The 144,179-nt window shown below is 44.7% G+C and overlaps 1 protein-coding gene across 1 annotated transcript; it reads left to right on the forward strand.

The window, feature by feature from the left end:
• Window positions 1–6,918: 6,918 nt before the first annotated feature.
• LOC140065862 (phospholipase A2 inhibitor and Ly6/PLAUR domain-containing protein-like) lies at window positions 6,919–74,211 on the forward strand. The gene is made up of 5 exons (XM_072113421.1): window positions 6,919–6,994; window positions 8,798–8,914; window positions 12,177–12,323; window positions 21,117–21,250; window positions 74,008–74,211. The coding sequence occupies exons 1-5, from the start codon at window positions 6,943–6,945 to the stop codon at window positions 74,209–74,211; spliced, it is 654 nt and encodes a 217-aa protein (XP_071969522.1). The 5' UTR covers window positions 6,919–6,942.
• Window positions 74,212–144,179: the final 69,968 nt, after the last annotated feature.

The raw sequence follows: 144,179 nt of genomic DNA on the forward strand, positions 1-144,179 counted from the left end.
AACATGTTTTTCCTCCCCCACCAAGACATGTATGGTACTTTCAAGTGATCTGGCTGAGATTTAATTTGAGATAGTAGCGGAGTGTAGTTTAATTCAAACAGCCTATTCACATCGGGAGACAGGTTTATGCCCAGGTATTTAATACTCTGTCTCTGTCATTTGTATGGTGAGTTTTGACCCTGTTTCTGCACACTGTGCTCTGGAAGGTTAATGTTTAATATCTCTGATTTAGAGAAGTTTACCTTAAAGTTAGATAAGACTCCGAACTCTGTGAACAAATCTGTTATTATTGGGAGGGATTGGGACGGATTAGTTGTTATTATCAGGAGATTGTCAGCAAATGCTGCCGTTTTGTGTTTGTACTCCGCTATCCGGAAGCCCTCTATCGATTAAAGAGATCTAATCTTTCTGATAAGTGTTTCCATGATAAGAATGAATAGTGTAGGGGAAAGGGGGCATCCTTGTCTGGTCCCATTTTTAATATTGAAGTAGGGAGAGAATGTGCCGTTTACTCTTATGCGAGTAGTAGGTGCGTTATACAGTGACAGGACAGCATAGACAAATTGGTTCAGGATGCCAAATCCAGACAGAGTAGCTGTCATAAAAGGCAAGCTTACCTGATCAAATGCCTTCTCGGCATCAGTGCCGAGAAGGATTAACCGGGTTTTTTGTCTAGATGCAGTCTCAATTATTCGGATCACCTTGCATGTGTTGTCCTTCCCCTGTCTGCCAGTTACGAAGCCCGTTTGCTCTGGGCCTATTAGCTCAGGTAAAATAGTTTTTAGACGTTCTGCTAAGGCCTTGGCCCACCATTTCAGGTCATTATTGAGGAGAGAGATTGGGCGGTAACTGCCACAAAGCTTGGGGTCCTTGCCTTCTTTATGGATTATTGTGATGTGGGCTTCTTGAGAATGTCTTGGTAGTTGGGAGCCTTCCATGAGGTCATTGCACAAGCGGGTAAAATGAGGTAAGAGAATAGATTGAAATTTCTTATAATAGAAGATTGGCAGTCCGTCTGGACCTGGGCTTTTCCCAGAGGGTATGGACTTCAGAACATTGTTTAGTTCTTCGTTCGTGAATGGCTGGACTAACTTACGGGCTTGATCCTTGTCAAGTTTGGGGAGGCCACATGAGGTTAGGAAGTTCTCTATCTTGGACTGCCTTTTGTCCTCTGGGAGTTTAGTATTCGGGTCAGGGATGTTGTATAATTTTTCATAAAAGTCGTGAAAGGCCTCTGAAATTTTCTCTGTGCTGGTAACCGTTTAGCAGCTTTTGCGGGGTTAAAATCCCCTCCGTTGTTGGATGTCTCACCCAGACTCTCTCCTTCCGATTCCTCCTCTGTGCCCGTTCTCGATGCAGGCGCCATCTTGGACATCCGCGCGGGAGACTCACTTATCTTTCTCCGGAGGAATTTCTCCAGGTCTGATTGGTTTTTAACCCCTTTAACCGTGCCTGGTGTCTCTTTGAGCTTTTCCTTGCTCGTTTTGCCCATGTACGCAGCTTAATTTGTAGGCTAAGAGAGGTCCCCTACACACAATGGTTACACGGCGAATTGAGGCGTAACATTCCAAAATAGGTGCAAAACAGCCATTACAAAGCAAAAAGGCGCCAAAATACCAACAGAAGGAAAAGATAAATGACCCCCATAGTCTCTTAATCCATTAAGAAAGTAAAATTTGCTGAATTATAATTATTATTGTCCTAAAAGTGTAAAAAAGCCAATAGAGAAAGCTCTTCTGCAATTTACCTGCGTTCCCGTGTCTCCTGCGTTCCTGTGTCTCCTGCGTTCCTGTGTCTCCGGCGTTCCTGTGTCTCCTGCGTTCCTGAGTCCCTCCTGTGTTACCTGACCTCCTCCGTGTTCCCCTGTACCTGTGTTCCTCCTTGTTGCTGTCCTGTGTGCTGTGTTCCCGCACCCTTCTGCTTGGACCTCCTGTTGCTGACCCCGGATTGGACTCTGACGTTGCATCTCTGCCGCTTGCCCTGACCCTGTGCCTGGACTTTGACCTCGAGATTGTCTGTCTGCCATCTCTGTACCTTAACCTTGGCCGCCACTGCAGACAAGTCACGCCTGAGGAACGACCTGGTGGTACCCTGCCGCAGCTTGTCTAAACCGCTTTGCGGCGGGCTCTGGTGAAAACCGGGTACCACTTAGACTCCAGTCCCAGGTAGTGGCTTGTGTCATCGTCTGCAGTGGTCCAAAGGATCCACACCCGTAAGCCTGACAGTAACTTTTCAACGCTTTAAGTTATCCCTGTGATTTTGAGTGTTTTCTCGTGAGACATTGTAGTTTATGTTAGTAGTATCATTTCGGTGATCCGTTCCTTTTTTGGGGGGTAAAATTTCACAAATTTAGGAAAAATTTTTTAAAAATTACAATTTTCAAAATTTCAAATGTTATACTTTTTAGACAAAAAGTCACACCACAATTTTTTTTGGTAGAAACCTTTTGCCATTGGTCTTCTTTTTATTTTCACTATTTGTTTTACGTTTCCATTTTTTTTACGGATGTGAAGAGGTTTGAAGTTTTAGAAGCAACTTTTTCTTTTTCAAGATTTTCTTGAAATTTGAAAAATGCTAAATTTTTGGTGATCAATTCATTTGGAAGTGTCCTATAAAGGCTTTTGTACTATATACCCACCCAAATAACACCATTTTATGAACTTAACATCTCAACCTATTCAAATAAGCATTTAGGAAGTCTGTTAACCCTTTTATTATTTTTCCGGAAACAAACAAAAATTAATTTGAAATTCTGAAATTTCAATTTTTGATTACGATTTTTCTCATTTAGCCCTAAAATGGACACATTCAGAAAAAAATTGAGGTAAATATACATTCCAAAATTTTTGCCCTGCTTCTTCCGAGTACTGTAATACCAGACATGTAGATGTCAACTGCTGCTTTGTCGCACAGCGATGTCCAGAACAGAGTTTGTACTATTGCGGTTTTGGAAGGCTAATTTGGCTGCAAATGTTTTGTGGTGGCACAGTGTAATTGAAGAGCCCCTGAAGTAACAGTACAATAGAAAACCTCTGAGGTTGTGGTGAGCATTTTAAATCCAAACATGCTGGCCAAAATCTAATGTAAAGTAAATGGTACAGAGTAAAAAATGCGTTTTTATCTCAAAAATTTCATTTTAGTGCCTCATGTACTGTGCCCAACCCATGGCAATTTAGAAAAACACCCCAAAAATCATTCTGCGGGTTGTCTCAAGTATGGCCCCTGTAATACCAGTGCAATAGAAACCCCTGAGTATTGACCCCGTTTTTGGAAAGGGCACACCTCAAAGAATTGATCTAGGGTTGCATGAGCATTTTAACCCCTGAGATGCAGGCCCAAATTCAATACAAAGTGAATGGTTCAGTGTAGAAATAGCATTGTGTTCTCAAGTGTGCCATTGTAGTGACAAATGAAAACAGCCCAGCTCATGCCACTGTGGATAAACATCCCAAAAATCATTCTGCGGGTTATTAGGGGTATGGAAATACCCCATGTGTGGCAACAGGCTACAAGGTGGAGACATGGCAGAGCTCAGAATAGAATGGTATTTGGAGCACAGATATTTAAAAAATGTTTTGACATCATAAAACAATTGTAGATGCCCTTAGGCATCAGTACAGTAGAAACCCCTAAAAGCTGACCCTATTTAGCAACTACTCTCCTCCTTGAATAAATCTAGGGGAGCAGTCAGCATTTTAACCCCACAGGTGGACCCAAAGGATGATGCATAATGGGTAGTGCATAGTACAAAATATCCATTATGTCATCTTGTGCCCAGCTCCTGCCACGGGAGACAAACACCCCAACAATCATGACTTGGGTTCTCCCGGGTACGGCAATACCCCATATGTGGCAATAATCTACAGGCTGGGCACACAGCAGAGCTTAGCAGGGAAGGTGCGGCATGCGGCATGATGTATAAGCTGTGTGAGCTGTGTGCATGAGGGTACAATTATACATCCAGGGACGTGTGATAGATCCTAAAACACTCCTTCATGCATAACCCTGGTTTGTCGGGGCAAGTGTCACACTGGTATATGGATTCCCTCCTTATGCCGCTTTTGGAGCAAACTCTGCACCTTTTTCGATTCCTTCCTTTGCTGGCTGTTTGGGGAATTTCTCCTGGAAAGTGCTGCCCTGGTACAATCCGTGATGTGGCCTCGCTTCCAGAAGTACTCCCCCTTTCTTGGTCTCTAAAAATCAACTTCTTGACTACCACCTCTTGAAATTCCAGGAAAGTTCCCCTCTGGCCAGCACATCGATGCAGCACGTGAGCATTATACAATGCCAATTGCATGATGTGAACAGCTGCTTCTTGTACCTGAAGCACCTGGTCCAACAAATCCACCCCTCCCATGTACTTATTGTAATCCAAAATACAGTCCGGCTTAGGGGCTTCTGCACTGGTACCTTGCACAGGGGCAGGGGTGGTGGCGTGCCCATGTATTGTTGTTAGTACAAGGACCTCCCTCTTGTCCATGTACCTAACACACAATACTGAATCGCTGCTTAGTGCTTTGCTCTTGTGCCTTCTGAGCTTTTCCCCTAGCAGTGACTTCAGGAGACCTCTCTGATTTTTCTTAACAGTGCCGCTGTTCCTCAGAGTCGCTTTGTGAGGACTAGGTAGACAAATACCTCCAGCAGAAGTCCCTGGCACTCCAGCAGAAGTCCTGGGCACTCCAGCAGAAGTCCCGGGCACTCCAGCAGAAGTCCCGGGCACTTCAGCACTACTGCCTTCTCCGGGGTTCCTCAGAGTCGCTTTGTGAGGACGAGGTAGACAAATAAAACGAACACTCGTCCCCACTAGCAGACTCTGTATTGGAGCCCATATAATTATAGACCTGCAAATCAGTATATGTCTTCTGGGACATGATGGGGGGCGTAGTATGCAACCTACACTACACCTACTCCACTCCACTACACTACACCTACTCTACTACACCACACAATGCTTTCTCCTCCACACAACGCCTTCTCCTCCTCACAACGCCTTCTCCTCCTCACAACGCCTTCTCCTCCACAAAATGCCTTCTCCTCCTCACAACGCCTTCTCCTCCACTAAACGCCTTCTTCTCCACTAAGCGCCTTCTTCTCCTCACAACGCCTTCTCCTCCACTAAGCGCCTTCTCCTCCTCACAACGCCTTCTCCTCCACTAAACGCCTTCTCCTCCACTAAACGCCTTCTCCTCCTCACAACGCCTTCTCCTCCACTAAGCGCCTTCTTCTCCTCACAACGCCTTCTCCTCCACTAAACGCCTTCTCCTCTACTAAACGCCTTCTTCTCCACTAAGCGCCTTCTTCTCCTCACAACGCCTTCTCCTCCACTAAGCGCCTTCTCCTCCTCACAACGCCTTCTCCTCCACTAAACGCCTTCTCCTCCACTAAACGCCTTCTTCTCCACTAAGCGCCTTCTTCTCCACTAAACGCCTTCTCCTCCAATAAACGCCTTCTCCTCCACTAAACGCCTTCTCCTCCAATAAACGCCTTCTCCTCCTCACAACGCCTTCTCCTCCACTAAACGCCTTCTCCTCCACTAACCGCCTTCTCCACCACTAACCGCCTTCTTCTCCAATAAACGCATTTTCCTACACTAAACGCCTTCTCCTCCAATAAACGCCTTCTCCTCCAATAAACGCATTTTCCTACACTAAACGCCTTCTCCTCCAATAAACGTCTTCTCCACAGACGCCTACTCCTCCACAAAACGCCTACTCCACACGATTCACACTTAAAAGTACGGATTAGGGGGAAAGGGAAACCAGACAATGGGGGGGGATAGTACAGGGAAGTGGGATTACAGTGGGAGGGGGATGGAGGATGGGTGCAGTGGTTTTTGCACACTCTACAGGACAGATCCCGAGACACTCTGCCCTCTGCGTTGAAGAGCGTGGAGGGTCTTGGATCTGCCCTCCACAGTCACTGATCGCTGCGATTGGCAAGTCTGTACAGATGGCCCAATCTCAGCGATCGACATCACAGGACCAATCACATCTGTCCTGTGATGTCAGAGGGGGACGTCCCCTCGCGATCCGAGCATGCTCCAAGGGGATGACCTAATTTAACCGTGGAGCCGCCGGCCTGCAGTCTCTGATCACTGCAATTGGCCGTCTGTACAGATGGGCCAATCACAGCGATCAACATCACAGGACCGACATGACAGGTCCTGTGATGTCAGAGGGGGGAAGCCTCCTCTCTATTCCGCCCAGTATCGGATATGACGTGCCGCTGGTGGATATATATCGGATATGACGCGCCGCTGGTGGATATATCCGCCACTGAGCGCTAACTCACTGCGCTCGGTGGTGGATATATAAGCCACGGAGCGTGAAGGGGTTAAACATGCCTCCCCTGTCAACAGCTTTAGGTGGCCATTTATCTTATTTCCCCCTTCTCTGAGCTCTTTTTGGGGCTATTGTGAGTCTATTTGTTGCACCTCATTTGTCTTTGTCGTTTTGGCTCTTTGTCAAATGCAAGTTTTTTTTAAAAGGCGCAATTTGTTGCGCAAATCATACCATTGCCTTTCCTAAGTATGGTCACGATAAAACATCTTAAAAAGAGGCGCAATGTAATAGGGCGCAACAACACACCCCAAATTGAGGCGTAACAAAAAAAAAGCACAAAATAGCCACAAAACAGCCATTATGCAGCGAAAAGGTGCAAAAACACCAAGGAAGGAAAAGATAAATGACTCCCATAGTCTTTATCTTCTTCGGCTCTATATGTATCCAAAATTCATGAGGTTGTGCAAGAGGTTATTACTTTCACTTTTACCTGCAATATATCATTTTAATCACTTTCATATTCATCATCTTTACTCTCTTGTCCTTGAACCTTTGACCTACCTTTTGTCCCCCCGCCAATTGCAAAGCCCTATAAATAGACAAACCCTTCACCCAAGCCTGCACACCTCCAGATACATCTACACAAGAGCGAGATACCATCATGGCGTCCCTTCTTAGAATCATCACCTTCATCTCAGCTCTTGTAGCAACAGGTAAATCTTGAAAAAAACTGACTATTATTTGTTGTTGTTTTTTGATAAATTAGGGGCAGCTTGATAAAATTGATAAATAAAGGGAAAAAGGTTGTACTCTCTACTTACTTTCCATTTAATTTTTTGGGGACAAGAGGTCATCCTGTGGCAATTTCTTACATGTTGCAATACTAATTATTTTTATATTAGTTCTCTACGTATCACTTTCTAAATATATAGAAGTATCTCCTCATTCCATTATCTTTAACCTCTTGGCGCTCCGATTCCGATATATATCGGACGCAGAGCTGGTGCTGGTTAAGCTCAAGATCGGAGCCGAACCAGCATCGGGATACACGGGGTGCTGGCTGTAACTAATAGCCGACAGCCCAGTGTAACACCCGTGGTCAGATTGGGCTCCGATTGCGGGTGTTTAACCCGTTAAATGCCGCGGTCGGCGCGACCGCAGCATTTAACTTGTCTTTGGGGGGTCTTTTCCCCACAATCAAACCCCGGCATTTTAGGGGAATGCCGATCATTGCTCTGGCAGCCCTGAGGTCCGATCAGGACCCCAGAGCTGCCTGTAGGCAGTGCCTGAAAGATGGCGTCTAGGCATGTGCATAGGCTGACAATGCTAATACCATGCAATACATCAGTATCACAGGGTATTATCATGAACAAGCAATCAGATGAAAAGTTAAAAAAAAGTAAAAAAGTTTAAAAAAAAATGTTATTAAGTAAAAACTAAAGCATAACATATATAGAGACACATAACACACTAAAAAAGTCTAAATCATAACACAAACCCCACATATATAGTATCCATAACAACCGTAGAATAAAAGTAAATCATTATTGAACCCGCCATTAAAAAAAAAAACTTTTAAAAACCCTCCAAAATTTATGATTTTTACCTATTGAATCCCACAAAAAATGCAATAAAAAGTGATCAAAAAAACATATCTACTCCAGAATGATACTGGTGCAAAGGACAACATGTCCTGCAAAATATCAAGCCATCAATTTTTCCCCACATTAGGGTTTTATTTGGCAAATTTAGTAAAATGGAAGAAAAAATATTCAGGTATGGTATCCCCCTAATCGAATCGCCCTAAAGAATAAAGATAATATGATTATAAGGCTAAAAAGTGAACACCAAAGAAAAAGGAAAAAATCCAGTACAGAATTGATGCTTTTCTACTCCTACCCTTAAAATAAAAGGGGACATCAACCCCAAAATGGTAACACTGAAAAAAGCATTTCATCCCGCTAAAAAAATGCCATCACATGACCCCAATAATGAAAACGTGAAAATTTTATAGCCTGCAAAAGGAGAAAACTAAAATCCTCGCTTCTCCAGGATGCTCCTTCCCTTCTGTGCCTCGCTGTGCGCCCATAAAATAAGAAACGGCCACATCTGGGGGGGTCTCTGTACTCGGGAGACATTGCAAAACAAATTGTATGGTGGGTTTTCTCTTTTTATCTTTTGGAAATGTGTAAATTTTAGGGCTAAATGAATAAAATTTTGTCCAGCAAAAAAGATAAATGAATGAAAAGCAAATCATATGGAGTCCAAAGTAACAACTGATTCATGGTGCAAATACAGGAGCTTCTATTGTCCCTTATTCTCCAGAGTTTCTGTAATTCCCATAGAAATGATTCCCATACATGTCACATATTGCATGTTGTAGTTGGAGCCTGGGGGGGTGATGGAAGACCTCCAATCGTAAGACAAGCACCAACTCCAGTGTTGTTTCCTTGGGGTTTGTTGCATCTTCTTATTGACCAATTCCAGAGCTCATGATTGTTTTTGTGTATTTTCAGGTTTTGCACTTTCATGCATCGAGTGTACTGCTCCATCTGTAACTGCATGTTCAGGTGAAAGCGTAATGTGTCCCTACGGCTTTTTGTGTGGGTCTATGTATGTTGGAACCATCGTTGGTGAGTTATGGCATAATTAAATGAAATTGTTATGCTGCTGTTTGTAGGGTGGCATGGTGGCTCAGTGGTTAGCACTGGGGTCCTGGGTTCAATCCCCACACTCCAAAACATACTGGTAGGTTGATTGTGAGCCCCATGGGGACAGTTTTGGCAAGCTTTGTGCAGCACTGCGTAATATATAATATACCGTATATACACACGAGTCAATAGCGAGTTCAGCACTTAAAAAAAAAAACGTATATACTCACCCTCCCTGGCCCCGATATTCGCGCTGCTCCCCCGATGTCCGCACGGGTCCTCTTCTTTCTTCTATCTTCTTCTGTCTTCCGCAGGGTGCTGCCATGTTTTTCCCGGCCAGCAGGTGCATAGTATGACGCGGCCGCTGCTGACGTCATACTATGCAACGGCCGGGAGAAGGACGTGGCGGCGCCCGGCGGAAGACAGAAGAAGATAGAAGACAAAGGAGGAGCCGCACGGACATCGGGGGAGCAGCGCGGACATCGGGGCCATCGGAGGGTGAGTATATATGTTTTTTTTTATTTTAGTGCTGGGCTGGCTGTATACTTAAGGGGGCAGGCTGTCTGGCTGTATACTTAAGGGGGCAGGCTGGGCTGGCTGTATACTTAAGGGGGCAGGCTGGGCTGGCTGTATACTTAAGGGGGCAGGCTGGTCTGGCTGTATACTTAAGGGGGCAGGCTGGTCTGGCTGTATACTTAAGGAGGCAGGCTGGTCTGGCTGTATACTTAAGGGGGCAGGCTGGGCTGGCTGTATACTTAAGGGAGCAGGCTGAGCTGGCTGTAAACTTAAGGGGGCAGAATGGGCTGGCTGTATACTTAAGGGGGCAGAATGGGCTGGCTGTATATTTAAGGGGGCAGGCTGGGCTGGCTGTATTCTTAAGGGGGCAGGCTGGGCTGGCTGTATACTTAAGGAAGCAGGCTGGGCTGGCTGTATACTACTGGGGGCAGGCTGGGCTGTGCTGTATACTACTGGGGGCAGGCTGGCCTGGCTGTGTACTACAGGAGGCAGGCTGGGGTGGCTGTATATTACTGGGGGCAGGCTGGGCTGGCTGTATACTACTGGGGGCAGGCTGGGCTGGCTGTATACTACTGGGGGCAGGCTGGGCTGGCTGTATACTACTGGGGGCAGGCTGGGCTGGCTATATACTATAGGGGACTTGCTTGCAATATACTGGGTGGGGGGGGGATCTGTGATCAATGAATTTTCCACCCTCAGCTTATACTCAGGTCAATAGGTTTTCCCAGATTTTGGTGGTAAAATTGGGGTCTTGGCTTATACTCGGGTCGGCTTATACTATGTATGTAGGAATTATTATTATTATTATTATTATTGTTGCTCCTCTGTAATACAATTAAAGGAAACCTACCAACACGGATCTACGGGTCCTCTTCTTTCTTCTATCTTCTTCTGTCTTCCGCAGGGTGCTGCCATGTTTTTCCCGGCCAGCAGGTGCATAGTATGACGCGGCCGCTGCTGACGTCATACTATGCAACGGCCGGGAGAAGGACGTGGCGGCGCCCGGCGGAAGACAGAAGAAGATAGAAGACAAAGGAGGAGCCGCACGGACATCAGGGGGAGCAGCGCGGACATTGGGGCCATCGGAGGGTGAGTATATATGTTTTTTTTTTATTTTAGTGCTGGGCTGGCTGTATACTTAAGGGGGCAGGCTGTCTGGCTGTATACTTAAGGGGGCAGGCTGGGCTGGCTGTATACTTAAGGGGGCAGGCTGGGCTGGCTGTATACTTAAGGGGGCAGGCTGGTCTGGCTGTATACTTAAGGGGGCAGGCTGGTCTGGCTGTATACTTAAGGAGGCAGGCTGGTCTGGCTGTATACTTAAGGGGGCAGGCTGGGCTGGCTGTATACTTAAGGGAGCAGGCTGAGCTGGCTGTAAACTTAAGGGGGCAGAATGGGCTGGCTGTATACTTAAGGGGGCAGAATGGGCTGGCTGTATATTTAAGGGGGCAGGCTGGGCTGGCTGTATTCTTAAGGGGGCAGGCTGGGCTGGCTGTATACTTAAGGAAGCAGGCTGGGCTGGCTGTATACTACTGGGGGCAGGCTGGGCTGTGCTGTATACTACTGGGGGCAGGCTGGCCTGGCTGTGTACTACAGGAGGCAGGCTGGGGTGGCTGTATATTACTGGGGGCAGGCTGGGCTGGCTGTATACTACTGGGGGCAGGCTGGGCTGGCTGTATACTACTGGGGGCAGGCTGGGCTGGCTGTATACTACTGGGGGCAGGCTGGGCTGGCTATATACTATAGGGGACTTGCTTGCAATATACTGGGTGGGGGGGGATCTGTGATCAATGAATTTTCCACCCTCAGCTTATACTCAGGTCAATAGGTTTTCCCAGATTTTGGTGGTAAAATTGGGGTCTTGGCTTATACTCGGGTCGGCTTATACTATGTATGTAGGAATTATTATTATTATTATTATTATTGTTGCTCCTCTGTAATACAATTAAAGGAAACCTACCAACACGGATCTACCTATTAAGGTAGATCCGTTGGTAGGTATATCTAATGTAGGTAAGGATAGCCTTTCTTAGGGCTAATCCTTTACTCCACTTTATCTTTTATAATCTTTAATCCAGGTAATATGCAAATTTTCTAAAGAGGCTACTGGGACGTGGAGTAGCTGGAGCTGAGGCTACGGGGAGTGGATACTCCGCCCCCAGTAGCCTCTTTGATCCTTCTACCAAGATATCTTCAGCACTCATCTGCGAAGCCAGAGCTACTGTGCATGCCTAAAACTCAGGCTTTGCGGACCAGTGCGCGCAGCTCCTCGTTGTTGCACACACAAGATATCTCGGTAGGAGGATCAAGAGGTTACTGGGGTGTGGAGTAGCGGCACAGTGTAGCCTCATCTCCAGCTACTCCACGCCCCAGTAGCCTCTTTAAAAAATTTGCATATTACCTAGATTAAAGATTATAAAAGGTAGAGTGAAGTAAAGGATTAGCCCTAAAAAGGGTTATCCTTACATACATTAGATGCACCTACCACCAGATCTACCTTAATAGGTAGAACCATGATGGTAGGTTTATGGCCCCATATAGGGACCCGTGATATGGTCTCACAATTTGTGGTTGTATCACAGGTGTATGGCACCTGGGCATGACTTTCTCCTGCCGGCAATGTGCTACGCCCAGTATTTGGTGTTGGAGAGCATACGGGCACGTGCAAGGAACATTATATATAATCCTTATGTACATGTTGCAGATGGAATATTCTCCTTTTTGTTTGCAGATGGTAAATATCAGTCAACGTTTCTCAGGAGTTGTTTGCCACGAGAAGAATGTGACTTCAAGGGAAATTTGAGCATGGGTCTAGAACAAATTGGGTCGGCCTCTACATGTTGCAATACGAATGACTGTACTGCTGCTATACCTACAGGTAGGTTGTTCATTATTGACTTGGAAATGCTACACTCATCATACTTCCACATACTTGGCAGCCACCAGTGATTCATTTTTTACAGTTTTGTTGTATTCTTTTGCTAATCAAAATTTGCAAAAGAATCTAAGCATGTGACTCAACCCAAAGGGATGGGAGAAGGTTTAATGTGGTAAAACTAAATACTGCACGTTTCATAATTTTGCTGTGATGATTGGAGATAGTCCTGGTCTTCTGGACAGGTGATGGGCTTGTGAAATCCCATCACCCATAATTTTTCATAAATGTAGTCATGTTGACCCTTAGAAACGAGCTAGCTTCCTTGGATACGACCACCTCACATTTTGGCAGCAGTGGCCAGACATGTACTATTGAGTCTTATCTGACCACATTGATTCAGGGATCATTACCACAGGATGGCTGAGGGACATGCAGTAACTCCCGGACATTTCATATACAAAAACCTTTTGTTTCCTTTTGCAATCCCTCCAGCAGAGGTGGCCGTATCCAAGGACACAGTCTTGTTTCTAAGGGACCATATGATTACATTTATGAGAAATTATCTTCACACAGGTAGAACATCTAATTGAAGAAATGTTTATATATGGCCGATTAATGAAACTGAACGTGAATGCCCAGGCGAGAATATCCCTTTAAGCTTCTCCGTAGCCCTCCGCTCCCCCATGCTCTAAATAATAGGTATAAGTTGTGGGATACTACAGCAGTCACTCAGAGCAAAGATCTTCTACCCCGATCTGGCCACAATTTTGTAAGTAGGTGACAGAACTGCTGACAAACAGTTTATATTGGATTCAGAATACTAGTAAATTTAAATACCCTGTTCGGGTCCAGGTTGGGGTATCAAACCCTGACCCCAGACAGTAACACACCTGTATTTTGGGGAGCGTCGTCTCTCCCTATGATGTCATCGAGGAGCAACTATCCTCCCAGAAATGGTGGTACCCTCCTGTATAGTGTGCAGTAGAAGAATCACTACACTACTATCTCAGCCAGTATAGTTTGAGTTTGTGGAAACTGACTATACATTACAGCCTGTATAGTGTGTATCTATGACGGCTGTCTACAAATTCCAGCCAATATAGTGTTAGTTTATGGAGAATGACTACATATCCCAGGCTGGATAGTGTGTGTCTATAAAGGATAACTACATATTCCCTATTGTATAGTGTGTATCTATGGAGGATGACTACATATTCCAGCCTGTATAGTGTGTGTCTATGGAGGATGACTACATATTCCAGCCTGTATAGTGTGTGTCTATGAAGAAGGACTACATATTCCAGTCTGTATAGTGTATGTCTTTGGAGGAGGACTATGTAATCCAGTCTGTATAGTGCATGCCTATTAAAGATAACTACATATTCCATCCTGTATAGTGTGTGTCTATGCAGGCTCACTACATATTCCATCCTGTATAGTGTGTGTCTATGCAGGCTCACTACATATTCCAGCCTGTATTGTGTGTGTCTATGCAGGCTGACTACATATTCCAGTCTGTATACTGTGTGTCTATGAAGGAGGATTACATATTCCAGCCTGTATAGTGTGTGTCTATGCAGGCTGACTACATATTCCAGCCTGTATTGTGTGTGTCTATGCAGGCTGACTACATATTCCAGTCTGTATACTGTGTGTCTATGAAGGAGGATTACATATTCCAGCCTGTATAGTGTGTGTCTATGCAAGCTGACTACATATTCCAGTCTGTATTGTGTGTGTCTATGCAGGCTGACTACATATTCCAGTCTGTATACTGTGTGTCTATGAAGGAGGATTACATATTCCAGCCTGTATAGTGTGTATCTATGCAGGCTGACTACATATTCCAGTCTGTATAGTGTGTGTCTATGCAGGCTCACTACATATTCCAGTCTGTATACTGTGTGTCTATGAAGGAGGATTACATATTCCATCCTGTATTGTGTGTGTCTATGCAGGCTGACTACATATTCCAGTCTGTATACTGTGTGTCTATGAAGGAGGATTACATATTCCAGCCTGTATACTGTGTGTCTATGCAAGCTGACTACATATTCCAGTCTGTATAGTGTGTGTCTATGCAGGCTGACTACATATTCCAGCTTGTATAGTGTGTGTCTATGCAAGCTGACTACATATTCCAGCCTGTATTGTGTGTGTCTATGCAGGCTGACTACATATTCCAGTCTGTATACTGTGTGTCTATGAAGGAAGATTACATATTTCAGCCTGTATAGTGTGTGTCTATGCAAGCTGACTACATATTCCAGTCTGTATAGTGTGTGTCTATGCAGGCTGAGTACATATTCCAGTCTGTATAGTGTGTGTCTATGCAAGCTGACTACATATTCCAGTCTGTATAGTGTGTGTCTATGCAGGCTGACTACATATTCCAGCTTGTATAGTGTGTGTCTATGCAAGCTGACTACATATTCCAGCTTGTATAGTGTGTGTCTATGCAGGCTGACTACATATTCCAGTCTGTATACTGTGTGTCTATGCAGGCTGAGTACATATTCCAGCCTGTATAGTGTGTGTCTATGCAAGCTGACTACATATTCCAGTCTGTATAGTGTGTGTCTATGCAGGCTGAGTACATATTCCAGCCTGTATAGTGTGTGTCTATGCAAGCTGACTACATATTCCAGTCTGTATAGTGTGTGTCTATGCAGGCTGAGTACATATTCCAGTCTGTATAGTGTGTGTCTATGGATGATGACTACATATTCCAGCCTGTATAGTGTGTGTCTATGCAGGCTGACTACATATTCCAGTCTGTATAGTGTGTGTCTATGCAGGCTGAGTACATATTCCAGCCTGTATAGTGTGTGTCTATGCAGGCTGACTACATATCCCAGCCTGTATACTGTGTGTCTATGCAGGCTGACTACATATTTCAGTCTGTATAGTGTGTGTCTATGCAGGCTGACTACATATTCCAGTCTGTATAGTGTGTGTCCATGGATGATGACTACATCTTCCAGCCTGTATAGTGTGTGTCTATGCAGGCTGACTACATATTCCAGTCTGCATAGTGTGTGTCTATTAAAGATGACTAGATATTCCATTCTGTATAGTGTGTGTCTATGAAGGATGATTACATATCCCAGCCTGTATAGTGTGTGTCTATGCAGGCTGACTACATATCCCAGCCTGTATAGTGTGTGTCTATGCAGGCTGACTACATATTCCAGTCTGTATAGTGTGTGTCTATGCAGGCTAACTACATATTCCAGTCTGTATAGTGTGTGTCTATGCAGGCTCACTACATATTCCAGTCTGTATAGTGTGTGTCTATGAAGGATGACTACATATTCCAGTCTGTATAGTGTGGGTCTATGCAGGCTCACTACATATTCAATTCTGTATACTGTGGGGGTCATTTACTAAGGGCCCGATTCGCGTTTTACCGACGTGTTACCCGAATATTTCCGATTTGCGCCGATTTTCCCTGAATTGCCCCGGGATTTTGGCGCACGCGATCGGATTGTGGCGCATCGGCGCTGGCATGCACGCAACGGAAATCGGGGGCGTGGCCGAATGGTAACCCGACGGATTCGGAAAAACCGCCGCATTTAAAAAAAAAAAATTGGTCGCACGGCCCATACTCACATGCACCACAATGAAGACCATGAACTCCCGGGAATCTCGGCGGACAGCGGTGCAGCAGCGCCACCTGGTGGACATCGGGCGCAGGACCTTGATGAATCGCCGGAAGACCCGAACGCTCTTCAGAGAAGCCGCCGCTGGAACGCGAATGGACCGGGTAAGTAAATTTGCCCCTGTGTGTCTATGAAGGATGATTACATATCCCAGCCTCTATAGTGTGTGTCTATGCAGGCTGACTACATATTCCAGTCTGTATAGTGTGTGTCTATGCAGGCTAACTACATATTCCAGTCTGTATAGTGTGTGTCTATGCAGGCTGACTACATATTCCAGTCTGTATAGTGTGTGTCTATGCAGGCTGAGTAGATATTCCAGTCTGTATAGTGTGTGTCTATGGATGAGGACTACATATTCCAGTCTGTATAGTGTGTGTCTATGCAGGCTGACTACATATTCCAGTCTGTATAGTGTGTGTCTATGCAGGCTGACTACATATTCCAGTCTGTATAGTGTGTGTCTATGGATGATGACTACATATTCCATCCTGTATAGTGTGTGTCTATGCAGGCTGACTACATATTCCAGTCTGTATAGTGTGTGTCTATGCAGGCTGACTACATATTCCAGACTGTATAGTGTGTGTCTATGCAGGCTGACTACATATTCCAGTCTGTATAGTGTGTGTCTATGGATGAGGACTACATATTCCAGTCTGTATAGTTTGTGTCTATTAAAGATGACTAGATATTCCATCCTGTATACTGTGTCTATGAAGGAGGATTACATATTCCATCCTGTATAGTGTGTGTCTATGCAGGCTGACTACATATTCCAGTCTATATAGTGGCTAACTACATATTACAGCCTGTATAGAGTGTGTATATGAGGCTATGAGGTTAGTTTATAGTCCAAACAAACACTTAGGGTGGTGGCACACATGGCGTTTTTAACCCCTTTTTTGAGCAGTCTGCGCTTTTGAAAATGCATCTGTTTTATTTTAAATTATCTTAATTAAGATAATTGGGGAAATGGTCAAAAACGAATGCATTTTACATAATATTACATTACAAAGTACAAACAGTCATATGGAACAATAGGAGTGAGTTTTTCATAGTAGTTTTAAAGCAGTACAGACGTCATGGTCACACCGGACTAGACCAAGATGTTTCGAAGCGGCTAACACTTATTTATGGTATTAAAAAACATCAAACAGCTACAGCATTAAAAAGATGCAGGAGACCAATCAGAGGGAGAGTTACATCATACAACAATAACAGATACAAAAACAGAACATATGTGAAAAATCAATGGAACAGAGTAAAAAAGAAAAGGTCACCACAATACCGGACACATAATGGGGGAGGTGAATCAGAAGTGCCTTAGAGCAGATCTGTTCTAGTTACCCAAGGCAACCAATCAGAGCTCAGCTTTCATTTTCCCACAGCTATTTATAAACTTACACTTGATCTCTGATTGGTTTCCATGGGTAACTAGAACAGTTTTACCCCAAACACATCTGATAAATCTCCCCCTAGAATAGGTGTGCTGGTAAATCCCAAACTCAACACATTATTAAGTGCATAATTTGAATACTTTCTAACAGAGTTTATTAATGAATCATAGGCTAAATACATTGCTAAAAGCATAGTGTGAATACTGCCCCAACACCATGGGGGTCATTTACTAAGGGCCCGATTCACGTTTTGTGGCGCATCGGCGCCGGCATGCGCGACGGAAATCGGGGGCGGGGCCAAACAAAAAACGACGTATTCGGAAAAACCGCCGCATTTAAAAACGGGAAATGTGTCGCTTGGGACGCACTTACCTTCACTTGGTCCGGCTCGGTGAATTTCAAGGCATTCGGATGCTTTTCAGCGCAGCAGCACCACCTGGTGGACGGCGGAGGAACTACCTTAATAAATCCCGGCCGGACCCGAATCCAGCACAGAGAATGCGCCGCTGGATCGCGAATGGGCCGGGTAAGTAAATCTGCCCCAATGTGTATCACTAAGGAAAAAACACTAAGATACATCCAACCAGCAGAGAAGCCAAGTCCCAAAAATAGACGGACAAAGCCGGACTTATGATACATGTGCCCCTATGAGCAGTGGCGTAACTTGACGCTGATGGGCCCCAGTGCAAAGACTGTACCATTCCCCGATTATAATGTATGGTTCATAGTAATAGTCTTCTCATATGGGAAAGTGACACCATAAGGGCCCCCTAAACCTCTTGGCCCCGGTTGCAACCGCACCCTCTGCACCCCCTCAAGTTACGCCCCTGCCCATGAGTACTATTTTCAAACAGAATTGTTTTTCTCTTTCTCTTTTACTTTCAATTTCAGCTAGGAAAGTAATGATGCTGACGGGGTAAAGAACTTTTGTTACAAATAGTGCTTAAAGGAAATATCCCATGGTGAATCTACTTTCTCAGCGATTACCCATAGTCCGGGAAGCAGCTGCATCCCGTTTTGGACTAATCCAGCGATGCAGCTGCTGCAGAAATAAAGTTTTAATTTGGCAATATGCAAATTCTTTTCCATGGCTACTGGGGGCGTAGAGTAGCCTGAGACAGCTCCGGGGGTGAAGGCTACTCCACGTCACACCTGCCTCCCCTATCCTGCCCCACCAGATCTTTGTTTCGCACTAATTGCGCCTCTCCTGAGCTGTGCGCAAGTGCAGTAGCTCCTTTTCCTATGCTGGAGATGCTTCTCTCTACCCTGAGCTCTACTCTTGCGCAGTAGCTTAGGAACTTTGCCCGGCAGCGAGCCAGAATCATAGGTCACCGGCATTAGGGTGATGGCACACGCGGCGTTTTGAACCCGTTTTTGGTCCGTTTTTGAGCAGTCCTTTAACAAATGCATGCGTTTTTTGAAAACTCATCCGTTTTTGACAGGTTTTACCAATTATCTTAATTAAAACGGGTCAAAAACGGATGCGTTTGTTAACGGACTGTTCAAAAACAGCCCAAAAACAGGTTCAAAACGCCACATGTGCCATTACCCTCATGGAACTCTGCACAAGCGCAGACCTCAGGGTAGAGAGTCACGTATCAAGCACAGGAAAAGGAGCTACTGCGTTTATCTGGAACCTTAAAGGAATACTCCATAGTCTATCTTTTCATTGAGGCCCACAAGTCCTGGGTTTGAAGGATCCATCTACCTTCTGTTTGGAGTAGCAGTCTTTGTCTATCTCCTCCTCTTTTTGGGACCGGGACAACCTCTATCCCGCAAATCTCAATTTGTGGTAACACATCACATGACCGCTTAGGGAGGAGCATACGGAGACCCGCTTCCGGATAATCTCCTCTTGTTCGCGGTGTAGTGCCGCTGTGCCGCGTTACTGTGGTAACACGTCACATGACCGCTTAGGGAGGAACTTACGGAGACCCGCTCACATGACCTACCCCACGTGGGTACTAAGGAAGGGGGCAGAACTGCAGCCTGACTCATTGGTCGTGCTGCGTCATTTCCGTGTGGCCCCATTAGTGAGAGGAAGCGGTCAGCGTGCGAGCAGGTGGAGCGCCGGGACGCCGGGTAAGTAGGCCTATAGGATTGCGTCTATGTCAGTACATAGCTTTATTAGGCGATTGTGCTCTGACTGCTAGAAGTGTGGACCTATCGCATAAATTGTGATGGGTAGAGTCAAGGTATCTGAGGCATATCAGGGATCCGTGTATTTTAATTACCACATATAGAGGCCGGAAGAAGCACTGATCGGCGCGAAACGGTTGTTGCCTCCTAGGCTACATTCACACTTCCGTATGGGTAGCGTATATACGGCCGACGTATATACGGCCGATATACGTCCTCCATAGACGGCAATGGGCGCATGGCACCCAACGGGAGCACCGTAACCCGTTGAAAGATAGAACATGTCCTATCTTTCTCCGTAGTACGGCGTCGTTCACCATACATCCCTATAGAGAGGGGCGGGGTTGAGCTGTGCTCACCTCCTCCTCCTCTTCCCGTGCGGTGCCGTTGCCCGCTGTGCTACGGTACGGCAGGCAACAGCTGTCTGAATGTAGCCTTACAGGCATTCTGCTTGCACCTCCCTCCCCCGCGTGCATGCTCTGTGAGTATGTTTATGTCTTTTTTTGAATAAAGAAGGAACATTGAAAGAAACCGAAGATTGGTGAGTGTCGTCCATCTCTTTTCTCTATAACATCTAATCACCATTTCGACTATATGCTTGAGGACTGGAGCACCACAGAAATCAGAGTTTTTGTCTGGTGCCCACTCTGCTTTATTCACCTTTTTTTCTAAATCTGGAATAGTTTAAAGGACACCTGTCATCAGGTCTCTGCCACTAGTACTGTCACCTCTACCTGTTGGAGCAGCTCACAAGGATCCATCACAGCCTTTATCTAGTTATTTCATACATTAATCATTGTAAAATCATCTTTTCTTTATCATGTAAATGAGGCTTGTCACATGGTCAGAGGCAGTGATGTCACCCCTGTTACCCCTCCCCTCTCCTCCCCCTGCTCATGTCTGTGTGTAATGTATAGTAAAGCATTGCTAGTGTGTGTGCTGCATCTGCTGACATGCTGCATCCTCCTAATATACAGAGACACAGACATCAGCTACACATGAATCTGACATGTTCTGCTATAACATGGCTGCCTGGAGCTGTTGTATCTCTCCTATACACACACACACACACATGCACACACAGGCTGCAGGGGGCGCCAGCACCAGGAAGCACATCATTATACAGCCTCACATCATTATACAGGCTGTCAGTCATGCACTGGGGGTGTGGCTGTGCCTCCCACTCATGAATAGAGTGGACAGCTTGAATATGCTAATGCTTCATTGGACATTTCACAGGTCATTTGCATACAGCTTTAGGACCTCATTGCTTAGGTTTACAGGCATGTAGAGGGACAATGATGGGATAGAGGAAATGCTCTCTAATGGCAGTTTATGAAAATATATTTAGTTTAGGGGGGTTATTTTGCATGACGGGTTCTCTTTAAGTCTGTCTAACCTAACTTTATACCTCCTATTTATTGGAATAAATGTACCAAATGTTATGCTATAAGTCACACCTTTTTATTTTTTTGTTGTAAACAAGTCTAAAAAACGACATAAAACCCTGCGGCACAAGACATTTTTGAGAGCACCTTTATAATCTATAGGCATTTTAACCTCTTATGTTTATCACTGTCTTGTCATTATAGTGATATCCAGCAACAATCAGCCCAATGGTCTGGAATGTCCATCATGTTCATCTGTGAACTCCATCTATTGTGATTCTACGGAAACTATAAAGTGCACAGGAAATCTAAATAAGTGCATTTTCAAGACGGAAGATTCAGGTAACTCTTAGCATTTATGCTACTTCCTATTATACAAACCTAGTACCAGCGCAATGAAGTGCTAAACTGCTTGTCAGTAGTTCTGATTAGAGCCATTAAATTTAGGTTCGGGCGAATTATGTAATCCATATTACTGTGGCTTTTGCTTACGCTGCCATTTTAGGGAAGTGCCTGTGGCCAATGAGATTGCAAGAGTTAATGGCATGATGGGGCCGGGGGGTGCTCAATATTAGATGTGAGCTTCCAGTTACCTTACTGTTTTAAATGGGTTATCCGGGTTTTAAAAATTTCTTATGGCCGGGCTGGGGAGGGCTAGTTAAACATAATAAACATGTACTTACCTCGTGCGGCGCCGCTGATGTCCCTTCGATCTGTGCCCCTGTTTGTTTACAGGGGAACGGTAGCCGCGCACAGGGAGCTTCCGGTCCGCGATGTGGCCGGCTCCTCCCATCCGTCCCTATCTCTCAGCGTTGTAAGCGGTAGATGATGCCGGATGGTGCGCACTTGTAATGAAACCGGCACACAGAGAAGACCGGCCGCGGCGCGGGACATCGGCAGCCCCGGATGAGGTAAGTACATGTTTATTGTGTTTAAATAGCCCTCCCCAACCCGGCCATAAGAATTTTTTTAAACCCGGATAACCCCTTTAACTATTGCCCACTCCTAAGGGCTTTATCGCAGGATCCTCCCTAGTTTACCCCATTTTGCTCATTCACAGACATCTAAACTTCAAAGCAAAGGGGATAAACAGACTCTCAATACCCTTGCAAGAAACAGATACAGTAGAAAGGGACCTCTATTACTCAGCCACCATCCTGAGAGGGAAATGTATATTGGCTTTCAACACAAAAGAGGTTGTACACTGGCTCTTTGAGACACTGGGGCTAATTTACTAAGGGCCCCGTGGACCGCACTTTCGTCGGACATCCCAACGATTTCCCTTTTGCGCCGCTGGGACAGGGATTTAAAAGGCGTTTTTGGCGCACACGATCAGATTTTGGTGCAATCGTGCCAACTTTCATGCGACACAAATCGAGGGGCGGGCTGCATCATCCATACAGTTACACACACAGCTCTGCATCATCCATGCATTTACACACACAGCTCTGCATCATCCATGCATTTACACACACAGCTCTGCTCCATCCATACATTTACACACACAGCACTGCTCCATCCATACATTTACACACTCTGCTCTGCATCATCCATGCATTTACATACACAGCTCTGCATCATCCATACAGTTACAAACACAGCTCTGCATCATCCATACATTTATACACACAGCCTGCATCATCCATGCATTTACATACACAGCTCTGCATCATCCATACAGTTACATACACAGCTCTGCATCATCCATACAGTTACACACACAGCCTGCATCATCCATACAGTTACACACACAGTCCTGCATCATCCATACAGTTACACACACAGTCCTGCATCATCCATACAGTTACACACACAGTCCTGCATCATCCATACAGTTACACACACAGTCCTGCATCATCCATACAGTTACACACACAGTTCTGCATCATCCATACAGTTATACACACAGTTCTGCATCATCCATACAGTTATACACACAGTTCTGCATCATCCATACAGTTATACACACAGTTCTGCATCATCCATACAGTTATACACACAGTTCTGCATCATCCATACAGTTATACACACAGTTCTGCATCATCCATACAGTTATACACACAGTTCTGCATCATCCATACAGTTATACACACAGTTCTGCATCATCCATACAGTTACACACACAGTTCTGCATCATCCATACAGTTACACACACAGTCGTGCATCATCCATACAGTTATACACACAGTTCTGCATCATCCATACAGTTATACACACAGCTCTGCATCATCCATACAGTTATACACACAGTTCTGCATCATCCATACAGTTACACACACAGTTCTGCATCATCCATACAGTTATACACACAGTCCTGCATCATCCATACAGTTATACACACAGTTCTGCATCATCCATACAGTTATACACACAGCTCTGCATCATCCATACAGTTACACACACAGCCTGCATCATCCATACAGTTACACACACAGTCCTGCATCATCCATACAGTTATACACACAGTTCTGCATAATCCATACAGTTACACACACAGTTCTGCATCATCCATACAGTTACACACACAGTTCTGCTTCATCCCTTCACATATTTCCCTCTTCCCCTTCTTCTTACCCATGTCCCCATTCTCAGCAGTATGTGGTGATGTAAGGAGCATGTGATCAGCAGGGCCGGCTCCAGGATTCAGTGGGCCCCTGGGCGACAGAGCCTCAGTGGGCCCCTTAGCAGTAAACTCATGTGGCGGCATTGAAAAAATATAGAATTAAATTAATTAACCTCTTAGCGCTTTACACGTACATGTACACATTGTAACGAATCCTATGTGAAAATGCCATAGACTGCAATATAGTAGTATTGCAGTATATGGCAGGAGCGATCAGGCCATCCAGGGTTAAATTACCCTAGAGGGTCTAAAAAAACTAAATTCAATAAGATTCATCCCTCTTTCCCTACAACTGATATACAATTAAATAAACAGTAAAAAGTACATTAACAGGCATCACAGCTTCTCACCATTTTACACCATTTTACATCACATAAATTTATTTTATAAAAAGTAATCAAAAAGTTGCGGTCCTCAAAATGGTAGCAATGAAAACGTCAGCTCATCTCACAAAAAATTATACCACACACAGCTCCTACACCATAGTATGAAAAAGTTTTCATTTTTCGAAAATGTATTAAAATGCAACAAAACCTATATGGAAAAAACAGCCCACAATAACGTCAAACAAATGTGTTTTTTCGCCAATCTCCCCACATTTGGAATGTTTTCCAGCTTCCCAGTACACGGCAGGAATAATAAACAGCGTCACTGAGAAGTAAAGTTTGTTATGCAGAATAAAGCTCTCACACGGCTCTGTACACGGGGAAATGAAAACCTTAAAGATTTTAGAAGGTGTGAAGCGAAAAATGAATGTAAAAACACCTCATCCTTAATGGGTTAATATACAGCCCCTCAATGTAATATACAGCCCCTCAGATTAATATACAGCCCCTCAATTTAATATACAGCCCCTCAATGTAATATACAGCCCCTCAATGTAATATACAGCTCCTTTTACCTGTTACAGCCAGGCTCTATTAGTTAGGCACCATATAGTGGGCAGTAGAAAAATAATAAACTTTATCTCACCTCGTGCATGTCCAGGGCTCTATCCCGTGCTCCTCTTCTCTTCTCCTCTTCACCTCTTCAGGGGACGCGATCCTCAGGGCAGCGTCTTCTGTGCGGCAGCAGGGACGCTGGCGGCGTGAGGTCATGACGTCGCCGGCCAGCGTCCATGCACAGAGACGCTCTGTCTGTCACTTGATGTGTCCTCCGAGGGTCCCGCTTGCGGCGCCACCTCCGCCACCCGCGCCAGCACTCCGGCTCTCAATTACATTGGCGGCACAAGGAAGCCGATGTAATTGAGTTATGTGATCGGGCCAGCGTGTGCCGTGGGCCCCTCTGGAAGCTCTGGGGCCCCGACACTTGCCCGGGTAAGCCGGGTGCTGGCGCCAGCCATGGTGATCAGTCACATGATTCTGACATCACCACAGGTCCAGTAGACCCGAGAGAGGGGACAGCAGTGCAGGGCTCTTCTCTCTGGGAGATCGGGTGCAGCTCTACATCAGGGCATCACCCGATCTCCATTACAACGGTCAGGAGTGTCTGGCAGTCCTGGATCCTCCTGATCTTCGGTCTATAAGACGCAGGCACTTTTTAGAAAGATGTTTTCTTGCTAAAAAGTGTGTTTTATAGTCCGAAAAATGACGGTATGTAATCTGTTACAGTACAGATCAATATTCAGATAAAAGGAAATAAGAAGAGAACTAGTGGTCAGAGAAGGTATTACACTCAGAAGATTTATTTAATATATTTATTTTATAATATATAAATGTTATTACATTTAAAAGAGTCATCCGAGTCTGGAAACATTGACATGTGAACATTTATGGCACAATTGCTTGGAGTTGAAGACATCCCGCAATGGTAAAAGCCAGAAATTGTACGATGGAGGGTTTCTAGCTCCAGTGTTTTCTCACCTTTTACACACTGAATATAGAAACCTTCTGTATTGTACCCATAGTTCTGTTTAACTGTAAAAATAATTTTTTTTACTAATGTGATGGAAAGACAACAACCAAATACACCGTTATGTGCTCCAATGGCTCCATCTCTGTCCACCAGGTCATCCTGACTCCGGCTCTCATGTGTCTTCTACTGCTGAGATGGCTCTGCTGAAGCCTATGAAGATTCAGATTCCTCTGGAGTACTTTTCATTAGCTATTAAATATGTATCCAAATCTTAAATTAGCGAAGATCCTAAAATTCCATCTTTTAAAATTAAACTATTAATTTTAAATGTGTTTCATTGTTTGGTTTTATTTTTTTCCTGGGATCAGCTACATATCATTACGATACTACAATCATCGATATTAAATGAGTCCCCCCCCCCCCCAGTTACTTAGAATATCACTCACATATTCTATATCATACTTATCAACAGGGCCGGATCATAAGGGGGCTCCCGGGGTGCAAGCCCCAGGGCCCCCACCACTTTACCCCCCCTCCCCCCCCCAAGGGGCCCCCAACCAAATGCAGGTGATTCGGGTGGTCGCATGACCGCCCGATTCGCCAACAGTTTATTTGGCTCCGGGCTCCCCAGGCGGCAGGCCGAATCCCCCCGGTGTCCTTAGTTTAGTCTATGGCAGAGTGAGAGAACAATAAGTTCCCTGTTTTTCCATAGACGATCGGGTTTAAACAAAGATGCTGGCGTCCTGCTGCAGGTGGCGCATAGTGTGATTGCTGGGGGAGCTGTATATGAGCCAGTGGCTCATTGTAATAAATGAGCTGCAAAAATGAAATATATTGCAACACAGTAGTATTGCAGTATATGGTAGGAGCGATCTGACCATCTAGGGTTAATGTACCCTAGATGGTCTAAAAAATAATGGAGAAAAAAAAGAAAAAGTTTAAAATATAAAAAAAATTAATAAAATATTAAAAATTCAAATCACCCCCCTTTCCCTAGAACTGATATAAAACATAATAAACAGTAAAAATCACAAACATATTAGGTATCGTCGCGTCCCAAAATGCCCGATCTATCAAAATATAAAAACGGTTACGGCCGTCGGTGACCTCCGAGGCGGGAAATGGCGCCCAAATGTCCGAAATGCGACTTTTACACCTTTTTACATCACATAAAAAATGAAATAAAAAATGATCAAAATGTTGCACAGACTTCAAAATGGTAGCAATGAAAACGTCGGCTCATTTCACAAAAAAAATGACACCTCACACATCTCCGTGCGCCAAAGTATGAAAAAGCTATTAGCGTCAGAAGATGGCAAATTTTTTTTTTCTTTTTTGTAAACATTCGTTTAATTTTTGAAAATGTATTAAAACACAATAAAACCTGTATAAATTTGGTATCACCGCGATCGCACCGAACCAAAGAATAAAGCTGAGGTATTATTTTGAGTGCACAGTCAAAGTCGAAAAAACTGAGCCCACAAGAATGTGACGCTTTTTAAAATTTTTTTCCACATTTGGAATTTTTTTTTCAGCTTCGCAGTACACGGCATGTTAAAATAAATAACATTACGGGACAGTAAAATTTGTTACGCACAAAATAAGCCCTCACACAGGTCTGTACATGTAAAAATGAAAAAGTTATGGATTTTTGAAGGTGGAGAGAGAGAAATGAGCGTCCTTAAGGGGTTAATAAGAGCTACTTTGTTGCAGCATTGTTAGTAAACACTTGTGTCTATTAATGATGGTCTATTTAATTCAATCACCTTATACCACCACTGTCTCTCTTTTTGCACCAATACACACTCATCCACCACAGCCACTCAAAATTCTATACACCACTCTTGTCCACACATTCACACATTAATTCTGCCACTAGAAAATTGTGTTACAGTGACATTGAGACATGTAGCTCAGAGTAAAGGAACGCTAGAAGGTGTTAAAACTATTTTTGTTTTAACATATTTGAAAAGAAAGCCCTCTCCAGTGTCTTTTATCATACAGTGATAGATCATGTTATTTGGCTGAGGCTCCTTGGCCCACCTAGGAGATTCCCTGACTTCATTTTGCCACCTCCCCCACCTCCACCACCTTGGCTACCAGTGCCACTACAACCAACACCACTGCACACATTGCAGGTCATTAACTAAGGGCCCGATTCGCGTTTTCCCGACGTGTTACCCGAATATTTCCGATTTGCGCCGATTTTCCCTGTATTGCCCCGGGATTTTGGCGCTCGCGATCGGATTGTGCGCATTGGCGCCGGCATGCAGGCGACAGAAATCGGGGGCGTGGTCGAACGAAAACCCAACGGATTCGGAAAAACCGCCGCATTAAAAAAAAAAAAAGTGTTGCGGGACTCGCGCTTACCTTCACTAGGAATAGGATGGTGTACTTCAGTGCATTCCAGGGAACTTCAGCGCAGCAGCGCCACCTGGTGGACATCGGAGGAACTACCTTAGTGAATCCCGGCCGGACCCGAATCCTCCGCAGAGAACGCGCCGCTGGATCGCGAATGGACCGGGTAAGTAAATCTGCCCCATTGTCCCTCACCTCCAAGTCCCCAAGAACGATCACTTCTGGGCAATCCACATTCTGAATGATTTCCAAAAACGTCAATGGGGAGGTCTTGTTCAATATCAGTGGGTGTGTACTTTGGGGATTGGTGACCTAGGAGCAAAAAAGAAGACTCACCAATAGTAGAGGGTTTTTATGACACGTAGGATTTGTTTGGTCTGGGGCTGATAAGAGTAGGAGCAGGACTCTTGTCTCCATGGTAAGATTTCAAAACTAAAAGAATACCCATCATCCTGCTGTGTTCTCCTCTACTGTAAAAATTGTTGTGCCTTTTAGTATTACTATTATTACCGGCGCCTACCTGTAACCGGCCATGTTCTTATTTTTGAATAACAAGGCCGGGGGGGAATTTCTTTTGTAAGTATGACCCTTCTACTTTCAAGCCGCCGTATGAATAAAACAAGCTGAACCTTCGCAATAAGTGTTTTTGGGCCTGTAAATGGCAGCCATTTCCTTTTAACTATGTGTCACCGGTAAAAGGAAAACTAGAAGAACTACTTACTGGCAGCTGCAGCATTGCAAAGAACTGTAAGTCATTGTTTGGCTTGGCAGTCATTTCCTTCTGGTCACTGTAGAGAATTAACAGAACATTGGAAATCTTCACTATCCAACGAGGCGGCTCCAACTGTCCCTAATAAAATGCCCTACCTGGCACCCACACCACCCAACCCCTCTCCTTGCTTTCCCCGTCGCTTATCTGGAGCAATACTGAAGCGCAGGCTGCAGATGAATGAGAAATGGATAAGTCTCAAAAAATGGTTGACCAAGTGACTAGCAGCTCACAGAAAGGCGATCACTAACTATAATCCAAACTGATTGGTTCTTAGAGGCTCCATGTCAGCCTATGAGCCAATCCCAGCTCCTGCCTTGTCATGTGATAGGGGGTGTGCCTCACTCATGCTGATTTTATCTTTTTGTTATTTTTAATTTTCATTGTTTTTCAATAAAAAAAAAGAAAATAAACATGTAACAAACAAAGGTTACGAGAAAAAATGCAACACATGCAGAGTCATTAAACAATAAAGGACATGGAACCATGCAGGTCAGTGATACCACCAAGGCAATAGAAGAACATTATAACTAGAGATGAGCGAGCACTAAAATGCTCGGGTACTCGTTATTCGAGACAAACTTTTCCCGATGCTCGAGTGCTCGTCTCGAATAACGAACCCCATTGAAGTCAATGGGAGACTCGAGCATTTTTCAAGGGGACCAAGGGTCTGCACAGGGAAGCTTGGCCAAACACCTGGGAACCTCAGAAAAGGATGGAAACACCACGGAAATGGACAGGAAACAGCAGGGGCAGCATGCATGGATGCCTCTGAGGCTGCTCAATCGCACCATTATGCCAAAATTATGGGCAACAGCATGGCCATGACAGAGTGACCGAATGAGGCTAGATAGCATCTAAAACATCCAATAATTGACCCTGACACTATAGGGGACGGCATGCAGAGGCAGCGGCAGCAGGCTAGAGAGTCTCATGGCGACATACCCTAAATGGACTCAGGTTTCACCAAAGGAGGTGAGCAAGAAGCGCTGAAATGATTTCCTATGTGAACAAAAGGTTGACGGTATATTTAGTCGATAACACAGCATGGTGGCGACATAGTGACCAAGTTCCATAACGTATCTGGTGAAACACCCGAAAAATGAGCCTGACACAGCTCTTTTGATAAAGGGACGACATGGGGAGGCAGCCATGGAGACGACTTCCATGATTAAGAGTGACTACTGGGGCATCCATATTGCTTCTATGATTGAAACTTCAGGTCTCCAGCATGGCGGCGACAGATGGGCCGATTTCCACTATGAATCTGGTGAAACACCTGAAAATTCTGCCTGACACAGCTCGTTTGATAAAGGGATGATGTGCTGCATATCCTCTCGCGCTACAGCGTCTGGGGTATAGACAGTTGAAAGTTGCACATGGAGACATTGGTGGACGCTGTGGAGGATCGTGGAGGCTAAATGGACAGGAAACAGCAGGGGCAGCATGCATGGATGCCTCTGAGGCTGCCTAATCTTGGGATGGAGCTGGCGGTCCGCTGCCAGGCGAGCTTTTGCCTGTCCAAGCCCCTGTCTCTCGGCTCCTCCCCACCCAAAATGGGCCTGGGGGCCAGAAGCGTTTACTCTGAAAAAATTATAATTTTCAAAGCAGGCCGGGTCGTTTGAATATTTCACCTAGGAATAATGGAATAGCATAATGGTTCTATTTTTAATTGTTTTTACGGAAATGGTTCCATGATTAAGAGCGACAGTATGGGGCATCCATATTGCGCTGCTATGATTGCAACTTCAGGTCTCCAGCATGGCGGCGACAGATGGGCCGCGTTCCACTATGTATCTGGTGAAACACCTGAAAATTCTGCCTGACACAGCTCGTTTGATAAGGGGACCATGTATGGAGGCAGTGAACTAGTAGTAGATTAAAGGTGCTGCAGTTAAAACTATGTTAGTTGGATCTTGGGATGGAGCTGGCGCTCCGCTGCCAGGCGAGCTTTCGCCAATCCAAGCCCCTGTCTCTAGGCTACTCCCCAAACAGCACTTCTAAGAACCTTTTGTATAAGATCAAGTGTAGTAGCGTTCTTATAAGTTTGGGATATGTCTTGAGCAACCGCTGAACTATGAGATTTAACACATGGGCCAGGCATGGCACATGTGTCAGTCTGCCGAGTTGCAGAGCCGCCACCAGGTTACGGCCGTTGTCACACACAACCATGCCTGGCTTCAGGTTCAGCGGTGCCAGCCACAGATCGGTCTGCGCCGTGATGCCCTGTAATAGCTCTTGGGCGGTGTGCCTTTTATCGCCTAGGCTCAGCAGTTTGAGCACCACCTGCTGTCGCTTAGCGATGGCACTGCTGCTGTGCCTAGAGCTACCGACTGATGGCGCCATGCCCACGGATGGTAATTCGGAGGATCTTGGGATGGAGCTGGCGCTCCGCTGCCAGGCGAGCTTTCGCCAATCCAAGCCCCTGTCTCTAGGCTACTCCCCAAACAGCACTTCTAAGAACCTTTTGTATAAGATCAAGTGTAGTAGCGTTCTTATAAGTTTGGGTTATGGCGGGTGAGGGGAATGTAAAGAGATGCGCAAGAAGCGCTGAAATAATATCGGTAAATGATAAAAGTTTGCCAGTATATTTTTTGGATTACACAGCAGGGTGGCGACAAAGTTAACAAGTTTGATGTGGAATCCATGAAAACAACCCAAAATTCTGCCTGACACAGTTCGTTTGATAAGGAGACAATGTATGGAGGCAGCTATATGGACGACTTTTGGAGGAAGCTATGGCGATGACGTGGGGAGGTAGCAATGGAGACAACGTGTGGAGCCAGCTAAAAAGACGACATGTGGAGGCTGCTATGGAGACAATTTAATTTGGATAGTGCCTGTATGTGGCACTCCCAAAAATTGCTTAAAACAGAGGACCGGGTAGGTGGCCCTCCAGAAAAATGAAATACATATAGTACTATAGCTAGAGCCAGTTGGCCCTGGCAAAAAATAGCCAGTTTCCTATGCTTTAGTGTACAAAGAGGAGGAGAAGGAGGACAATGAGGAGGAGGAGTGCATACATTATTCAGGTTGAGCTTCTTTCACCTGGTGGAGAATGAAAATCCAGAGAAATCCAGGCTTTATTCATCTTGATAAGCGTCAGCCTGTCAGCGCTGTCAGTCGTCAGGCGTGTACGCTTATCGGTGATGATGCCACCAGCTGCACTGAAAACCCGCTCGGACAACACGCTAGCGGCAGGGCAGGCAAGAACCTCCAAGGTGTACAGCGCCAGTTCGTGCCACATGTCCAGCTTTGAAACCCAGTAGTTGTAGGGAGCTGTGTGATCATTTAGGACGATGGTATGGTCAGCTACGTACTCCCTCACCATCTTTCTGTAAAGATCAGCCCTACTCTGCCGAGACTGGGGACAGGTGACAGTGTCTTGCTGGGGTGACATAAAACTGGCAAAGGCCTTGTAAAGCGTACCCCTGCCAGTGCTGGAAAAGCTGCCTGCTCGCCTACTTTCCCTCGCTACTTGTCCCGCAGAAGTACGCCCTCTGCCGCTAGCGCTGTCAGAAGGGAAATACTGTTTCAGCTTGTGCACTAGGGCCTGCTGGTATTCATGCATTCTCACACTCCTTTCCTCTCCAGGGATGAGAGTGGAAAGATTTTGCTTGTACCGTGGGTCCAGGAGAGTGAATACCCAGTAATCGGTGCTGGAATAAATTCTTTGAACGCGAGGGTCACGGGATAGGCAGCCTAGCATGAAATCTGCCATATGCGCCAGAGTCCCAACGCGCAAGAATTCACTCCCCTCACTGGCCTGACGGCCTCCTCCTCCAACTCCTCCAACTCCTCTTCTTCTGCCCATACACGCTGAACAGTGAAGGACTGAACAATGGTCCCCTCTTCTGTCTCGCCAACATTCTCCTCCTCTTCCTCCTCATCCTCCTCCACCTCCTCCGATATGCGCTGAGAAACAGACCTAAGGGTGCTTTGGCTATCAACAAGGGAATCTTCTTCCCCCCTCTCTTGTGACGAGCGCAAAGCTTCCGACTTCATGCTGACCAGAGAGTTTTTCAACAGGCCAAGCAGCGGGATGGTGAGGCTGATGATGGCGGCATTGCCACTGACCATCTGTGTTGACTCCTCAAAGTTACTCAGCACCTGACAGATATCAGACATCCATGTCCATTCCTCATTGTAGACTTGAGGAAGCTGACTGACCTGACTACCAGTTCTGGTGGAAGTTGACATCTGGCAGTCTACAATCGCTCTGCGCTGCTGGTAAACTCTGGATAACATGGTTAATGTTGAATTCCACCTCGTGGGCACGTAGGTGAGCGGGCAGTTGGAGGCGGCGCTGCACTGCCCTGAGAGTGGCAGCATCTGTGCTGGACTTCCTGAAATGCGCACAGATGCGGCGCACCTTTGTGAGCAAATCAGACAGATTGGGGTATGTCTTGAGGAAACGCTGAACTATGAGATTTAACACATGGGCCAGGCATGGCACATGTGTCAGTCTGCCGAGTTGCAGAGCCGCCACCAGGTTACGGCCGTTGTCACACACAACCATGCCTGGCTTCAGGTTCAGCGGTGCCAGCCACAGATCAGTCTGCGCCGTGATGCCCTGTAATAGCTCTTGGGCGGTGTGCCTTTTATCGCCTAGGCTCAGCAGTTTGAGCACCGCCTGCTGTCGCTTAGCGACGGCACTGCTGCTGTGCCTAGAGCTACCGACTGATGGCGCCATGCCCACGGATGGTAATTCGGAGGAGGAGGAGGTGGAGGAGGGGTGGGAGGAGGAGGAGGCATAGTAGGCCTTTGAGACCTAGACCAAGGTAGGCCCCGCAATCCTCGGCGTCGGCAGTATATGACCAGCCCCAGGGTCAGACTCGGTCCCAGCCTCCACCAAGTTAACCCAATGTGCCGTCAGCGATATATAGTGGCCCTGCCCGGCAGCACTCGTCCACGTGTCCGTGGTCAGGTGGACCTTGTCAGAAACAGCGTTGGTCAGGGCACGGAGGATGTTCTCTGACACGTGCTGGTGCAGGGCTGGGACGGCACATCGGGAAAAGTAGTGGCGGCTGGGGACCGAATACCGAGGGGCGGCCGCTGCCATGAGGTTTTGAAAGGCCTCGGTCTCTACCAGCCTATAGGGCAGCATCTCCAGGCTAAGCAACTTGGAGATGTGGACGTTAAGGGCTTGGGCGTGTGGGTGGGTTGCGCTATACTTCCTTTTGCGCTCCAGCGTCTGGGGTATGGAGAGCTGAACGCTGGTGGATGCTGTGGAGGATCGTGGAGGCGAAGATGGGGTTTTCGCACGGGAGGTGTTTGGGCCGGGGTCCTGGGCAGGGGGGCTGACTAGCAGATGACACAGGGGAAGGAGCAGTGGTGTGCCCGGCCGGAGGTGAACGGGCTTGGTGCCATTGAGTGGGGTGTTTAGCATTCAGATGCCTGCGCATACTGGTGGTAGTTAAGCTAGTAGGACTTGCCTCCGTCTCAGAAGCACTGTGTTCACCCGGCCTATCAACCCAGCTTGGGTCTGTCACCTCATCATCCTCCTTTCCCACTATGTCCCCCCCCCCCTCGGACTTCCTGCCCTGACAACAACTTCACTGTCTGACAACCGTGTCTCCTCATCGTCCGACACCTCTTTACACACTTCTTCCACTACGTCAATAATGTCATCATCACCCACAGACTGCGACTGGTGGAAAACCTGGGCATCAGAAAATAGCTCAGCAGCAGCCGGACAAGTGGTTTGTGACTGTGGGAAGGGTCCAGAAAACAGTTCCTCAGAGTATGCCGGTTCAAATGCCAAATTTTGGTGGGAGGGGGCAGACTGGGGGGAAGGAGGCTGAGTTGGAGGAGCTGGAGGAGTGCCGATTTCGGTGACATGGGTGGACTGCGTGGAAGACTGACTGGTGGACAAATGGCTAGAAGCATTGTCCGCAATCCACGACATCACCTCTTCGCACTGTTCTGGCCTCAACAGTGCTCTACCACGAGTCCCAGTAACTTGAGACATGATGAACCTAGGGAGTGTAGCTCTGCGGCGTTCCCCTGCTCCCTCATCAGCAGGTGGTGTCTCACCCTGCCCAGGACCATGGCCTCTGACCCCTGCAGTAGTTGGACGCCCACGTCCACGCCCTCGTCCTCTACCCCTAGCCCTCGGGTTAAACATTTTCCAAATTAAAGTGTAAACTTGAAAAAAAAAAAAAATGTGTTTATTTTTTTTTAGTTTTTTATTTTTTTTAACAAAACGATGCTATCCTATTGCTATGGCTAGTTTCTAACCTACACTGACAGCACACAACTGGATATTGTGCTTTGCAAGATGAGTTTGAGCTATAAAATGAAATAAAGGTAAAAAAAAAAAAAAATCAGCAGACTCTGCCTAATTCTACTCAAACCCCTAATAAATTGTCCCACTTCGGTGTTTGAGGTGGATATGTGTGTCACTAAGAGCTAAACACAACGGTCGCAGGTCTCCCAGCAAATTCCTCACAATATGGTACTAGCTGCACTACTAATGCCAGCAAGCCCAGCCACAAGCAAACAAAAAAAAGGAAAATATAACGCTATTGTAGGCCTAAGTAAGCCGTTGGGGTTCTCCTATGGCTATTTTGTAGCCTACACTGAAAGCACACTGCTTTGCAAGATGAGTTTGAGCTATAAAATGAAATACAGCTAAAAAAAAAAAATCAGCAGACTCTGCCTAATTCTAATCAAACCCCTAATAAATTGTCCCACTTCGGTGTTTGAGGTGGATATGTGTGTCACTAAGACAAATTTAAAAATTTCTGGTAGTGCTGTCCATATCAATTTTTTCTTTCTTCTTTTTAATGCATATCAATTAAAGTTAGTTGTATTAACCTTATCCTTGACAAATGGGTTCTACTGAGGCCGCATAGGCCTTTTTTGTTAAGAAATTCACTAAGAGCTAAACACAACGGTAGCAAGTCCCCCTGCAAATTCCTCACAATATGATACTAGCTGCACTACTAGTGCCAGCAAGCCCAGCCACAAGAAAACAAAAAAAAAATGTAACGTTATTGTAGGCCTAAGAAGGGCTGTTGGGTTCTTGTAGAATCACTCCTGCCTAACACTATTCTAATAGAACACCCTAACGCTTTCCCTGAGCAGCAGCAGCTCTCTCCCTAGCGGCATCCAGACACAGAATGATCCGAGCAGTGCGGGCAGCGGCTAGTCTATCCCAGGGTCACCTGATCTGGCCAGCCAACCACTGCTATCGACGTGTAAGGGTACCACGTCATGCTGGGTGGAGTGCAGAGTCTCCTGGCTTGTGATTGGCTCTGTTTCTGGCCGCCAAAAAGCAAAACGGCGGGAGATGCCATTTTCTCGAGCGGGCGAAGTATTCGTCCGAGCAACGAGCAGTTTCGAGTACGCTAATGCTCAAATGAGCATCAAGCTCGGACGAGTATGTTCGCTCAACTCTACTGATTATCCAAAGAAAGAATTGGAGTTTTACTAGATGACTTTTTGTTACTGATTTGGTTTTGAGGTTTTGAAATATATTAGTTTACCTTCGAGTCTTTGAGAAACAATAGAATTTACTTGTTTGAGCTTCATCTTAGGGTCACATAACCCTTACACATTGAGGTCCGAATGACAATTGAATCTGGAAATGGCTTACCACTCCCAAATAATGCTTCGCTCATTACCAGTCTTGTATCTTCTAATCAGCTGGATAATATGGACTCTTTAGTCTGAAACTGTAAAACTTTTCCTTCCGGGTCTCCCCCTCTTTGGGTTTTGGTTGCAGCCTTTCTATAGGCAAGTGGTATTGAGATGAAATTCTAAAGTCTAATACGGTGAACGCCTTACTTAATGTCAGAGAGTTTTATCATAACAGGGTTTAGTGCCTGGAGGAGGGTTTGCTTGAAAAAGGATCCAGAGAGAGGCAGGTTGTCAATAGATGGAGGAGCTTCCAACCCTGATTCATGGTCTTCACCTAGAAGAGGAAGCTCTACAAGGTCATCCATGTTGTGATGTCAGGCCGCTTGTGATTTAGAGAGAGCAGCAGATTTGGGGCCTTTGTTCTTTTTAACAAAGTTGTCTTGATCTCTTCGAGTGTCAGCAATCTTGTGAGGGAAGAGCCTGTAGCAAACTTTTTCACCTCATATTCTAAATATGTTGACTGTGAAGGCTACTACATAGGGTAGTAAGAGGAACGTAAATCAGTATGGTGTGGGGGCTGATACCCCTGAGAATTAACCCGCTAGAATAGAAGGCGCGGGTAAAGCGAGTAAAGTAATACACTGGAAATGGTAGTTTTACATCTGTAGATTGCCCGCACTGTTGGCAGAGTATTGGTGGCCAGGGGAAGACGTACCAAGCAGGTGGAGTACTTGTTGCCCCGATACTAGTAACTTGGTGATGTAGTAATGTGGTAATATGGTAAGTAGTGTTGAGTGGGTTGCCACTGGTTGTCTAATAGAAGAAGTTCAGCATCTCCACTCACCCTTTGGTCTATCTACTGATAGGTGATTCTCCATTCAGAAGAAGAAGTCTTGCAGGGCTTTGTATGGATAGATGAGGCTCCCTGGAGGAACCAGAGCCTCTTAAAGTCCTGATCCACCGGAAGTTCACTAGCGATGTGTGTGGATAGAAATCAAGGCCCTGGCTTCAGTCCGGAGGGTAGGCCCACAGTTGTAAACAGCTGGATCCTCACCAGGGAAGGATGGCATGGGTCACAGCAGGCATCATAGGGCTCCGAGAGGCCGTGGGGCTTCAGATATGCTTGAATCTGATAGGAAGCACATGGATTCAGGCCTTTTTTGAAAGCCAAAGGTAAATTTATAAAATAATAGTAAAATAAGAAACCTTTAAATTTTGATTTGCGGTAAGAAAATAAGAACAATCCAGCTACACGACAAGAAACTGCACAACGAAGTCTATGCTAAATAGTTGCAAGTCACATTTATGTATGAGACCAAATGAAGTTCTATCTCATACACACATGTTCAATAAAGTTGTATCGAATGAGATAACCAAAATTATTGTCTATAAAATGATGTTAGTCTCACATTCAAAGTTAGTGAGATTTGAAATCTGAAAGACAAAAGTCAAAACGTTACTACTCTCATCATGTCAATGCATAATCTATAACGTAATAAGAAAGGCGAAGAATTAATACTTGACATGTTGAAGAATTTCTTTGATGGTGCTAGAAAAATAAGTTACGTGTTAACTAGAAATAGAAGAAAATTAATGGACTTTGAAGAGATGATTTACATGGTTTATAAGGAAGATACTTTGTGTGATACTAATGTCAGGGGCATAACTTGGGTAGGGGTGCAAAGTGGGAGCGGCCACACCCAGGCCAAAGAGCCTTATGGTCCTCATAAAATGTCTATTCCCCATATAAGGAAACCAAGAGATAGTCCTGTTGCCTTTCACGATTTCCAACTAAATGCTCCTAATTAACTCTTATGAATGGTCTCTGTCCATGCTGCAAGTAATGTGGGGACGAAAGAAGCTGCAGATGTAGCTCTCGCTAAAGGGAATAATAGCCGTGTCATACAAAAATAGGCCCTTGCATAAAAACTGATAGATGGTTAAAAAAATAGATGGTGTCCATGCAAACAAAGTAAAGTTCATTGTAGCAAAATAAACAATTTTTTGCCCCAAAGGCTACACCTGCACTTCTGGTTTGTGCTCGATATGAAATAAAGCCAGATAATTCCTAACCCAAGTTCCAAGATGCTTAGAGAGGCCCCATAACTCATGGATTTTAGGCCTAGTCCTCACTGATACCAATTAGGAAGGAGCAAATTATTTAAGATTCACTTCACTGAATCTTTGTCAAATTTTTCTTAAGACTTGTTGGGTTGTTCCCATTTCAGCAATAAGTTTGTATGTATAAAGTTATACAATTTTTATACCTTCTCTATCATTTCCTAACTGTTTTCTTTACTTCCAGTGGACAGAAATCTGACCATGGTCACACAGGTGCACAACTCTGCTTGCTCTCTGTGATAAATTGCGCCGTGCACCTGTGTGACCAAGGTCAGATTTCTGTCCACTGGAAATAAACATAGAAGCTTCCTATAAAAGGACAGCAAGCAGAGATCTAGAAAACCAGGAGGAATTGATATAGTGAGTATAATGGAAAGTCTGAATCCATATGGTGCAAACTGTTGATGCTTTAAAGGGGTTTCCCACAAACATAAGTTAGGCCCTATCCACAGGACACCGCCTAACTTGCTGATCGGTGGGGGTCTCTGTGATGAGACCCCAACAGATCACAAAAACAAGAGGTCTGATGGGGACCCCTCGTCGCTCCATCAGATTAATGGAGCAGACGCCATGCATGACTGTTCTGTTCCATTCATCTCTATGGAGCTGATGGAAATAGCCGAGCTCTGCGCTCACCGATCCTCGTCAGCTCCATAGAGATTAATATTGCAGAACGGTCATGCGCGGCCATCTGTTCCATTAATCTGACGGAGTGATGAGGGGTCCGACAAAGGCACGTGGGACCCCATCAGACCTTTTGTTGTTGTGATCTGTTGGGGTCTTATCACTGTGGATAGGGCCTAACTTCTGTCCGTGGGAAAACCCCTTTTACTATCCAGATAATAGTTATATAACCCCCTCTAGTTCTCTAAACCTCAGATTTTTTTTATGGAAAGCTCCTATCTTATTTCATCATATTTTTAAAGATTTTTCTCATTTTTAGTTGCAACTAAAATATTACTAATGGAAGCCTAAAACCCATGTTTAAACAGAAGTAATGCAATCAAAAGTACGGTAATTGCTCTACTATTTCAAAGTATATTTTCTTTAAAGTGAAGAAGTTCCAGCTGGTCATCTTCACCACTCCACCATTACTGGAAGTAGAAGTCAATCAGTACAATGTCTATGGCAGATCCTCGCACACATGGTGCAGATCCCAATATGATGTATTTATTATACACTCACAAATAGAGCCATAAGCCCGCGCATCAATAAAAATATTATAAATCCAAGTTTCACCTGTTCTGGCTTCTTCTGGGACATGGTGTTGGCGTCATTTATGATTCATTAAATATTCGAATGAATCCCTATTTGTAATCTTTACCGGTGTTTATAAACATTAAAGGGGTCGTCCACTTTTAGCAAATATTTGATATGGTTTGTGTAAGGAAAAGTTATACGATTTTCTAATATACTTTCTGTATCAATTCCTTACGCCTCTCTAGATCTCTGCTTGCTGTCATTCTATAGAGAGCTTCTATGTTTACCTTCAGTAGATACAGATCTGTCCATGGTCATGTGATGGACACGCAGTTGCGCGGCTCGTTAGTATCACACGACTCTGATAACTCTCTGTGATAGTAATGACCCGTGCACCAGCGTGGTGAAGAACCTTTAGGGTGATATAGACCCTTTCAGTATCTTTTTCACATTTATTATTGATTTAACAATTCCCTCCCTGTTATGAACCAATCATTACAGTTTTATTCAAGGGGCCAATGGAAACTGAAAGAAGGAACAAACCCCGCCCCACCCCCTACTTTCAAATGTATCCCTTTTCTCAATATGTACTCTGGGAGCCAATCAAAGTGGGGAATGAGGAGATAGCACACACCCATCGCATGCTCCATACCAATCACAAGAATTCCTCCATCGTCTATGTGTGAATGTAACTTTTCAGAAAATTTTCCTCCGATACAAAGCCCTTACACACCTCTCAAAGAACACATTGTTAGGCCTCATTCACACAACGCGATTGGCAGCCCTGATCTGGCTGCACCATGTCACCACTGGCTACACATCTGTTCTCAATCTGTGAATCAACTAATGGACTTGCTAATCTCTACTACCAATCAATGTCAACAATTATGCTAATTAGGCTCTCTACTTTCAGATAGGTGATCGTAAACTAAAGCAGGGTGCCTGGCACTTTCCTGATTTTAAATTTATAAACTGTCAGGACCGGAGTTGTGGATCCTCTGAACCTCCGTGGACGATGACACAAGCCTGGGACTGGAGTCTAAGTGGTAACCGGTCTTCACCAGAGCCCGCCGCAAAGCAGGATAACCTTGCTGCTGTGTGGTACCACCAGATCTTTCAACAGGTGCGGTGGCAACAAAGGTCGAGGTACAGGGACGACAGGCAATCTCGTAGTCGGGGATAGCCAGGAGGTCGGGACGGGCAGCACGGGATCAGAGTCGTGGGCATAGCAATAAGCCAAGCAGGCAGCTGAGGAGCGTAGTCAGGAACGGAACCGGGGTCACAACGGGAAATCACAATAATATCGCAGGGCATCAGACAAAGCTTTCTCTAAGGCACAAAGCATGAAGATCTAACAGGAAGTGATGGGAAAGGCAGGTTTAAATAAATTTCTGGGAAATGGCCAGCGCCAATTAACGGTGCGCTGGCCCTTGTGGCATTAACAGGGGTATGGAGAGCCTGTGAGCCCTCTACATACAAGGTGGGCGTATGCTGCATATTGCCGCTATCTTGGGTCTGATCGCCTCTGACAGCTTATGGTCCTCTGAAGACCAGAGGCTGTCTGCTTACAATTTGCACATTGTAATAAATGATGAGGAAAAATCCCCATGCGTACTACTTCCATACAGTAGTATGGCAGTATATGGTAGGATCAATCAGACAACCTAGGGTTAAAGTACCCTAAGGGGTCTGAAAAATAGTAAAAAAGTTTAACAAAAATATATAAAAAAAAACTAACAATTCAAATCACCCCCCTTTCCTAAAACTGATATAAATAAACAGTAAAAATCATAAACATGTTATGTATAGCCGCTTCCCAAAATGCCCGATATATAAAAATATAATAACGGTTATTCACTGCGTATAACCCCGTAACAGAAAAAAACCCTGAAGTTGAAAATATCATTTTTTTCCATTTTGAAAAATATAAAATAAGTGCTCAGAAGCCCATACAGTCCTAAGAATGGTAGCATTAAAAAACGGCATCAAAAGTCGCAAGAAATTGCACCACCCACATCTCCGTGCACCAAAATATGAAAAAGTTATTACGGCCAGAAGATGGCAAAAGGAAGATTTTTTTTTTTTATGTACAGGAGGTTTTCATTTTCGTAAATGTATGAAAACATTATAAAACTTATATAAATTTGGTGACTACATGATCGCGCTGACCCAAAGAATAAAGTAGAAGCGCCATTTGGAGCACACAGTGAAAGCCGTAAAATCCAAGCCCACAAGAAAACTGCACAAATGTTTCTTTCACCATTTTCACTACATTTGGAATTTTTTTTCCAGCTTCCCAGTACATGGCATGGAATATTAAATACTGTCACCATGAAGTGGAATTTGTTACACAGAAAATAAGCCATCACACAGCTCTGTACATGGAAAAATAAAAAAGTTATGGATTTTTGAAGGTGGGGAGTGAAAAATGAAAAGGCAAAAAAAAAAAAGGGCTACGGCAGGGGGGACACATTTGTGTCACACACAGCCTTTTTGTGTCACGGATGCAGTATTCATCATACAATACGAATTTCTGCACTAAAGAGTGTGTTTCTGTGCTCAGTCAGACCGTGCGCCAGATTAAACATGCAAAGTCCAACAGAATTGTGTGCTCCATGTTAAATGTGCACCAAAAAAAAAAGTTGGTTCACTCTGTCGGAGCAGTGCAGGGGGCACCAGATTCATGAAGAATGGGTGCTAGAAATCTTGAATCTGGCGCCCCCTGCACACTACATTGGACACTGCACATAGTACACACTGCACATAGTACACACTGCATACTACATAGGACACTGCACATAGTACACACTGCACATAGTACACACTGCATACTACATAGGACACTGCACATAGTACACACTGCACATAGTACACCCTACACATAGTACACACTGCACATAGTACACACTGCACACTGCATAGGACACTGCACATAGTACACCCTGCACATAGTACACCCTGCACATAGTAGACACTGCACATAGTACACCCTGCATACTACATAGGACACTGCACATAGTACACACTGGACATAGTACACACTGCACATAGTACACCCTGCACATAGTACACACTGCACATAGTACACAGGACACTGCACATAGTACACACTGGACATAGTACACACTGCACATAGTACACCCTGCACATAGTACACACTGCACATAGTACACAGGACACTGCACATAATACACACAGCACATAGTACACAGGACACTGCACATATAACACAGGCTGCGCTGTTCTTAGTAAATGTGCCCCAATGGACTAGGTAAAATAAAACATTATTCACTTCAGAATTTTAATTTTTCATGGTTATAACATTTAAGTTTCTTACTTCCTCGTTCCTGAAGTTATGACCTTCCTAGTTATCTCAACCCATTGTAAAACCATATAGATGAACAACCACTTCATTCAACCACATATATAATCACCTACGACTACAGCAAGAGCGAGATACCATCATGACGTCTCTTGTTAGAGTCATCGTCTTCATCTCAGCTCTTACAGCAACAGGTACCAACTTCTAAACTGCCTATTATCTCACTTCTCTTGTAGATGATGCTCAAGATGATTTGAAAGGCAACATAGGGAGGCAGATAATACAGACATACACTGCAGATCAAAATTAGAGCACAATGTATGATCACTCTCCATTGATGAATATTTGATGGGTTTTCATAAGGGGTCGTATTACACAGTTACCAAAGTATTAGCACAGAACTTTTTATTTTGCATAAAATGTGATAATGTTTCCTATCAGCTCTAAATAAATTAAACTTTGCTTTCATCACTAAAATGAGCCGTGGCCACACAACCGGCCACATTTACTATGTGCAGTTTCCTGTGTAGTGTGCAGGGGGCGCCAGATTCAGGATTTCTGGTGCACGCTCATCATGAATCTGGCGCCCCCTTAACTCCTCCGACAGAGTGCGCCAACTTTTTGTTTTGTGCACCTTCAACTTGGGGCGTGCGACACAATTCTGTCGGACTTTGCATGTTAAACGCGGCGATAGGTCCGACTGAGCACCAGAGCGCACCCTGCAGTGCAGAAATTTTTGTTGCGCGAAGAGTAGTGCAAGCCGTGCCACAAAAGGGTTTCATGCGATACAAATGTATCTCGGACACTTCTTAAATACTTGTGAAAAGTCCAACAGAAAAAAGGTGGATGCCCCTTAGTAAATGTGCCCCAACATGTTCCTCAGCAGAGGTGAGTCTAGTCTTTTAATTTTTTCTGCTAATGAGAGATTTGGTCACTGCAGAGAGGGCGTCCAGTTCAAATGTTCTTAAACGTTGAGACATTATCCTTACCTTGCTCAGTGCTGAACTGGCAGCAGTTCCAGCTGCAGTGATGAAACAATTCCCCATGGAGATTCTCCACATTAGCCTGTCCTCTCTTGCATTTGTCTTTCATGGGTGACAGGCCTTCTTAGTAAAATTTTGTGAATTTGTGATATTGTACAGATGCAATATTCTAAAAATCTCAGACTTCCTATGGCTGATGGGGTCACCCTTTTGGTCTTTATCTGGACAACCTGCTGCCGGAAGGGTTTCATTTTATTTATGTTAGGATCTATTCACATTGGACTACACAACAATGAAGTTGTATGGTGTTCTCTAATTTTGATCTCATATATATATATATATATATATATATATATATATATATATATGTTAAATAAGACTTCTCTTAGCTAAAACAAAATAGAATGGGTTAGCAAAATATATTATAAATATATATAGAAAGGCTCCAGATATGGGAGCTGAAACATAGCACTTTTGGAATAAAAGAATTCCTTTTTTCACTGTACTTGGAGTGCCATCATTTTTTGATCTTTATATGCAATAGGATTTAACAAAGATGAATGTTGAGCACCCAATTTTTCCTTAACTGGTGCAGCTGAATTGTTTTTATTTATCTATATATAGATAAATAGACTGTCTCAGGCTGACCGGCCCTTTTTTATAAACTGTCTCTGACCATGACCTTTGAGTGACTGTCTGTCTCTGGCAGTCTCTTTCAGTGACTATCTCTCTGGCAGTCTCTTTCAGTGACTGTCTGTCTATGATAGTCTTTTTCAGTGACTGACTGCTAGTGACTCTAATTCTAGTGACTGTCCCTGACACTATTATTTCAGTGAGTGTCTCTAAAACTTTCATTCCAGTGACTGTCTCTGACACTCTCATTCCAGTGTCTCTGTCTCCAACTGTCACTTTGTCTATGGGGAGATTTATCAAAAATGTCTGAGAGCATAACTGCTCTAGTTGCCCATGACAACCAATCTGAGCTCAAGTTTCATTTTTGCACGGCTGTTCATAAAATTACATCTGAGTTCTGATTGGTTTCCATGGGCAACTGGAGCAGTTTTTTCTCAGACATTTCTGATAAATCTCCCCCTACCTCTGTATCCCTATTCATCTTACCTTATACATAAGTGTCTTATACTCATTGCCTATAGTAACCAAACACAGCTCAGAGCAGCCAATCACGGCTCAGCTTACAACTGCCACAGCAGCAGCAGCAGACAATGGCTCCTGTATATGGTGGTTAATAAGTGGATTTTGGAAAGCACGGGGTAAAAATTTTAACTTAAATCTGAGTCTAAGACAGTCACAGACAACAACTGTGCAAAATTTGGTGACTGTAAACACGACGGTGCAGATTCCTTTAACGGACATATACACATATTCCATGCTGTCTGTTTCTCATTCAACTAACCTCAGACAGTTTTATTGAGCAGGGTATAAAATAAGCAAAACAGCAAAAACTGCACACTACACGGGCAACTGCACACAGTACAAACTGAACTAGTTTTTGTAAATATGGGCTAGTATGAATCTGCACCAGATACTCATGCAGGACTTCCAGCTGGTTGCTGATTACTCCTCTTAAGTAGCAGAAACCCAGCTTTTCCCCATGCATACAGCTTTCCATTTGGAAATATTTTATACACTAATCTACTGTAGTGGCAACTACCCACAAATATATATATATATATTCACTTTACCGTGTACACTCGAGTATAAGCTGACCCGAATATAAGCCGAGACCCCTAATTGTACCACCAAAAACTGGCAAAACCTTTTGACTCTAAGGTGGGAAATGCATTGGTCACAGCCTCCCTGTATATAGCCAGCAAGCCTCATGAAGTACATAGCCAGCCAGCTCCCACCAGGTGGCGCTGCTGCACTGAAGAGCATCGGAACGCCCTGGAGTTCACGATCCTATCCTGGATGAAGCTCCGCGACACATTTTTTAAAAAAAATGCGGCGGTTTTTCCGAATCCGTCGGGTTATCCTTCGGCCACGCCCCCCGATTTCCGACGCGTGCATGCCAGCGCCGATGCGCCACAATCCGATCGCGTGAGCTAAAATCCCGGGGCAATTCAGGGAAAATCGGCGCAAATCGGAAATATTCGGGTAACACGTCAGGAAAAACGCGAATCGGGCCCTTAGTAAATGACCCCCACTATGTGCAGTTTCCTGTGTAGTGTGCAGGGGGCGCCAGATTCAGGATTTCTGGTGCACGCTCATCATGAATCTGGCACCCCCTTAACTCCTCCGACAGAGTGCACCAACTTTTCGTTTTGTGCACCTTCAACATGGGGCGTGCGACACAATTCTGTCGGACTATGCACGTTAGACGTGGCGAGCGGTCCAACTGAGTACCAGAACGCACCCTGCAGTGCAGAAATTTGTGTTGCGCAAAGAGTAGTGCAAGCCGTGCCACAAAAGGGTTGCATGCGACACAAATGTATCTCAGACACTTCTTAAATACTTGTGAAAAGTCCAACAGAATAATGGTGGATGCCCCTTAGTAAATGTGCCCCAACATGTTCCTCAGCAGAGGAGAGTCTAGTCTTTTAATTTTTTCTGCTAATGAGAGATTTGGTCACTGCAGAGAGGGCGTTCAGTTCAAATGTTCTTAAACGTTGAGACATTATCCTTACCTTGCTCAGTGCTGAACTGGGGGCAGTTCCAGCTGCAGTGATGAAACAATTCCCCATGGAGATTCTCCACATTAGCCTGTCCTCTCTTGCATTTGTCTTTCATGGGTGACAGGCCTTCTTAGTAAAATTTAGTGAATTTGTGATGTCGTACAGATGCAATATTCTAAAAATCTCAGACTTCCTATGGCTGATGGGGTCACCCTTTTGGTCTTTGTCTGCACAACCTGCTGCCGGAAGGGTTTCATTTTATTTATGTTAGGATCTATTCACATTGGACTACACAACAATGAAGTTGTATGGTGTTCTCTAATTTTGATCTCATATATATATATATATATATATATATATATATATATATATATATGTTAAATAAGACTTCTCTTAGCTAAAACAAAATAGAATGGGTTAGCAAAATATATTATAAATATATATAGAAAGGCTCCAGATATGGGAGCTGAAACATAGCACTTTTGGAATAAAAGAATTCCTTTTTTCACTGTACTTGGAGTGCCATCATTTTTTGATCTTTATATGCAATAGGATTTAACAAAGATGAATGTTGAGCACCCAATTTTTCCTTAACTGGTGCAGCTGAATTGTTTTTATTTATCTATATATAGATAAATAGACTGTCTCAGGCTGACCGACCCTTTTTTATAAACTGTCTCTGACCATGACCTTTGAGTGACTGTCTGTCTCTGGCAGTCTCTTTCAGTGACTATCTCTCTGGCAGTCTCTTTCAGTGACTGTCTGTCTATGATAGTCTTTTTCAGTGACTGACTGCTAGTGACTCTAATTCTAGTGACTGTCCCTGACACTATTATTTCAGTGAATGTCTCTAAAACTTTCATTCCAGTGACTGTCTCTTACACTCTCATCCCAGTGACTGTCTCTGACACTCTCATTCCAGTGTCTCTGTCTCCAACTGTCACTTTGTCTATGGGGAGATTTATCAAAAATGTCTGAGAGCATAACTGCTCTAGTTGCCCATGACAACCAATCTGAGCTCAAGTTTCATTTTTGCACGGCTGTTCATAAAATTACATCTGAGTTCTGATTGGTTTCCATGGGCAACTGGAGCAGTTTTTTCTCAGACATTTCTGATAAATCTCCCCCTACCTCTGTATCCCTATTCATCTTACCTTATACATAAGTGTCTTATACTCATTGCCTATAGTAACCAAACACAGCTCAGAGCAGCCAATCACGGCTCAGCTTACAACTGCCACAGCAGCAGCAGCAGACAATGGCTCCTGTATATGGTGGTTAATAAGTGGATTTTGGAAAGCACGGGGTAAAAATTTTAACTTAAATCTGAGTCTAAGACAGTCACAGACAACAACTGTGCAAAATTTGGTGACTGTAAACACGACGGTGCAGATTCCTTTAACGGACATATACACATATTCCATGCTGTCTGTTTCTCATTCAACTAACCTCAGACAGTTTTATTGAGCAGGGTATAAAATAAGCAAAACAGCAAAAACTGCACACTACACGGGCAACTGCACACAGTACAAACTGAACTAGTTTTTGTAAATATGGGCTAGTATGAATCTGCACCAGATACTCATGCAGGACTTCCAGCTGGTTGCTGATTACTCCTCTTAAGTAGCAGAAACCCAGCTTTTCCCCATGCATACAGCTTTCCATTTGGAAATATTTTATACACTAATCTACTGTAGTGGCAACTACCCACAAATATATATATATATATATTCACTTTACCGTGTACACTCGAGTATAAGCTGACCCGAATATAAGCCGAGACCCCTAATTGTACCACCAAAAACTGGCAAAACCTTTTGACTCTAAGGTGGGAAATGCATTGGTCACAGCCTCCCTGTATATAGCCAGCAAGCCTCATGAAGTACATAGCCAGCCAGCTCCCAGTAGTATATAGGCAGCCCCCAGTAGTATATAGCCAGCCAGCCTCCTGTAGTATACAGCCAGTCAGCCCCATGTAGTATACAGACAGACAGCCCCCATGTAGTATACAGCCAGCCAGTCCCCAGTAGTATATAGCCAGCCCGCCTCCTGTAGTATACAGACAGCCAGCCCCATGAAGCATACAGCCAGCCAGCCCCATGTAGTATACAGCCAGCAAGCCCCCAGTAGTATATAGCCAGCAAGATCCCAGTAGTATATAGCCAGCCTGCCTACTGTAGTATACAGCCAGCCACCCATGTAGTATACAGACAGCCAGTCCCCAGTAGTATATAGCCAGCCTGCCTCCTGTAGTATACAGACAGCCAGCCCCATGAAGCATACAGCCAACCAGCCCCATGTAGTATACAGCCAGCAAGCCCCCAGTAGTATATAGCCAGCCTGCCTCCTGTAGTATACAGCCAGCCACCCATGTAGTATACAGACAGCCAGTCCCCAGTAATATATAGTAGCCTGCCTCCTATAGTATACAGGCAGCCAGTCCCATGCAGTTTACAGCCAGCCAGCCCCATGTAGTATACAGCCAGCAAGCCCCCAGTAGTATATAGCCAGCCTGCCTCCTGTAGTATACAGCCAGCCACCCATGTAGTATACAGACAGCCAGTCCCCAGTAATATATAGTAGCCTGCCTCCTATAGTATACAGGCAGCCAGTCCCATGCAGTTTACAGCCAGCCAGCCCCATGTAGTATACAGCCAGCAAGCCCCCAGTAGTATGTAGCCAGCCTGCCTCCTGTAGTATACAGCCAGCCACCCATGTAGTATACAGCCAGCCCCTTTAACTTACAGCCAGCCAGCCCCATGTAGTATAGCACCCGCCCACTGTAGTATACAGCCAGCCAGCCCCCTGTAGTATACTGTCAGTCAGCCCCCATGTAGTTTACAGCCAGCCAGCACCATGTAGTATAAAGCCAGCCAGCCCCATGTACTATACACCCAGCCAGCCCCCATGTAGTATACAGCCAGCCCCCTGTTGTATACTGTCAGCTAGCCCCCATGTAGTATACAGCCAGCCTGTCCCAGTAGTATACAGACAGCCTGCCCCCATGTAGCATACAGCCAGCTAGCCCCATGTAGTATACAGCCAGTCTGCCCCCTGTAGTATACAGCCAGCTAGCCCCATGTAGTATACAGCCTGCCACAAAGTACTATTTTCAGTAACAATCAGGGAACCTGCCATCAGGTTTTCACTATTAAAGGTAATGAAAGTTTCCCACAGAAGTCTTCTCACTGTTTACCATTCAGTTTTATTACAAAAATCAATAGCTCATATCTTTTTAATCCATTTTATAAAAGTATCTGCATATTTCGGAGAGGGGGGGGGGGGATCTGCGGGAGACATTGCAGAAGAGAGAACACTCCTTGTCCCAGTTACTTTTTAAAATGTGATTTTGTAACAGCATGAAGAGGAAAGAGGTAAGAAGACTCATGCCAAGAGGGTAAATGGTAAAAACATGATGACGGGTTCCCTTCAAAAGGACAAAGTTTCATTTTTTTCTTAGCTCCATTCTAAAAGCCACAACTTTCAACATTTGTACTTTCTTTTTTTGCTGCATAAGTTGCAATCTTTACCGGCCGCTTTATGTGTTGCCTAAAACCTATTGATAACATTTTTTGTTAACTATTTTTAAAAAGGAGAAAAACACACCAATTTTTGCCAGCAGTATAGATAATAAATAGAGATGAGCGAACATGCTCGTCCGAGCTTGATGCTCGTTCGAGCATTAAGGTACTCGAGACGGCTCGTTGCTCGGACGAGTATTTCCCCTGCTCGAGATCGAGCATTTAATTAAAAAAACAGTGAAGAACAATGAAGAATAGAATAAAAACAGTGAACACAGTGACCACAGGATCATTTAAGTGAAAAACAGAGTGAAGAATAGATTACAGATGTTCGGCACATCTGCTTACTTGTCGGAAGATACGCGCGGAACGGTGCGAACAAAATAGCATGTGAAGAACAATATATATGTGTGAAGAAGACATTGCAGAACACGGTGAGCAGGACGGAGACACAAGGGAGCAGCACAGAGACACCGGGGAGCAGCACAGAGACATCGGGGAGCGGCACGGAGACATATGGGCACGGAGACATATGGGCACGGAGACATATGGGCACGGAGACATATGGGCACGGAGACATATGGGCACGGAGACATATGGGCACGGAGACATATGGGCACGGAGACATATGGGCACGGAGACATATGGGCACGGAGACATATGGGCACGGAGACATATGGGCACGGAGACATATGGGCACGGAGACATCGGGGCACGGAGACATCGGGGCACGGAGACATCGGGGCACGGAGACATATGGGCACGGAGACATCGGGGCACGGAGACATCGGGGCACGGAGACATCGGGGCACGGAGACATAGGGGCACGGAGACATATGGGCACGGAGACATCGGGGCACGGAGACATATGGGCACGGAGACATCGGGGCACGGAGACATATGGGCACGGAGACATATGGGCACGGAGACATATGGGCACGGAGACATCGGGGCACGGAGACATATGGGCACGGAGACATCGGGGCACGGAGACATATGGGCACGGAGACATATGGGCACGGAGACATCGGGGCACGGAGACATATGGGCACGGAGACATATGGGCACGGAGACATATGGGCACGGAGACATAGGGGCACGGAGACATCGGGGCACGGAGACATCGGGGAGACTTCAGTGGAAGAAGAGCAGCGGATCCCGGGACAGCGTATCTCCCGACAAGTAAGCAGATGTGCCGAACATCTGCAATCTATTCTTCACTGTGTTTTTCACTTAAATGATCCTGTGGTCACTGTTTTTATTCTATTCCTCACTGTTCTTCACACCTGTTAACTTGTCGGGAGATAATATACGCGCGGAACAGTGAAGAATAGATTGCAGATGTTTGCATACATATGCTAACTTATCAGAAGACATTCTTTTTCAATTAATTAACACATTTTATTCCCGAACCATGGTCCCTTTGAAAAATGCTCGAGTCTCCCATTGACTTCAATGGGGCTCGTTATTCGAGACGAGCACTCGAGCATCTGGAAAAGTTCGTCTCGAATAACGAGCACTCGAGCATTTTAGTGCTCGCTCATCTCTAATAATAAACTATCATCATATATGTGATCATTACCGTGATACCCCAAATTTTTGTGCTTTTCTAATTTCCCACATGTTTTCAGGTTACGCTCTGTCATGCATACACTGTGAGTCTGAATATTCAACAACATGCACCGGTGAGAGCGTAGACTGTCCTCCTGGCTTTTTATGTGGTTCCACATACGATGTTAGCATAAGTGGTAAGTAAATTCAAGGTTCTGTGTTTGTTCTGCTCGGTTTTCCTCCTTATCATCAGGGAAAAATAAGGAACCATGGACAAACAGTCTGGACTTGTAAGGTTATCATATTGCTTCTCCCATTACTATGTTTATATATACAGGGGGATAACTACCAGGGTAGCAGCCACAGTAGCTGCTATGGGTCAAACAGTGTCATGGGGCCCGTCCACCTACCTGGCAAAGACACAGAGCAATAAAGGATGTGCTGTGCAGCGTCACATATTATCCTTCATTGAGAAAAAGAAATACAGAGGAAGGGGAGGCTGCAGCAGCATAACAGGACCAGAAGACTTCCCTCTGACATCTACCCAGGGCTGTGATTAATGTGGACTCTGCCCTAGGCACACACAGTAGTATTTAAATTGTGATCCAGTAAAGTGGCGCACTCAGAGTGGGATTAACAAATAGAATTTAATATAAGTCTAAAAACGCGTTTCGGGGTTAGGAAAACCCCTTTATCAAGTGAACAGAGACTAGGCACACACAGTTCTTATGATCCCTCTGCCCCAATACCCCACATATTCCTAGAAGAGCAGTTCCTCAAAGCAATAGTCCAGCATGGCATCTCTGGTATTCAATAATACTGGCAGGAGTGTAACTAGGAGAGGCCGGGCACATAGCAGGTTTATGCATAAGGCTCCCCTCCCCATTAACCCCTCCAGAACTCAGTCTATTTTCGCCTCTACGACGTGGCCCCATTTTTCAAATCTGCCCTGTGTTACTATAAGTGGTTATAGCTTTGGAACGATATAAGATATCCATTATACTTTAAATTAGCTACAATTATCTTTTGTGTTTAGTTATAAAAAAAAAAAAAAATACAAAATTTGGCAAACATTTCAGAAGATTCTCCATTTTCAAAGTTCTAAATTCTCTACTTTTGAAGCAGGTAGTCACAGCACTCAAATTAATTCATAACTTACATTTTCCAAATGTCTGCTTTATGTCAGATGGTTTTTTTTTAAGATTCCATGTATTTTACTTGAATTCGGGGGCCATTTTTCACAAACTTATATTTATAGGGACCTCCTCGATTTTCAATTGACTGTGAGGGGCTGTAAAATATTAATATCATCAAAATGACTTTAGCATAGGGTGAGACCATATGATTACACGTATATGATATTGTGTTATTCTTAAAAGTATTCATGTAGGATAAACATTCATTCAAGATGAACAAATATAAATTCATGATAGTATTATGTATTATTGTATGTATTATTATTGTATCAGTAGAAGAATGTAGGTTTATGTATAATATATTGATATGCTTTATATTGGGAATCATAGACATAATGGATGAGATAGTTGGGGATATTTCATTGTACATAAAGGCAGATGGTATATGGTCAGTTGCCTTTGGTAAAATGCTAATTCCTTTATTGTATTGAACTATTGTCATTTATCTTGACTTGTCATGGTACATTATGGTCTCGGAGTTCCCATGGAATACTGGTATCTGCCAGACGAGACAACCTTTATAACAGCACATCTATATGTTAGTAGCATATGTATATATAAGTTAATTAGCTAAGTTTACATATTTATGAACTAGAATGAGATCATCTATGGTCCTCAGATGGTATACGGACTAACATGAACCAATAGGAGATTGAGAATATTAATTTGGGAAATGTTAGTTTGTGTATAAAAAGTTATCATACTAATGACTAGGAGGGAGACGGTGTGTGAGAGAGGGTGAGTAGGAGAGAGACATCATTGGACACCACCATCCGTCTTTTGTCTCTTTGTCTCCACTCACCACAAAGACTCTTCACTCTCATAAGCTTTGCTCCACACCATGTTTTTTTAATTTCATCTTTATTTTTTTTTCTGTAACTTAATTTTTATTTATACTTTTCATCTGAATTGTATATTGTTACTTTATTTTTATTGAAGTCCATTAAATGCTTTTTACTTTACATCTGGAACGAAGGATCGCTTCTGATTTTTTGAAACATTGTGTTAAGATTGGGTACACAAAAGACAGGGGATAGTGTGCCCTGAGCTTGCCCCAACCTCTGTCCCTTCCTTTAGCCCCCCCACGCTAAACCGTGGGGCGACTACTTGAAGACTCGGAATACACTGGATAAGTGTGGGAAGGGAAACACAAACAGACTGACAAACATAAAACACAAAAGAATGGTAAACTAGCCGGAATCACAACGAGAGGGTACGTCAATAACAAAGTCAGAAGGCAAAGAGTCAAAGTCAAAAACTAGCCGAGGTAACAACAATACAGATAAAGATACTGAGCAATACAAACTAGCAGCAGCGAGTGGAGAAAGGGATTTTCAAACACTGGCACTGGTGACTAGTGAAGCTGCAATTTAGGCAGCCAGAACCTCCAGAACCTGATAGAAGCTGGACAGCTTCTGGGAATTAACCCCTCATGGTGCAGAACAACCAGGCACCAAGCAGAGGTTCAAAGTCCCAGCCACTCCTAGACAGCGCGAAATTTAGCAGCCGCTGCCCAGGACGAGAGGTGGAGTTTGCGCGGATACGCGCCGGGGTACGGAGAACGCAGCTGGCACCAGCAGAAGAACCAGAAGTCCCAGCAATATCCCTAGCGAACCTGACACATTGCTCATCATCGTGGTTCCTAATTCTCAAATTAGGAATTGCAAGGAATATCTATTTATATTGATATTTAACAGGGGCCTAAATAATAGCAAGACTCGGAAATTACCCCATTATGGAAGCTACACCCGGCAACGTATAAAAAAATTCACTTTGAAATAGTTTTTTAACCCCTTAGGTGTTTTATAGAGGTTAAAAAAATGGAGCTGCGGTCTACAAATTGTTATATTTTTGGACAATACATTCATTTTAGGGGGAAAATTAAACATTCACAATCCATTAAATGACAAAAATCTCCAAAAGTTTGATGCAACAAAACCCTATCCGTAACTTACCCCCATATTATATATATCCGTATCTGTGAAAAAAATAGGACTTGTTTTATAATTTTTTCCACAGATGATGGATCAGTGAAAATACAAACCAATGTGCAAACTCCAATAGTAATCACTGGCTTTGGATGAGCCCTAATACGGTGGTGCTCAGCAGTATAGCAATAGAAGTAGAAGTCATCTCATGAGCATAGAAGAAAACTGAGGCACTCACTGATTAAGGCTGCATTCACACACATGTATGGGGGATGTATATACAGCCGACGTATGTACGGCCGATATACATCCCCCATACATTTCTATGGGCTCACTGCATGGTACGGGAGCGGTATGGTGCAGTCCTATATTTTCCCGTATTACGGTGCCGTGCACCATGTGTTCCTATGGAGAGGGGCGGGGTGAGCAGCGCTCACCTCCTCCTCCTCTCCCCGCGCTGCTGTGTGCCCGCCGTGCTACGGTGCGGCGGGCAACGGCAGTATGCATGTAGCCTAAAAGTCCAGAATCTTTATTCAAAAGTCCTTCATAAAAACAGCAGTCGATCAGGTTGAGTAGGTGGACTTTTTATTGGTGAGTGTCACAGTTTTCTTTCTGCTTCATATGCCCATGAGATGACTTCTATTTCTACTGTTATACTGCTGAGCACCACAGTAATAAAGGAAACCTGCCATGTGATGTGATGCATTATGAAGCAAACATACCTGGAGAATGCTGTAGCTACACTGATGCAGGATCATATCTTGGTTGGTCCCTGAGCAGAGTGGTACCGCTCCCGTACCATGCAGTGAGCCCATAGAAAGGTATGGGGGATGTATATCGGCCGTACATACGTCGGCTGTATATACATCCCCCATACATGTGTGTGAATGCAGCCTTAATCAGTGAGTGCCTCAGTTTTCTTCTATGCTCATGAGATGACTTCTACTTCTATTGCTATACTGCTGAGCACCACAGTATTAGGTTTCCTTTAAGTTGACGTGTCTGTCCAAGTGGTTTAAAGGGACAGAACCTCTGTTTTGTTTTTTTTTTTGGTCTCCTAATTTCACCCCTGATTATAAAAAATTACTGAATACTGTGTCCTGCCCCTTTCACTTCATTGAACAAGTACAGAGATGTGTTACCTCAGATATGATTCTCAGACAACTTATTTGAAGCTTGGAGTAATCCTTATCAACATACTGCAGTTCTTTTTAAAAAAAAGTTATCTTTCTGTGTCCATTTGTAGGTTATGAATCTCATAAATCGTTTTTCAGGGATTGCACACCTAAAGAAGAATGTTCCTTCTCGGGAAATATAAGCACTAAAAGAGAACACCTGGCGACATCTACTACATGTTGTACTAAGGATGACTGCACTCCTCAAAAACCTTCCTGTAAGTTTATCTTTGTTGCTTTACAGATGCTACATTGAGAACAGGCGGTCCCCTACTTAAGAACACCTGACTTACAGACGACCTCTAATTACAAACGGACCTACTGTACTTTAGCCTTAGGCTACAATAATCAGCTGTAACAGTTATCACCGGTGTCTGTAATGAAGATTTATTGTTAATCCTGGTTCTTATGACAACCCAACATTTTTAAAATCCAATTGTCACAGAGGCCAAAAAAAATTTGTCTGGGGTCTCAATTATAAAATATACAGTTCTGACTTACATACAAATTCAACTTAAGAACAAACCTACAGAACCTATCTTGTACGTAACCCGGGGACTGCCTGTATATCCACATACCTGGCAGCCCTATAGTCACACATCAGTCATTTTGCAGTTGCTGTAATATTTGAAAATTGTTCTATAATATGATCTTGAGATGTGAATAAACCTTTTTTTGCAACTTACAACATTTCTGACAAACTGAAATTGTTAATTATCCCCCATTTTCTGGGCCCATCTATAAATTTGTAATAGTCCTGGTAGCACTTTAAAGAGATGTGAATACAAAGTGGTAACCAAATGCTGTTGACCCGGTTTTTAGAGCTGCTGTTGGTAATAGGTTAGTTAACCCCTTCCCGACGCGGCCCTTTTTCATTTTTGCGTTTTTATTTTTCACTCCCACCCCTTCAAAAATCTATAACTTTTTTATTTCTCCATGTACAGAGCTGTGTCACGGCTTATTTTCTGCGTAACAAATTACATGTCAAAATGGTGGTATTTACTATTCCATGCCGTGTACTGGGAAGCAGGAAAAACATTCCAAATGCAGTGAAATTGGTGAAAAAACGCATTTATGCCGTATTCTTGCGGGCTTGGATTTTACGGATTTCACTGTACGCCCCAAATGACAAATCTACTTTATTCTTTGGGTCAGTACAATCACGGTGATACCAAATTTATATAGGTTATATAATTTTTTCATACATTTACAAAAATGAAAAAATTTTGAATTTTGCCAGAATCTTCTGGCGCTAATAACTTTTTTATACTTCAGTGTATGGAGCTTTGGAAGGTGTCTTTTTTTGCAACTTTTAATGCCGTTTTCAATGTTATCATTTTTAGGACTGTACGGTCTTTTGATCACTTTTTATAGAATTTTTAAATATTTTTTAAAATGGCAAAAAAGTGCCATTTTCAACTTTGGGCGTTATTTTCCATTACAGGGTTAAACGCAGTAAATAAACGTTATTATATTTTGATAGATCAGGCATTTTCAGAGGCGTCGATACCTAATGTGTTTGTGTTTTTTACTGTTTATTTATATTTATATCAGTTCTAGGGAAAGGGGGTGATTTGAATTTTTATGTTTTTTTTATTAATAATTTTTTTAACTTTTTTTTTAATTTTTACTATTTTTCAGACTCCCTAGGGTACTTTAACCCTAGGTTGTCTGTAGGATCCTATCATATACTGCCATACTACATTCATTACAATGGGGCAGCTTTACTTACCCGGTCCATTCCAGTGGCGGGTTCTCTGACGCTGATTCGGGTCTTCCAGCGATTCACTAAGGTCCGTGCGCCGATGTCCACCAGGTGTCGCTGCTGTGCTGAAGTCTGTCAGAGTTCACTGAAGTTCACCTTCCGTTGCTGGGTGCAGGTGTTTTAAAAAAATATGGCGGTTTTTCCGATGGGCACGCCCCCGATTTCCGTTGCATGCAAGCCAGCGCCAAAATCCGAATCACGTGCGCCAAAATCCCGGCGTAATTCAGCGCAAATCGGAAAAAAGCGGGAAACCCGGCAGAAAAACACGATTCGGACCCTTAGTAAATGACCCCCAATGTGCTGATAGAAATACTACTACCACCAGTGTCTTCCAGTTGGTTTGCAGCCAGATCTTGTTGCAGTGAACACTGCGGCTTATTTTGGCTTCTAACTTATTTAATAACAGAAAAGCATCTTAGCTGCAATTTTAGTACAACTTAGGCCACGCCCACTTTACCAACACCATGGACTTTTTGTTACACCATCTGCAAAAGTATCTAAAACGCTTGATAAATGTGCTCTGCTTGTTTTGGATTGTTTATACGCATGTCTGTTGTGTAACATTTAAAATTTACATTTTTGATTGCCACTCTCTCCTTTAAATAGTTTTATCCCATTACAATATCCCGAATGGTTTGATGTGTCCATCCTGTGAATTTTCTGAATCTATTACATGTAAAGATCCGGGAATTATAAAATGCGAAGGGTTGCAGAATAGGTGTGTTTTCTGGATAAAGCAAAGAACAGGTAACTAAGATTTTATACTTCCTGTTACTTAATAGTATGAGAACCGTGTATTAGAACAGACATGTAAATTAATTTTAGAAGCAAATTAAAATTTCTGAGGTCACACAGCCCTACAAATCCCACATGTACCATAAATGTATGTATTGGATATAGTATGTGCCTTGTCTTACTGCAGCCACCACTAGTGGGAGCTCACTGGGGATGGAATTAATTTTTAAGCATTTTAACCAGTTTTGAACGGACCCGAACTGTAAAGTTCCCCTCGAACCAACCCCTTAACTTTATTAGAACATCACAGATAGTAACCTTTTAAATGCCACTGCCAAAGTCGCATTTAAATTAGCATTAAACTAGCTTGCTAGTGGCGCAGGGCACTGCCATTTCGTGGTGGATCATCACTTCTGATGAAATTAATGAATATGACCCATTCCAAAATGGCAGTGCCATGCACCACCAGAATGGGGCTCATTTACTTACCCGGTCCAGTCGCGATCCAGCGACGCGTTCTCCGACACTGATTCGGGTCCAGCCGGGATTCACTAAGGTCCGTGCACCGATATCCACCAGGTGTCACTGCTGCGCCGAGGTCCGCTACATGCAACCCGGCTCGATTGCATCGGAATCCGATCGTGTGCACCAAAATCCTGGCGGAATGCGGCGCAAATCGGAAATATTCGGGATATCCGATGGAATTGCGCAATTCGGACCCTTAGTAAATGAGCCCCAATGTTACCACTTTATATACATATGTGCTTTTCAATAAATTAACAAAAAGGTTCTTTCTCAGTAATTAAATTCAAAAAGTTAAACTCATATAGTATATACCAGTGATGGAGAACCTTTTAGAGACCAAGTGCCCAAACTACAACCAAAATCCACTTATTTACTGTAAAGTGCCAGCATGGCATTTTAAGCAGTAACTTATTGCTACCTGTTCTTCCACATCTTTCAATCGTATCAGCCGCCTGAGGCCACCAATACAGTTGAAAGGAGGGCAAATTCAGACTATAATTGTAGCTTCTCACCAGGGTCTCTCTGTAGAGGAAGAATGGTGGGTCCAGAATAGGAACCTCTAAAGATATTGCAGTTTTGTCAACAACTTTTCTCTTTTCCCCAGTTCCAAACAGTCAATGAAGTGTAGCTTTATTTGGTGATGGTCTAAGTGCCCACAGAAAGGGCTCTGAGTGCCACCTCTGGCACCCGTGCCATAGGTTCGCCACCACTGGTATATACAGTCATTACAAACAGTGGACTTTTTCAAGTGTTTATTTCTGTTGATAAAATGATGATTATGGCTACAGCCACCTAAAACCCAAAAGTCATTTAGGGGCATTTATTTATTTGGGCGCAGGGTGGTACTGGAATCATGCCATATTTTTCAGTGGGATGTAAAATTGTGGCACAAGGTATTCAAGAATTGGTGCATGGACTAAAAGGTTTAGAACTACTTAGTCCAGCTTTTAGCTGCTCAAATTTTCGTGGCACAAATTGCACCAGAAAACAAGTTGGTAAAATAGAAGTGCCAGAAAACAGTTGGATTAACCAGCGGTACCGCAAAGTTCAGAGTGTCGGGAAAACACCAATATTGTGACACCTACACTTCATGAATTAAGGTGCAAAAGGCGCAGAATAATAGTAAAAAAACACCAGTTTTCCATTTGAAAGGTGATAATAAATGACCCCCATTATCTAAGAAAATTACCATATTATATAAGACCAAATGATGGGGGGCAGGGCTTTTGCATGAATGATTGCATCAATGCGGCGTGGCATGGAAGGAACAGCTGATGGTTGATATGAGCTGATATTGGTACTTCTTGCAGTCCTCCTGGAAAATGAAAATTCCATCTCCAAAAAGCTTGTTAAGAGTGGGAAGCATGAAAGTTTCCTGGTAGACTTCTGTGCTGACTTTGATCTTAAAGGAAACCTACCACTTGAAGTGGTAGGTGTAAGAAGGCAATACCGAGCAGCAGCTCAGGGTGAGGTCAGGGTGAGCTGGTGCCGGAGCTTATTTTTGTTAGTGTTTTAAACCGCTGAATCGCGATTTAAAACACTTTTTAAACTTTATAAACTTTATAGCGCGGCTACATAGGAAGTGAAGTAGAGCCACGCGCAAGGTCGCGATACAGCGGTTTAAAACACTAACAAAAATAAGCTCCGGCACCAGCTCCCCCTGAGCTGGTGCTCGGTATTGCCTTCTTACACCTTCCACTTCAAGTGGTAGGTTTCCTTTAAATTACAGTGGGGCACATGTACCTTTCCAACCTGACGTTCAGTGTCTATCACTCTCATACCTCTCTTCACCTCACCCCCTCTCTGTTGGCGTCCATCAGGGCTCTGTCCTGGGTCCCCTGCGCTTCACCCTCTACACCTCTGGCCTGGGACACCTAATTAATACCATTCATATGTAAATGACACACAGATCTATATTTCTGGTCCAGTTATCTCCTCTCTTCTAGCCAGGATCCCAGAGTCTGTCAGTCATATCCTCCTTTTTCTCTTCCCACTGTCTAAAACTTAAAATGGACAAAAGAGAACTCATAATTTTTCCTCCAACTAACACATCCCTCCCATCTGATCTAACTGTCACAATTCATGGCTCCACACTCTCCCCTCTCCCTAAAGCCTGTTGCCTTGCAGCCACCTTTGTATCTGCCTTGTCCTTTAAGCCTCACATCCAGGCCCTTACTACAACCTGCCGCCTCCATCTCAAGAAAATCTCTCACATTCGACTCAATCTAGAGTCTACAAAATTACTAGTCCATGCCCTCATTGTCTCTCACTTGGACTACTGCAACACTTTTCTCTGCGGTCTCCCAGCTATCCCTCTAGCACCCCTCCAATCCATCTTAAACTCTGCAGCCCGGTTGATCCACCTGTCTCCTCGATTCTCCTCTGCATTTCCTCTCTGCCAGTCTCTCCACTGGTTTCCCATTACACAGCGAAATTCAAATTAAAATCCTAACCATGACCTACAAAGCTGTCCACAACCTGTCTCCTCCATATATCTCTGAACTCATCAGAGAGTACTGCCCCACATGTAATCTCTGCTCCTCACAGGACCTTCAGTTCTTCTCCCGCGCTTACTATGGAATTCTCTACCAAGATGTGTCAGACTGCCCCCACTTTCCAAACCTTCATATGTAACCAGAAAACTCACTTGTTCAGGATCGCTTACAACACACAATAACTGCTCTGCTACCTCACCTTGTGTCTCCATCCCCCCCTCCCCCATATAGATTGTGAGCCCTCACAGGCAGGGTGAGGCACTGTATTTTTGTATTTTGTACTTGCACCTGGTTTTGTCTTAATGTAATGTATGTGAATCCTTGCTGATTGTAGAGCACCATGGAATTAACGGTGCTCTATAAATAATAATAAAAATGTATCATAAGTATGGTTTTGTCTGTCTGTTTTTGGGAACTTTTCTTGGCCTTTCTGCTGGTCAAATGTATCTTAGCAAATTTTCCTTATTGACACACATGGTCTTTAGTGAATTTGTGACTTTTAAAAGCAAAGGTCGCAAAAAGTCTCCAATAGTTGCAATAAGTTCCAAGCTAATTTCTACGGCTGGTCAAGGAGAGCTGTAGATTTGCACCAAAATTTGCGACTTTTTAAAAAGTTCCAACTTTCAGGTGATAACTCCGGGAACACTGCAAAAAGCTAAACAGTGGTTAACTTTGAAAGGAGACTGTTTTAGGTGCAAAAAAGGGTGCTAATAAGCACAAGCAGCATGAAAAGTCTCACAAAGTAAATACAAAGGGAGGCCCAAAGTTTGATACATGTGCCACAAAAAGTGCCAGCACCCAATTCGCATGTCTTCTGAGTACTGTACTCAAATGAATCCACCCCAACGGCAGTAAAACGTTTTTTAAAAATTGATTGGAATTGGTATCGGGTCAAGAGTACCAGAAAATAATCACCCTGGAGAAAAAGCAACATAAATCTCTGCAGCAAAGAAAGGATGGAGGCATTCCGGCCTTGGGACTGCCATAAAGAAACCCAGAATTCACTACTGTAAAAGGTCAGTTTTAGAATGGCAGATTTTAATCTGCACCACATCCTACCTCAAGAGACCCCATCCCCCGGACGGGAATCAGACAAGGGTAAAAATTCCTCAATCTCAAAGGCCACAAAAACACTGAACTAAAGGATAGTGAAAACAACAGGAACTCATGTCCTGACATACAACTAGACAGGCAGGTGCTAATCAAGGATCTAGAATAAAGGTAATGGGATGATAAGACTCTGAAGAGGTTCCTTTTTGCTTTCACTCTTTTAGTATCTATCGGATCATAAATTTCTTGGTAGTGTCAGGCCAACCATGGAGCTGGAAATGAAAGCCCATGACCCAAGGCACCTCTGAGTTACAGAACCCAAGCCAATCTCCGATTGTAGCAAAGATAGCGGAGTGTCACCTTCAACTTATCTAAAGGACTGGTAGCAACAGACCTACCCTCCATCAAGCACAACAAAGAATCCCAAGCATTGCCATATTGGTGCCAAGTCGAGGAAACAAGGGACAAATGGACAAGCGTCATCAGTATACATCAGGTCCCACAGGAACAAAGAGAACTCTAGAGCTCCTAAAGGATGATTATCCCAGAATTCCTGCCAAAAGAAACGGGAGAGAGAATTAATCAAAACATTCACACAAACCCAGTACACGATGAGCATTAAAATAGATGTTATTCTCAATACATCACAGAAGTGGGTGGGGTTAGGAAGTTAGTTTATAAATGCTAAATTATCAGTGTAAAAACATATCCTACAGTTTGACAAGAAAGACCGCTCACAATTCCACCGTGACCACAATTGGGTAGAGCTTCAACAACGTCAAGTGCCTGAAAAGTCCCGGGCTACTCCAACTAACCTGCCAAGCCGCTGCACACGAATCCACACCTAGTATCGCCACAAATCTAGAGGGCTCTGCAGCGTTGGTAAACAAAGACAACTCCTAGCTAGGAACTTCTATCAGAGGCCAACAAATCTGGCCATTGTTTGACTTAATGAACTGTCTCCAAACTTAACGGTCAGCCTTATACTGTGCAGTGAGGCATGTAAGCACTCTAGCTTCTTATCCCACGAGAAGCTAAAAAGAGTCGCCTGTAAAAAAAAGCGCAGCCTATGGACATAATCCTGGAGGCAAAAGAACAAGAATGCCAAATAAAGAATTTAGCTGCCATTAAGTGACCTTCTTGCCAGAACAAAAACTGTCAACTAAATTGAGGAGCTTACTCAACTTGTCCTGGGCCAGCTGAAAAATTGTTGCCACTGAATCCAGTTCAAAGGCCAAAAAGTTAAGTAACATGCAGGGACCAATCAGTTTTCTCAGAAGACAAAGGAACACCAAACTGCTGCATAACAAAATTGAATAGACGTTAGTAAAAAGGAGCAAAAAGAACTATCCTGATAAACGGAAATAATCCAAATAATATATGACCGAATTGTACCCTGTCTTGTATCGCACAACTCACTTCAAAAATTAACTTTATTATTTAAAATAACAATGGAAGGTGGAGCAGTCCACAGGCAAACAGGTATCATAATAATAGCTACCATCTACACACCAACCCAAAAGGTGATAACAGTTGGGATGCACTGGTAATAGGCAAAAAGCTGATTTGATATTGGACTTAACCATAAGGGATAACGAAACTGAACTATCAAAGAAGGAACTGAGGACATATCAGGGGAAATCCCATTGTTTACCGAAGAACCCTTGGGAAAGGAAAGGTGTCTGTCAACTAATACTTTCCTTGTTCCTTTTCAGAACCACCTCATAAGGTGGGAGCCTCTGCAAGGAGAGCATTCAAGCTTATACTTGCAGAGGCCAAAAGGCTTACAATACCTCTCTTCGAAGTTGAAGAGGCAAGAAGTCTGATGGCCACTGCTCTTGCAGTGGTACTCGTTTCAGGGGAAGCGGCCACTGCCGAAAAGGGGGCTTCTGATCAACCATCAGGCCTAACCAGACATCCTCAGCTTTGACTCCTCATTCCATTTTCGGGTGGATGGACAAGAGTCTACAAAAATCCTCATCATATCGCCACCATGTGGAAACGCCATGTGAATTGTGTTATAAGGAGTAGGTAACATTCATATAGGTGAAACAACAACATACCACAACCCAGGATTGAAAACACTTAGAGATAATTGTTAAAGGGAACCTGTCACCAAAACACTATTTTTAAGTTCTCCCACGTGCCCACAGTCAATCCCAAGCATATCCGAAACCAGTTTTCATTAGATTTCTGGCTTGTTTCTTTCAAGTAATAACTTTTATAAAACTTTACCTGGCTCCCTGCCCCTGGGCGCGGTCATTGTTTCTCAAAGTAAGTGCCCCCTCTACAAACTGCTTGTCCTCCTCGATTTTGAATTTAAAAAAACCCTCCCACCTCCCTCCGCTACACTGCTTCTTGCTCCCCCTCCCTGCATACTTTTGCAGACCTGTTCATTCAATTAATGAGCACAGGGTTGCGAAGGCTACACAACCCCCAACGGATTGGCATACGCAGATAGAGTGGAGACCATCAACGCTTCTCCACTCCTATCTGCGCATGTCCGCAATCTGATGCGGACAGCGTAATCGCTCGAATCACTTGCTCAGCCCACAAGAGTATGCAGGGAGGCGGAGACATGAAGCAGTGTAGCGGAGGGAGGTAGGAGGAGTTTTTAAATTTAAAATCGAGGAGGATGAGCAGTTTCTGGAGGGGCACTTACTTCAAGAAACAATGACCACGCCCAGGGGGCCACTAGGCAGGGAGCCAGGTAAAGTTTTATAAAAGTTATTACTTGAAAGAAAAAAGCCAGAAATCTAATGAAAACTGGTTTCGGATATGCTTGGGATTGACTGTGGGCACCTGGGAGAACTTAAAAACAGTGTTTTGGTGACAGGTTCCCTTTAATGCCTCTCTCCACATTGGACACAGACCATACCTGCCTTTAATTATTAACCGTGTGCAGATCCATTACCAATTGTCCACTTAAGAATTAGACCAAATCTTTTCTTTAACTTAAAGATCTTGGTGGGTCCCTAGAGGTTTGACTGCACAAAAAAGAATTAGCCTTTATGCACTCCTGCTGGGGTGAGAGTAGGTGGGAGAAGCAACAGTTGACGTGATAAGGGGCTAAGGCAACTTCTCAAGCAACTGTTTTAAAAACGACAGTATCTCTTTACTCACACCTTCAACAGAACTCGCACAAGTTCATATATAGGGATACTAGCCTGCAGCAGCTGCATTAGTGGTAAGAACCATGGGCATTGAAGAAGTAGTTGATGCAAATGGCGGTTGAACCAGGCCTTCCTATTGGACTGACTGATCATTCTCACGCCATCCACGGCCACGTTATCAATCATCAAAGAGGCATCCAATTAACTGCTAGATGAAGATAGGGAACGCCACCTTGATGACCTGGACCTCCTTGACCAATGAGAGGATCTTGAAATACCTCCACAGCAATCATGAAGACAGACTGCAGAGCCACAGTGTTGGCACCTGTACCCATCATGGGAAGGTAAAAAATAGTATGTCCTGCCAAGACTGGACCTAAGATGAGCTGGAGGTGCAGGCAGGGGCTGAGATGGAGCAACAACCATGAGGTTGAGCAGCAGCAGGTGGAGGTGGCTAAGCTACACAGGTAAGAGGCGTAGCAGCAGGCAACATGCCACTCATTTGTCGCTCTTGCACTTCATCAGCAAGGGCTATAACACTAGCTGGCAGATCAAAATAGGTCGCCTAAAAAGATGCACCTTTGCTTTGGTGTGCCTTCATACCTGAAATGGCAGAATGGAACACTTGTAGCCCATGTTTGGGATACATCTGTATGTGGTGGAAGTACTTAAAGTACTCACTCCAGCAGCAGTCCAGTCCTTGCAAATCTCCCCCAAATTTTTGAATAAGCTTTTCTTAACAAACCTATCAAGGCTGAAGTTATCCCAGTTGCTTGTGCCCCTTTTTTCTACCACACTTTTTCCTTCCTCTCAACTTTTCATTAATATACTTTAATACTGCTTCTTTTGCAATGACTCCCTGTGGAGTGTGTCAATGAAAGTCTTCTGGACATCAGTCAACACCATGATTTTGTCCAGTTGCGTAAATAAAGTTCACAAAATTCCTAATGGGACCCACCTAAACCCTCACAGTAACTGTTACTACTACCTAAAAGTTATGTTAGGTATTGTTATGTCCCAATAGTTCATAATCTATCAAAATATAATAATGGTTATTCCCAGCGTTAAACCCTAGAACGGAAAATAGCACCCAAATGTCTGACACATTGTCACAGGGGCTCTTGCGACCCATATCCCGGGACGCAGGAGCACCTGTGTGCCTCACTGTGCCTTCGGAGCCAGCCTGCAGTCCTACTTACCTTCCCTGGCTCCAGTGGTGGTCTACGCGGTCCCCACGGTCAGACGCACGTGCCGTCTCAGCAAGATTTAAAGGCCCAACGCGCCAATAATTGGCGCTGGCCGACCGCCTGCCCTGATAAATTCCCAGCCCCTTCCTGTGTTCCCCGCAGGATGTTTGCGCCTCGTGCCGTGGAAAAAGCTTGTCTTCTGTGTTCCCTGCGAGTATTGTGATTTCCCGTTGTGACCTCGATTCCTGTCCTGACCTCCTGCCTGTCCACAACTCTGTCTTGCCTAAAAATTCTGTACCTTGCCTTGGCCACCACCGCGGACAAAGTCCTGCCTGTGGAACGACCCACTTTGCTGCAGGTTCTGGTGAAAAACGGGCACCACTTAGACTCTGCTCCGAGGTGTCGGCTTACGTCATTGTACCTTTACCCCGACCCGTGACAGTAAGATCCTGCCATGGATCCGGCCAAGGTTCCGCTACCTGAAGTTGCTGATCTCTCCACCATTGTGACCCAGCAATCCCAGCAGATCGCTGTGCAGGGCCGGCAAATTGATCAGCTGACCACCGTCTTGCAGCAATTGTTGGCCACGCAGCAGCAGCAGTGACCGGTTACTGCTGTCCTGCTACAACGGCTTCACCATCTTCAGCAGAACCCAGACTATGACTATTCATGTCCTCCAATTATGACGAAGCCCCCAAGCTGTACAGAGGGTTCATTACACAGTGCTCTCAGCATATCGAGCTGATGAATACGCAGGTCGCCACGGAAAGGTGTAAGGTGGCATTCATGTCTGTTGGTGGCTACGTGGTTCAATCCCGTACTTTAGCGACCAAGCTCTTTGCATGAGGAATGAAGCGGCTTTGGTCACCACGCTTAAAAATGGACTGTTCAAGAGCACTCCCAACGAAGACAGGAAGGCTTTTGCCTTTATTGTGCCAGCCCGGAACACTTTTTTGACTCTTGTCCAGTCTGTCCTCAGCGTCTGGGAAAACGAACGCACTTAGGGTTCTTAGGAGGAGCGTCCTTAGTTGAGAACAAAGCTTCTCCATGCTTGAACTTGCTTGTTCTACTCAACTCCAGGACAGGTACTCAGTTTCAAGCCTCTGCCTTCCTTGATTCTAGTTTTGCAGGAAATTTCATGGAGGCTGCCCCAGTTTCACCTTCCTGTGGTCTGCCTAGAGAAGCAGGCCAGTTCTTTACAGACCTGGAATCCTATTAGACCCACATATTACAAGTTCTCAGGCGTTTAAGGGTCAATTGCCTATATGCCAAACTCAAGAAGTTCCAGTTCCTCCAGCAGAGTGTTCTATTCCTCGGGTATATAATTTCTGACAAGGGTCTACAGATGAATCCCTCCAAGTTGGCTGCGGTCCTCCACTGGCCTCGCCCAGTAGGACTTTGAGCTATACAGACTCCTGGGCTCCGCTCATTACTACCTGCAGTTCATACCACATTTGGCGTTAACAAAGAAAAATGCTGATCCTAAGCTCTGGCCTCCAGTGACTGAAGAAGCATTTTCTTCTAGTTCTTCAAGTTGAAGTCTGCCTTTGCCTCTGCTCCTGTTTTCACGCAGCCTGATACGGAGAAATCGTTCCAGCTTGAGGTTCCTGCTTCCTCTGTAGATGCTGGAGCCATCCTCACCCAGAAAGGGCCCAAAGACCGAACGCTCACCTGTGGTTTCTTTTCATAGACCTTTTCTGCTGCAGAAAGGAACTACACCATAGGTCAGTGGTGGCGAACCTATGGCACGGGTGCCAGAAGTGGCACTCGGAGCCCTCTATATGGGCACCTTTGCCATCACCCCAGGGCAGGGTTCGCCAGACAGGACTCACACATCCTGCAGTCCGAGGCAGCCATTTGTAGAAGGAAGCTACAATGATAATCCAAACTACTTCTCCTTCTTTCTACTATATTGGTGTCCTCAGGTGCCTAAACAATTTAACCCCTTCCCGACGCGCGCCGTACTAGTATGGGCCGAGCCCTCTCCATAGCCGGTAAGTCTTTGCTGCATATTGCAGCAAAGGCTTACTGGTAACACCCGCGATCGGTGCTAGCACCGATCGCAGGTGCTTTCACTGCGATCGCCGCCAGCAATGCTGCCGAAGGCTTCAAAAAGATGGCGCCGCTTGGGCGCCGCCATCTTGCCGCGGATCGTCACTCCCCGATGACGTCACGGGGAGCAGTGATCCATTGCCATGACAGCTTCGGGTCTCACGAAGGCCCGAAGCTGTCTCGTTTTAACCCATTCATTACAATGTGCTATCAGCACATTGTAATGAATGAGGAGTAAAATCCCCATATACTGCCATATTGCAGTATGGCAGTATATGGTAGGATCGATCAGACAACCTAGGGTTAAAGTACCCTAGGGAGTCTGAAAAATAGTAAAAGTAAAAGTAAAAAAAAGTTAATAAAAAAAAATTATAATAAAAAAACCTAAAAATTCAAATCACGCCCCTTTCCCTAGAACTGATATTAATATTATTAAATGGTAAAAATCATAAACACATTAGGTATCACCGCGTCCGAAAATGCCCGATCTATCAAAATTTAATAACGGTTTTCACTGCGTTTAACCCCGTAACGGAAAATAGCGTCCAAAGATGAAAATTAAATTTTTTTGCCATTTTGGAAAATATAAAAAAATTTATAAAAAGTGATCAAAAGTTTGCACAGTCCTAAAAATGATAGCAATGAAAACGCCATCAAAAGTTGCAAAAAATGACACCACCCACAGCTCCGTACACCAAAGTATGAAAAAGTTATTGGCGGCAGAAGATGGCAAAATAAAAAAAAAAAATTTTGTACAGGAGGTTTTAATTTTTTTAAATGTATGAAAACATTATAAAACCTATACAAATTTGGTATCCACGTAATCGTAGCAACCCAAAGAATAAAGTAGACATGTCATTGGGGGCACACAGTGAAAGCTGTAAAATCCGAGCACACAAGAAAACGCCGCAAATGCTTTTTTTCACCATTTTCACCATTTGGAATTTTTTTCCCGCTTCCCAGCACGCGCCATGGAATATTAAATACCGTCACTACGAAGTGCAATTTGTTACGCAGAAAATAAGCCATAACAGAGCTCTTTATGTGGAAAAATAAAAAATTATAGATTTTTGAAGGTGGGGAGTGAAAAATGGAAGTGAAAAAACTAAAAAAGACCAAGTTGTTATAGGGGTTAAACCTGTGACAGTGCAGGGAGTAATAAGTTACTGTTTAAATTGTCGCATTGGCACTTTGCAAAAAATATGTGGGTTTTGGTTGTAGTTTGGGCACTCGGGGTCTAAAAGGTTTGCCATCACTGCCATAGGTGATTGGGAGCTTCTGAACATAAAACTTGCCTTGGAAGAGTGGTGTTATCTTCTGGAAAGAGCTTGTCATCTGGTCTGTATCTAAACAGATCACAAGAATCTCCTATACCTTCAGACTGCCCAGCGTCTCAATCCTCGACAGACTCGTTGGTCCCTCTTCTTTTCCCGCTTCAATTTCATGAAACTTTTCTGTCCATCAGAGAAGAATGTTAAGGCTGATGCTCTCTCTCTCTCTCGTGCCTCTGATGTGATTTGGAAAGAACCGACTCCTCGTCATATTGTTCCTCCTGAAAGACAGGTTGTTGCAACTCCTGTGGACCTATTGCAGCTTCCCCCAGGCAAGACTTTTGTCTGACATGCTCTTCAGAACAGGATAATAACTTGGGGACATTGCTCTCGTTTGGCTGGGCACCATGAGGTGCAGGGGTCTGTAACTCTCATATCTTGTTATTACTGATGGCCTGATGTGGTTAAGGATGTACAGGATTTTGTGAGTTCCTGAGCTTCCTGTGCCCATAGCAATTCGTCACATCTCAAGCCTGCTGGTCTTCTGACGTTACTAATACCCAGCTCCCCGTCGACTTACAGATCTGCCATCTTCTTCTGGTAATACCGTCACCATGGTGGTAATGGATCGCTTCTCCAAAATGTCCAATTGTGTTCCTCTACTGGGTATGCCGTCATCTCCTCGTCTTGCCAGCCTGTTCTTTCTCCATACCTTCTGGTACCTCTACACATTGTCTCGGACAGTAGGGTCCAGTTTGTTTCCAGGTTCTGTCCTCCCCTCTGCAATCAACTGCAGGTCAAGCTGGAGTTCTCCTCTGTATACCATCTACAGTCTAACTGGCAGGTAGAGAGTGTCAACCAGACTCTGAGATACTATCTATAGCACTTTGTCTCTGCTTGACAGGATGAGTGGTCCTCCCTATTACCTTGGGCGGAATTTTCTTTTAATTCTCTAGAAACTGAATCCCTTCTTCATTGTCTACTGATGACATCCACACCCACCTCACCCTCTTGCCATTCCTTCTGATGTTCCTGCTGTAGAAGAACAGGAATCTTTGAATAGCTCACAGTTTTCATTAATGGAACACAGACCAGAACATAAGCGGGTAACAGGCAGTAAACTATCCTTCCTGCATGCACACACAATGCAGTGAATTAGTTGTCTAAGGCGATGATTCAATTGCGGAGCAGGAATTTAATAGTATTTCAACCTTGATCCAGTAGTCAGACTGGCTCTGCTGCTTGGGCAACAATCTGGATGCAGAGATGTAGACACAATGAAATATCATGAGAGAGACTGACCTAGAGCTTTGGAATGGGTTCTTCATCAGACCCCTAACAAGGTTTGAGGAGCTGCTTACCCTCTTTAATACTCAGAAAAAATAAATGTCCAAATTATATATTATATTATGTCCTATCCATAAATTTTGCCTTGGGAGAAAGAACTAGATCTTTAAGGACATCTGTCAAGGATAGTAAACCAAGCACACTGACATACTGCTGTGTATCCCCTCAGGCATGATACACTTTTCTTTGTTATTCCTATGCCTTTGTTTTTAGAAAAAAGGCTTTAAAAATTATTCAAATGAGTCTGAGGACAAAAAAACAGGGCATAAGAAGATAAAAAAGAGAAGATTCTACCAGAGGGGGCACACACCAGTATATCAGTGTGCTGGTGTACAATGCTTTATCCTGGTGGTAGATGTCCTAAACTTTCCTCAGCAGAGATTGGGCAGATTTCTAAAGCTAGTTGCAGACCATTCAGATATGCTAACTTACTAGAAACCTCCAATAAACTGACTACTAGGTGGTATAAAACTCCTTATGTGCTGCACAAGATGAATCCAGACATCCCAGATAAGTGCTAGCGCTGTGGGAAACTTATAGGTTTATACTCACACATCTGATGGAAGTGCAGTAAAATCTATTTATACTGGACTCACAAATGTCAACTTACAAAAAATCTGCCCTACTTACTCAAGAATGGACCATAAGCTTATTTCCTGCAAATTTACCTTCAAATCCAAGGTTCCTGAACAGATTGCCCTGGCAGCAAAAAGTCTGATACCCTTTCATTGGTGCCACACAGCTTCTCTAACAATTGGACACTGGGTCAGGAAAGTTGCCCAGATTTCTAGATTAGAGGAGCTACGCACAAATGAGAAGAGAGACCAGCCAAAATACATTAAGACAAGGCCCACATGGTTTCAATTATTTGAAGGGGTTGTCCGAGAGTTCCGAAAAAAAACTATAGGTGGCCGGGAGCGGGCTGCTTAAAACAATAAAGATGTACTTACCTTCCGGTGCCCTCCGGTATCCAGCGCTGCTGTCGCTCCGGTCCGGGCGCCATGTAAACAAACATGGCCGCCGGAGCAGTGCTGGATTCAGCTTCCGGCTGGCCGTGGCCGGGTACGCCTATCCGTCCCTATACACAGCATTGTGTATGGGGGCCGGAAGGTTGTCGGGTCCGGCCTGAAGCTGAAGCTGGATACCGGAGGGCACCGGAAGGTAAGTACCTCTTTATTGTTTTAAGCAGCCCGCTCCCGGCCACCTATAGTTTTTTTTCAAAACTCGGACAACCCCTTTAACAGCGCTACATGTAAAAGATAGTACTAACAACCCGACCCTCCCTCATTGAAAGCTTTACTCCCCAATTGAATATAAAAATCGGCCTCCTCTACCTTTGTCAAGGGCTCCAGGTCCTTCAATTAATGACTCTAATAGACCTTTTTTTCAACACCTATCATGCATTTCATTATTACTTTACCATGCTTAGGTTCTTTCTCAAAACTATGGGGCACATGTATCATAGTTTTTTTCAGCTGCCACTTTTTCAACTTATCTGATGTTGGCCTACTTAATCATTGCAATGCAACTTAAGTGTTTTCCCTTTGTGATACTTGTGATTTGTGTGTTTTATTTTGTCTGGCTTTAGAATGCTCACTTTTGTGACTTTTTAGAAATGCAAAAATGGGACAAATTCTGATTCTAAAATTGCAGATAAGGAACTAACAGCGGAAGAGTAAAGATACATACGGCACACTGCATGAAATCTTTGGACCAGCCGCTAAAAAGTTGTAGAAAAAGTTGCAAGCTGCCAATTATAAGACATCCTCCGATTGTTGTTCTCATAAGAAAAGATGTATAAACATTGCTGTTCTTGTTTCAACATAACATAAACATCACATTTTCACCCATTAGCAGGTATAATGCACTGTACTGCAGGTGTCAATACTACATTTTAAACAGTAGGTGAAAGAATAGCTATTAGATGGATGTCAAATCAAAGGAAATTCCAGCCTTGAAGGGCAAGGAAATCTAAAGGTAGCATGGGAGGAGAGCTGGCCAAACCCTCTCCAGCTGATCAAGAAACCAACTAGAAAATAGCACTTTTTTGCCATTTTGAAAAATACTAAATATTCTATAAAAAGAATTGATCAAAAGGTCAAACAGTCTTTAAAATGGTAGCATTGAAAACTTCATCAAAAGTTGCAGTGAGTGACACCATCCACAGCTCCGGGCACCGAAGTATGAAAAAGTTATTGGCGCCAGAAGATGGCAAAATAAAAAAAAACATTTTTTTGTACAGGAGGTTTTCATTTTTGTAAATGTATGAAAACATTATAAAACCTATAACAAATTTGTTATCCCCGTGATCACAACAACCCAAAAAATAAAATAGACAGGTCATTTGTGCTGCACAGTGACAGCCGTAAAATCCAAGCTCACAAGAAAACATTGCAAATGCGTTTTTCACCATTTTCACAGCATTTGGAATTTTTTTTTCCGCTTCCCAGTACACGGCATGAAATATTCAATACCGTCACTATGAAGAGCAATTTGTTATGCAGAAAACAAGCCGTCACACAGCTCTTTATGTATAAAAATAAAAAAGTTATAGATTTTTGAAGGTGGGGAGTGAAAAATGGAATTGAAAAAACATAAAAGGGCCCGGTCGTTAAGGGGTTAAACCACTACATCTGTAAATTAGCTAAAAATGTCCAGACTCATCATTAAAGCTTTTTTCAGACCTCATCATTAAGATCATTGTAAAATGAATTTTCTGTAATAAAATATCCATGAAATCTCTGCAGGAGAATCTCCTTCTGTGTCATCTGTGAGGGGATGCGCAACAAAGAGTTTCTGTGACCGTGGAAACTTCTCCTTTAGTGATGAGATCTCAACAACCAAAGTAACTGTTTACTGCTATGGTGGTGGGATAAGTGTCCAGAAGATCCTCCTGACTCCAACCATTGCTGGTCTTCTACTCTTCAGATGGATCATCTAGAAGCTTCATAGGATCATGTGACCAATGTCAGATATTTCCAAATTCTTTTATGATAAACCTTATAGTGATATCCAAACCATAAAGCGATGCACATTCTGTTTGTGTCTCTGCTGATTTCTCCTGCTTTTACATTGTGATTGAGTTTCCAAAATGTGTTTGACGTTTTTCTCTTGAAATTTTTTCTGTGCAATGCTTATTCTCTCACAATATAGAAGGACATCATTCTGAACCTTTAATTTTTTTGCACAACAGGTTTGTGATGTAAGTTAAGCCCAAATGCTCATGACAGGTTCCCTTTAAAGGAAACCTACCACCCGGTAGGCTATTTAATACTGATGCCGGCACATAGTCTTGTTAGGCTCGGCGAACTTTAGTTGAGCTAAAAAAACATATGTAAATGAGCCCTCCGGTGCTACCCTACGTCACCTTCGGGCTGGCGGTGGCTTCCGATGTTTAATTATTCCATCCAACTTCAAATTACCCTCCTCCTTCAGGTGCCGAGAGCCGTGACATCACAAGCTCTCGGCACCTACACCTTACATATGTAAGAAAATTGTTTTTTTAGCTCAACTAAAGTTCGCCGAGCCTAACTAAACTATGTGCCGGCATCAGCATTAAGTAGCCTACCGGGTGGTCTGCTCGCATGATTTCATCATGCGAGCAGTGTTAGGTTTCCTTTAAACTATATAGGTAGATATGTTATTAGGGACAAGAAGAGATTGCAAAGTTAAATGTTTACTCATCTTCAATTAAAAATAAAAAATTCTCTTTAATTCTCAATAAAATGTTTGCAATGGACAAGGCTGAGTTTAAATTTTGTAATTATTTAAATTTAAATTTTGTAATTATAAAATTTGTTTGCTCTCCGAGGGGGACATGGCCGGCAGAGCATGGAATAGGACGCGCTGACCTGACCTACAAGCAGCTAATAACAACAGAAGGGCAGGACAAATTTCACCCCAACAGTGAACCCAAGCTCCCCATACTCACTGGACATCATAGGGAAGGCGAAAAAATGCGGTGAGCCAGCAAAACTCATGGAATTCTTTTTGTCCACAAAGTCACAGGATGTGAGCGCAGTCCCTTACTCAGCCTGCAGCATCACCAGCCCCGTTGCTCCTCGCCAGCATCGAACCCTACCAACCTGCTACAGCAGCACATGGGGACATGAACACGCTGGTGGGCAGCCATAGCCTAATAACTTATCAGCAGATACCATAACAGGTGAGCCATGCACACCAGTCTGCACACACAGCTATACCAGCTCCTAACTCCTCACTGACTGTTTCTGAGGACTTACTGAAATCTACAGTCATGGCCATAAGTTTTGAGAATGATACAAATGTTAATTTTTACAGAGTCTACTGCATCAGGTTTTATAATGGTAATTTGCATAGACTCCAGAATGTTATAAAGAGTGATCAGCTTAACAGCAATTAATTGCAAAGTCAATATTTGCCTAGAAAATGAACTTTTCCCCCAAAACACATTTCAACTTCATTGCAGGCGCCTTAAAAAAAGCAGGTAACATGGTGTCAGTGATTGCTCCAGTAACACAGGTGCGGGGGCTGATGAGGACAGGGCTGGAGATCAATCTGTCATGATTAAGTAAGAATCACACCACTGGACACTTTACAAGAAGGCTGGTGCTTGGCATCATTGTTTCTCTTCTGTTAACCATGGTTATCTCTAAAGAAACACGGGCAGTCATCATTGCACTGCACAAAACTGGCCAAACAGGGAAGAGTATCGCAGCTAGAAAGATTGCACCTCAGTCACCAATCTATCGCATCATCAAGGAAATCAAGGAGAGAGGCTCCATTGTTACTAAAAAGGCTCCAGGAGCCCAAGAAGGACCAGCAAGCGCCAGGACCTTCTCTTGCAAGTGTTTCAGCTTGGGGATGGGGCTCCCAGCAGTGCAGAGCTTGCTCAGGAATGGCAGCAGGCAGGTGTGAGGCATCTGCACGCACTGTGACACTGCCGAGACTCTTGGAGCAAGGCCTGGTGTCAAGGAGGGGAGCAAAGAAGCCGCTTCTCTCCAGAAAAAAAATCAGGGACAGACTGATATTCTGCACAAGGTACAGGGAGTGGACTGCTGAGGACTGAGGGAAAGTCATTTTCTCTGATGAAACCACTTTGCAATTGTTTGGAACATCTGGGAAACAGCTTGATCGGAGAAGACAAGGTGAGCGATACCACCAGTCTTGTCTCATGCCACCTGTAAAGCCTCCTGCAACCATTCATGTGTGGGGCGGCTTCTCAGCCAAGGGAATCGGCCTAAAAACACCTCCATGAATAAAGAATGGGACCAGAATGTCCTCCAGGAGCAGATGGTGATCAACAATGCCTTTTCCAGCATGATGGAGCACCTTGCCATAAAGCAAAGGTGATAACTAAATGGCTCAGGGAACAAAACATAGAGATTCTGGGTCCATGGCCTGGAAACTCCCCAGATCTTAATCCCATTGAGAACTTGTGGTCAATCATCAAGAGACGGGTGGACAAACAAAAACCAACAAATTGTGACAAAATGCAGCAGTGATTGTGCAGGAATGGACGGCTATCGGTCAGGATTATGTCCAGAAGGTGAGTGAGAGCTGCCAGGGAGAATTGCAGAGGTCCTGAAGAAGAAGGGTCAACACTGCAAATACTGACTTGCTGCAGTAACTCCTTCTCACTGACAATAAAAGCTTCTGTTCCCCATAATATGATTGCACTTGTATTTCTGTATGTGATAAAAAACATCTGACAAACCAGAGGGCAACAGATCATGTGACAATATAATATTTGTGTCATTCTCAAAACTTATGGCCATGACTGTATACTAAGTGATCTGAGAACCTCTTTGCAGGAGAACATTCAGATAGCACTACAGTCTTTTAAAAAAGAATGCACAGCACCTGGTGAGCGAATTACACATGTGGAGAATAAAATGGCAGAGGTCACGGCGGCTCATAATGAGCTAGACGATGTGAGCAACAACTTGAAGAAAGAGGTGCGGAAAATGCGACTAAAGATTGCAGACATGGAGGACAGATCCCGCAGAAAAAATGTAAGGTTTCGCGGGATACCGGAATCCATTAAGCCAGAAATCATTAGCAGAATTCTTCACAAATTATTTTCTGACTCTAATGCCTGACACTCCACAAGCAGATCTCCTTATTGACCGAGTACATAGGCTACCAGAAGCCAAAGCCTTACCAGCTACAGTTCCAAGGGAGGTAAATAGCCTGCCTACATTTTTTCCACTTTAAGGAGAAACTCATGAAAGAGGCGTGAAATTCAAGTGAGCTTCCAGAAAGGTTCAGAGACATAACTTATATACAGATTTGTCAGCTACTACGATAGCGAGAAGGAAAGAATTCCAGGAAGCAGTGAAAGTTCTCGTAAAGATGATCATCTCAAAGGATGGAAGACATCTGGTTGCCACCTAACCTTCAAAGTTGCTGCAACTTCTGAAAGAATGGGGGTAAACTCTTGAAGGAACTGTCCCTGGATTAACCACATCGCCAACAAGATTGGAGGAAGAGTGGCAATCAGTAAAGAAGACCTGACAGGGAGATGGGCCAATCTTGTGGTATTATGCCTTTAGGTGACTTTTTCCTTTTTTTCTATTAATGGGTGAATATCTGCCCTGGAGTTAAAATTTGGGCCTGGTTACAGTATTATGCTACATCAAATTGTGTCTAGTATACAATGCGAATGCCCAAGTGGGATCACTGTTTTGTGTTCCTGGGTAACACTAGTTACTAAAGTTTACTTTATGTTTTTGTTACTTCTTCAATATGTGAGTGTTAGGGATTTTTTATGCAGGGCCCCAACAGCCCTCTTGACTTTTGTAAGGTGAGTCCTAATTAACCCTTTGAGGGAGGATGAGATAGCTGCCGGCAGCGAGCTGACAGAGTAAATGAAAAACACAGTCGGTCTTCCGATGCACTCAAATCAAAACTGTTTATTTCAAACAGATACAGCTATATTTTAGCACATAGACATCAGCATTTGGGGTGTTGATAAGACACTTAGATTCTATTGGCCATTATGTTTTTGTACCAGCACATTCTGGGAAAAATGACTAGGCCTTGTTTACAGCCATGCTTATCTACACAATGGCTCCTAGAAGCTTCTTCATAACCAAAATAAATAACAAGAATACAGAGGCCCGAAGGACGGTAAGAAATGCCAAGGATATTGTGAAAAGGCAAACAACAGTTTAAATGAGAAAAATAGCTGAATTAAAACATTTAACTCTATAGCTTCTAAGAGGGAAGCATACCCCCCCCCCCCCCAAGGTGGCCGCTGTATCTAAGATGGCGGACAGTAGTCAAGATGGCGTCCGAAACCAGTGCGACCTCCTTAACATTAGTATCAGGCTAAAAAGTGAATATCTACGCTTTTTGGTAATGAATGCACAGAATACAGTTGTGTGGATAGACAGCATACCTTCTTTTAATAACCATGGTAATTAGAATTTCATTTGTTATTGCTATAGGGCTAAACAGCCCCTTTAAAGGTCACATTTGTGGAGGGAGGCACAGAACTCAAAGGCAGATGTATTTTGCGCACAAGAAACGCACTTGAACTAGGAAGATATATTTTGCCTTAAATATAGGCAATACCCTCACATATTCATAGCCTTGGCTAAAGATAAAGAGAAGGGTGTCAGGGTCGCTAGGGAGAATGCTGGGACTTCTGGTTCTTCTGCTGGTGCCAGCAGCGTTCTCCGACCCCCGGCGCGTATCCGCGCAAACTCCACCTCTCGTCCCGGGCAGCGGCTGCTAAGATCTCGCGCTGTCTAGGAGTTGTGTTCGGAACTGCTGGGACTTGTGGTACCTCTGCATGGTGCCTGCTATTGTGGTTGGTTATTCTGCACCATGAGGGGTTAATTCCCAGAAGCTGTCCAGCTCCTATCAGGTTCTGGAGGTGGAGTTCTGGCTGCATAAATTGCAGCTTCACTAGTCACCTGTGCCAGTGTTTGAAATCCCTTCTCCACTCGCTCTCAGCATTAGGTGTGACTCACTCTGTATCTGTATCTGTATCGTTGTGACCTCGGCTCGCTTTTGACATTGACTCTTTGCCTGCTGATTTTGCTATTGACGTCCCCTCTCGTTGTGACTCCGGCTAGTTTACCATTCTTTTGTGTTTTATGTTTGTCAGTCTGTTTGTGTTTCCCTTCCCACACTTATACAGTGTATTTAGAGTCTTCAAGTAGTCGCCCCACGGTTTAGCGTGGGGGGGGCTATAGGAAGGGACAGAGGTTGGGGCAAGCTCAGGGCACACTATCCCCTGTCTTCTGTGTTACCCAACCCTAACAAAGGGTACTAATATCCATTAGGAATTCAGTAAATTATACAATTTGTACAAATATATAGACCCAGTGGGCCAATTCGTTATATTGGTCTGTTCTCTTAACAACATCACTTACACAATGGGGGTCATTTACTAAGGGCCTGATTCGTGTTTTTCCGACGTGTTACCCGAATATTTCCGATTTGCGCCGATTGTCCCTGAATTGCCCCGGGATTTTGGTGCACGCGATCGGATTGTGGCGCATCGGTGCTGGCCTGCACGCGACAAAAATCGGGGAGCGTGGCCGAACGAAAACCCGACGGATTCGGAAAAAACGCTGCATTTAAAAAAAAAAAGTGTTGCGGGACTCGCGCTTACCTTCACCAGGAATAGGCCGGTGTACTTCAGTGCATTCCGGTGGGCCTCGGCGGACTTCAGCGCAGCAACGCCACCTGGTGGACTGCCTTAGTGAATCCCGGCCGGACCTGAATCCACCGCACAGAACGCGCCGCTGGATCGCAAATGGACCGGGTAAGTAAATCTGCCCCATTAGTTCTATTTATGCACCTAATACACATCAAATTAGATTTTTAACAACTGTTCCCCCTGATAAATAAGTATATAAGTATTGCTAGCAGGCGATTTTAATATGTCTATGTGGCCGCCATGGACACCCCAAAACCCACTAGCCTGGACAAACTTACAGAATTATTTCACTATACCCATAAAGAAGCATACTTGGATATTTGGAGATTACAGCATCCATTCGACAGAGACTATACATGTTTTTTGCATCCACATAAGCATTTCTCTAGAATTGTCCTGTTTTTAGCGGATTACCAGCTATTTCGGAGAATAACCACATCCAAAATAGATGTGATCAACAGGTGCGACCACGCTCCAATACATTAAGAAGTAGCTGAGAGATACAATCTCCCTCGTTCTACTCCTTGGCACCTCAAGAGTTTTTTGCTTCATCTCCCAAGATATCATGAGAGAATGGTTGAGACTATGCAAAAGTTTTTCAGAGGAACTAACAACTTTATCTTTATGGTGTGCCCATAAAATGATCACGAGAGGCCATTACATGGGGCTGGAGACAGCACAGAAAAAAGCAACTGATTCCCATACTTGCTAGTTTATCGCTGCTTCTAGCATTAAATAAGTTAACCTATTGCCCACACAGAGAGGGAAGGGTCACCAATTTGCAATACCAACTAAAACAGCTAGACACACACAAATATGAGAAATCACTAAGAAAAATGAAAGCCAGACACTATAACCTGGGGAACAAAGCTAACAAGATTCTATCTCATCTACTGAAAAAGAGGGAGACGCAACATAGGCTTCCTTTTATCTTGGATAGTAAAAACGAAAAAGTGTATGACCCTCAATGTATGGCTGAGGTCATGGCTGAGAACTACTCCAAATTGTACAATCTCAATATGGACACAGACACATGGGGGCAGATTTACTTACCCGGTCCATTCGCGATCCAGCGGCACGTTCTCCGTCGAGGATTCGGTTCTTCCGGCGATTCCCTAAGGTAGTGCGCCCGATATCCACTAGGTGTCGCTGCTGCGCTGAAATCTCCTGGAGTTCACGATCCATTGCTGGGTGCAGGTAAGCGACATTTTTTTTTTTTTTACATACGGCGGTTTCGCATGCATGCCGGCGCCGATGCGCCACAATCCGATCACTGCACCAAAAAACCCGGAACAATTCAGGGAAAATTGGCGCAAAACGGTAAAATTCGGTTAACCCGACCGAAAACCGCTATTCGGCCCTTAATAAATGACCCCCATTGTTCACACTTCCATTTTTTCAAGTGATTGTCCTTTGGAAAAAAATTTGAGTCTTCCTCACGCGTGCAAATCGTTGGGTCCGCAAAAAATCTCAAATGCAGCCGGTTTTTGTTTTTCACTGATGCTGAGGAACCAGGTGTCTGCCTTCTTCTGTTTAATAAAAAGAGAACAATAGGCACAAAAAAGAATAAAAAAAACAGAAACAAAAAAGACTCGTTGTCAATGGATGTTCCTGTTTGAACATAGTCTCAGTGCGAAGAATTTTAATTGTTTTATTTTCATGTATTGCTCTTTCACCATATCCCATGGAACAATTCAATAACAACACATTCAAGAGGTTGAAAAAATACTAACACCCCTTGAACCCCTTGCCCCCAGTAGTATACAGCACTGCCCAGCCTGCCCCCAGTAGTAAACAGCACTGCCCAGCCTGCCCCCAGTAGTATACAGCACAGCCTGCCACCAGTAGTATACAGCACAGCCCAGCCAGCCACCAGTAGTATACAGCACAACCCAGCCTGCCCCCAGTAGTATACAGCACTGCCCAGCCTGCCCCCAGTAGTATACAGCACTGCCCAGCCTGCCCCCAGTAGTATAGAGCACAGCCTGCCCCCAGTAGTATACAGCACAGCCCAGCCAGCCACCAGTAGTATACAGCACTGCCCAGCCTGCCCCCAGTAGTATACAGCACAGCCCAGCCAGCCCCCAGTAGTATACAGCACAGCCCAGCCAGCCACCAGTAGTATACAGCACAGCCCAGCCAGCCCCCAGTAGTATACAGCACAGCCCAGCCAGCCCCCAGTAGTATACAGCACAGCCCAGCCAGTCCCCAGTAGTATACAGCACTGCACGGCATGCCCCCAGTAGTATACAGCACAGCCCAGCCTGTCCCCAGTAGTATACAGCACTGCACGGAATGCCCCCAGTAGTATACAGCACTGCCCAGCCTGCCCCCAGTAGTATACAGCACAGCCCAGCCTGCCCCCAGTAGTATACAGCACAACCCAGCCAGCCCCCAGTAGTATACAGCACAGCCCAGCCAGCCCTCAGTAGTATACAGCACTGCCCAGCCACCCCCAGTAGTATACAGCACTGCCCAGCCACCCCCAGTAGTATACAGCACTGCCCAGCCTGCCCCAGTAGTATACAGCACAGCCCAGCCAGCCCCCAGTAGTATACAGCCCAGCCAGCCCCCAGTAGTATACAGCACAGCCCAGCCAGCCCCCAGTAGTATACAGCACAGCCCAGCCAGCCACCAGTAGTCTACAGCACAGCCCAGCCAGCCCCCAGTAGTATACAGCACAGCCCAGCCTGCCCCCAGTAGTATACAGCACAGCCCAGCCTGCCCCCAGTAGTATACAGCACAGCCCAGCCTGCCCCCAGTAGTATACAGCACAACCCAGCCAGCCCCCAGTAGTATACAGCACTGCCCAGCCAGCCCCCAGTAGTATACAGCCCAGCCAGCCCCCAGTAGTATACAGCCCAGCCAGCCCCCACTAGTATACAGCACTGCCCAGCCACCCCCAGTAGTATACAGCACTGCCCAGCCTGCCCCAGTAGTATACAGCACAGCCCAGCCAGCCCCCAGTAGTATACAGCCCAGCCAGCCCCCAGTAGTATACAGCACAGCCCAGCCAGCCCCCAGTAGTATACAGCACAGCCCAGCCAGCCACCAGTAGTATACAGCACAGCCCAGCCAGCCCCCAGTAGTATACAGCACAGCCCAGCCTGCCCCCAGTAGTATACAGCACAGCCCAGCCTGCCCCCAGTAGTATACAGCACAGCCCAGCCTGCCCCCAGTAGTATACAGCACAACCCAGCCAGCCCCCAGTAGTATACAGCACTGCCCAGCCAGCCCCCAGTAGTATACAGCCCAGCCAGCCCCCAGTAGTATACAGCCCAGCCAGCCCCCACTAGTATACAGCACAGCCCAGCCTGCCCCCAGTAGTATACAGCACTGCCCAGCCTGCCCCCAGTAGTATACAGCACTGTCCCGCCTGCCCCCAGTAGTATACAGCACAGCCAGGCCAGCCCCCAGTAGTATACAGCACAGCCCAGCCAGCCCCCAGTAGTATACAGCACTGCCAAGCCAGCCCCCAGTAGTATACAGCACTGCCCAGCCTGCCCCCAGTAGTATACAGCACAGCACAGCCAGCCCCCAGTAGTATACAGCACAGCCCAGCCAGCCCCCAGTAGTATACAGCACAGCCCAGCCAGCCCCCAGTAGTAAACAGCACAGCCCAGCCAGCCCCCAGTAGTATACAGCACAGCCCAGCCAGCCCCCAGTAGTAAACAGCACAGCCCAGCCAGCCCCCAGTAGTATACAGCACAGCCCAGCCCAACCAGCCCACAGTAGTATACAGTGCTGCCCAGCCTGCCCCCAGTAGTATACAGCACAGCACAGCATTAAAAAAAATAAACTTATATACTCACCCTCCGGTGGCCCCGATGTGCAGCGCTGCTCCCCCGATATCCGCGCGGCTCGTCTTCTGGCTTCCGCGCCCATCTACTGTACATCGCGCTGGGCGCCGCCATTGCTCTCTCCCAGGCGCTGCTGCTGACGTCATACTAGGCGCCGCCCGGGAGAAAAAACATTGCAGCGCCCAGCACGATGGTAGAGAAGACAGAAGATGAGCCGGGAAGCCAGAAGACGAGCCGTGCGGACAGCGGGGGAGCAGCGCTGCACATCGGGGCCCCCGGAGGGTGAGTATATAAGTTTATTATTTTTTAAGTATTTTTTGTGGGGCCTATTGACTCGTGTATAAGAAGAGGGGACGTTTTTCAGCACATTTTTTGTGCTGAAAAACTCGGCTTATACACGAGTATATACGGTATATGCCTTGCTAAAGTTGCACTTGCATCCGGTATTCCACATTCATAAAGCAGGATAAACAACGTTCAGCGTGCAGATTAAGGCTACATTCACACGGACGTATGAAAACGGCCGTATCCGTACCGTAACGTACCGTTTTTTTTAACGGATTACATACGGCCACATTCATTTCAATGGACAATACGTCTGACCATTTATATTGCCGTTGTTAACTCCGTTCCGTACCGTACAGTATACTGGCCGTATAAAAATATAGAGCATGTCCTATTTTCTCCCGTATTTTAGTTCCGTATGCCCTAGAAGTCTATGGGGACGTATAAAATACGTGTTACATACGTGCTGCATACGGATGAAAAACGTCACGTATATATGGCCCGTAAATACGGGACTGGAGAAATCATACGGTCGTGTGAATGTAGCCTATATCTGGTTCCACCAGCAGCAAACCTCCTGGCAGGTGGTAAAAAATTAGGTTTGACCAAAAACCAAAACCACCTTCCCAGGGACCTTGCCCTATGAGAAGTGCATATATGTCTCCACATACAGGCGGTCCCCTACTTAAGAACACTTGAGTTACATACGACCCCTAGTTACAAACGGACCTCTTGATATTGGTAATTTATTGTGCTTTAGTCCTAGGCTACAATAAACAACTAACAGTTATCACAGGCGTCTGTAATGAAGCTTTAGTGTTAATCCTGATTCTTATGACAACCCAACATTTTTAAAATCCAATTGTCACAGAGACCAAAAAAGTTCTGGCTGGGGTTACAATGATAAAATATACAGTTCTGACTTACATACAAATTCAACTTAAGAACAAACCTACAGACCCTATCTTAGTTTCATAGTTTCATAGTTTATACGGTTGAAAAAAGACACTTGTCCATCAAGTTCAACCAAGGAAGGGAAGGGATTGGATGAGGAAGGGATTTATATAACATAACCATCAATGTTATTTAGGTGTAAAAAGGCATCTAGACTAGAGATGAGCGAGCACTAAAATGCTCGGGTGCTCGTTACTCGAGCCGAACATTTCCAGATGTTCGAGTGCTCGTTTCGAGTAATGAGCCCCATTGAAATCAATGGGAGACCCGAGCATTTTTCAGTAAAATTATAAACTTAACGAGCACAGTGAAAATACACCGTGCAGAACAGATTGCAGATGTTCGGGAACATCTGCGATCTGCTCCGGAGACACGCGTGCAGAACGGTGTTCTCCGCAATAGTATTTGAAGAACAATATGTGTAGAGAACAACTTGCAGATGTTGCCAAACATCTGTAATGTGTTCTTCACACATATTGTTCTTCAAATACTATTGCGGAGAACACCGTTCTGCACGCGTGTCTCCGGAACAGATTGCAGATGTTCCCGAACATCTGCAATCTGTTCTGCACTGTGTTCTTTCACTGTTTTCTTCAATTAAACAATTAAATTAAATGTTTTAATTGTATCTTTTTACTGTTCTTCACTTTTTTTTTTTTAAATTAAATGCTCGTTATCGAGCAGGGCAAATACTCGTCCGAGCAACGAGCCGGTCCGAGTATGCTAATACTCGACCGAGCATCAAGCTCGGACGAGTATACTCGCTCATCACTAATCTAGACCCTTCTTGAAGCTCTCTGCTGTCCCTGCTGTGACCGGCGCCTGAGGCAGGCTATTCCACAGATAGACAGTTCTCGTAGTAAAGAAGCCCTGTTGCCTCTGGTGATTAAACCTTGTTTTCTCCAGACGGAGACAGTGCCCCCTCGTCTTTTGATTTGATCTAATCTGAAACAACTTACCACCATATTTTTTGTATGGACCATTCATATATTTAAATAAATTAATCATGTCCCCTCGTAGTCGTCTCTTTTCCAGACTAAATAAATCTAGTTGTTTTAATCTTTCCTCATAACTAAGATCCTCCATACCCATACCCTGAACCCTCTCCAGCTCCAGGACATCCTTTTTATGGACCGGTGCCCAGAACTGGACAGCATATTCCAGGTGTGGCCGAACCAGTGCCTTGTATAGTGGTAATATTACATCCCTATCCCCAGAGTCCATACCTCTGATACATGACAAGATCCTTCTAGCTTTAGAGGCAGCGGATTGACATTGCATGCTGTTGTTCAATTTATGATCTACTAGTACCCCCAGGTCCTTCTCAACAAGGGACTCTCCCAGATTTGCTCCCCCAAGTACATATTTTGCCTTTGGATTATTGACCCCCAGGTGCATAACATTACATTTATCCACATTGAACCTCATTTGCCAAGTGGATGACCAAAAATTCAGTTTGTCCAAGTCACCCTGCAGCCTATGAACATCCTCCATAGACTGTATTACACTACACAGCTTGTACTACTACTCCCATTCTCCATAGACAAAAATAGACACGGTGCTATTAATTCCTACCTCTATATCATTAATAAATATATTAAATACTAGTGGGCCAAGCACAGAACCCTGGGGTACACCACTCATAACTGGTGACCATTCTGAGTAGGAATCATTGACCACAACTCTCTGGATACGATCCTTCAGCCAGTTTTCAATCCAATTGCAAATGATTTCTGCCAAACCAATAGCCCTAATTTTACCCATCAGGCGTCTATGAGGAACAGTGTCAAATGCCTTTGCAAAGTCCAAGAACACAATATCCACAGCAGCTCCTCCATCCAGGCACCTGCTCACCTCTTCATAGAAGCAGAGGAGGTTAGTTTGACAACTTATATTCTTAGTAAACCCTCGCTGGCTGTCACTTATTATACCATGTGATGTCACATACTCCAGTATATAGTCTTTTACTAGCCCTTCCAGTATTTTCCGCACAATGGAAGTTAAGCTTACAGGCCTGTAATTGCCTGGCGAAGTTCTAGAGCCCTTTTTATATATTGGCACCACATTTGCCTTGCACCAGTCACTTGGTACCACACCAGACATTACGGAATCCCTGAAGATTTTAGACAGCAATAACAGAACTGAGTTCTTTAAGAACTCTGGGGTGTAACCCATCTGGTCCAGAAGCCTTGTACACATTGATTTTATTGAGCTTAGATAACATTTAGCCAGTCTAGTATATTACAGGGTGCATGACCCGCACTGGCACCACCCACGTCAGAAGTTCTTTCTTCTATCGTATAAACGGAGCTAAAAAACCTATTAAGTATCTACGCCTTCTCTTGGTCTCCAGTCACCGATGCCCCATTTTCAGAATAAAGGGGTCCAACCTGTTCTGTGCCATTTTTTTTTTTGCATTGATATACTTAAAAAATTTCTTGGGATTTTCTTTGCCATCTTTAGCCACCTGTCTTTCATTTTGTATTTTGGCTGATTTGATTTCCTTTTTACAGATTTTGGTAAGTTTTTTGTAAGTATTGAAAGCCTCAGGTGACCCGTCAGATTTATATTTTTTAAATGCCCTCTTTTTCTCATTAATTGCCCTTTTAACTGTAGCTGTAAGCCACGAGGGGTGTAATCTAGCCCGTCTATACTTGTTACCTATCGGAATAAATTTAGAAGTATAAAAACCCAGGATAGATTTGAATTTCTCCCATTTAACATTAGTATCACCATGTGACAGAATCTGATCCCAGTCTATATCCTGTATTGCAGCACAGAATTTCTGGAAATTAGCCCTCTTAAAATTCAAAGTTTTCGATTTTCCCACCTGTTTATGCTTTTTAAAGTTTAAGAGGAAAATAATTATATTATGAACACTGTTCCCAAGGGGTTCCCGGACACTGACATTTTGGACAATCTCCTCATTGTTAGAAATCACAAGGTCCAACAATGCGTCACCTCTTGTGGGATCTTCTACCAGCTGCACCATAAAATTATCCTGAAGAACGTTCATAAAATGTCTCCCCTTCACAGATGAAGATGAGCCTTGACCCCAATTTATATTTGGAAAGTTAAAGTCTCCCATTATCACTACGGTCCCCTCCTGTGCAGCCCGCTCCATCTGTTTATATAGGTGACCCTCTATTTCCTCAGAGATGTTAGGGGGTCTATAAATTACACCAAAAATAATTTTCTCAAAGCTCTCTTGGCTTTGAATTTCAACCCACAAAGTTTCAGCCTCCTCACACTCTGAGACCACTGACTCATTCACAATCGCTTTTAAGTCTCTTCTGACATACAGACATACACCACCTCCCCTCCTATTACATATACACATACACCACCTCCCCTCCTATTACATATATACACATACACCACCTCCCCTCCTATTATATATACACATACACCACCTCCCCTCCTATTACATATATACACATACACCACCTCCCCTCCTATTACATATATACACATACACCACCTCCCCTCCTATTACATATATACACATACACCACCTCCCCTCCTATTACATATATACACATACACCACCTCCCCTCCTATTACATATATACACATACACCACCTCCCCTCCTATTATATACACACATACACCACCTCCCCTCCTATTACATATATACACATACATCACCTCCTCTCCTATTACATATATACACATACACCACCTCCCCTCCTATTTGCCCTGTCTTTCCGAAAGAGTGTAAAACCTTGAATATTAACATCCCAAGCATGCGATGCATCAAGCCATGTCTCTGCTACACCAACAACATCTAACTGTTCCTCTAATATCAGAGCCTCAAGCTCGCCCATTTTGCCTGTGATACTTCTGGCATTTGTGAACATACAATTTAATTTTCCACAGTTATTTATCTGATTTAAAGTAATTTTACTGGCACATATATCCTCACCACTGTTCTGCAACTTGTGGATCTCCTTATCCACCGCCTTGGTCCCACATACACCGCCCACCTCACCACCCACCAACATAACCTGCCCCCTCTCTGACCTGTCTACCCCTTTAGTATCTTCCTTTTCCTCCTCCCCCGATCCTAGTTTAAATACTCCGCCACCCCTGCTAGGATCTTCTCCCCCAGCACAGCAGCCCCCTTTCCATTTAGGTGCAAGTTATCTGCGGAATGTATGTATGTAACCCGGGGACTGCCTGTATATACAAGCGTGCACAGCGTGCAAGCTAACACTCTAGTGATCCACTAGCCTCAAACCTACCAGCTAGGGGCGTAACTAGGTGTGGCTAACCGAAACCATCTTCTTAGGGACCGCCCCTTAGAGAAGTGCATACATAATATTTCTCCACATATAATCAATTAGCGGCAAAAGCAACTGGCTGGTGGTGATAAGGAGATCGCACTGGTTTCGGACGCCATCTTGACTACTGTCCGCCATCTTAGATACAGCGGCCATGTTCCCTGACCATTGTCAAGTTAATGTCATGATTCAAACTTCATTTTATGTAACATGTTTGCTGGCCTGTCAGCTAATACCCTTTGACATTTAATGAGAAGCCAGTCTGTCCCCGAAGCTGCATAATAATATGATTCTGGAGCCACTTATCTTATTCTTCTCAGCATTAGTATAAACAATATCTGTGTACAAGGTCTCTGAGAACTGAGCACAATTAATTAATTGTTTTTCCCAGAATGTGCTGATGACCAATAGGTTTGGAGTATACTATTCACGCCTATTTGATAATTCTTCTGTTATATATTATGCATTTTGATTATTAAAAGGAGAGAAGATCTTGACTAAGAGATTGACGTATGTCTTGGTCTTTATGTTCAATCATGAAAGGGTTAATTAGGACTCACCTTACAAAAGTCAAGAGGGCTGTTGGGGCCCTGCATAAAAATCCCTAACAATATTTGGCGTCCTTTTCTGGGTGGGCTTGGGGGTGAGCAACAACAACACCGAGACAGCCTCCGTGAAGGGTCCCCGCCGGCTTGGTGAACAGAACTGACCAGAGCGCTCTCAGGGTAAGATATTAATTTTTATTGTCTACCTTGATATGTCACTTCTGGTTCACTGGTTGGACGGACCGGGTAAGACTGTCTCTGTGTTATGTATTTGCCACTGTTGTTCACTGTAACCTAAGCTCATAGTTTTTGGCAAAGAACCACTTTGTAAGGTGATGGACAGAGACTGGACAGAGACTGGACAGTGATGGATGGTCAGACAGTCTGTGGTGTTAGCTGAAGCTGTGAGACGGGAAGTAGTAACCCTTAGATGTCTGCAATGCTAGAGTGGGAGAGTGGGAGATATTCTGTTGTGATTATCATAGTGTCTATAGTACTGTTTGACTGGTGCCAATAGGGTTGCCCATAGAGGTATAGAGCTCAATTTGTGCACGTGCAGCGGAGACCCGCTCTGATCAAGTGTGTGTTTAGCTTTCTTTTTTTGGGAGTCTGAACAGCCTCGTGGGACTGTAAGAACTAGTAGTGACTTAGTAAAGAGTCGGTAAGAGAGTGGACTTGGTGTAGTCGGTGAAAGAGTAGTGACAGGTCAGAGTTGACTTGGTGTAGAGTCCTCTGTGGAAGTCTGGTATCTAGTTTCTTTGGGGTCAGTAAATCGAGGTGTTGGCATTCGCTGTGTCTGTGGGGACAAGTTTGGTTGTGTTGCAGTAGTAGGCATTTATGATGAGTTGTGAATTGGAATTGAGCCAAGTGCATTGCAGACAAAAAGATGTAGGTAGACAGAAGATTGGCATGATGTAAGTAGACAGAAAGTTGTTGAGTTAAGTAGGACTGATGGAAAAGTGCAAGTTGACATGATCGGACATAAGGGCTGGTAGTTTTGTGTTGAAATGAAAAGTGATATTGAAGGTTTGAAGGTTTTGGGATGTGTCAGATGATCTGATGATTGTACAAGTGAGAAAACTTGATCAGATTTGGAAACAGACACTTATAGCCTCTGACTTTGACGGACGGACCAGGACAGAGTGACAGGAATCCTTCAGAGTGCCCAATGAAGAAAGAGACAGGCGATAAGGGACATTTCAACGTTTTTGATGTGGAAAGAATTTGAGAAAAAGAGATTTAATTATATTTTCCTTGGAGAGAAAAATGGCCCCTGTAATCCAGACTCCACCCCTGTATCTGGTGGTTAGAGAAGATGACACGCCCTACCATTCTTCGGTGGCGGCCATCTTAAGTCAGTTTGTTTTTCAGTGGCGGCCATGTTGTGGGGCTTTGTTGGATAACAGCTGACCATGCTTGGGGTGTCTGCTAGGGGTCTTGGAGTGAGGGATGGAGGTTGTTTGAGTATTATTCAAATTTATTGATCCCGACAATTAGAGAAAAATTACTATAAAAAGTGTTACAATGTCTCCAGTACCTGCTTTCTGGCATTTAAGGGGTTAACAAAAGGGTGGGGGCTGTTGGAGCTGCGTTTTGTTTTGTGAAGAACTGACATGTGCTGTGTCTGTCTTATCTACGAGAGAGACGATAGTGACCTTGATGTTCACGGAAAACTGAATTTCTCCATATTGAGTTGCTTGGAATCTGTGTTCTGTTATCTCGTGGTTTACAGGCTAGTGAGAACATTCACATTTGGGAGGGGTAGATCGCTGTGTTTAGAGTTCTCCCTGACAATCTAAAAAAGACTTGAAGGAAGTTATTTGGTTGTGGAACAGGGATACAGTGTGATGTGATGTCCTCCTGTGTAACCCATGAACAGACTAAGCAAGAACGAGCCCCCCAACTGTATTACAGAGCCTATGACTGACTTTTGTTCCTTTTTGATTAAAAACCATCTTAAGTGTACCTGGATTTTACTGAGACGTTGGAGTCTGGCCAGAACTTTATAGGTAGCACAGAACACTGGGCTGGAGATGTGGTGGAGGGACTCTGACACATTGACGTACAGAGGGAATAGAGGATGTTTCACAGACCACGCCGAAGTGAGATTGACAACATCTCCGGAAGTCTCAACCGACCAACCCAAGTGGGTGTTGCGGGGAGGAGACATTACTGTAGTGAGTGGCGGAGACGGCCCCAACAGGGCAGGACAAGGGGTGGTTATGGACAAGGATGTCAGCGAGAACAGCCCCCCCAAAAAGAGTTATCGCCTTTCATTGTAGAACTCTCCCCTGCTAGTCCGATGATGATTTTAGCCCATTCCCGGTCAAGAAAAGACTCAGAAAGAACAGCCGGACACATGTAGCATGGTCCATGACCTCCAAGCTGCCAATGAGTGTACTGAAGCCCAGTGGTCCCTAGCCCAAACTGGCAGCAGTCCCTGAGAGTGACATATTATTCACTGTTGATTCACTGTTATTCACTGTTGATTTGGCAAATGTTTTCCTCTCTGTGCCCCTACATGAAGATTGCCAGTACCTATTTGCCTTTACCAGTTCAATATTCCAGTATACCTGATGTAGATTCCCACAAGGGGGGGTAAAACTCACCCAGCCAGTACCCCACGGCCCTACAGGGAGTAGACTGGCAGACTAGCCCCTTAATGGATGTTCTCCTTTTCAGTATGCGAAGGACCTACTTTTTTGTTTGCCAGGATGCATTTATTGACCTTATATGTTTTCTGTTTTAGAAGGGTTGCAAAGTTCCCAGAGACAAACTCCAGTACTGCCAGGAGAAGGTGGTCTTCCTAGGCCACTGCTTCTCAGCCACAGGCAGACACCTGACAGAGGGAAGAAAGCTGGCAGTCCAGAATGTGCCCCTGTCCTGAGGCCCTAAGCCTCTTCACATGATTCTAGGACTGGCCAGCTCCTGCAGGCCTGGGATAAGGTCTGCTGCCTCCAGCCCAATGCTGCCCCTTTCTGACTGAATTGCCTCTTCCCCATTTGCCCTTAGTCAGGAGGCAGTTGATGCATTCCATAGCCTTAAGCTGGCAAATCCTGTCTGCCCCGGCCTTAGGCACATGCCACTGAACCAGACCTTTTATTTTATTTTACACTGAGTATCTAGGAGACAGGTGTCTTAGCCCAGGAACGTGGTGGCCTCCCCGTGACCTACTCTTAGGCCCGGTTAGACTCAGTCGTGTGGGGAGCCCCTCATGTGTTAGTAGCTGCAGCCAGCAATCTGCTCAGCAAGGCCAGTGAGCTGATCCTAGACCCTAGATCACTCAGTTACAGTGCAAACCCCACATACCTTGCACAGTGTCCTCACCCAAGTACAGCCCAAGCATCTGAGCAAAGGCCAGACAGCTCAAACTCCAGTGTGCACTCCTGATGCCCCAGGATACACTGATAATGTGCACAGCTCCGAATCCTTCATTCTATCACCAGTCTTCCAGGATTCAGAGAGGGGGGGGGGGAGAAGGGTGATTAATCCAGATGTTGAGTTTTTTTCTCATAGATGGCAGGAGAAGACAGATGGTTCTACACTGGATATACAGTGGTCAGTGGCGCACATGAGGTAGTACAAGCAGAACCACTCCCTCCACACAGGTCAGCGCAGGAGGTGAAGTGACGGCACTCAGGGAAGCGCTACAGCTGGTGGAAGGTAAAAGGGAAAACATCTATACTCAAGGTATAGTCCTGGGGTCTAAACACGACTATGAACCCTTATGGAAGGCTAGAGATTTCCTCACCTCTGCAGGGACCCCCTCTAAGCATGGCACGCTGGTTAAAGAGCTCATGGATGCTCTCTTACTTCCACAAGAGGTGGGGATAATAAAAGTAAAAGCACACACAATTTGGTAACTCTACAAGCCAAGGGCAGGTATGTGGCTGACGGGATGGCGAAGGCAGCTGCACAGATGGAACCCAGAGACTGTCCTGAAGTCTCAGCGGTGAGTTCTGAGCTAAAAGTTTGATCCACAGGTGTTCCAGTCCCTGGTGGCCCGAGTGTCATCAGAAGTGAAGGAAGTGTGGAGGAAAGCTGGAGCCCAGATGCCGATGGGACCTGGATGCTGGGAGAGAGGGTGTGCCTGGCCGGAGCCCTGCACCCGACAGTAAGTCAAGTAGCCCACGGACACACACACATATCCAAAATGGCCATGCTAGTGCTCATAAACCACCAGTGGTTTGCCCCGGGCATTACTTCCCCTGTCACTAGACTAGGGAAAGCCTTTATAGTCTGTGCCCGCCACAACCCGGGTAAGGTGGTACAGACCCCACAGAAGGTGACACCCAAGCCGCTGTATCCCTTCCAGAGACTGCAGATGGATTTTATCCAGCTACCAAAAGTGGTACGTAGGAATACGTGCATGTGTGCATTGATCTCTTTCCAGGATGGCCAGAAGCTTCTCCCATGACCAAGGCTACTGCCAGAGCTGCAGCCAAGAAGTTGGTGAGTGAGATTTTTCTGCAGGTTTGGACTTCCAGAGACCATAGAGTCCGGTCACAGAACCCACTTCACTGGACAGGTAAAGACCTGAAACCTTGTCCCTCCTGGGTGTAGAACAGGCCCTGAACACCCCTTAGCATCCCCAAGTTAGTGGTGGGATTGAAAGACTAAACGGCACTCTTAAGTTAGAGATCCAGAAGGTCATGGAAGAAACAGGGAAACCATGGCGCGAGTGCTTTCCTGCTGCCCACCATTCAGTTAGGACCACCCTTAACAGAAAGATGGGATTGTCCCCCTTTGAAGTACTTTTTGGCTGTGCACCCAGACTAGGCCTCTACTTCCCACAGACCCTAGAGATGATGGCAGGAAACCAGGTGGAACATGCCACACAGTTGAGCCAGGCCTTGAAAAAGGTCGACAAAAGTGTTTCTGATTCCTTTTTCAGATCCAGACAGAGACCTTAGGACGCATAACCTGAAGCCTGGAGACTACATAGTGGTAAAGAGAGACACCAGAGAGAGTCTGGAGCCTCGCTACGACGGTCCTTTCCAAGTCCTGCTGACCAGTGCCACGTCTGAAGCTAGAGGGAAGTCAGCATGTTTCCACGCTTTCTATTGTAAACTTACTTCTTGCTAGCTGGTCTCTTCTGACTGACTGTATGCTCAGGGACACCCCAACCATGACTATCACTGTAACTATAGGATGCTCTCAGGGAAGGAGACTTTACCTACGGTTGGTGCAACAAGACAATGACCTTCTTTAACATTGACAGCACAGTAAGATCTCGCATCACTAGCTCTGTGTTTGTGAAGGACGCTGCACCCGCTACTTCTTTCTTTTCCAAAGCAGCCATAAGTTCCCACAGACTAGTTGCATACTGAGATAATGGCTCATTCTCTTTCTGGTAACATGAGAAGAATCTTTTCCTCAATATTGCTTCCGAAGTCACATCCCCATACACGTCCTCAAGAAGTCACAGAATCTGCTCAAACCTTTCTCTTTGGCGCGCTGGACGCAACAGCACTGTTTTTCGGGCCTCTCCCTCCAGTGTACTGAGCGCCAATTCTGCTTTTAGATGCGGGGCTATATTACACAGTCGAGCCGCCACTTCAAGTCTTTCCTTCCAGTCTTCCAGAGAAATATTTTCCCCATTGAACTTGGGCAGGTGGCTCAATAGTGCTCCCACTGGGACTGTGTGTGGGGCGGAAGTAACTCTGTCATTCGCCATGTCTGTCTCCATCCTGCCGACTACGCCAGATGTAATGTTTCAGGGGAGACGACAGACAACGTACTGAATATATATATATATATATTTTTTTTTTTATTTTCTTTATTCAAATTTTCCATAAATATTACAAAAAACATTAATCAAAAGCGAGGGATAATTTTAACAATCACAAGATATCAACACAGTGTTAAATAACCTTTTAGTACATTAGAAATATGCTATACATCTCCAATAATCCACTACATATTATTGATATCTGAGCATCTCAATAATCAGAAATAACCATAACACTTTCACTTATACAGCTTGTTTATAATCACCTTAACAACAACAATAAATATTTGATATCATAGTGCTATTCTTTATCCTCAGATTCCCTCTTACTTTTTCTTTCCTCCTAATCTATTCCTTTCCCTCCCTCCCCACCCCTCCCAGTCAGCGGGGAAAAAAAATAAAAAAATAAAATAAATTTAAAAAATATGCATACACATATATATATACCGTATATACTCGAGTATAAGCCGACCCGAGTATAAGCCGAGACCCCTAATTTTACCGCAGAAAACTGGGAAAACATATTGACTCGAGTATAAGCCGAGGGTGTAGTATACAGCCAGCCAGCCCCCATGTAGCATACAGCCTGCCTCCATGTAGCATACAGCCTGGCCCCATGTAGCATACAGCCTGGCCCCATGTAGCATACTAGCCTGGCCCCAGTAGTATACAGCCTGGCCCCAGTAGTATACAGCCTGGCCCCAGTAGTATACAGCCTGCCCCCTTGCAGTATACAGCCTGCCTCCTTGCAGTATACAGCCTGCCCCCTTGCAGTATACAGCCTGCCCCCATCGGTATACAGCACTGCCCCCATCAGTATACAGCACTGCCCCCATCGGTATACAGCACTGCCCCATGTAGCATACAGATAAAAAAATAAACTTAATACTCACCCTCCGGTGTCCCCGATGTTCCTCCCGGCTCCCGGAGGCTTCCGATCCCCATCGCGGCTCCCGGCGGCTTCTTCACTCTTCTATCTTCTCTGGCCGGGAGATCGCGATGCCCGTCGCACACTGTGGTGCAGCGCTGTCGCCGCTGATGACGTCATCAGCGGCGACAGCGCTGCATTACAGTGTGCGACGGCCGGCAGATCGCATGGACGCGACTCTGCCGGCTAGAGAAGATAGAAGACAGAAGAGGAGACACGGGGAGCCGCCGGGAGCCGCGACGAACATCGCGGACACCGGAGGGTGAGTATTCATTTTTTTGTTTTTAGCATTGACTCGTGTATAAGCCAAAGCAAGGTTTTTCAGCACATTTTTTGTGCTGAAAAACTCGGCTTATACACGAGTATATACGGTACACATAATTCCTCCTCACAGTTAGTTCTCTACATTATCGTCTAGCCATCTTTTTTGCCACCTTTTCTCCTTTCCTAATTCTATATATTTAATTTTTTCAAAAAATTTTATTCTATCTAGTCTCTTATGCCATTCTGCCATGGATGGTCTTTTAGGGGATATCCAATTATAAATCAGTATACAGCGAGCCATCTGTAGTGCCATTCCCAACCATCTTACCTGATGTGAGGTACCAGCGATATCACACATATTTCCCAGCACAAAGACATCTGGTGTCTTAGGAACCGTCAGCCCTGATACACGGCTTACCTCTATATATATATATCCTCCCAGAATTCCAGTACCACATTACAGTTCCACATCATGTGGAGGAAATCTGCATTTTGTTCCTGGCACTTCGGGCATTTTACGTTCTTTGTTCTCTTAAACCGATTAATCATAGCCGGGGCGTAGTACAATCTATACACTCACCGGCCACTTTATTAGGTACACCTGTCCAACTGCTCGTTAACACTTAATTTCTAATCAGCCAATCACATGGCGGCAACTCAGTGCATTTAGGCATATAGACATGGTCAAGACAATCTCCTGCAGTTCAAACCGAGCATCAGTAAGGGGAAGAAAGGTGATTTGAGTGCCTTTGAACGTAGCATGGTTGTTGGTGCCAGAAGGGCTGGTCTGAGTATTTCAGAAACTGCTGATCTACTGGGATTTTCACGCACAACCATCTCTAGGGTTTACAAAGAATGGTCCGAAAAAGAAAAAACATCCAGTGAGCGGCAGTTCTGTGGGCGGAAATGCCTTGTTGATGCCAGAGGTCAGAGGAGAATGGGCAGACTGGTTCGAGCTGATAGAAAGGCAACAGTGACTCAAATCGCCACCCGTTACAACCAAGGAGCATCTCTGAACGCACAGTACGTCGAACTTTGAGGCAGATGGGCTACAGCAGTAGAAGACCACACCGGGTGCCACTCCTTTCAGCTAAGAACAGGAAACTGAGGCTACAATTTGCACAAGCTCATCGAAATTGGACAGTAGAAGATTGGAAAAACGTTGCCTGGTCTGATGAGTCTCGATTTCTGCTGCGACATTCGGAAGGTAGGGTCAGAATTTGGCGTCAACAACATGAAAGCATGGATCCATCCTGCCTTGTATCAACGGTTCAGGCTGGTGGTGGTGGTGTCATGGTGTGGGGAATATTTTCTTGGCACTCTTTGGGCCCCTTGGTACCAATTGAGCATCGTTGCAACGCCACAGCCTACCTGAGTATTGTTGCTGACCATGTCCATCCCTTTATGACCACAATGTACCCAACATCTGATGGCTACTTTCAGCAGGATAATGCGCCATGTCATAAAGCTGGAATCATCTCAGACTGGTTTCTTGAACATGACAATGAGGTCACTGGACTCAAATGGCCTCCACAGTCACCAGATCTCAATCCAATAGAGCATCTTTGGGATGTGGTGGAACGGGAGATTCACATCATGGATGTGCAGCCGACAAATCTGCGGCAACTGTGTGATGCCATCATGTCAATATGGACCAAAATCTCTGAGGAATGCTTCCAGCACCTTGTTGAATCTATGCCACGAAGAATTGAGGCAGTTCTGAAGGCAAAAGGGGGTCCAACCCGTTACTAGCATGGTGTACCTAATAAAGTGGCCGGTGAGTGTATATTATTTTAAGCTGAATCAGACTGATTGCTTCTGAGCATACAATGTTCATATTTTGGAAGATGTTTGTCCAATGTTTATCCGATATCTCTTTCCCATTTTGGAAGATGTTTGTCCAATGTTTATCCGATATCTCTTTCCCATTTTCTTTTACTTATATGTGTGTCTGGTTCCCTTATATTATTTATAATAAATTTATATATTTTGGATAATAGTTTTTTCCCCCCTCTAACTTTTCCCAAGAATTCTATTATATTGTGATTCCCTATCCTTAAGCTCTGCTTATCCCTCAACTTCCTTATTCTATGTGCTAATTGAACATAATAAAAATAGTTTGTATCATCAATATTATATAATTTTTTCATTGTGTCAAAGGGAATTCATCTACCATCTACAAACATCTGTGAAATATATTGGATTCCTTTATGCTCCCAAAAAGTCCTACCGTGAAAATTCTCTAATTCCTTTAATCTTACGTTCTGCCATAATGGTGAAAATTTTGTGCTATTATTTATTTCATTTTTTTTTTAAATCCATTCCCAAGTTTTTCGAAAACAACTGCATATTGGTAAACTTCTAAGTGTAGATTGATTCAAACGACCTGATTCTAATAAAACTATTCCATTCCTAGTGTCTATTCCCGCTACTCGTGCTATTTCCCCAATAACTAATTCATCAGCTCCACCCACCAGATATTGTAATATTGCCGATATAAAATACAAAAAAAAAATTAGGCAGAGACCATCCCCCCCTTACCCTTTGGTTTGTAAAATACTTCAAGTTTAATTCTTACCCGCTTCCTTCCCCATATAAGATCATTCATTAACCTCTCAATGATTTTAAAGAATTTACTCTTTATCCAAATAGGAGTGACTGTAATAATATACAGCAACTGGGGAAGAATAATCATCTTTATAAGTGCCATTCTATCTACCTGTGACAGTGATCATTTTATCCATATAGCAATTTTTTTCCTCACCCGTTGTATTAAAGGGACCAAATTGTTATCTATATAAGTACTGGGGCTCTCTGATACTTTTATGTCAAGATATTCTATACATTCTCCTCTCGCTAAAACATTCAATTCATTAGTGTCATCCACTTTGAAGTCATCCAAAGGGAGAATATGTGATTTTGACCAGTTGACCTCGAATCCCGAATTCTCACTAAAGCCCCGGATGGTATTCATAATCACCCAAACTGATCTCTCTGTCTGATTGACTGTGAAAACAACGTCATCGGCATATAGTAAGATTTTATTCTTCGAGCCACCACAACCCCATCCAACTATATACTGATTATTCCTACACCTAATTGCCAGTGGCTCCAAAAATAATACAAACAAAATGGGGGATACTGGGCATCCCTGCCTTGTCCCTCTTGATATTTTAATCTCATCCGACAATCCCCAGCTTGTTCTAATCCTGGCTGTAGGTTCCGAGTATAATAATTGGATGTAACCTATAAATTCCTGTCCAAATCCAAAACCTTTCATAGCCTCCCAGAGGAAGACCCACTCCACCCTGTCGTACGCCTTTGCAGCATCTATCGACAGGATGGAGCGGGTCCCCCCCCCCCCGGCCCATCTGAATCCCTGCGAAAATCCTTCTCAGGTTATTAGTCCCATGTCTCCCATGGATGAAGCCTGTCTGATCCGGATGTACTATATCCGCCACCACCGTCCTCAATCTCAATGACAATTTAACGTCGGTGTTTAATAATGAGATAGGGCGATATGACTCAACCTCGAGCTCATTCTTATTTTTTTTTAATATTATAGCAATCATGGCCTCTCTCATAGAGGTCGATAACTTTCCTTCCCTGAGTGAACAATTTAAAACCTCCAAGAGAATGGGCAGCAGAACCTGCCTACATCTTCGATAAATTTCGAAGGGCAGTCCATCGGAACCTGGGGCAGTATTGCCCGAAATCAAGTCCAGTGCTTCCCCTATCTCTTCTTCAGTAATTTGTTTATCAAGTTGTCCCTTCTGTTGGTCTGTTATTTGGGGAAGGTCTGAACTCTCTAAATAACTTCTAATTTCTTCTTGTCCTACCGATATTTGGGAGGAATATAAATCTGAAAAGAAATTAACAAATTCCCCTTGTATCTCCTCTGGTTCATTAGAAATTTGGCCACTTTTACTTCGAATTGTCCTTAGGTTCTTGATAACCCTTGCTAACGTCTTGCCTGTTTTCCCGCCTTCATAGAATCTTTTATATCCTGCAAACATAGCCGCATGATGAGCCTTATCCAGTAGGAAATTATTATACTCTTTATGGGCCTCTTTTAATTTTCCAAAATTATCCTCAGAGGAGATGAGATTAAATTCAGTTCTACAGATTTGAATTCTCTGTTTATACATATCCTCCTGCATCCTTTTAGTTTTTTTTGCCCATTGAATTTTATTATATAGGATGCCCCGGATATAGGCCTTCAATGTATCCCAAGCCAATCTAGTATCCAATTCTTGTTTATTCCTATCCCAGAATTCTTTGATTTCCTTCATTAACTCCTGATCCATGTCAAGTATCGATAGCCAATGTGCATTTACTCTGAATGGAGAACTGTATCCATTCCTATCTTTCTTTGTCTTAAGGTCGACCATCACAAGATAATGGTCTGATAAGCTGTTTGGCTCATATTTCATCCTATTTATACATTGCACAGTGCCATATCAATCCTTGACATTGTTCTATATGAACTACTGAAACAAGAGAAGGCGGTCTTATTAAAGTACTTCCCTCTCCAAACGTCCATCAGCCCGACTTCATCACACATTCTTTTTAAAGGCGAATCCCCCTCCAATCTCTTATAGGGGTCGCACGAACTTCTGTCTAATTTTCCATTCATCACAGTATTATAGTCTCCACATGCTAATACCGGGCAATCTGGACTTTTCTCCATGAAGATAAGTAATTGTTTAATAACTTCTGGGGAGAAAGGTGGAGGGATATACACGAATGCAAGGATACACCGAAGACCCTCTAAAATACCCTCCAAAAAAATAAATCGTCCATTTTCATCAACTTTAGATCTAAGAATTTTTGAGATCTATACTTTGATGGATGAGTACACTGATTCCTCTAGAGAATGAGGTGTGGCATGAGTGATATTGAATACCGATCCAGTTTCGTTTAACTCTCCATAAGGTCTCTTGTGTTAAGTGTGTCTCAATGAGAGCTACAATAGCTGGGAGATGTCTTTGCACACAGTCAAACACAGCCATCTGTTTTATATTATCCCCAAGTCCTCTAACATTCCAGGCCAAGATTTTAGTACTCATTTTTCAGCAAGGGGAAGGAAAAGAAAAAAAAAACAAAACAAAAAAAAAAAAACATAACCAGAGTGTATATATACATAAGTAATTAATGAGCGTGTAATGTTGCAGGGGAGACGACAGACAACGTACTGAATATAACAATAAACTTTACTGAACTAGTAATGAATACAGAAAATGTCCATGTAATGCAGATAATAATGCAGATGGATTTGCTGTAGCCTCACTGCAGGAATGTGGGTCGTTCTTCAGCCGCACGCCTGCGGGACGGGAGACTCCCTCTCCGTCCACGCTGCCCTAAGACCTCACCTGCAGACAGTCCTTTTTCTGGTGCTCACCACCAGAGTTCTGGGCACAGTACTCTCTCTCCTTAGTACTAAGTAGGGGCTTATATCTTAGCCAGGAGCACACAGGCACACCCCCACTACTGCCTCTTACCAGCTCTTCTGACCTCTCACCCTGAATCACTTCCTTTTCCTGCTCCTTCCAGAATCTACTCTTCTGTACCCTGGTGCCACCTACTGGACAAAGATCCTCACTGCAGCCCCTTGTTACAAGCGCATTCTTACTTAGTACGTTACTGGTAAGAAGTATACACAGTACAAAGAGACATGATCTTCGGATCCTGTCAGATTAAACATTGTAAAAGTGAGGATACATACTTTTATTATTAATTTCTATTATAAATATTGTTCATTTCATGTAGATTTATTTATGCTATATGTTATTAGAGATGAGCGAACATGCTCGTCCGAGCTTGATGCTCGGTCGAGCATTAGCGTACTCGAAACTGCTCGTTGCTCAGACGAATACTTCGCCCGCTCGAGAAAATGGCAGCTCCTGCCGTTTTGCTTTTTGGCGGCCAGAAACAGAGCCAATCACAAGCCAGGAGACTCTGCACTCCACCCAGCATGACGTGGTACCCTTACACGTCGATAGCAGTGGTTGGCTGGCCAGATCAGGTGACCCTGGGATAGACTAGCCGCTGCCCGCGCTGCTCGGATCATTCTGTGTCTGGATGCCGCTAGGGAGAGAGCTGCTGCTGGTCAGGGAAAGCGTTAGGGTGTTCTATTAGCTTACTGTTAGGCAGGAGTGATTCTCCAAGAACCCAACAGCCCTTTTTAGGGCTACAATAACGTTATACTTTTTTTTTTTTATTTGCAGCTAGTACCATATTGTGAGGAATTTGCAGGGGGACTTGCTACCGTTGTGTTTAGCTCTTAGTGACACACATATCCACCTCAAACACCAAAGTGGGAAAATTTATTAGGGGTTTGATTTCAATTAGGCACAGTCTGCCATTTACTTTTTATTTTATGTTTATTTTTTTAATAACTCAGTGTCATCTCATCTGGCATAGTAGTGTGCTTTCATACTTGGCTAGAAAATAGCCATAGGAGAATCCAAACGGCTTACTTACGCCTACAGTAGCGTTATATATATTTGATTTCTGGTTGATCTGCTGGTGGCTGTACTTGCTGCAGTGCATCTACTAGCAAATTGTGAGCAATTTGTAGTGAGACTTGCGACCGCTGTGTTTTGCGCTTAGTGACGCACATATCCATTGCAAAGACCGAAGTGGGAAAATTTATTAGGGGTTGGATTTCAATTAGGCACAGTCTGCCATTTCCTTTTTTATTTTACGTTTATTTTGTTTAATAACTCAGCGTCATCTCATCTGGCATAGTAGTGTGCTTTCATACTTGGCTAGAAAATAGCCATAGGAGAATCCAAACGGCTTACTTACGCCTACAGTAGCGTTATATATATTTTATTTCTGGTTGATCTGCTGGTGGCTGTACTTGCTGCAGTGCATCTACTAGCAAATTGTGAGCAATTTGTAGTGAGACTTGCGACCGCTGTGTTTTGCGCTTAGTGACGCACATATCCATTGCAAAGACCGAAGTGGGAAAATTTATTAGGGGTTGGATTTCAATTAGGCACAGTCTGCCATTTCCTTTTTTATTTTATGTTTATTTTTTTAATAACTCAGCGTCATCTCATCTGGCATAGTAGTGTGCTTTCATACTTGGCTAGAAAATAGCCATAGCAATAGGCTAGCATCGTTTGGTTTTAAAAACTAAAAAACACAAAAAAAAAAAAAAAAACACAAAAAAAGTTTAAAAAAATTAAAGTTATAACTCTCATTTTAAAAATGTTTAACCCGAGGGCTAGGGGTAGAGGACGAGGGCGGGGACGTGGGCGTCCAACTACTGCAGGGGTCAGAGGCCGTGGTCCTGGGCGGGGTGAGACACCACCTGCTTATGAGGGAGCAGGGGAACGCCGCAGAGCTACACTCCCTAGGTTCATGTCTGAAGTTACTGGGACTCGTGGTAGAGCACTGTTGAGGCCAGAACAGTGCGAACAGGTGATGTCGTGGATTGCCGACAATGCTTCGAGCAATTTGTCCACCAGTCAGTCTTCCACGCAGTCCACCCATGTCACCGAAATCGGCACTCCTCCAGCTCCTGCACCTCAGCCTCCTCCCCCCCAGTCTGCCCCCTCCAAGGAAAATTTGGCATTTGAACCGGCATACTCTGAGGAACTGTTTTCTGGACCCTTCCCACAGTCACAAACCACTTGTCCGGTTGCTGCTGAGCAATTTTCCGATGCCCAGGTTTTCCACCAGTCGCAGTCTGTGGGTGATGATGACCTTCTTGACGTAGTGGAAGAAGTGTCTAAAGAGGTGTCCGACGATGAGGAGACACGGTTGTCAGACAGTGGGGAAGTTGTTGTCAGGGCAGGAAGTCCGAGGGGGGAGCAGACTGAGGGATCGGAGGATGATGAGGTGACAGACCCAAGCTGGGTTGATAGGCCGGGTGAACACAGTGCTTCTGAGACAGAGGAGAGTCCTCGACCAGAACAGGTTGGAAGAGGCAGTGGTGGGGCCAGACGGAGAGGCAGTGGTGGGGCCAGACGGAGAGGCAGGGCCAGAGCTGGTGCATCAGCGCCAAATGTGTCAACTAGTGAAGCTCCCGTGGCGAGGGCTCCTGCGGCGAGGGCTAGATTTTCAGAAGTCTGGAGGTTCTTTAAGGAAACACCGGATGACCAACGGACTGTGGTGTGCAACATTTGCCAAACCAGGATCAGCAGGGGTTCCACCACTACTAGCTTAACTACCACCAGTATGCGCAGGCATATGAATGCTAAACACCCCACTCAGTGGCAACAAGCCCGTTCACCTCCGGCCGTGCACACCACTGCTCCTTCCCCTGTGTCAGCTGATAGTCAGCCCCCTGCCCAGGACCCTGCCACAAAAACCCCATCGTCGCCTCCACGATCCTCCACAGCATCCACCAGCGTTCAGCTCTCCATACCCCAGACGCTGCAACCCACCCGCACGCCCAAGCCCTTAATGTCCACATCTCCAGATTGCTTAGCCTGGAGATGCTGCCCTATAGGCTAGTAGAGACCGAGGCCTTTCGCAACCTCATGGCGGCGGCCGCCCCTCGGTATTCGGTCCCCAGCCGCCACTACTTTTCCCGATGTGCCGTCCCAGCCCTGCACCAGCACGTGTCAGACAACATCATCCGTGCCCTGACCAACGCCGTTTCTGACAAGGTCCACCTGACCACGGACACGTGGACGAGTGCTGCCGGGCAGGGCCACTATATATCGCTGACGGCACATTGGGTTAACTTGGTGGAGGCTGGGACCGAGTCTGACCCTGCGGCTGGTCATATACTGCCGACGCCGAGGATTGCGGGGCCTACCTCGGTCCAGGTGTTTCAGGCCTACTATGCCTCCTCCTCCTCCCACCCCTCCTCCACCTCCTCCTCCTCCGAATTACCATCCGTGGGCATGGCGCCATCAGTCGGTAGCTCTAGGCACAGCAGCAGTGCCGTCGCTAAGCGACAGCAGGCGGTGCTCAAACTGCTGAGCCTAGGCGATAAAAGGCACACCGCCCAAGAGCTATTACAGGGCATCACGGCGCAGACTGATCTGTGGCTGGCACCGCTGAACCTGAAGCCAGGCATGGTTGTGTGTGACAACGGCCGTAACCTGGTGGCGGCTCTGCAACTCGGCAGACTGACACATGTGCCATGCCTGGCCCATGTGTTAAATCTGATCAGCGTTTCCTCAAGACATACCCCAATCTGTCTGATTTGCTCACGAAGGTGCGCCGCATCTGTGCGCATTTCAGGAAGTCCAGCACAGATGCTGCCACTCTCAGGGCAGCGCAGCGCCGCCTCCAACTGCCCGCTCACCGACTGTTGTGCGACGTGCCCACGAGGTGGAATTCAACACTGACCATGTTATCCAGAGTTTACCAGCAGCGCCGAGCGATTGTAGACTGCCAGATGTCAACTTCCACCAGAACTGGTAGTCAGGTCAGTCAGCTTCCTCAAGTCTACAATGAGGAGTGGACGTGGATGTCTGATATCTGTCAGGTGCTGAGTAACTTTGAGGAGTCAACACAGATGGTCAGTGGCGATGCCGCCATCATCAGCCTCACCATCCCGCTGCTTGGCCTGTTGAAAAACTCTCTGATCAGCATGAAGTCGGAAGCTTTGCGCTCGTCACAAGAGACGGGGGAAGAAGATTCCCTTGTTGATAGCCAAAGCACCCTTAGGTCTGTTTCTCAGCGCATATCGGAGGAGGTGGAGGTGGAGGAGGATGAGGAGGAAGAGGAGGAGAATGTTGGCGAGACACAAGAGGGGACCATTGTTGAGTCCTTCACTGTTCAGCGTGTATGGGCAGAAGAAGAGGAGTTGGAGGAGTTGGAGGAGGAGGAAATGGACAGTCAGGCCAGTGAGGGGAGTGAATTCTTACGCGTTGGTACTCTGGCGCATATGGCAGATTTCATGCTAGGCTGCCTATCCCGTGACCCTCGCGTTCAAAGAATTTATTCCAGCAACGATTACTGGGTGTTCACTCTCCTGGACCCACGGTACAAGCAAAATCTTTCCACTCTCATCCCTGGAGAGGAAAGGAGTGTGAGAATGCATGAATACCAGCAGGCCCTGGTTCACAAGCTGAAACAGTATTTCCTTTCTGACAGCGCTAGCGGCAGAGTGCGTAGTTCTGCGGGACAAGTAGCGAGGGAGAGTAGGCGAGCAGGCAGCTTGTCCAGCACTGGCAAGGGTACGCTTTACAAGGCTTTTGCCAGCTTTATGTCACCCCAGCAAGACACTGTCACCTGTCCCCAGTCTCGGCAGAGTAGGGCTGATCTTTACAGAAAGATGGTGAGGGAGTACGTAGCTGACCATACCATCGTCCTAAATGATCACACAGCTCCCTACAACTACTGGGTTTCAAAGCTGGACATGTGGCACGAACTGGCGCTGTACGCCTTGGAGGTTCTTGCCTGCCCTGCCGCTAGCGTCTTGTCCGAGCGGGTTTTCAGTGCAGCTGGTGGCATCATCACCGATAAGCGTACACGCCTGTCGACTGACAGCGCTGACAGGCTGACGCTTATTAAGATGAATAAAGCCTGGATTTCTCATAATTTCCAATCTCCACCAGGTGAAGGAAGCTCAACCTGAATAATTTATCCACTCCTCCTCCTCCTCATTTTCCTCCTTCTCCTCCTCTTTGTACAGTAAAGCAGAGGAAACTGGCTATTTTTTGACAGGGCCCACTGGCTCTAGCTATAGTACTTTATGCATTTAATTTTTCTGGAGGGCCACCTACCCGGTCCTCTGTTTTAAACAATTTTTGGGAGTGCCACATACAGGCACTCAATCTATTCAATTTTTCTGGAGGGCCACCTACCCGGTCCTCTGTTTTAAACAATTTTTGGGAGTGCCACATACAGGCACTCAATCTATTCAATTTTTCTGGAGGGCCACCTACCCGCTCCTCTGGTTTGAAAACTTTTTTGGACTGCCACATACAGGCACTCAATCTATTCCATTTTACTGGAGGGCCACCTACCTGCTCCTCTGGTTTGAAAAGTTTTTTGGACTGCCACATACAGGCACTCAATCTATTTCATTTTTCTGGAGGGCCACCTACCCGGTCCTCTGGTTTGAAAACTTTTTTGGACTGCCACATACAGGCACTCAATCTATTTCATTTTTCTGGAGGGCCACCTACCTGCTCCTCTGGTTTGAAAACTTTTTTGGACTGCCACATACAGGCACTATCCAAATTAAATTGTCTCCATAGCAGCCTCCACACGTTGTCTCCATTGCTACCTCCAAAAGTCGTCCATATAGCTGCCTCCATACATCGTCCCCTTATCAAACGAGGTGTGTCAGGCAGAAATTTGGGTTGTTTTCATGGATTCCACATCAAAGTTGTTAACTTTGTCGCCACCCTGCTGTGTTATCCACAAAATATACTGGCAAACTTTTATCATTTACCAATATTATTTCAGCGCTTCTTGCGCATCTGTTTACATTCCCCTCACCCGGCATATCCTAAACTTATAAGAACGCTACTACACTTGATCTTATACAAAAGGTTCTTAGAAGTGCTGTTTGGGGAGTAGCCTAGAGACAGGGGCTTGGATTGGCGAAAGCTCACCTGGCAGCGGAGCGCCAGCTCCATGCGCATCATGCGCTTCTTGCGCATCTGTTTACATTCCCCTCACCCGCCATATCCCAAACTTATAAGAACGCTACTACACTTAACTTGGTGCAGGCTGGGACCGAGTCTGACCCTGGGGCTGGTCATATACTGCCGACGCAGAGAATTGCGGGGCCTGCCTCGGTCCAGGTCTCAAAGGTCTAGTATACCTCCTCCTCCTCCCACCCCTCCTCCACCTCCTCCTCCTCCGAATTACCATCCGTGGCCATGGCGCCATCAGTCGGTAGCTTTAGGCACAGCAGCAGTGCCGTCGCTAAGCGATAGCAGGCGGTGCTCAAACTGCTGAGCCTAGGCGATAAAAGGCACACCGCCCAAGAGCTATTACAGGGCATTCCACATCAAATTTGTTAACTTTGCGTTAACTTTGCCAGCTCCATGCGCATCATGCGCTTCTTGCGCTTCTGTTTACATTCCCCTCACCCGCCATATCCCAAACTTATAAGAACGCTACTACACTTGATCTTATACAAAAGGTTCTTAGAAGTGCTGTTTGGGGAGTAGCCTAGAGACAGGGGCTTGGATTGGCGAAAGCTCGCCTGGCAGCGGAGCGCCAGCTCCATGCCAAGATCCAACTAACATAGTTTTAACTGCAGCACCTTTAATCTACTACTAGTTCACTGCCTCCATACATGGTCCCCTTATCAAACGAGCTGTGTCAGGCAGAATTTTGGGTTGTTTTCATGGCTTCCATGTTAACTTTGTCGCCACCCTGCTGTGTAATCCACAAAATATACTGGCAAACTTTTATCATGTACCGATATTATTTGAGCGCTTCTTGCTCACCTCCTTTGGTTCCTCTCTGCCACCCATTGGTTTGAAGCCTGAGTCCATTTAGAGTATGTCGCCATGCCACTCTCTAGCCTGCCGCTGCTGCCGCTGCCTCTGCATGCCGTCCCCTATAGTGTCAGGGTCAATTATTGGATGTTTTACATGCTATCTAGCTTCATTCTGTCACTCTGTCATGGCCATGCTGTTGCCCATAGTTTTGGCATAATGGTGCGATTAAGCAGCCTCAGAGGCATCCATGCATGCTGCCCCTGCTGTTTCCTGTCCATTTCCGTGGTGTTTCCATCCTTTTCTGAGGTTCCCAGGTGTTTGGCCAAGCTTCCCTGTGCAGAGCCTTGGTCCCCTTGAAAAATGCTCGAGTCTCCCATTGACTTCAATGGGGCTCGTTATTCGAGACGAGCACTCGAGCATCGGGAAAAGTTCGTCTCGAATAACGAGTACCCGAGCATTTTAGTGCTCGCTCATCTCTATATGTTATATTGAGCTCTTTGAGTCCTTCAATAATAATGCAATTGCACTTTATACCCATGAGGCCTCACATGCACTTTGTGTATTTTTCTGTCTACTGTATGTACCTTTAAAGGAAACCTACCATTTCAAATGGTAGGTGTAAGCTGTAAGTACTGAGCACCAGCTCAGGGTGAGCTGGTGCCGGTTCTTAATTTCGTTAGTGTTATTAACCGCTGTATCGCAGTTTTAACACTTTTTAATGTTTATAGTTTAGCTGCTTAGGCGCTGCCCGGGACCGTGCGCGCGCAACGTCTCCGGCATTTCCTATGTAGGCGTGCACACAATCATGCGCACGCAGCGCCGAAGCAGCTTCGGCTATAAACTTTAAAAAGTGTTAAAACCGCGATACAGCAGTTAATAACAGTAACGAAAGTAAGCACCGGCACCAGCTCACCCTGTGTATTTGTATGTAAGTCGGAACTGTATATTTTATCATTGTAATCCCAGACAGAACTTTTTTGGTCTCTGTGACAATTGGATTTTAAAAATGTTGGGTTGTCATAAGAATCGGGATTAACACTAAACCTTCATTACAGACACCTGTGATAACTGTTACAGCTGATTATTGTAGCCTAGGACTAAAGTACAATAAATTACCAATTACCAGAGGTCCGTTTGTAACTAGGGGTCGTATGTAAGTCGAGTGTTCTTAAGTAGGGGACCGCCTGTATTTACAGCTTACCCCTACCATTTGAAATGGTAGGTTTCCTTTAACCATTTATTCTGTTATGCACTATCGTCACTTTTACAATGATTAATCTGACAGGATCCGAAGATCATGTCTCTTTGTACTGTGTATACTTCTGAATTGAATATTCATTTGTCTTCTTATGTAGAAGTATCTTATACAGCTTAACAAAAATGTCTCTTTATACTGTTTTGCCTTTATTACTGTGTTATGTTTTCACTGTCCCCTCTTTCTCTCACTGTCCGATGACTACTACTATCCTCTTACCTGTCGAGCGCAATGCGCCGGTGCATTTCCAAGTTTGGACTCGGAGTCGCGAGACGCTAGTGTTCCCCATCTAGTGACGTGATCGGGTCACGTGACCGCCGCAGCTTCGGAACCCGGAAGCTGACCGGCACTTATGGTGTTTGTCTAACACTAGCCCACGATATACAGGTGTGTCTCCTTGATTCCTATTGGCTCCTATTCATTTAAATATTGCCCATTGTTTGTATCTCATTACCCCTTGACTAAGGCAGCGTGCCAAAACACGCGTCGGGGTGTTTATCCATCTTGGAGGCTGTGTACTTTTGGTGTCTAGGTAATTTTCATATTGAATTTGTCATACGTTTTTTCCTTGTCATACATGACTTTACTGTATACTACTATCCCCATTCCACCATTTCCTTTGCTGGCACATTAGATCGATTTTATCTATCTACCCATGAAATATCTCCTTACTTTCTTCGCCTCCTTGATAATTTTTAGACCTCTTTCCCAGCACTAGCTGGTTCCCTCTCAATGTCAAAATGTCTGTTCCTTGTAATTTATTCTCATTGTATGTTTTTTACTAAAAACACCTAAATAAAGTTTGTCGTCTTATGCTTGACAGTAAATTTTTCTGTGTAAATCTGTCTTTTTCTTTGAGTAGGTTTTGCATAAATTGGATCTGGACCTTCCACCTGTGCCAGTGTTTGTCCTTCTGGAACTTACAGCCTAGCTGGATTCCTGGTCTCCTGTAGTGTTGTAGCTTCTCCCCGGTATTGTATTCGCCAGTTAGTTACTTTTCCTTGTCTAGTGGTTTGACCTTGACGTACCCTCTGGGTAGACCCGGCGGTTTTGCTTACCTTTCTATGTTCAGTGTCTGTACATCTTTAGTTCTCTTTCCTCGTGTCTGCTTTGGTTTCTTATGCTGTCTTGAACCCCGCTGGTTTCATCCTTGTTCGTCGTGTTTTTTCCCCCTGTCTGAATACTGTTCTAACGCCCACATTGCAGTTTTCTGTCCGTACCACCTCCCTGCGGCTGACAGACCTATTTGGGTTCCTCTCACCTCCCAGGGCCTTGCAGGAGGTTCCTGCGGCAGAGGATCCCTACCATCAAGGGGGTTTCTGCCTTGGTAGGGTCTAGTTGGTAGAACAGCGCAGGGTTAGTTCGTCCTCTTGCTCTGTACTGTCAGCCTGCACTCAGACTGTGTGGTAGTTTGGCGATCAGTATTCCAGACGTAAGTTTTCCTAACACCAACCTTCTCGTGTGACAGACTACACTCAGCATGTGCAATGTCATTAAGCTCTGTGTGGGGTTGTTATCAATTGTTAGTATTGTTGTTATCATTTGCTGACAAGGGTGTTGGGGCTTTTAAATACTTGTCTGGTAATGTCAATGAGAATATAGCAGGGAATAAGAGATAGGCCTCTGTAGCCTCTGTCTATTTATGTACAACTGGGGACCGATGAGGGGCTCACAATCTCTCCCACTACTGATTCTATATCTCTGCCCCATGTGAACACTTGACTTTTAGGTCAATAACTTAAAACTAAAGAATCACTAGAATATTTCTGTAAGTGTTGGGGAAGTTCTTTGACGTTAAAGGAAAAATATGTTAAATCTTAACCAGAAAAAGAGGAAGAAGAATCCATGTTGATGTAACTATTGATATATGTTACCAGGACGATGCTCTATATGTTATTGACCTTGGGGGCAAATCTTGAGTGAGTCCAGAGAGTGCAGTCACACCCTGGCCACAGAGTCTTAGGTGCCGCTTTGATTTCTACACCCTCTATGAGGTAATATCCCCCGTAGCCGCAAGAAATGTGAAAGATAACTGCAGCTGCAGAAGTAGTCCTCACTAAAAATGAAAGCTAGCATTGCCTGTGTTCATCGGACCATGTTGAGTTACAAAATAGGCACTGTCATAAAAATTTAATGGAACATTGAAAATTTAGCATGCAACAGAATGAATTAACAGAAAATGCCTAGAAATTCTGTTGGCAAGTGACTACTTTTCAGGTCTGATGGAAGCTCAAGAGAGAGTTACAACAGCTATATTAATAGCATGAGATGTCCTAGGTAGTCATTAGCGGACCTAACTCTCAATGTACAGGTCTGTGCTGGGCACCCCGAACCTGAACTTTAGTCAGGAGTTTCGGTTTAGCTCACCGGTAACACCCAAAATCAGTGCTGGTAATACAGTTGACATTTGTCATGAATGGAAAGCATTCAGCCCATGACCCCTACAGCCCTTATTGGTGTGCGCGGTTAGCTGTGGTCCGTGGTGCCAACCTTTGCACCCTGTTCACACTTACCCTTCTGCCCACAAATCCAAAATATTGACAATTTTGTGGCTGTGCTGTTCTGCTGGTAGGCTCCACTGTAGAAGGATACCCAAGGCATGTTTGCCATCTGGCTGATCCTCATGCTGCTACACTCACCACTAGAGGATGATGAAGCCATGTCTCCTAGGTTTGATTGGTATCAACATCATAATATCATTAACAAATGTCTTGGAACTTTCTACCTTAATCTGGTAACACCTACTCGCACATAACTGACAGTATCTTCTGCCCTAATGGAGGTCACACATGTTGATTGTCCTCAATCCACTCGTCTTCAATGTAAAGCAGAATACAGATTTTGTCATCAGCCAGTAATTCCATGGCAGAAAGGGCATCATAACTAACAGAAAGATTGATAAGAGATGGGGGGGGCAGAGATCATTCCTGGGCCATGCCAAGTAAGTGTGATATCTGAAGAACTCACGGATCCCTGGCTGCTTGAGAAGATGATGTAGAAGACCAGCTAACCGCTCAACAGCTGGATTGGTCACCAGTAGAGATGAGCGAGCACTAAAATGCTCGGGTGCTCGTTATTCGAGACAAACTTTTCCCGATGCTCGAGTGTTCGTCTCGAATAACGAGCCCCATTGAAGTCAATGGGAGACCCGAGCATTTTTCAAGGGGACCAAGGCTCTGCACAGGGAAGCTTGGCCAAACACCTGGAAACCTCAGAAAATGATGGAAACACCACGGAAATGGACAGGAAACAGCAGGGGCAGCATGCATGGATGCCTCTGAGGCTGCTTAATCGCACCATTATGCCAAAACTATGGGCAACAGCATGGCCATGACAGAGTGACCGAATGAGGCTAGATATCCAATAATGAGGCTAAAACATCCAATAATTGACCCTGACACTATAGGGGATGGCATGCAGAGGCAGCGGCAGCAGCGGCAGGCTAGAGAGTGGCATGGCGACATACCCTAAATGGACTCAGGCTTCAAACCAATGGGTGGCAGAGAGGAACCAAAGGAGGTGAGCAAGAAGCGCTGAAATGATTTCCTCTGTGAACAAAAGGTTGACGGTATATTTAGTCGATAACACAGCATGGTGGCAACATAGTGACCAAGTTCCATAACGTATCTGGTGAAACACCCGAAAAATGAGCCTGACACAGCTCGTTTGATAAGGGGACGACATGTGGAGGCAGCCATGGAGACGACTTCCATGATTAAGAGCGACAGTATGGGGCATCCATATTGCGCTGCTATGATTGAAACTTCAGGTCTCCAGCATGCGTCGAGTTCCACTATGTATCTGGTGAAACACCTGAAAATTCTGCCTGACACAGGTCGTTTGATAAGGGGATGATGTGCTGCATATCCTCTCGTGCTCCAGCGTCTGGGGTATAGAGAGTTGAAAGTTGCGCATGGAGACATTGGTGGACGCTGTGGAGGATCGTGGAGGTGAAATGGACAGGAAACAGCAGGGGCAGCATGCCAAGATGCCTCTGAGGCTGCCTAATTTTGGGATGGAGCTTGCGGACCGCTGCCAGGCGAGCTTTCGCCTGTCCAAGCCCCTGTCTCTCGGCTCCTCCCCACCCAAAATGGGCCTGGGGGCCAGAAGCGTTTACTTTGAAAAAATTATAATTTTCAAAGCAGGCGGGGTCGTTTGAATATTTCACCTAGGAATAATGGAATAGCATAGTGGTTCTATTTTTAATAGTTTTTCGGAAATGGTTCCATGATTAAGAGCGACAGTATGGGGCATCCATATTGCGCTGCTATGAGTGCAACTGCAGGTCTCCAGCATGGCGGCGACAGATGGGCCGAGTTCCACTATGTATCTGGTGAAACACCCGAAAATTCTGCCTGACACAGCTCGTTTGATAAGGGGACGATGTATGGAGGCAGTGAACTAGTAGTAGATTAAAGGTGCTGCAGTTAAAACTATGTTAGTTGGATTTTGGGATGGAGCTGGCGCTCCTCTGCCAGGCGAGCCTTCGCCTGTCCATGCCCCTGTCTCTCGGCTCCTCCCCAAACAGCACCTCTAAGAACTTTTTGTATAAGATCAAGTGTAGTAGCGTTCTTATAAGTTTGGGTTATGGCGGGTGAGGGGAATGTAAACAGATGCGCAAGAAGCGCTGAAATAATATCGGTAAATGATAAAAGTTTGCCAGTATATTTTGTGGATGACACAGCAGGGTGGCGACAAAGTTAACAAGTTTGATGTGGAAGCCATGAAAACAACCCAAATTTCTGCCTGACACAGCTCGTTTGATAAGGGGACGATGTATGGAGGCTGTGAAGTAGTAGTAGATTAAAGGTGCTGCAGTTAAAACTTTGTTTGTTGGATTTTGGGATGGAGCTGGCGCTCCGCTGCCAGGCGAGCTTTCGCCTGTCCATGCCCCTGTCTCTCGGCTCCTCCCCAAACAGCACCTCTAAGAACCTTTTGTATAAGATCAAGTGTAGTAGCGTTCTTATAAGTTTGGGTTATGGCGGGTGAGGGGAATGTAAACAGATGCGCAAGAAGCGCTGAAATAATATCGGAAAATCATAAAAGTTTGCCAGTATATTTTGTGGATAACACAGCAGGGTGGCGACAAAGTTAACAACTTTGATGTGGAAGCCATGAAAACAACCCAAATTTCTGACTGACACAGCTCGTTTGATAAGGGGACGATGTATGGAGGCAGCTATATGGACGACTTTTGGAGGCAGCTATGGAGATGACGTGTGGAGGTAGCAATGGAGACAACGTGTGGTGGCTGCTATGGAGACAATTTAATTTGGATAGTGCCTATATGTGGCAGTCCAAAAAAGTTTTCAAACCAGGGGAGCAGGTAGGTGGCCCTCCAGAAAAATTAAATAGATTGAGTGCCTGTATGTGGCACTCCCAAAAATTGTTTAAAACAGAGGACCGGGTAGGTGGCCCTCCAGAAAAATTAAATGCATAGAGTACTATAGCTAGAGCCAGTGTGCCCTGTCAAAAAATAGCCAGTTTCCTCTGCTTTACTGTACAAAGAGGAGGAGAAGGAGGAAAATGAGGAGGAGGAGTGCATAAATTATTCAGGTTGAGCTTCCTTCACCTGGTGCGGAATGGAAATTCTGAGAAATCCAGGCTTTATTAATCTTGATAAGCGTCAGCCTGTCAGCACTGTCAGTCGACAGGCGTGTACGCTTATCGGTGATGATGCCACTAGCTGCACTGAAAACCCGTTTGGACAACATGCTAGCGGCAGGGATGGCAAGAACCTCCAAGGCGTACAGCGCCAGTTCGTGCCACATGTCCAGCTTTGAAACCCAGTAGTTGTAGGGAGCTGTGTGATCATTTAGGACGATGGTATGGTCAGCTACGTACTCCCTCACCATCTTTCTGTAAAGATCAGCCCTACTCTGCCGAGACTGGGGACAGGTGACAGTGTCTTGCTGGGGTGACATAAAACTGGCAAAGGCCTTGTAAAGCGTACCCTTGCCAGTGCTGGACAAGCTGCCTGCTCGCCTACTCTCCCTCGCTACTTGTCCCGCGGAAGTACGCCCTCTGCCGCTAGCGCTGTCAGAAGGGAAATACTGTTTCAGCTTGTGCACCAGGGCCTGCTGGTATTCATGCATTCTCATACTCCTTTCCTCTCCAGGGATGAGAGTGGAAAGATTTTGCTTGTACCATAGGTCCAGGAGAGTGAATACCCAGTAATTGGTGCTGGAATAAATTCTTTGAACGCGAGGGTCACGGGATAGGCAGCCAAGCATAAAATCTGCAATATGCGCCAGAGTCCCAACGCGCAAGAATTCACTCCCCTCACTGGCCTGACTGCCCATTTCCTCCTCCTCCAACTCCTCTTCTTCTGCCCATACACGCTGAACAGTGAAGGACTGAACAATGGTCCCCTCTTGTGTCTCGCCAACATTCTCCTCCTCTTCCTCCTCATCCTCCTCCACCTCCTCCGATATGCGCTGAGAAACAGACCTGAGGGTGCTTTGGCTATCAACAAGGGAATCTTCTTCCCCCGTCTCTTGTGACGAGCGCAAAACTTCCGACTTCATGCTGACCAGAGAGTTTTTCAACAGGCCAAGCTGCGCGAGGGTGAGGCTGATGATGGCGGCATCGCCACTGACCAGCTGTGTTGACTCCTCAAAGTTACTCAGCACCTGACAGATATCAAACATCCACGTCCACTCCTCATTGTAGACTTGAGGAAGCTGACTGACCTGACTACCAGTTCTGGTGGAAGTTGACATCTGGCAGTCTACAATCGCTCTGCGCTGCTGGTAAACTCTGGATAACATGGTTAATGTTGAATTCCACCTCATGGGCACGTCGCACAACAGTCGGTGAGCGGGCAGTTGGAGGCGGCGCTGCGCTGCCCTGAGAGTGGCAGCATCTGTGCTGGACTTCCTGAAATGCGCACAGATGCAGCGCACCTTCGTGAGCAAATCAGACAGATTGGGGTATGTCTTGAGGAACCGCTAAACTATCAGATTTAACACATGGGCCAGGCAGTCTGCCGAGTTGCAGAGCCGCCACCAGGTTACGGCCGTTGTCACACACAACCATGCCTGGCTTCAGGTTCAGCGGTGCCAGCCACAGATCAGGCTGCGCCGTGATGCCCTGTAATAACTCTTGGGCGGTGTGCCTTTTATCGCCTAGGCTCAGCAGTTTGAGCACCGCCTGCTGTCGCTTAGCGACGGCACTGCTGCTGTGCCTAGAGCTACCGACTGATGGCGCCATGCCCACGGATGGTAGTTCGGAGGAGGAGGTGGAGGAGGGGTGGGAGGAGGAGGCATAGTAGGCCTGAAAGACCTGGACCGAGGTAGGCCCCGCAATCCTCGGCGTCGGCAGTATATGACCAGCCGCAGGGTCAGACTCGGTCCCAGCCTCCACCAAGTTAACCCAATGTGCCGTCAGCGATATATAGTGGCCCTGCCCGGCAGCACTCGTCCACGTGTCCATGGTCAGGTGGACCTTGTCAGAAACGTCGTTGGTCAGGGCACGGATGATGTTGTCTGACACGTGCTGGTGCAGGGCTGGGACGGCACATCGGGAAAAGTAGTGGCGGCTGGGGACCGAATACCGAAGGGAGGCCGCCGCCATGTGGTTGCGAAAGGCCTCGGTCTCTACCAGCCTATAGGGCAGCATCTCCAGGCTAAGTAATCTGGAGATGTGGACGTTGAGGGCTTGGGCGTGCGGGTGGGTTGCACTATACTTCCTTTTGCGCTCCAGCGTCTGGGGTATGGAGAGCTGAACGCTGGTGGATGCTGTGGAGGATCGTGGACGTGAAGATGGGGTTTTTGGGCCACGGTCCTCGGCAGGGGGCTGACTAGCAGATGACACAGGGGAAGGAGCAGTGGTGTGCCCGGCCGGAGGTGAACGGGCTTGGTGCCACTGAGTGGGGTGTTTAGCATTCATATGCCTGCGCATACTGGTGGTAGTTAAGCTAGTAGTGGTGGAACCCCTGCTGATCCTGGTTTGGCACAGGTTGCACACCACAGTTCGTCGGTCATCCGGTGTTTCTTTAAGGAACCTCCAGACTTCTGAAAATCTAGTCCTCGCCACGGGAGCCCTCGCCACGGGAGCTTCACTACGTGAAACATTTGGCGCTGATGCACCAGCTCTGGCCCTGCCTCTCCGTCTGGCCCCACCACTGCCTCTTCCAACCTGTTCTCGTCGAGGACTCTCCTCCGTCTCAGAAGCACTGTGTTCACCTGGCCTCTCAACCTAGCTTGGGTCTGTCACCTCATCATCCTCCGATCCCTCAGTCTGCTCCCCCCTCGGACTTCCTGCCCTGACAACAACTTCACCACTGTCTGACAACCGTGTCTCCTCATCGTCGGACACCTCTTTACACACTTCTTCCACTACGTCAAGAAGGTCATCATGACCCACAGACTGCGACCGGTGGAAAACCTGGGCATCGGAAAAGACCGGACAACCGGACAAGTGGTTTGTGAATCTGGGAAGGGTCCAGAAAACAATTCCTCAGAGTATGCCGGTTCAAATGCCAAATTTTCCTGGGAGGGGGCAGACTGGGGGGAAGGAGGCTGAGGTGCAGGAGCTGTAGGAGTGCCAATTTCAGTGACATGGGTGGACTGCGTGGAAGACTGACTGGTGGACAAATGGCTAGAAGCATTGGGGCTGATTCACTTACACGGTCCGTTCGCGATCCAACGGTGCGTTCTCTGCGCTGGATTCGGGTCCGGCCGGGATTCATCAAGGCAGTTCCTCCGACGTCCACCAGGTGGCGCTGCTGCGCCGAAGTCCGCTGGAATGCCTCGAAATACACCGGCCTACCCAGGATGAAGGTGAGTGAAATTTTCGCGACACAATTTTTTTTAAAATGCGGCGGTCTTTCCAAATAAGTCGGGTTTTCGTTCGGCCACGTCCCCCGATTTCCGTCGCGCGCATGCCCCGGGGCAATTCAGGTACAATCGGAAATATTCGGGTAACACATTGGGAAAACGCGAATCGGGCCCTTAGTAAATGACCCCCAATGTCCGCAATCCACGACATCACCTGTTCGCACTGTTCTGGCCTCAACAGTGCTCTACCACGAGTCCCAGTAACTTCAGACATGAACCTAGAGAGTGTAGCTCTGCGGTGTTTCAAAATTAAGGTTGTAACTGTACATTTTTTTTTATTTTTTTTTTTGTGTTTTTTGTGTTTTTTTTGTGTTTTTTTGTTTTTAAAACCAAACGATGCTATCCTATTGCTATGGCTATTTTCTAGCCAACAATGAAAGCACACTGCTATGCCAGATGAGATGACGTTGAGTTATCAAAAAATAAACGTAAAATAAAAAGAAAATGGCAGACTGTGCCTAATTCAAATCAAACCCCTAATAAATTGTCCCACTTCGGTGTTTGAGATGGATATGTGCGTCACTAAGCGCTAAACACAACGGTAGCAAGTCTCACTGCAAATTCCTCACAATATGGTACTAGATGCACAACTAGTGCCAGCAAGCCCAGCCACAAGCAAACAAAATAAACGCTATCCCTGCAGCAGCAGCAACTCTCTCCCTAGCGGCATCCAGACATAGAATGATCCGAGCAGCGCGGGCAGGGGCTAGTATATTCCAGGGTCACCTGATCAGGCCAGCCAACCACTGCTATCGACGTATAAGGGTACCACGTCATGCTGGGTGGAGTGCAGAGTCTCCTGGCTTGTGATTGGCCTTGTTTCTGGCCGCCAAAAATCTAAACGGCGGGAGATGCCATTTTCTCGAGCTGGCGAAATACTCGTCCGAGCAACGAGCAGTTTCGAGTACGCTAATGCTCGAACGAGCATCAAGCTCGGACGAGTATGTTCGCTCATCTCTAGTCACCAGGAGATGACCGCTAGAAAAATTTGGACATTTGTGGCCTGTTGCTGTTGCTTTGCTACAGTAATCAAAGGGATATGTGACCCCAATAAATTTTTATTCCATGAACTATAGTAATTGGACAGATAATGCAGTGTAGTTCCCACTAACTTAAGGGGAAGGTGACCCCCAGAAATATGATGCTATATGCAAAAAATTGCACAGGGGAGACAACCCAGCCGGAGCCAGCAGGGTGTATCGATCCTAAAATTGAATTCCACGTCATCTAAACCTCACATCTGAATAATATGTACAGATCCCCCATAGACTCATTAGCAGGAATACTAAATATATCATAAGGCACATCCCTCATGTTATTTCCCCCCAAATTGTTTAAAGAGTGTCGGGATAACATGGTGGGTCAAAGAAGACAGTCCGTTTCCATGCAGGATTGTATTTTTCATTTTTACAACTTTTATATTTATTTTTATAACTTCCTTGTCTTTAAAATGATGACCTTCTTCATTGTCTCCACCCATCGTAAATTCATATAGATATACAACCCCTTCGCCCATCGTATATCCACAGACAACAACACAAGAGCGAGAAACCATCATGATGTCTCTTCTTGGAATCATCACCTTCATCTCAGCTCTTACAGCAACAGGTACAACTGTCTATTATATCACCGCTGTGTTATAAACTACTAGTACGGGGCAGCTACATAAAAACGAAGACCACTCTTGTGTGTCTGGAAGCTCAAGGATGGAACCGGAAGGCCTCCGGAGAGATGAGCTATTTTTATAGCTTTTTTTCCCTTCTCTTATCCCTTATTTCTTGACTATTTATTGAAGTCTTGGGAACCTTTCGGCACAAAGACAGTATGGATGTGGCAGGACTCTTTTGTGCATACATTTTAAGATTCAAAGGTTTCTCAAATTTCAATGCCCCCAGATGAAAAATATTTTGTCCCCGGGTCATTTATTTTTATTTTTCTTCCTTTTTTCATGTCTTTTTTCAGACTTTTTGGCCCATTGCAATTTTGGCGACTTTTTCAAATGGACATTTGTTTATCCTCTGTAAGACATTTATCTTCTATTCCAGATATTCTAAATTGTCTTAAATTTGCTACATTTTTTGGCGCAAAAAACTCCAGACAAAACCATACTTAACCCCTTTTTTTGCTCATTTCTCGCACTTAAAAATCCATAACTTTTTCATTTTTTCCTGTACAGAGCTTTGTGAGGGCTTATTTTCTGTGTAACAAATTTTCCTTCTCAGTGACATTAGTTATTATTCCATGTTGTGCACTGGTAAGCTGGAAAAAAATTTCCAAATACGGTGAAATTTGCAAAAATCATTGGGGTCAGTTTTTACGACTTTCACTGTACGCTCCAGATAACATATCTTCTTTATTCTTTGGTCCGTTATGATCACTGTGTTACCAAAAATGTTTTGGTTTTATTGAGTTTAAATACATTTTCAAAAATTGTGTACAAAAAAAAATCACAATTTTCTGACGCTAATAGCTTTTTCATACTTCGGTGTACGGAGCTGTGTAGGGGTAATTTTTTGCGAAATTAGCTGATGTTTTCATTGCTTCCATTTTGAAGACTGTGCAACATTTTGATCACTTTTTATTACTTTTTTGTGTGATGTATAGGGTGTAAAAGTGACGTTTTGGAAATTTGGGCGCTATTTTCCATTATGTGGTTTACCTCCGCCTATAAAAGGTTTGATATTTTTTACAATCAGGCATTTTGAGACACGGAGATAACTAACTTGTTTGTGATTTTTACTGTTTATTACTAGAGATGAGCGAGCACTAAAATGCTCGGGTGCTCGTTATTCGAGACGAACTTTTCCAGATGCTCGAGTGCTCGTCTCGAATAACGAGCCCCATTGAAGTCAATGGGAGACCCGAGCATTTTTTTAATAAAACTGAACAGTAAAAGAACACTATTCTTCACTTTCCAGGTGTTTGCGCGTGTCTCCCGCTAAGTTAGGAGATGTGCACGAACATCTGGAATGTGAAGAATAGTGTTCTTTCAATGTGTTCTGCACTTAAATGGTCCTGTATTCACTGTTTTTAATGTTTTAATTCTATTCTTCACATTGCAGGTGTGCGCGCGTGTCTCCCGATAGGTTCGGAGATACGCGCGCACAGCTGCAAAGTGAAGAATAGAATTAAAACATTAAAAACAGTGAATACAGGACCATTTAAGTGCAGAACACATTGAAAGAACAATATTCTTCACATTCCAGATGTTCTGAACATCTCCTAACTTAGCGGGAGACACGCGCGAACACCTGGAAAGTGAAGAATAGTGTTATTTCAATGTGTTCTTACAAGTAAAACATCTGCAAACATGTGTAATATTTTTTTTTTTACAATAAAAATACTTTTATTCAATTTATTTTATTAATTTACTGCTCGATCTCGAGCCGGCGAGATACTCGTCCGAGTAACGAGCCGGTCCGAGTATTCTAATACTCGACCGAGCAGTATACTCGGACGAGTATACTCGCTCATCTCTATTTATTACCTTTTAGATCAGTTTTATGGAAAGGGGGGTTTTATTATTTTTGAAACGTATTTTAAACTTTTTTTTACTATTTTTTAGACCCTCTAGGGTACCTAAACCCTAAATGGTCTGATCGTTCCTACCATATGCTGCAATACTACTGTATTGTAGAGGATGGCATTTTTACATAGAATTCATTACTATGAGCCATGAGCTGTTATGGAAATAAGGATTATCCACAAAGCTTCATTACAGACACCTGACAGCTGATCATTAGACCCTTGGACTAAAGTAACATCCAGAGAGCTTCACCAGAGGTAACAGTGGACAGAGAGGGCTGTCTGTAATGCGTGATCGTCTGTAAGTCAAGCGTCCTTAATTCGTGGACCACCTGAAATATCATACCAGAAATTGTCGGTAAAAAAGTGAATATCTCCGTAAACTTGGCACCTAGAAAAACCGTTGTAGATTCATATGAAAGAGAAGATTCTCATCTTTCAGAGAAATAAATTAGATTCTAGGTGCCCAGGATCCAAAGTTATGGCTCTTAGAATCCAGGACATATCTTGTACATCTTTGGGCATAGAGGTTCCACCCTTGATTATGAGATACGTGTTTAGCAAGGAAAGGGCTAAACATTTTAATTTTTTTTATACATTTCTTAATTTACAGATTTAAGCTGTCCATGTGATTATACAGTGTTCTGATCAACAATATATCAACATTACTGCATATTAATCTATTTTAGTATATTATAACTGTCAGTATAGTGACAACTGCCAGATCCTCGCTCTAGAAATACTTAGTAAGAACACAAAGGTGGCAGAAAAAGGTGCCTACACATCTAGTTGACAACACATCTATACCCCTAGCAACAGTAGCAACAATAGAACAGTAAATAATCTCTTATATAGGTGTAGCCCTCTTTAAGACAAATTTATACATCGTGAAAACCCATTTTCTACATTGATCTCTTATCTTATCACAGAAGATAAGAAGCGTTTTTGAAAAGTCATTAAAGGGCTGAGTCAGCACTCTGTTCCACATTATAGGACATCTTCCACCAGGATGAAGGGTTGTACACCAAGCACACTGACATACTGGTGTGGGCCCCCTCTGGCAGGATTCACTTTTCTTTAAGCTTTTTATGCTCTTGTTTTTAAGAATAAAAGGCTTTAAAATTATGCAAATTAACCTGGGGGCTACAGGCTCCATTAAAACCAATAGAGCGTACATAGGAGAATTTTAAAATCCTTTAAAAAAAATTAAAAAAGGGAATAAGAGGCTAAAAGAAGAGCAGTTCCTGCCATAGGGGGCACGCAGCAGTATGTCAGTGTGCTTGGGTTACAATCCTTGGTAGATATCCTTTAACTTTTTATGAGTCATTGTTAACCATCGCTTGTGCTGTTACACCCACTATTGAACATGGCATCTAAAGGGTTTAACACTGGGATTGGGAAAAGTCTGCCTGCACATGAATTTGTTCGGTACATGGAAATGGAAGTCCTTGCATACAAAAATATAATCCAAGAAGTCTCTGCCCACCAACCGAACAACAGTGCTGACACTGTAAAAACTGTTACACTACCACTCCCTTCCTACAGGGACTCCTTGTATCCTATTTTTGTATGATGCAAGGATTCCCGACCACTGTTGTGTGCTTGATCCACGGGATCTGACTATAACACAGGTTTGTTTCCACAGAGCATGACCGTGTGTAGGGGGGCCTTAGTTACATTATATAATACAAATATATAAATACACATATAGTATAGATATATTCTTTTTTCCAGGTTACGCTGTGTCGTGCATATCCTGTGGTTCTGAATCTTCCACTTCCTGCTCGGGCGAAATCATTGAGTGTCGCTCTGGTTATTTATGTGGTTCTTTATTATATGAACAAATCAATGGTGAGTTGTGAAATTATAAAATACAGACTTCTGTCTCCTGTTGTACTTTATTAAAGTGTTCTATTCTGTTTTTCTCCTCATCAGGCTACAATATAAGAACCATCTTTCCAAACCTAACGGCACAGAATGGTAAGATTATCAAATTGCTTCACTTAGGGCCGGCACCAGCACTGGGCATCCCTGGGCAAGTGCTGGGGCCCAGAACATAAGGCTGTATCTAATGAATCCATAGGGGCTGAGGGGGGCTGTATATAAAACAACCATGTTTGGGTCTGTTTAGGATGATAAACTTGAGAATATTTTAGGGAACAAGAGACTGTTCTAGTTTCTGATTTTTGAATGCCGCCACATGAGTTCCCTGCAAAAGGGCCCACTGAGGGTTTGTTGCCCAGGGGCCTCCTGAAACCTGGAACCCGGTCACACGAGTCACGCCGAATCTTAGGAAAGTTACGCGCCAGGACTGTACTACTTTCTCCCGCTATATGGATTTGCTTAATGTATTGGTTTGTTAGAATTATGTATGGCACTTTCTATTCCCCCCTTTCTTTTTGGTTTTCTTTTGAATTTATTAAGGTTTCTATGTCCTTGGGGGGTACTACCTTCCCTTATGGGTTAGGGGGTGGATGGGGTGAGGCTGAGGAGGGGAGGAGCTAAAGGGAGTTGGAGGGAAAGTTAAGAGTATTATGGGAAAATGAGTGTAGATGTATTAAGCCTTAATTTACGGGGGCCAAACTCACCCAGGAGAAGGTTTTGTGTCCTGGAAGGAAATCCTTAGCACACAATGCAAAATTGCGTTCTTACAAGAGACGCATTTAGTACTTGCAGATATCTATAGATTTAAGAATGACCAATTCAATAGGGTCTTTCATGCTTGGAATGCCAAGAAAAAGGGAGGGGTCCTAGTTGCATTTCATGATAGTCTCCGTCTGTAGATTAATAAAACAATATGTGATGAGGAAGGTAGTTTTATTATAATAATTTGTATTCTAAATAATCTCCCCTAAACGTTTGTAAATGTCTATGCACCCAACTATAACCAGCGCAGGTTCTTACAGAAAGTACTTTAAAAAAAACTAAAGAAACAGAATTAGGGAGAATAATTATTGGGGGGGGACTTCAACGCCATAGTGGACCCCGATTTAGACGCGACCACCAGCGCAAAACGGACATCCATTAAAGAGCTGATCATTAAATTTAATTTCCACGATATATGGAGATACTAACATGGTAATGAAAAAGACTTTAATGAGAGCTATTCGGGTATTGATTTTTTTTCTTGTTGGGTCAAATTTATTGGCAAATATAAAGTAGGCATCGATACTGTCAATGGTTTGGACAGATCATGCCCCTATTAAAATCTCCTTGTTTACAAATGAGATTCGGAAAAGTAGACCTAGATGGAGGTTGAAAACAAGACTATTGAATCTATACCGGGCGGAAATAGAAAGTAAAGTTAAGAACCTGTGTAACAGTATGGACGGGAAGGGGGAGCGATAACGCTTGCCAAACACTGGTTAGATTTTACTTCACCTAGACTTGGGGAAATTAAGAAAATGGTGAATACTACGCTTCAAATGGAGTTGGGAGTATATATAAAACGAAAATAAATTAAGAAGTATAACAAGCAATGGTGTAAATGGCTGGAGTGTCCGGGACTGGGAACAACAGAAATGCTCAGGAGATGGGAGAGATGGCGACTAGGATAGACATCAGGGACGTGAGGAAAATATGGGGAGATGTGGAGAGGTAGGGAGTCCTGCATCTGGACATGGAGCCTATCAATCAGGATGAGGAGGGGAAGAGAGGGGAATGGACCGTGAGGGGAGGGGGGTGTTGGTTGGGTAGGGGTTTAAGTTAAGAAAATAACAATGTTCTATTTGTCAAGGTTTCCATTCATTTGGTATATGTATAAAGAAATGCAAGACAATACTTGTAATTAACTGCTTTAATAAAGTTTATCTGATTTAAAAAAAAAAAAAAAAAAACTCGCTGGTTTGTTGCTCTCCTAAGGCCACCATTAGAGGGATCTTTCAGGAACTTAAAGGGGTGTTCTCATCTGGGCATTCACTTTCAGTTTCATTAATCTGCCATATATAAACATTTCTTCAATTAGATGTTATTAGAAAAAATGTTCCTGTGTGAAGATAATTTATCATAAATGTATTCATATGATCCCTTAGAAACAAGATGGCTTCCTCGGATACGGCCACATCTGCTGGAGAGATTGCACAAAGAAGCAAAAAAATTCTGAATATTAAATGTCTGGGAGTTACTGCAGGTCCTACAGCCGTCCTGTGGTAATGATTGCTGAATCCAGGGGGTCAGGCAGAGCTCATTAGCGCATATCTGGCCACCGCTGCCAGAGTGTGACGTGGTCGTATCCGGGGAAGCCATCTCGTTTCTAAGGGACTACATGACTACATTTATGAGAAATTATCTTCACACAGGAACATTTTTTTTTAATAACATCCAATTGAAGAAATGTTTACATATGGCAAATGAATTTAATTAAATGTGAATGCCCAGATGAGAATACCCCTTTAATAGTATAGAATGGAAAAAGGATAATACTGAAAGGCTAAATTTAATAAAAAATCTAGAACTACTAGAGAAAACACATAAAGAGAAAATCTAAGGTACTCTAAATTAGGCAAACAATTACAAACTACCTTCCTATACGAGTATACAGAAGAGCTCTATAAATCCAACTTAAAAAGGTTCACGTTAGGGCCAAAAGCTAAAAAATTGCTGGCAAATAGAGCCAATAAAGTAAGTAATAATATGATTGAGTCCATTAAAAATAGAGTAGGGGAAGAAATCAGAGACCCCCAAAAGATTCTTGAATTATTTTCAGATTTCTATTCGGATCTCTACAATTTGGAAAATAATAACGGTTTCCAGAAACCAAATGCAGAGCAAATTAACGAATACCTTGAGTCACTGCACCTCCCCAAACTCGACACTGAGAAAGCACAGTTACTAAGCGTGAGGTTTACCGTAGACGAAGTATTTAACATAATGAAGAACTTGGAAAGAGCAAAGGCCCTGGGCCCCGATGGTTTTGTTAATGAATTCTATATTGAATTTGGAAATAGTCTTGCACAACCCCTTACCAATCTGTTTAATAACTTCAGGGAAGGTGGTGGCTGCTTAAATATATGGTGGAAGCCATAATAATAACAATCCCTAAAACAGGAAAGGACAATACTTGCTGTGAAAATTACAGACCGATATCCCTTCTTAACTCAGACATCAAAATTTTCTATAGAATCCATAATACATTTAGATCAGTTGGGCTTTATGCCACGTAAACAGACAAGGGATGCAATAAGACGCACAGTTAATTTGGCACAGATTGCGAGCAGATCAGGGAATCCCAGTGCACTCTTGTCAATAGATGTCGAAAAGGCGTTTGACAGATTACACTAGGATTGGGCAGTTATGGCACATATGGGTCTATCTGAAACCTTTGTTCTCTTGCTTATGAGACTGTATAATAGGCCCTCTGCCGCTGTAACTGGTATGGGCTTCTCCAGCAGAAGTTTCGAGCTAAGTAACGGCACAAGACAGGGGTGCCCACTGTCACCCCTGCTCTTTAATCTCTTTATCGTACCGTTGGCACATTCTATAACGCAGAATAAGGAGATAAAGGGTATTAAAACAGATACTTCGCAATATAAAATCAGTTTATACGCAGATGACGTTGTTATCTTGTGCACGGACCCATTAGGATCATTAGGGACTACGATTGAGGAGTTCTCGTCTATGGCATATTATAAAGTGAATGTTGATAAAAGCCATTTTCTCCTTTTTTAACGGAAACACATCACTCAATCAGGAAATAATTGACAAATTTAAATTTATAAGGGCTAAAAGAAGCTTTCTATACTTAGGCATCCAAATAGGATGGACCCTAGGCGAGACTAAGACGAGACTAAGAGATTGAATAGCCAGCAGTTATTGGAAAGGGTCAAAATTCTTTGTCAAAGGGGCTCCTCGATAGTGACATCCCTACTTGATAGAATTTTGTATATTAAACAAAATATCCTACCGGTAATTCTTTATTTTCTTAGAAGTATACCTGCCCCTTTACCCAGACAAGCAATTAAGGATATAGAGACTTATATAACTCTCTGGGCCAGGTCATATAAAAAATCTAGAATTTCTAGGCGGGTTATGTACTGTCCAAAAAATTTGGGAGGCGCAGGTCTCCCCAACACAGCGTGTTACCAAGAAGCCGCTCTTTTAGAACCTATTAGGAAGTGGTGGTTGGGAGGCAAGATGCAAGATAGGTGGATGACTATTGAATCAGAAATGGCTAAGGTATCAACACTTAAGTCCCTGCTGTTAGGGGAATTTTTGGAGCTTAAAGGGAAAAAAAGATTAGGGACTATATGTATGGATACCTTGGAAACAGTACATGCCTGGAGAAAATACTGTAAAGTAATGGGTGAATAAGGTAAAATTCTCCCCCAAGACTATAGACTTAGAATCAATAAAAACCCTCTTTGAAAATCTGGATCTGACGACCTGGATCCGGGCTGGTATCGACAACTTGGAGTGTATGATGAAGGATGGTAGGTACCTATCCTTTAAGGAATTGAGGCAGAAATTCAACCTAACGACCTCAGAGTGGTTTACCTATTATAGTTTGAGTTCCATAACGCATCTGCTAAAGGATTCTCTAGTGGAGCGGTATGTCCTAGGCCTAGATTTCTGACATTTCTAGATTTGGTCAGAGGCACGGGGGGACCTCAGCAGCTTTAAGGACATCATATTTTGTTACGGCAGGGGTAAACAGCCATATATGCTGAAATGGGAAAAAGAATGAAATCTGATCTTATCAGATGAGCAACGGCTAAAGGCAATCTCAGACTAAAATAGAAACCTGCTCTGTACAAACCATATAACCAATTGTCCAGGCGACCAATATTTGGAACTATATTTTTTTGACGAATGGCGAAAATATGCAATTGGACCAGCCCCCAATGTCCTGTTATCGCTCTTCTGGATATTTATACTAGCGCTCACTCCGAAGATAAAAAATGGTTAATTAGTAGGCTATGTGCAGTGGGGAGATCGGTAATTGCTAAACAGTGGAAATCTCCACATTTTCCTCTCTCTCCGTTTCTTATTAGAGATGAGCGAACATGCTCGTCCGAGCTTGATGCTAGGTCGAGCATTAGCGTACTCGCAACTGCTCGTTGCTCAGATGAATACTTCGCCCGCTCGAGAAAATGGCATCTCCCGGCGTTTAGATTTTTGGTGGCCAGAAACAGAGCCAATCACAAGCCAGGAGACTCTGCACTCCACCCAGCATGACGTGGTACCCTTAAATGTCGATAGCAGTGGTTGGCTGGTCTGATCAGGTGACCCTGGAATAGACTAGCCCCTGCTCGCGCTGCTCGCGTCATTCTCTGTCTGGATGCCGCTAGGGAGAGAGCTGCTGCTGGTCAGGGAAAGCGTTAGGGTGTTCTATTAGATTAGTGTTAGGCAGGAGTGATTCTACAAGAACCCAACAACCCGTATTAGGGCTACAATAGTGTTTTTCAAAAGTTAAAGTGACAGTCACAGCACAAAATCCTTTTGTGTGCTGTCAGTGTTGGTTAGAAACTAGCCATAGCAATCATCTTCTGAGGTTGCTGTCTGATTTCTTCTGCACGTTTTGTTCTATGTTGCCCCTAATTTTGGCATAATGGTGCGATTAAGCAGCCTCAGAGGCATCCATGCATGCTGCCCCTGCTGTTTCCTGTCCATTTCCGTGGTGTTTCCATCATTTTCTGAGGTTTCCAGGTGTTTGGCCAAGCTTCCCTGTGCAGAGCCATTGACTTCAATGGGGCTCGTTATTCGAGACGAGTACTCGAGCATCGGAAAAAGTTCGACTTGAATAATGAGCACCCGAGCATTTTAGTGCACGCTCATCTCTATTCCTTATATATCTGTATGCTGTACTACTGCCCCTCCCCTTAAGCCTGTCTTAAGCCCCCTCCCCCCTCTTCCCTCCTAGTAAAGTGCCATTTAGGTATTTAGATAGTTGGAGAAGTACATGTTTGAAAGATTTTTCTTTCTTGTTTAACTGTGTTTATGTTGTATGATTAATAAAATTAATGTGACACTGAAACCTGGAGCCCACCCTGGCTTCACTACTTACTGCTCACAGTCTATCAACTACAGAGTCATGTGTCCAGAGTTATGACTGTTATTCCTCACTGAAAACACTAGAGAGCAGAAACTGTACCCGGTCTGCTTTTTTTTTGTCTCTATGACGTGCGATGGCCATGATATGCTATTCTCCTTTTCCTCTAGTAGGAATAACCTGTTCATGAAATTTGGTTTTCATCCTCATCAACATGTCCCAGTTCCTATTATTTCTAAAATAAAATGTTTACTTCCTTTCCTATTGTAGGTCGTGAATCTGCGGGAGGGTTTGCCAGGGGTTGCATTCCTGAAAAAGAATGTAACTTTAAAGGAAATATAAGCTGGGGACCAACCCACGTGGGGTATGCCACTGCATGTTGTTCTCAGGATCTCTGTACTCCTCCTGCACCTTCACGTAAGTCCATCTCTGTTCCTTTGGAGATATAACATTGACCACATACATTGCAGCCTTTAGTCACACAGAAGTCATTTTACATTTGCTGTAATTTTTTTCAATTGGGTCATCGACAATTTGATCTTGAGAAGCAACAATATCTTTTTTGAACTTTGCTTAATTGCTGACCTTCTGTACTTGGCAATCATTCTAAATTTACTGGGACCACCTCTAAGATGGTTGGCTTACAAAACCCAACCCATATAAGGTTGACCCCATTTTTAGGGCTGCTATCAGATACCCAGGGGTAAATTGTATGCAAAGTGTGCGAAGACACAAAGAGGCTAAATTTCTGTCAGCAATTAGCTTCTCCACAGCCCCTCCCTTCTGCTCTAAGTGACAGCTGTAGCAAGTTCCTGGTTTAATACTACAGCATTCACTTAGAGCAGGGAGAGGTGCTTTGAAGCAGTTTGATACCCCGAAGAGTTGAGGCTGAAGGATTACCGTGATCATGCCGGACCGTCGATGCCTACGTATACAATTTGAGGACTATAATGCATCTTTAGTGAGATTATAGTGCTACTAAATCCATCGTAATCCCTTTTATTAGGGCTTTTAAGGCCTTTTTATTGTACCAAAATTAAAACGGTTTAAAACTTTTGATAAATGAGTTGCTTTTATACAGTTTTTGGGGCAACTTTCTGTGGTATATTTACTATAGTTAAATTAGTCTGTAATACACACTGTGTATAACTTTGTTTATCCTTCCCTCCCATAATAGTTATAGCCAGCAACAATGCACCCAATGGTTTGCTCTGTACAATGTGTGATTCTTATGACTACAACTTGTGTTACTCTACGGAAATGATGAAGTGCACCGGAAAACAAAATAGATGTATTACACTGACAAGGCGAGAAGGTAACTTGAATATTGTAGCATTTGTAGTATTTTGCATTATGAGAATCTTGTACAAGAACAGATACTTAAAAACATTGGAAAAAGTCTAAATTTCCTAAATCATATAGTCCTAAAAATCCAATATGTACCTATCAAGACAGGGAAAAGTAGCAAGCCCTGTGTTTCCAATCCTACTTGTCCACGCTTGTTAACCTACAGGTGACAACTGGACAACAGCCCCAATTCTTTAGAATAGTGAGGCAAATAGAATAGTTTTTCAAAAGTACAAGCAAAAGTCAGAACTGTAAAAGAGCAATAGAGAATGTAAAATTACAAGCACCAGAAGATCAGTATAACCAGCACTGTAGGAGTGAGAATTAATGGAGATCGCTGGTAACATATGTGATCAGTGCTGACCAGTTTTACCAGTGGGAGGTTGGTGTCAGTAAGGAGATGAGTATTGCTCTCATTGCTAAGCAACACTGTGCAGTAAAGCCGCGCATGCGCAGTGAGCAGGCAGAGGACACGAACCTGTTCTAATGCTCACTGCATATTAGAGGCAACAAAGGGGAGAATGAAGGCACAAGAATACGGCCAGCCACCAGATGATGTAGCTTAAGAAGGTTTAGCCTTGAGCAGAGGGAGAACCGGAGAAACAGCTTGACTGGAATACCAGGTAGAGAAATAAAGTTCCTTTTATTGGCTTGTAAGTGGAGGATTTTTTAGCTAAAAGAAGGGTGTCCTTGTTCAATTAGGGCTCTATAGGAACCGGTCAATACCTGTTTTTATGAAAAAGTTGGTGACAGGTTCCCTTTAACGTCTCCATCTCCTGAGCTTCCTGCTCATGATTCCTCTATAAGCCTCCATGGGTATTATATACCTTGTTCTGCCTTCTACTGAGACTTGTGTTATGAAGCCACATACTATTTCATCTAACATATAAATGAAGAATACCGGTGTTATTTCTTTATATACATCAATAAAGTTTATTGATATACAATACAACTGTTGTAATAGATCAAACATATACACAGATTACATTTTCTGACAAGTAATGAAATGACAAGTAGAGATACTGGGGCAGATTTACTTACCCGGTCCTGTCGCGATCACGCGGCGCATTCTCTGTGGAGGATTTGGGTCTTCCGGCGATTCACTAAGGTAGTGCGCCCGATGTCCACCAGGTGTCGCTGCTGTGCTGAAGTCCGTCGGAGTTCACTGAAGTTCACCGTCCTACCCTGGGTGCAGGTAAGTGCGTGTCAACACTTGTTTTTTGTAAATACGGCGGTTTTTCCGAATCTGTCGGCCGCATGCATGCCGGTGCCGATGCACCACAATCCGATCGCGTGCGCCAAAAACCCGGGGCAATTCAGGGAAAATCAGTGCAAATCGGTAATATTCATGTAACCCGTCGGAAAAACGCGATTCGGGCCCTTAGTAAATGACCCCCATTGTGTAATATCCAATACAGTGGTAAATTCAGATCTAAATGCCATGTAACAAAATTAGGCATGAAGAAACAAAAACTGCAAGAAAAGCCAACACCTAAATATTCAAAGACAAAAAAAGAGAAACAGACAAATAACACAGAACATAAACACAAGTATAAGAATAGGGAGGGCTCAGTAGGGAGAGTACATGAAGGTAAATTGAGGTCAAAATGAGCAGGAAGACAAATAAGAGAGACACAAGAACGGAGGGGAAAAACATGGTCACATGGCTACCCTAATAGGAGGGGTTGTCAGAGACACAGCCAGGTACCCACAAAAAACCCACAATAAATGCAAATGTTGCAACAATAACAAAGAGCTGCACGTGAGATGTGCATATAGCCGCCTTCAAGATCAATGTAAAACCATTTGTAATTACTAACATAACCACAATATCTCTGCAGATAGAGATCCACAAGTATCAACTCTGAGGGGATGTGCAACAGAGAGTTTCTGTGACCGTGGCAGCTACTCCATCGGTGATGGACAATACACAACACACATAAATGTAATTTGCTCCGGTGGAGGGAAAAGTGTCCAGAAGGTCGTCCTGACTCCAACCATTGTCTGTCTTCTGCTGTTGAGGTGGATCTACTAGAAGCTGGATGGGGTCATATATGTTCTGCTCCTGTCACTGTCAGATCTTTCTAGATGGTTTTAATAATTTCCAAATCAATAAATAATAAAGATTCTACTTTCATCACGGCTGTTTTTCCTGACTTTTAAACATTATATATGTACAATATTCATTAGTATTAGACCATGAGGAGTTGATGTAATAGCCATACACGCTCTGCTGACATACACAATCTATATTGGTGTAAGGGATGAGCTTCTGCACATTACATCAAGCCTAAATATATAGGAAGGCCATATATAGGGACACAGAACGTCCAACACTACAAGACACACCTCTACTATGACTATATATGACAGACAGACAGTGTCATGCATGGCGGCTGGTACCGAGAGGCTGTTTTAAAAACACAGAATTATCTTTAATTATCAATAAATATAATTAAGTTTGTAATAGACTAAGTTTTACATTTTGCAATTGTAGTTATAAAATTTGTCTGCTGTTCTTTAAGAAATTTTCTAGAAATTCAAGAAAATCTCCTGGGCCATGGGTACTTAAAGAATAGTGAACTAATCCTGCTCTGGCTTGTGGTTCCCAATTTACTCCATGGACAATCTGTGGCCTCCATGGACGATGAGAAATAATTTCCTCCAATATCACAAATGACTTTCTGTGGTCCAAAGAGGTCTCTGATTATAAATTGAGTCTCATGTTTTTTGGTCACCCCTGTCCAAAGGTTTTCTAGGAATACCTGGCAAACACTGTTAGGGAACCAACAAGGGAAGATCCATATACAACAGATCAGTAGGGATGGGATGTGTCTTATTAAGCTACTGCCACAAATCCATATTTTTCACATCCATGCAGCATTGATTTATATTGACGCCTTCTTTTATAATTGCTTCTTTACATTTCCCTTTTGTCAACTGATCTGTCGCCTGCTGAAAAATGTTTTAGTTTGACCTATTTTCTTAATGCTTGCAGACTAATAGTAGTCTATGCGTCCGCAATAAAAATCAAGCGCAGCCTATTTTTTTCCCTGAGGATTCCGAGGAACCTGGTGTCCGCCTTCTTGGCAATGCTAAACTTTTAATAATTAAAAAAAAAACAGAACAATGGAAACACAAAACGAGGGCGGTTCAATAAATACCTGTGTTTGACGACAGAGGGCGTTCCTGGCGAAGTCGGTGTTATCATTGTGTGCTGCCATCTATCATACTAAACGGCAAAACAAATTGCAGACTGATTGATTGCTTAGTTCGGATTTGGCAGCCATTTGAGTAGGACGTGTTTCGTGATTTTCGCTAAGAATGAAAAAGAGCAGTATCGTTCTGTAGTTAGCTTTTTGTTTTTAGATGGGAAAAAATGTGAGGAGATAAAAGCAAAGTTGGATGCTGTTTATGGGGACACTTCCCCATCTGTGACCACAGTTAGATATTGGTTCAATGAATTTAAAAGCGGGCGAACATCCGATTTTGATGAGGAGCGACCAGGGCGCCCGGCAGATGTGGTTACCAAGGAAATCATTCAAAGCGTCCACGACTTGATATTCGCTGATCAACCAACGAAAGTGCGCAAAGTAGCAGAGGCCGTAGGTGTGTCAACCGGAACGGCAATTAATATTTTACATGATAAGTTGACAATGAAATAGTTGTCGGCCCGATGGGTGCCACGATTGCTCTTAGTGGAAAACAAGCGGATGCGGCTGTTAACTTCGGAGCAGTGTTTGGAGCAATTTAAGTCAAATCCGAAGGAGTTTTTGCATCGAGTTGTCACCGTTGATGGATTCATCATTACACACCAGAAACTAGGCAACAATCAAAACAATGGATTTCTCCTGGTGAATCTGCAACAAAGAAAGCGAAGACTGTCCCATTGGCCGGAAAGGTCAAGGCGACGATTTTTTGGGATGCAAACGGCGTCATCCTCATGGATTTTTTAAAAAAAAGGAAGAATCAACACTGGACAATGCTACAGTGAGTTATTGGACCACTTCGACAAAAAAAAAAAAAAATTTACTGGTATTTCATCATATCCCATGGACGAATTTAATAACAATTGTGATGAATTATGGGTTATAAAGCCCGCTCTCCTGAAATAAATTTTGAGACAAAAACTTATAAGATAACAAATTTAACACCTACCAGGCAAATGCTTCCCCATGAATGGAAAATGTTAATGAATTCAGACTCTGCAACTCCAGTCGCATCTGTGTTTGCCACATCCCGTAAAATGGCTGCTAAAGATTATGGAAAAACGATAATGATCATAATTCATATATATATATATATATATATATATATATACAGGCGGTCCCCTACTTAAGGACACCCGACTTACAGACGACCCATAGTTACAGCCGGACCCCTCTGCCCACTGTGACTGGTGAAGCTTTCTGAATGCTTTACTACAGTCCCAGACCGCAATAATCAGCTTAAACGTGTCTGTAATGAAGCTTTATTGATAATCTTTGGTCCCATTACAGCAAAAAATTTTGAAACTCCAATTGTCAATAGGGCAAAAAAAAATTGTCTGGAACTACAATTATAAAATATACAGTTTCGACTTACATACAAATTCAACTTAAGAACAAACCTACGGACCCTATCTTATTCGTAATCCGGGGACTGCCTGTATAAGGATTTCAGGGTGTGTGGGGGGGGGGGGCAAGAAAATAAATATTGAACAATTGGCCCGACTTTTCATAATGGTGTTCGGATTTGTTTGAATGTTGGATTTGTAAATTCATCCTGAGAAATGTTCTGGAAATATTTTTTCCTTTGGAGACCCCTGGAAGAAGATATGGCCTAAAGAGGAAATCTGTACCCAACTTCCCACCTTTCCAGGTGTAGCCATGCCCCTCTCACATGACAAAGGGGGTGGATTAGGTGGTAATTTTAAAAAGAGCATGCCAGAATCTTATCGTTATCAGTTTCAAGGAGATAAAACCAGTTTTGCAGAGGTGTCCAGGATTTCATTGGTTCTCCTCCAGGGATCTCTTTGGCAAACAAATCTGTTTTTCTTTATTTTATGCCTTTTATTATTCTGTATGTCTGTTTATTTATTTAAGCACTGTGCCTTTTGCATATTAAATTCTCCTTTAATAAATGTTTCCTTTTGGCTCTATATTTTCCCAAAATTCTTTAGAGTGTCTGTGTGCTAGCAGTGGCTATAAGCAGGGAACTGTACTGTTCCTACAGCAGTGAATTTGTGCGGTTGTGGTGTAGGTGTCTAGTAAACTGTAATTAGAAGTGGTGACAGCTGGGATAAGTGTATGGAACGAGTGTGTGACTGTATCAGGGAACAAAGGGACTCTGTGCATATAGTGTGGTTGTGCACCTCATGGGCTGTGTGTGTGGCATATCCTGTCATGGATCCTGATGACTCTGGGTTCCCTGACAAATATGGCTGCTGGGTGCTAGTGGAGTAAAATTAAGAGTAAAGAAGCCATCTTGCATATGTGGGCGGGCTTTATGTGCTCCAATGGGAGGCTCTTTAGTGCAGGTACACCCTGTGACTGAACCCTAGAGTGGGGCTTTATCACAAATGGAAAAAGCATTCACACCCCTTGATTTTTTTTTATTTTTAAAAGTTACCGCCACAAATTTAAAATGATCTTATTAATAATTTATGTGACACAAAGTATTAAGCATTTTTTAAGTGTAAAGAAAATGACACAAATTTTATAAAATGAAATATAAGTAGAGATGAGCGAACATACTCGTCCGAGCTTGATGCTCGATCGAGCATTAGCGTACTCGTAACTGCTCGTTGCTCGGACGAGTATTTCGCCCGCTCGAGAAAATGGCAGCTCCCGCCGTTTTGCTTTTTGGCGGCCAGAAACAGAGCCAATCACAAGCCAGGAGACTCTGCACTCCACCCAGCATGACGTGGTACCCTTACACGTCGATAGCAGTGGTTGGCTGGCCAGATCAGGTGACCCTGGGATAGACTAGCCGCTGCCCGCGCTGCTCGGATCATTCTCTGTCTGGATGCCGCTAGGGAGAGAGCTGCTGCTGCTCAGGGAAAGCGTTAGGCTGTTCTATTAGCTTACTGTTAGGCAGGAGTGATTCTAAAAGAACCCAACAGCCCTTCTTAGGGCTACAATAACGTTATAATTTTTTTTTTTTTTTATTTGCAGCTAGTACCATATTGTGAGGAATTAGCAGGGGGACTTGCTACCGTTGTGTTTAGCTCTTAGTGACACACATATCCACCTCAAACACCAAAGTGGGAAAATTTATTAGGGGTTTGAGTAGAATTAGGCACAGTCTGCCAGTTTCTTTTTATTTTACGTTTATTTTTTTCATAACTCAGCGTCATCTCATCTGGCATAGTAGTGTGCTGTAATACTTGGCTAGAAAATAGCCATAGGAGAATACAAACGTCTTAATTACGCCTACAGTAGCGTTATATATATTTGATTTCTGGTTGATCTGCTGGTGGCTGTACTTGCTGCAGTGCATCTACTATCAAATTGGGAGCAATTTGGAGTCAGACTTGCGACCACTGTGTTTTAGTGACGCACATATCCATCGCAAAGACCGAAGTGGGAAAATTTATTAGGGCCCGGGGTTGTATTTCAATTAGGCACAGTCTGCCAGTTTCTTTTTATTTTACGTTTATTTTTTTCATAACTCAGCGTCATCTCATCTGGCATAGTAGTGTGCTGTAATACTTGCCTAGAAAATAGCCATAGGAGAATACAAACGTCTTAATTACGCCTACAGTAGCGTTATATATATTTGATTTCTGGTTGATCTGCTGGTGGCTGTACTTGCTGCAGTGCATCTACTATCAAATTGGGAGCAATTTGGAGTCAGACTTGCGACCACTGTGTTTTAGTGACGCACATATCCATCGCAAAGACCGAAGTGGGAAAATTTATTAGGGCCCGGGGTTGTATTTCAATTAGGCACAGTCTGCCATTTCCTTTTTTATTTTACGTTTATTTTTTTCATAACTCAGCGTCATCTCATCTGGCATAGTAGTGTGCTGTAATACTTGGCTAGAAAATAGCCATAGCAATAGGATAGCATCGTTTGGTTTTAAAAACTAAAAAACACAAAAAAAAAACAAAAACAAAAAAAAAAGTTAAAAAAAAAATACAAGTTATAACTCTCATTTTCAAAATGTTTAACCCGAGGGCTAGGGGTAGAGGACGAGGGCGGGGACGTGGGCGTCCAACTACTGCAGGGGTCAGAGGCCGTGGTCCTGGGCGGGGTGAGACACCACCTGCTTATGAGGGAGCAGGGGAACGCCGCAGAGCTACACTCCCTAGGTTCATGTCTGAAGTTACTGGGAATCGTGGTCGAGCACTGTTGAGGCCAGAACAGTGCGAACAGGTGATGTCGTGGATTGCCGACAATGCTTCGAGCAATTTGTCCACCAGTCAGTCTTCCACGCAGTCCACCCATGTCACCGAAATCGGCACTCCTCCAGCTCCTGCACCTCAGCCTCCTCCCCCCCAGTCTGCCCCCTCCCAGCAAAATTTGCCATTTGAACCGGCATACTCTGAGGAACTGTTTTCTGGACCCTTCTCACAGTCACAAACCACTTGTCCGGTTGCTGATGAGCAATTTTCCGATGCCCAGGTTTTCCACCAGTCGCAGTCTGTGGGTGATGATGACCTTGTTGACGTAGTGGAAGAAGTGTGTAAAGAGGTGTCCGACGATGAGGAGACACGGTTGTCAGACAGTGGGGAAGTTGTTGTCAGGGCAGGAAGTCCGAGGGGGGAGCAGACTGAGGGATCGGAGGATGATGAGGTGACAGACCCAAGCTGGGTTGAGAGGCCGGGTGAACACAGTGCTTCTGAGACGGAGGAGAGTCCTCGACCAGAACAGGTTGGAAGAGGCAGTGGTGGGGCCAGACGGAGAGGCAGGGCCAGAGCTGGTGCATCAGCGCCAAATGTGTCAACTAGTGAAGCTCCTGTGGCGAGGGCTCCTGCGGCGAGGGCTAGATTTTCAGAAGTCTGGAGGTTCTTTAAGGAAACACCGGATGACCGACGGACTGTGGTGTGCCACATTTGCCAAACCAGGATCAGCAGGGGTTCCACCACTACTAGCTTAACTACCACCAGTATGCGCAGGCATATGAATGCTAAACACCCCACTCAGTGGCAACAAGCGCGTTCACCTCCGGCCGTGCACACCACTGCTCCTTCCCCTGTGTCAGCTGATAGTCAGCCCCCTGCCCAGGACCCTGCCACAAAAACCCCATCGTCACCTCCACGATCCTCCACAGCATCCACCAGCGTTCAGCTCTCCATACCCCAGACGCTGGAGCGGAAACGCAAATATAGTGCAACCCACCCGCACGCCCAAGCCCTTAATGTGCACATCTCCAGATTGCTAAGCCTGGAGATGCTGCCCTATAGGCTAGTAGAGACCGAGGCCTTTCGCAGCCTCATGGCGGCGGCCGCCCCTCGGTATTCGGTCCCCAGCCGCCACTACTTTTCCCGATGTGCCGTCCCAGCCCTGCACCAGCACGTGTCAGACAACATAATCCGTGCCCTGACCAACGCCGTTTCTGACAAGGTCCACCTGACCACGGACACGTGGACGAGTGCTGCCGGGCAGGGCCACTATATATCTCTGACGGCACATTGGGTTAACTTGGTGGAGGCTGGGACCGAGTGTGACCCTGCGGCTGGTCATATACTGCCGACGCCGAGGATTGCGGGGCCTACCTCGGTCCAGGTGTTTGAGGCCTACTATGCCTCCTCCTCCTCCCACCCCTCCTCCACCTCCTCCTCCGAACGACCATCCGTGGGCATGGCGCCATCAGTCGGTAGCTCTAGGCACAGCAGCAGTGCCGTCGCTAAGCGACAGCAGGCGGTGCTCAAACTGCTGAGCCTAGGCGATAAAAGGCACACCGCCCAAGAACTATTACAGGGCATCACGGCGCAGACTGATCTGTGGCTGGCACCGCTGAACCTGAAGCCAGGCATGTTTGTGTGTGACAACGGCCGTAACCTGGTGGCGGCTCTGCAACTCGGCAGACTGACACATGTGCCATGCCTGGCCCATGTGTTAAATCTGATAGTTCAGCGTTTCCTCAAGACATACCCCAATCTGTCTGATTTGCTCACGAAGGTGCGCCGCATCTGTGCGCATTTCAGGAAGTCCAGCACAGATGCTGCCACTCTCAGGGCAGCGCAGCGCCGCCTCCAACTGCCCGCTCACCGACTGTTGTGCGACGTGCCCACGAGGTGGAATTCAACACTGACCATGTTATCCAGAGTTTACCAGCAGCGCCGAGCGATTGTAGACTGCCAGATGTCAACTTCCACCAGAACTGGTAGTCAGGTCAGTCAGCTTCCTCAAGTCTACAATGAGGAGTGGACGTGGATGTCTGATATCTGTCAGGTGCTGAGTAACTTTGAGGAGTCAACACAGATGGTCAGTGGCGATGACGCCATCATCAGCCTCACTATCCCGCTGCTTGGCCTGTTGAAAAACTCTCTGGTCAGCATGAAGTCGGAAGCTTTGCGCTCCTCACAAGAGACAGGGGAAGAAGATTCCCTTGTTGATAGCCAAAGCACCCTTAGGTCTGTTTCTCAGCGCATATCGGAGGAGGTGGAGGTGGAGGAGGATGAGGAGGAAGAGGAGGAGAATGTTGGCGAGACACAAGAGGGGACCATTGTTGAGTCCTACACTGTTGAGCGTGTATGGGCAGAAGAAGAGGAGTTGGAGGAGTTGGAGGAGGAGGAAATGGACAGTCAGGCCAGTGAGGGGAGTGAATTCTTACGCGTTGGTACTCTGGCGCATATGGCAGATTTCATGCTAGGCTGCCTATCCCGTGACCCTCGCGTTCAAAGAATTTATTCCAGCACCGATTACTGGGTGTTCACTCTCCTGGACCCACGGTACAAGCAAAATCTTTCCACTCTCATCCCTGGAGAGGAAAGGAGTGTGAGAATGCATGAATACCAGCAGGCCCTGGTGCACAAGCTAAAACAGTATTTCCCTTCTGACAGCGCTAGCGGCAGAGTGCGTAGTTCTGCGGGACAAGTAGCGAGGGAGAGTAGGCGAGCAGGCAGCTTGTCCAGCACTGGCAAGGGTACGCTTTACAAGGCTTTTGCCAGCTTTATGTCACCCCAGCAAGACACTGTCACCTGTCCCCAGTCTCGGCAGAGTAGGGCTGATCTTTACAGAAAGATGGTGAGGGAGTACGTAGCTGACCATACCATCGTCCTAAATGATCACACAGCTCCCTACAACTACTGGGTTTCAAAGCTGGACATGTGGCACGAACTGGCGCTGTACGCCTTGGAGGTTCTTGCCTGCCCTGCCGCTAGCGTCTTGTCAGAGCGGGTTTTCAGTGCAGCTGGTGGCATCATCACCGATAAGCGTACACGCCTGTCGACTGACAGCGCTGACAGGCTGACGCTTATCAAGATGAATAAAGCATGGATTTCTCCTAATTTCAAATCTCCAGCAGGTGAAGGAAGCTCAACCTGAATAATTTATCCACTCCTCCTCCTCCTCATTTTCCTCCTTCTCCTCCTCTTTCTACAGTAAAGCAGAGGAAACTGGCTGTTTTTTGACAGGGCCCACTGGCTCTAGGTATAGTACTTTATGCATTTAATTTTTCTGGAGGGCCACCGACACGGTCCTCTGTTTTAAACAATTTTTGGGAGTGCCACATACAGGCACTCAATCTATTCAATTTTTCTGGAGGGCCACCTTTCCGGTCCTCTGTTTTAAACAATTTTTTGGGACTGCCACATACAGGCACTCAATCTATTCCATTTTTCTGGAGGGCCACCTACCTGCTCCTCTGGTTTGAAAAATTTTTTGGACTGCCACATACAGGCACTCAATCTATTCCATTTTTCTGGAGGGCCACCTACCTGCTCCTCTGGTTTAAAAACTTTTTTGGACTGCCACATACAGGCACTCAATCTATTCCATTTTTCTGGAGGGCCACCTACCTGCTCCTCTGGTTTGAAAAATTTTTTGGACTGCCACATACAGGCACTCAATCTATTCCATTTTTCTGGAGGGCCACCTACCTGCTCCTTTGGTTTGAAAAATTTTTTGGACTGCCACATACAGGCACTATCCAAATTGAATTGTCTCCATAGCAGCCTCCACACGTTGTCTCCATTGCTACCTCCAAAAGTCGTCCATATAGCTGCCTCCATACATCGTCCCTTTATCAAACGAGGTTTGTCAGGCCGAAATTTGGGTTGTTTTCATGGATTCCACATCAAAGTTGTTAACTTTGTCGCCACCCTGCTGTGTTATCCACAAAATACACTGGCAAACTTTTACCATTTAGGGATATTATTTCAGCGCTTCTTGCGCATCTGTTTACATTCCCCTCACCCGGCATATCCTAAACTTATAAGAACGCTACTACACTTGATCTTATACAAAAGGTTCTTAGAAGTGCTGTTTGGGGAGTAGCCTAGAGACAGGGGCTTGGATTGGCGAAAGCTCGCCTAGCAGCGGAGCGCCAGCTCCATGCGCATCATGCGCTTCTTGCGCATCTGTTTACATTCCCCTCACCCGCCATATCCCAAACTTATAAGAACGCTACTACACTTAACTTGGTGCAGGCTGGGACCGAGTCTGACCCTGGGGCTGGTCATATACTGCCGACGCAGAGGATTGCGGGGCCTACCTCGGTCCAGGTCTCAAAGGCCTACTATACCTCCAAATCCTCCCACCCCTCCTCCACCTCCTCCTCCTCCGAATTACCATCCGTGGGCATGGCGCCATCAGTCGGTAGCTCTAGGCACAGCAGCAGTGCCGTTGCTAAGCGACAGCAGGCGGTGCTCAAACTGCTGAGCCTAGGTGATAAAAGGCACACCGCCCAAGAGCTATTGCAGGGCATTCCACATCAAACTTGTTAACTTTGTCGCCACCCTGCTGTGTAAGCCACAAAATATACTGGAAAACTTTTTTCATTTACGGATATTATTTCAGCGCTTCTTGCGCAGATGTTTACATTCCCCTCACCCGCCATATCCCAAACTTATAAGAACGCTACTACACTTGATCTTATCCGAAAGGTTCTTAGAAGTGCTGTTTGGGGAGTAGCCTAGAGACAGGGGCTTGGATTGGCGAAAGCTCGCCTGGCAGCGGAGCGCCAGCTCCATGCCAAGAACCAACTA

Source organism: Engystomops pustulosus, chromosome 6 (genome assembly GCF_040894005.1).
Source record: "Engystomops pustulosus chromosome 6, aEngPut4.maternal, whole genome shotgun sequence".
Taxonomy (NCBI): domain Eukaryota; kingdom Metazoa; phylum Chordata; class Amphibia; order Anura; family Leptodactylidae; genus Engystomops; species Engystomops pustulosus.

Excerpts from the sequence above, each read along its gene's own strand:
- LOC140065862 (XM_072113421.1), top strand. The coding sequence starts at position 6,943 with ATGGCGTCCCTTCTTAGAATCATCACCTTCATCTCAGCTCTTGTAGCA. Across the intron at positions 6,995-8,797 it reads CTCAGCTCTTGTAGCAACAG|GTTTTGCACTTTCATGCATC; the intron begins GTAAATCTTGAA and ends GTGTATTTTCAG. Across the intron at positions 21,251-74,007 it reads GCATTTTCAAGACGGAAGAT|ATCTCTGCAGGAGAATCTCC; the intron begins TCAGGTAACTCT and ends AATATCCATGAA.